At 41.3% G+C, this 132,542-nt stretch overlaps 6 protein-coding genes across 13 annotated transcripts; 5 read left to right on the forward strand and 1 right to left on the reverse strand.

Moving 5' to 3' along the window:
- The first annotated feature begins 34,073 nt into the window (after positions 1-34,073).
- On the forward strand, positions 34,074-37,382 carry LOC116224552 (nuclear factor 7, ovary-like). Of its 3 annotated transcripts, XM_031584582.2 has the most exons (5): positions 34,074-34,297; positions 35,099-35,226; positions 35,743-36,271; positions 36,455-36,478; positions 36,750-37,382. In XM_031584582.2, the coding sequence occupies exons 1-5, from the start codon at positions 34,210-34,212 to the stop codon at positions 37,298-37,300; spliced, it is 1,320 nt and encodes a 439-aa protein (XP_031440442.1). In that variant the 5' UTR covers positions 34,074-34,209; the 3' UTR covers positions 37,301-37,382. The 3 variants fall into 3 exon arrangements, with proteins under 3 accessions (XP_031440442.1, XP_031440440.1, XP_031440441.1); XM_031584580.2 differs by having other exon boundaries at positions 34,076-34,297; positions 35,099-36,271; XM_031584581.2 differs by having other exon boundaries at positions 34,076-34,297; positions 35,099-36,256.
- A 773-nt stretch (positions 37,383-38,155) lies between these two features.
- Positions 38,156-56,130, forward strand: LOC105888532 (erythroid membrane-associated protein-like). Of its 3 annotated transcripts, none has more exons than XM_042710360.1 (7): positions 38,156-38,236; positions 51,467-51,490; positions 52,011-52,616; positions 53,007-53,030; positions 53,551-54,156; positions 54,551-54,574; positions 55,552-56,130. In XM_042710360.1, exons 1-7 carry the CDS (start codon positions 38,191-38,193, stop codon positions 56,100-56,102), a joined length of 1,881 nt encoding a protein of 626 aa, XP_042566294.1. In that variant the 5' UTR covers positions 38,156-38,190; the 3' UTR covers positions 56,103-56,130. The 3 variants fall into 3 exon arrangements, with proteins under 3 accessions (XP_042566294.1, XP_042566295.1, XP_031440444.1); XM_042710361.1 differs by having other exon boundaries at positions 38,163-38,221; XM_031584584.2 differs by lacking the exon at positions 52,011-52,616 and having other exon boundaries at positions 38,164-38,236.
- Positions 56,131-67,957: 11,827 nt separating this feature from the next.
- Positions 67,958-90,075, forward strand: LOC105912329 (E3 ubiquitin-protein ligase TRIM39-like). Its single transcript, XM_031585526.2, has 4 exons — positions 67,958-68,134; positions 75,661-76,779; positions 77,162-77,185; positions 89,190-90,075. Exons 1-4 carry the CDS (start codon positions 67,981-67,983, stop codon positions 89,738-89,740), a joined length of 1,848 nt encoding a protein of 615 aa, XP_031441386.1. The 5' UTR covers positions 67,958-67,980; the 3' UTR covers positions 89,741-90,075.
- Positions 90,076-93,310: 3,235 nt separating this feature from the next.
- LOC116224553 (nuclear factor 7, ovary-like) lies at positions 93,311-103,393 on the forward strand. The gene is made up of 6 exons (XM_031584583.2): positions 93,311-93,538; positions 97,924-98,355; positions 98,746-98,769; positions 99,087-99,692; positions 102,225-102,248; positions 102,566-103,393. Exons 1-6 carry the CDS (start codon positions 93,397-93,399, stop codon positions 103,114-103,116), a joined length of 1,779 nt encoding a protein of 592 aa, XP_031440443.1. The 5' UTR covers positions 93,311-93,396; the 3' UTR covers positions 103,117-103,393.
- A 378-nt stretch (positions 103,394-103,771) lies between these two features.
- Positions 103,772-107,395, reverse strand: LOC105894481 (uncharacterized protein K02A2.6-like). The gene has a single exon (XM_031584573.1). It carries the CDS (start codon positions 107,391-107,393, stop codon positions 103,896-103,898), a length of 3,498 nt encoding a protein of 1,165 aa, XP_031440433.1. The 5' UTR covers positions 107,394-107,395; the 3' UTR covers positions 103,772-103,895.
- A 4,973-nt stretch (positions 107,396-112,368) lies between these two features.
- LOC105900420 (putative uncharacterized protein DDB_G0286901) lies at positions 112,369-121,107 on the forward strand. Of its 4 annotated transcripts, XM_031584578.2 has the most exons (6): positions 112,371-112,745; positions 115,880-117,017; positions 117,144-117,535; positions 117,899-117,922; positions 118,284-118,307; positions 119,776-121,107. In XM_031584578.2, the coding sequence occupies exons 1-6, from the start codon at positions 112,595-112,597 to the stop codon at positions 120,324-120,326; spliced, it is 2,280 nt and encodes a 759-aa protein (XP_031440438.1). In that variant the 5' UTR covers positions 112,371-112,594; the 3' UTR covers positions 120,327-121,107. The 4 variants fall into 4 exon arrangements, with proteins under 4 accessions (XP_031440437.1, XP_031440435.1, XP_031440436.1 ...); XM_031584575.2 differs by having other exon boundaries at positions 112,370-112,745; positions 115,880-117,535; XM_031584577.2 differs by lacking the exon at positions 117,899-117,922 and having other exon boundaries at positions 112,369-112,745; positions 115,880-117,535.
- Positions 121,108-132,542: the final 11,435 nt, after the last annotated feature.

The following is a 132,542-nucleotide window of genomic DNA, read 5'->3' on the forward strand; positions in this document are numbered from 1 at the left end:
CATTATGCAATTTAAAAAGTTATAGTCAAAAAAATACTCAGTTGTTCACTGCATTGGGCCAACAACAGCACACACCACTGCCCCATCCAATATAATGGCATGCGACCCCTCCCTCCCTCTCTCGACCTCTCCCCCATCCAGGAATGGACACCAGACAGTTTTGAGTTTTGAGACCACGGATAGAGGTTGCAAATACACAGAGTGGTTCTCTATGTAAATATCGAGTATTATAGCCTACAGATTGTTCAAGCAAGCTGTTTGCAATATAAAGTTAGCTGGCTAATAGACTTTAACCTTAACTAGGCAACCTATCTGAATCAGTGTAAATCTATTCATTCGGAACTCCAATTTCCATTTATGCTAGCCAGACGTGAAATGATCTATTTCCACACTGAATGCACTTTGTGTACAGAGTGGGAAGCAGACAATGGAAAGGGACAGACATGACGAGTTGAACATTTAGTGGGACAGTGAGGCACCTAGAAAGGTTTGTGAAACATACAACACTCTGCCAGAATACCTAAGAATGGCTGAAACGGTTGAAACCTTTAAACATGCACTTAAGACATACCTCTTTGATCTCGCTTATCACTCACTGTAAAATGTATTTAACATTTATGGAACATTTATTTATTTACTTATTTCTGTCTCTTTTCAAGTGTTTGTACCTGCCCCCCCCCCCCCCCCCCCCCAGCAGCTGTCTCTTAGTTTGACGATAACTGTGCTGAGCAGTCCTTTATGGTGCCAGTGCGGTTAGTACGTCATTTCCTGTTCATTTATCTCTGCCAAAATCTGTGTCTTTTTATAAGTGTTTTGTAACTTGTAAAATGTATTTATTTAACATTTATGTAACATTTATTTATTTACTTATCTGTGTCTCTTTACAAGTGTGTGTACCCCCCCAGCAGCTTAGTTTGACGATGACCGTGCCGAGTAGTCCTTTACGGTGCCAGTGCGGTTAGTACGTTTATTTTATTTTATTTATTTATCTCTAGAAAATCTGTGTGTTTTTTACAAGTGTTTGTAAACCCCCCCTTTTCTTTCCTACTATGAGGCGCATTGTGTTACCTCCTTGTATGAAATGCGCTGTACAAATAAAGTTTGATTTGATTTGATTTGATTTGAACATGTTAACCAACATGTCAAAATTTGAATGTATCTTAAATTGGCTCCATCTCCCCGTAAAACATATTTTTTCTATCCATTAAAATGTCTCAATGTTTGCCCAATTATAGATTGTACATAGCAGTGGGAAAGGTTAGAGAATCAACATGGCTTTCATTGCAATACCAGAAGTGAACACTGGGGCATTCTCCTTTGGAAATAGGAGAGCGGTGGCACCAGGCGTGCAAGTGCAACTGCGTAGGGTCAGGCTATGGATACTTCAGTTCATAAACAAAAGTGTATAGGCCATAGGATAAGAGAACTGCCAAATTAGTAACCAAACAGAAAGCAAAAAAAAAAAAAAAAGCACTGAGCAGACACCTAGCTGCCAAACGCTGCTCACGGAGAAGGTGTAGCTTGGCGTCCCCAGACACCTTTGCCATTAACTGTTCAAACTGCTGCCCCATGGTGGGTGACACAGTAGTATAGCCAATATAGGTGTCTCAAGGTTCTGACTAACAAGCCCAAGATCAATTGCTTCCCCAGAACCGTTTCTCTGAATTCTGACTACTCAAAACTGCAGTGTACTCAATATAGTATGCAATACATGGGCCATAGTCTTAATTCAATTGTCTACTAGGGCCTACTGCTACCTTTAATAATAATAATAATAACAATAAATCAGTTTATATCAGTTTCCTCTCCAGACCCATTTTCTCTATTGAACTCTGAATGACTGTACTTAAGGCTGCATACTCTGTACTATACACTACGCCTGCCATAGTCTTCATTTGTCTAGTCTTTGTCTTCTTTCAGGGGCAGTGTAGCCCTGCATAGAGGTTAGGTAGCTTATCCACTTTTTTAACAGCACATAAGGGTGTGCCCGTGGATATGTGCGGATATTTTTGTGTGCCTATCTGAGTGAGAGAGGAAGTGTGTGCCTGAATCAGGAGCATCAGAGGCATGCGGTTCCCTAAAGCAAGGTCGTTTTTTCTCTCCTTTCTTCTCTTTTACTCTTTGATCACCCAAACCTTACTCCCCTGACCTCATTCACCTCCGGCCATCTCCAGATAGAGGGAGAGAGAGATAATGTTCTCTCTGCCCTGTTTCGCCCATGTCAGACAAGCTTCACGCCCTGTTGCACCTCTCAGTCTGTGCCCCACCCCCCAACCCAAAGCCCCTCCCGTTTCCTCCTCTCTGGACGGTTAAATCCGTAAAACGCTGAGCTCCATAGGCTCTCCATCAATTGCTCCAATAACAAACATGTCAATTAGTGAAGCTGCATCCACAACACAGGCTGTGGTGTATCCATATAGTTGACTGTTGTTTGCTGTGTATGTGTGGTGTCTGTGTGTGCCTATGTGCACAGCAAGTATTGTGTATTGGTGCTGTATGCGATATAATCAAGGTAATTTGACAGTATGATGACAAAGGTTAAGCCATGAATTTAGTTTTCATGTAGTCTGAGGTAACACAACTTTGGCATTCATTGCAAAAAAATATGTGTCTACTTATGATTGTTTGACTGTAAGTATGTATGTTTGGGAATTATACATTAACATTGACCACATTCCTGCCAGAGTGAGCATTCTACAAGCCTCCATTACAGCTCTGTGCAGCTAGTTTCCCCATCATGGATCATTGCAGGTTGACTGTGGAAGCCACAGTCTCTATGAGTGGCCATTACGGCTCATAAGAGCCACAGTTTCCCTGTACGGGTGAGAAATCTCCTTTTATGACCCTGGCCCTGTGAGTTACAACAACGCCATAAAACCTTTAAATATCCGTGGGTGTAAGCTGATGTGAGGAGCTTGCGTGAGAGAGGGAAAGAGAGAGATGGGGAGAGAGAGAGGGGGGGAAAGAGAGAGGGGGAGAGAGTGTATGTGTGTGTATGTGCTGTGGCCTTCTTGAATAATGAAGGGGATAAGAGAGCTCCCTGCTGGTTGAAAATGATTACTCCTCTGAGTGTGTGTGTATGTGATGGAGTGTGTGTGTGTGTGTGTGTGTGTGTGTGTGTGTGTGTGTGTGTGTGTGTGTGTGTGTGTGTGTGTGTGTGTGTGTGTGTATGTGTATGTGATGGAGTGTGTGTGTGTGGTCCCCTCACAGTGTGCACCTTTCCTGTGACATTTAGTGGCATCTGTCATATGCCCCCTCTGCCCCCTCTCTGGCCAAACATACACCTCTAATGATACCCCCTGTGAACACACACACTAAATTATACGGCCACATACGTGCTTAAGAATTTTGTTTCTTTTTTTTCAGGCAACAGCTGAAAGCACATGCTATATCTACCCCAATCCAAAATGTTCATTAGATACGTATAGGTATAGCATAGCAAGAGTAAAATAAAAAAAAAATACATGTTCATTCATACATGTTTGCATGTGGAAAGGCTCTGTGTGTTAGTGTGAGCACCATTTGCGTATAAAAGGGTGAGGGAAAGAGCCGAAGACGAGGATGAAGAGAGGAGCAAAAAAGGGTGAGGGCTTAAAAAAGAAAAAAGGAAGCAGAAGAAAGAGCGTGAGACTGAAATAGCCATGTTTAAGCATTCAAGAGCTCGGCCCATCCCTGCTTAATACTTCATTAACCTTTCTCTTCTGTTGGCTGAGCCTCACTGGGTGTCTCCTCTACCCACAATTGCGCTACAGGGGGATTCCTCGCCACCCGTCTCTCCCTCACTGGTGGTCCTCGACATGTGAAGCGTGTCATTTCCTCTCTGACACTTGGGGGGCCTCATTAATGTCAAAGACACCAGCAGAGAAGGAGGGAGTGAGAGAGAATATGATATCTTTAAGTCTCAACGTTAGGAATAGAGAGGGGAATATGAAACGCCAGAAGAGCGAGAGAATATCAAATCTTTAAATCTGAATGTTGGAAGAGAGGGTGGGATATGAAGGGTGAGATAATTACTTCATGAACAAGATGCTGTCAGAGAAAAAAAAGCAAATGGGAAGAGTCACCAAAATGGGAAGAGTCATACTCTAACTTCTAACTTTTTACACAAAACATTGGCACATTTAGCAATACTCACAACTTTTGCACAGAAAATAATGTATATTTTGCTTCCATTTCTTTTTTTTAAACTTATATCTGTTCAAAGTATATGTAAGAAGTGAAACACACAGACACATATACAATGTTGGGACAGTGTGTTATTGGTCACGCCTGTGGAGCTCACACAGATATGGGATAAAGTGCTCTTTTCCCTACTCTTGCAGTCAACTGTCACTCTACCTACTTACAAGAACAGCATTAGAAGCAACAGGAGATCTCCATTCAGGCACTATATACTGTCAATGTCCTCTCCCTCTTGATTTTTGCGAAGGTTTATTTTCACTGATGAATCTCAACCATCTTGTGACACTAGTCACGGAAATGAAAAAGCAATAAGCGTTCAGATATTAAATGCTTACGGCTACAATGTAAAAAGTCAAATACCATGACCAATGAACATGATACAGCTGAACTCTCAGAAGCTAATTTTCAATTCACTGATGCTGTGAGGCGACAACATATTTCCCTGGTCTATTCTGCCACCCTGAGGAAGACTGAAAAACCAAGAGCAGAGAGGTTTTTCCTTCTCCACTAGGACCTAACCCATCTTACATACATCAACCAGTAATCTCGATGCATTTTACATACATCAACCAGTAATTTCCAGCATCTGTTCAGTTCTGTCCAATTCTTGACCATGACCATTATGACCTCAGCTGCACATTCATTATTACGAAATTAATTTACAGATTCTAACCAAAATGTATCAATACAACTGATGCACACTACAGATTTGTACATATCTAACGTATGCTATATCTGCACTGTATCTATAGATGCAGTTGGCAAGAGACAGAACGCCTACCCATGTGGGAAAACAAACAATGGTTCACCATAGTAACCCATGCCATGCCAAAACAACTAGACCACAAACAACTTGAAAAAACCTAAACACAATTTAGATAGAAGACCATGTCAAAGACCGTGACAGCCAAGAACCATCCCTTCATTCTACATAACAAGCCTCCTAATCGACAGCTTCTATGACGCTACCTGAGGGAACATTATGCCTATCTAAAGAATCCTCCATTACGGGCCTCTCATTTCCAATCAGAACAGCTCTATCCTTAAATTAATCTTTCAATATATCCTTCATCAAACGTGATATATAAAGTGAAAAAGTTTTAACATTTTTTTTTATGTTTTATTGATGTATTTATGTATTGATGTAAGGCAAGGTAAGTTTATTTATATAGTTCATTTCATAAGAGACTCACGGAGGCAATTCAATGTAATTTCCATTTAGTTTATTTTAGTTATACACAGGAAAATATGTTAAATTGCTTGTTATTGATTGGGGACTTCCCACAGTGGCCAAACCTCTCACTGTGTCATACCTCGACCGGCCAGGAGATGCCGCCAGAACCCACAAGCCCCTGAGTTCCGGCCTAGGAAACCCCATGCTAGGTGATCAGAGGAATCACCTGTTCCTCGTTTCAGGCGGCTGTCTTAAGCCCCTTGTTTCTGAGCTTCGTTGCTCAGTCATGAGATTTCTACCAGTAAACTCTGTATGCTCACCTGCTCCTAGCAAGAACTTGCTCCTGTGATTATTGATCCTTGTTCGCCGCAGCTCACGGTCTGTTGGACTTCCTTTGTTTCTGTGATTTTGGACACTTTGTGGACTTTTTGAGTTTGTTGCCTAAAGACGGCGTTTTGTGTTATTTATTGGAAGGACATCTTTGGTTTACCGTGTGCCATTGAATCCTTTGTTTTTTCTGGAATAAACCCTCAGTGAGTCCTCCAAACTAGTGATGGCAGCCTGACACTGAAGCGCCGGAACGTGCTTCATACCTTAAACTACACCAACCATAAAACCACTGCTTCGAAGGTTGCTTTGGTACGGAAAAATCACGTGACATATTACGTGCGAAACAGCAACTGCTTCTTTCTCCGAATGAACCAGCTGAGTGGTTCACAGCGCCACGCACGAAACAGTCAGTTGCCTCGTTTTGAGTCTGAATTGTAGCGCCTTCAAAGCATAAAAACTTCCGCGCACAACATTGCGTTTGGTTCGTAGTAGTCTATCTCATTCTGTGACAGTCATTACGTTCGTATTGATTTATCATCATTATGAAAGCATCTAGGAAGAGAGGTCGTTCTGACATGTGGGAACACTTTATTCTGATCGCTCATGATAAGGTGCGTTGGCTGTTAAATATTTAGGCTATAGGAAAAGTAGACTATATCAACAGGCTCAGTCCAAAAAGTGTAGAACAAATAATGTTTTTAAATCAAAATCTTTGACTGTTCCCTATCCAACATGGTTACACAAGCACGCCCAACTTGTGCCATATTTGTCCAGCACACCCTTTCCCCAAGCACTCTCTCTTCAATAACACAATATACAAAAAAGAATTAATCTTTATTTGTAAAAATTATATCACAATCTTTGTATACGGGTGCGTGTGTGTGTGTCGGGTGGGGGACCTATTTGAGAATAACTGGAGAAACTAAGAACATTGGTTTGAATGTAGAAATACGGGACACAAACTAAGATGAAGTTATTCTTGGTTAGACTTGGTTGAGAAAAGTTCACAGAGTAGACACTCCATCAGCATTGTTTAAAGACACCAAGAGGAGGCCATACACACCTTGCTATACACATAACATGGGTGTATTCATCATGGACCCACATACCTGCATACACACGGGAAACTTCTAGCTCATAGCAAATTGTAGAGACCCAATGATTGGGATTGGTACACCAGTGATTGAAGTCTTACTTACGGTTACGACTTAGTGATGGTAACACAGGTGGCGGCCACAGGTGGGACAAGACATACACTGGACACCTCCTTGAAATAAAATATGACAACAGTTTAGGGCCTGAAAAATCCAAACTAGTGATACTGGGAATCAGACAACCCTGCCTCAATGTAGCTTCTACATTTTGTATTATGGCCCTAAATCTTCCAGTAAAAACTTCCAGTCATAGAGATCAAGTATTGCAGATGCAGTTACATAAAATCTGCTTTTGGTCTTAATGACATAAGACTAGTGTCACTGCGGTATTCGCACCTGTATCTTTTACTAGTGCGCTCCTTTCCCCCCCTCCCTTTCCTCCATCTGAGTTTGTTTCCGCTCCGCATCATTCTGCCTCCCTGCTAGTCTGGCCTGTGAAAAAGGTGTTTTTTTTTGTTCTTCACTTTATCTCACATGGCCAATAAGATGTCAAGTGGACATTGCATGCTTCCTCTAGACAGTCCAGGACAATGAGCATGGGACAGGCATAAATAAATGTCACAATATGCCCCAAATCTTATTAAAGATGCAGTCCGCAATTCAGTTTTGCAAAAGGTTGCAGAAATTTGAGCTCAACAGCCAATTGAAATTCCATCCTCTATTCCTTACTCCTGAAGCACCATGTTGATTGGTTGGGATTGTTTATGGCTCGGTCCGAGCCACTATATCTGTCATTTACTGAGCCAGGACTGTGTACGAACAACAGACAGCTGGAAGACAATGAGGAGCAATTCACAGAGTTTCACAAAAAGTGTATTGGATTAGATGTGCGAACTGCACCTTTACCCAACAGAAAAACAAAACAGGGGTGGTGTTGTTCGAGTGGGCTATGATTCTGTGGAGGATCACGCTTTCACAGAATGTGACCAAACCAAGCACTCAATATGACATCTGGATAGGCAGAAAGAAGCCTACCTTGGGTGATGTACAATGGTATGATGTGAACTAGCTATGTTAGACCAGACAGCAACGACGGCGTGTATTCTTCAGCAGCACACGTACTTTATTAACTATATCCAGCTTCGCCTGGACATTCCACTACATCCCCCCCTTTTAGTCATTAACCATATTACTGTTAAAACTTCATTTAACTCTCAATAACCTGGCCACAGAACAAACCAAACATTTAGCATAGTGCATTTCCATCAAACATGAACAACATGTGTATAACATTCTTTAGTGTTTTTCTTTTCCGAAACTTGAAGGAAAGGGTAGACTACCAAAACCTTCCGACTCTGCTACAGGGGTTTATTCTGCCCTTTTTCACAGCAGGCCTACTAAGCTACAATGTTGTGTGTGTGTTACCAGTCCAGTCTTTCAGGTGGGTGGGAGACTCTCCCGTATCTGGTCACAGTCACATTAGAGTCGGGCTGGTCTTCCTGCGGCTGGCCAGGTTCTGGAAGAACAGTCAGCTGAGCCCGGTTTCTTCTCAGCGTTCCCAGCTCCGTCTCCACATTGTATGATCTTGGAGATGATGCCGGTTCTTGGACTGTTCCAGTGGTCTTTGCCGTCCTGATCCATACCCTCTGGCCTGGTTCAAGTATCGGCAACTCTTTTGCTCTGTGTCTTGCTCCATACGCTTCCTTTTGATTCTCTTTCAGCTTTGTGTCTTTTCTTCTGAAAACTTGGAGATCTGGCCACTTTGGCTTGAGAGTTTGTGGCGGGACTGGAACTGTAGATTTCAATTTTCGTCCCATCAGAAGTTCTGCAGGTGAGACTCCGTGAGCTAATGGGGTTGTTCTGTAGGCTAATAGAGCTTTCTGATGATCTTGATTCTTACTCAGTATCTGCTTCACGGTTCTGACCGCTCTCTCCGCCTCCCCGTTGCTCTGCGGGTATCTGGGGCTACTAGTGACATGTTCAAAATCATATTCTTGGGCAAATGCTAAGAACTCAGATGAGGCGAACTGCGGCCCATTGTCTGTCATTAATACCTCAGGGATGCCAAATCTGGCGAAGATGACTTTCAGTCTCTCCACTGTGGTTGCAGTTGTGAGGGTCGGCAGATTGGCTACTTCAATGTACCTGGAGAAATAGTCAATCACTACCAGGTAGTGTCCTTTCCCCCACTGAAAGATGTCTGCAGCTAACCTCTGCCATGGTCTAGCTGGTAACGGTGTTGTGATCAGTGGCTCTGTGTGGTAAGCAGAGTATTGGCAGCATACCTCGCATCTTTCCACCAGCTCTCTGATGTCTCTTGATAACCCTGGCCACCACATGGATTGCTGTGCTCTGGCAAAGCATTTTGTCATGCCCTGATGGCCATGGTGTATTCTCTCGAGCATCTCTCTGCGCATCGGCGCTGGGATGAGGATTCGTTCTCCCTTCAGGAGGATCCCATCAGCCACATGTATGTCTGCTCTGTATGGCCAATACGGTAGCAGAAGCTCAGGAACTGCTTTCCTCTGCACTGGCCACCCTCTGTCTGTGTATGCTCTGAGTTGTGTCATTGTACCATCTCTGTTCTGTAAGTTTTTGATCTGTTCCAATTTATTTTTTGTTGCAGGTATATGTTCCATGACGTGGTCAATGTAGACTTGGCACTCTCTTTCCAGGTTGTCACATTCTGTGCTGTTTTCAGGTCCAAGGGGTGCTCGTGACAACGCGTCAGCTAGCACCAGCTGTTTTCCTGGCACATGAATGATCTTGTATGTGAATCTCATCATTCTCAATCTGAATCTGAGAATACGTGGAGGTAAATCATCCAGCGGACGGGTGCCTAGCAATGAGATGAGAGGCTTGTGGTCTGTACGTACGGTAAAGTCTAATCCCAGGAGGTAGGCACTCAGTCGCTCACACGCCCAGGTCAGAGCAAGGGCCTCCTTCTCAATTTGTGCATATCGAGCTTCTGTAAGAGTTAGACTTCTGGATATGTACACCACTGGTCTGAATTCTCCATCTGACTGTCTCTGCATTAACACTCCTCCCAGGCCATAAGACGATGCATCGGCTGAGACAAGTGTTTCTCGCTTTGAACTGTATTGAGCTAAGACAGTTGGTGAACTCAGCTCTTCCTTTACTGCCTCAAAAGCAGTCTTTTGTTGAATGTCCCACGTCCATGTGCAGTCATTCTTAAGCAAGTCTCTTAGGGGTTTTGTGAGAGTGGGCAGATGAGGTGAAAACTTGCCGACATAATTCACCATACCCATGAAGCGCCTCACGCCTTCAATGTTTTGTGGTTCGGGCATGTTCAGAATTGCTTTAATTTTGTCTGGATCAGCCTCTATCCCCTGAGCACTGATTTTATGTCCCAGGAATTTCACTTGTTTCACCCCAAACTCACATTTTTCATTCAGGGTCATCCCCGCGCTCTCAAACTTCCTGAGGACCTCACACAGCCTGTTGTCATGCTCAGTTTCATCCTTGCCGAACACTAATATGTCATCGGCATGGCACAGTGTTCCTGGTGTGCCGGCAACGATCTGGGACATTCTCAGCTGGAAATGTTCCGGAGCTGAAGAGATTCCGAATGGGAGTCTCCTGAAACAATACCTCCCAAAAGGAGTGATGAATGTTGTTAAGGGCTCAGAGTCTTTGTGCAAGGGTATTTGCCAAAATCCTGAAGTGGCATCCAATTTTGAGAAAACTATGGCTCCATCTACCTTTGCTAGAGTTTCATCCACAGCTGGCAGTATGTGTCTCTCGCGACGCACACTTTCATTGAGCCTCGTTAGATCTACACAGATCCTGATGTTTCCGTTAGGCTTCGGGACAACCACTATCCCCGCACACCACTCGGTCGGCTCTTGGATTTTTCGGATGACGCCCATAGTTTCCATTCTATGGAGCTCTGACTTCACTTTATCCATGAGAGGTAATGCTACACGTCTAGGAGCTGATAGGGCATATGGCATTGCACCGTCTGCTAACTCAATCTTATAGCTACCTTGTAGCTTCCCTAAGCCTAAGAAAACCTTTGGGAACATGGTCTTAAATTTGTTTCCCATGGCTTGGACTGCTGCCACCTGCTGGAGCAGCGGTAGACTCTGAATAGCAGGGAGACCTAGCAGTGGCATCACTAGATCCTGGACTACAAATATTTCCTGCTCTGTTTTCTGTTTGCCCTTTTTAAGACATGCATTAAATGTGCCCAGTACCGTCAATGGTTGGTTATTGGGGCCACATATCAATCGCTGTGCTTTTTGCAGTTCACCATCTCTGCCTCTTGAGTACACGGATTCTGGTATGGCGGTGACTGCCGCTCCTGTATCTAACTTGAAATTAACAAGTACTCCATTCATTTGAATGTCCTGTTTCCATATGTCTTGTTTCTGACACTGAATCGTTCCCATGAACGCATCTTCTCCCGTTTCCTGACTTTCTTCAATAACCTCCACTCGCTGTCCTGATCGACACACCACCGCAAAATGGCCTTTCCTATTGCATCTTCTACAGTCTGCCTCTCTAGCTGGACATTGTTTCCATGAGTGCTGAGGGCTTTTCCCGCATCTTTTACAATTTTCTGTGTGATTTCTCTGTGTTGGCGCTGACATCTGAAATTTCCCTGGTTTTCGTGTAGACATTGCATCCACATTTGCTTCCTTAATTTCAGTTTTTTGTCTAATCAGAGGCTGTTGTTTCTTTACTTCTTCATTTTGTCTGACTTGTGGTTTTGTTTTAGCCAATGTGAGATTAGGATCTAATTGCAACTTCTCTGACAGTTTGGCATCTCTGATTCCAACTACGATCCTATCTCTTATCATTTCTTCCAGCAGAACGCCATATTGACAATGCTCCACGAGCTTGTGAACATCAGTGATAAAACTTTCCGCTGTTTCACCTGGCTGTTGATATCTGGTATTAAATTTGGCTCTCTCATAAATGACATTGTGTTTGCCAATGAAATACTCACTCAGGGCTTTGCACACATCTTCATATTTCTTTCTCTGAGCGTCACTCAATGTCAGCGTGTACAAAACGTCGTCACTTTTCTCCCCCATAATGTATAGTAGCGAGTTGACCTGGTACTCCTCAGGCTTTTCTGCTAGTCCAGAAGCTATCCTAAATTGCTCGAAGCGCCGTAGCCATTGCGTCCAACTGTTTGGCTCATCAAAATTGAAGCTTGCCGGGGGCGGTATCGAAAATATCTGGTCCATTCTGACCTATGAATCTGACGATATCCCTCTCCTTTTCTTATGAGGACAAGTCAACGAGCTAGCAGCTAGTTCTCTTGCTTAGCAACTTGCTAAATCACCACTGCAGGCAAATTCTAATGTCTTCTTGACAGTTCCAATTGCACTTTCGTTTTACTCACATTATCATCACCATCTTCTGACACCATGTACAATGGTATGATGTGAACTAGCTATGTTAGACCAGACAGCAACGGCGGCGTGTATTCTTCAGCAGCACACGTACTTTATCAACTATATCCAGCTTCGTACATCAGTCATTACTCAATGATCAAGCGCACCCTAGTGGCCTGACATTCCACTACAGGTGATGCAGAGACGAAGTAAGAAATGTATTAGTACAGAGAAAACAATGGTCTTTTATAGTTATTTAAAAAAAAATTCTACTCTAGACTGAATACACTATACTTATATGGCTATAATTAAACGTACACACATAATATTCAATCCATTTTAGCCATGTCCAATTTTACACGGCCATCATGTCTGCAAAACATGGACCTTTAGCACCACTTTTTGGCTGTGGGTCATGAAGATATTAGGACAGATATGACGGGAGCCCAATTTGAGTCAAGTGAAGATCAGGACTTGAGTCAAAGTTCTGGACTCGCTTATCTACTTCCTTGTTTGAAGGAAAAGAAAAAAAAAAAACATCATTAATGTAGTGTAGACATTGTTACAATCAGCCATTTTCAGCTGTGATCGACATTTACACCATTGTAAATGTCGATCACAGCTGAAAATGGCTGATTTTGAAAGGAATATGTGCATGGACATAAAGGCCCATTCACTGCCACCATCACTCCTGTGTTTCAATGGCACATATGTTTAAAGTGATAATTTATCATTACAAACCCCATTGTGTTTGTGAGGCTGAAGACTGTTGTGCCGTTTAAGGAAGCAATACAACTGGCCTCATTTGGTCTACTTGAGGATCTGGAGCGTCAGCACTGATCATGGTCTAAAAATGGTCAGAAAGAAAACACTTGGTTCTGAAACCCGACTATTCTGTGCAAGAAATTGGCAAGAAACCATCTTACAAAGGAGTGCCCAGTATCCTTCACAGAACAGTACACACAGGCTTTAATCAGGATACAAAGTGGGAGGCCTACTGCATTACTGGGCAGGTGTATAGGAACATCAGAATATCTAGTTTGAGAAACAGATGCCTTACAGGCCTTACTCAGCTGTCAGCTTTATTAAACACTGCCCATAAAACACCAGTCTCATTGTCAGCAGTGAAGAGGCTCTGTAATGCTAACCTGTTAGGCAGAGAAAAGCAGGGACTGACCAATGGTAAGAAGAGACTAAAATGGACAAAAGGAAACCGATACAGTTGAAGATGATTGGAAATATATTACAGACAGACTGATTTCCTAATCACAAACACCTGTCACTCCCTCCACCACACTATATAAACTCTTCACTCCCCTTCACTGGTTGTCTGGGCTTGTCGTGTTAGGACATATATCTTCCTGCTCCTTCGTTAAGCTCCAGACTACTAGCTTCCCGTGTTTTTTCCCATTCCTTCCTTAAGCTCCAAACTAAAACATGAAGAGTTTGGGAACCACTAGTTGCAAGAGAGTAAACTACCTCTGTATCCCCACCCTCTGGCAAAAGCAGAAATGACTTTAAAAAGCCTGTGTTACAGTTTTTCTCGATTGCTTAAGCACAATTTTGATCGTTTTCTTTTGTTTTTCAAAACACTACACACAATTAGCACAACCACACACCCAATTATCAAAACACCTCAGATCCTTTGCAATATGAAACACTCTTACTATACACTGATTTATCAAAAGCATATTTTGTTACCATAAGAAACACACATGTTGCATATGACTTCATTCTGTTCCTTATCGCAGTTCACTGTGATATAACAGTATGGTACATGACACTAGTCATGGGCCTAAATTGAAGCATTTATCCATTCACGCCTGAAAGGCCGCGAGATTCGTCTGTGCTTACTCCTGGGCCCGCCCCCTCAGGAGTCTATAAATTCAACCACGCAGCACAAACTCACCCTCTTTGAAAAACTTCGCAAGACGAAGTGCCAGCTCCGAGTACATCCTCTACGCTACCAAGTCAAAGAGTTTTGTGTGCTTTTGCTCTCTACGGGTTGGTGAGTTATTCGGGTTCTTTAACCCTCACTAGCTCAGGGCGCTGCAAAATTCGTAGACTCAACTTAATTTTGGAAGTAGTAGCCGCTATCCTAGCTGTCTAGCTGGCTAAGTTTCTGACTAGCCTGCTAGCTTGCTAACAACGTGTTCGTTGCTAATAGTGTGCTTGTGTATTAATACTTTCTTCTACTTTCAGAACAAAGATGTCCAGACAATACCCCGACTGTGGGCACACCCGTGCCAAGGGTGACCAACACCGTCGGTGCGTGACCTGCCTCGGCCGAAGTCCACTGGCCGAAGTCCTGCCCGAGCTGGAGCTGGACTTCAGACCAGATGATGATAGTCTGCTGGACTACTCCGACGAGCACAGCTCAGTCGCGGAAGCCATGCAGACAAGCCAGGACGTTAAGCCGCGGGTAGCCTCACCCCCGAGTACGTCACGGATTCTGGGCCAGCAACTCCACGAGGTTGCGCTGAGAGCAGCCAGCTGCCTTGGGCTCCCTCTCCCTCCCCCTCCCAGTGTGCGGTCCTCGCTGCTGGATGAGGAGTTCTATGCTGGCCCGCCGCACCAGTTCCTAGTTCCCTCCCCTTCTTCGAGGAGGTGCACGAGGAACTGCAGGCGACGTGGGTGACCCCCTACCCAGTGGCGGGGTTCTGAGCTAGCCTTGTCGTTGGGGGGCGGATCTTTCGCTCCGACTGACCAGGTGCACCTCACAGGCCCTGGGGAGGGTGATGGGTACCGCGGTGGCTACCCAGAGGTCCCTGTGGCTGTCGCTGGCTAAACTCTCCGACAGGGAGAAAGCACCGCTCCTCGACGCCCCGGTCTCTGTCCAGGGCGTCTTCGGCGAAGCCGTTGACATGATGGCTGCCAGGTTTGAGAAGCAGCAGAAGAGCAGGGAGGTATTCCAAGCCTGGATGCCTCGCTCTAGCGGCCCGGGTGAGACGTCCTCTTTGGGACACACCACGCCCACACAGGGCCAAAAGCGAAGCGGGTTCCGTTTGCCAGCTCCTCCAGCAAAGGTGCCGACCAGGCGAGGCTGGCAGAGACACCCCTTCCGCCCTCCAGCTCAGCCGACAGCCCAGCAGCAGCCAGCTGCGCTCCGCGGGCGGGGCAGAGGCAAGCCTCAGGGTACCTGATGGAGACAGTTACCCAGTGGCCACACAGGGGGGAGCGGTGGAGCCCGCACCGCCTCCACAGAAATCAGCCCGTCGCTCACATGCGAAAATCATGTCCAGCACGGTAAGCAGGTTCTCACAAGCACCACTCTCATACGTCCTAACACCTGTCCCAGAAGGCGCAGTGCCCAGACATGCTTGTGTGACCCCCCACGATGCACACAGTTTTTCAAAACCATGAGGGGGCAACCCCAGATCTCGTCCCCCTCCGTAGGCGGAGTGGGTGCAGATCTAGGCTGAGACTCATTGACCATGAGCGGGTTAGTTCCCGACCAATTCAACTCAAAGCCCAGCCTGGCTGGTTGTGCGGCGAGTTGGCGCGCATGCGCAGTCTCACCATGGGTGCTGAGAACGATCACAAAGGGGTACGTGCTGCAATTCGCCCGTCCCCCTCCGCCATTCAGCGGAGTGATCCAATCCGTGGTGCAGCAGGGACAGTCTCACTTCCTACGGGAAGAGATAGTCTCCCTGCTCAGAAAAGAAGCGATAAGCATAGTGCCTCCCGAGGAGGAAGCTTCAGGCTGCTACAGCCGTTATTTCCTAGTCCCCAAAAAGGACGGGAATTATCGGCCAATATTAGATCTACGTGTGTTAAACAAAGCACTCATGCCGCTACGGTTCAGAATGCTGACCCCACGCCGGCTGGTGCAGTTCATAAGGCCAAACGATTGGTTTTTCACAATAGATTTAAAAGACGCATATTTCCACGTTCCGATCCACCACAGACATCGGAGATATCTGAGGTTTGCATTCGGAGGAATAGCGTACCAATTCAACGCACTCCCGTTCGGCTTAGCTCTGGCGCCGAGGGTATTCACAAAGTGCGTAGAAGCAGCCATCGCCCCATTACGACTACGCGGCTTGCACGTATACAATTATTTGGACGATTGGTTAATAGCTGCTCATTCAGAGGCCGCAGCGGTGCAGGATGGCCATCTAGTGGTGGCACACCTGCATCGACTGGGCTTTGTGATAAACAGGGAAAAAAGCGTTCTGTGCCCAAGCCAAATTACGCATTTCCTAGGCATGATTCTAGACTCCACCTCCATGGAGGTCAGGCTGTCTCGAGAACGAATAAATGCCATCAAAACATGCGTGCGTCAGTTCCGACTGGGACAGTCAGTCTCGTCGCTGTGCTGCCAACGCCTGTTGGGAATGATGGCGTCAGCCGCTATCGCGCTCCCACTAGGGATGTTGCGTATGCCGCCGTTCCAGATGTGGTACCTGTCTCTGAGGCTCAACGCAGTCACAGACAGGCACCGCAGAGTAATGGTGTCCTCCAGATGCAGGAAGGCCCTGGCAATCTGGAGAACCCCCTGGTTTCTTGCTGCGTCGGGCACTATGGGCATAGTGTCGTGTCGCGTAGTAGTGACCACAGACGCCTCCACCAAGGGGTGGGGTGCGGTCTGCGAGGGGAGAGGCGTGAACGGTCTCTGGTCTGTGACAGAGGCCGCGTCTCATATAAATGTGTTAGAACAGTAGTCCTGGCTCTACGACACTTTCTGCCCAGACTGAGTGGTCAGCATGTGTTAGTGAGGACGGACAACACTGCGGCCTTGGCGTATATAAACCGTCAAGGCGGAGTGCGCTCCCAGTCACTGCACCATTGCTCCTGTGGGCAGCGAGTCACGTCCTTTCCCTCAGGGCAGTTCATATTCCAGGTCACCTCAACTACGGTGCGGACCTGTTATCGAGGGGCGACCCTCGAGCAGCAGATTGGTGTCTACACCCTCAGGTGATAGACCAGATCTGGGTGCGTTTTTTCAGGGCGCAGGTGGACCTGTTTGCGAACAGGCAGAATACCTGCTGCCCGCTCTGGTTCTCGCTAGGGGGCGACAACCCCCCACTGGGCATAGACGCGCTGGGCCACCAGTGGCCAGATCTACGTCTATATGCCTTTCCCCCGATCCCGCTCCTCCAGCAGGTGCTGTGCAGGGTAGCGGACGAGGGCAGAGAATTGATATTGCTAGCCCCCCACTGGCCCAATCAGCCGTGGGCGGCAGATCTATTCAATATGTCAGTGCAACAGCCCTGGGAGCTGCCTCTACGGAGAGACCTCCTAACGCAGGCGCACAGGACAGTGTGGCACCCCCATCCGGAGTGGTGGAGTCTCAGGGCCTGGCACCTGAAAGGTGCAGGCTCATAGCGTCAGGCTTATCGGATGCGGTGGTGGCTACGATATAGAGTGTCCGAGCTGTGTCGACACGGGCTCTGTATACGCTGAAGTGGCGCAGTTTTGAACGATGGTGCGCTGCGCGTCAGCATGACCCCATTAACTGCGCGCTGGGCGTTATACTATAATTCCTACAGCAGTTGTTTGATGAGGGGAAGGCGGCTTTCACTCTCAAAGTGTACCTGGCAGCCATTTCAGCCTGCCACGCAGGCATTAATGGCAGTTCTCCTGGCAGTCACCCGCTAGCGTCACGCTTTATGGCGGGGGTGAGACGGCTCAGGGTGCCAGAGAGACACCTCATGGCGTTAACGTCAACAAAGCGCGTTGGTGACATGCAAGCCCTGTCAGTCAGCCCATCGTGCCTTCAGTTCTCGATCACTGGTGACAGAGTGGTTATGCGACCTAATGCTGCTTACACACCTAAAGTGGTGGCAACCCCATTCCGCAATCAGGTGATTGAATTGGCAGTTTTCTCGCCTCCTCCCTTTGCGTCAGCAGAGGAGGAACGTTTGAATAAGCTCTGTCCAGTGCGCGCTCTCCGCTGTTACGCAGAGCGCACTAGAGCTTTCAGACAGTCAGATCAGCTATTTGTATGCTTTGGCGCACGTGCAAAAGGCAGACCTCTATCAAAACCGAGCCTCTCCCGTTGGATAGTAGAGGCTATCGTGTTGTCTTATAAGAGCTTGTCTTTAGATCCCCCGGAGAAGTTGCATGCGCACTCTACGCGGGGGGTCTCGTCTTCCTGGGCCTTACTAAAGGGCGTCTCAGTGGAAGATATTTGCAAAGCTGCAAGCTGGAGTTCTCGCCACACTTTCATTAGATTCTATATGTTAGATGTGGCTGAACCTAGTTTTCTACATGGCGTTCTACAGGCGAGCGATCTCTGAAATCCCCTGGCCTGAGAACGATATATATGATAAGTGTGTTCATTAGTGTCTACATGTTATGTTGCACATGAAACATCCCAGGGTGTTTTCCTACGGGCGCGGGATCACGGATCCCTGTCGCCTATGATAAAGGTTGCCCTGTTAAATGTTCACCGCCAGCTGCCGTATGAACCTCTAGGAGGGCAAAGGCTTCAATAAAGCTGGTGTGTGTGATTGGCTGCCACTGTATTATCACGCGGGAATGTATAGGGTCCCATACTGTTATATCGCAGTGAACTGCGATAAGGAACGTCTCGGTTACTTACGTAACCTCGGTTCCTTAAGCAGGAACCAGATATAACAAAGTTGGCGTGTACAGTGTTACCTTGGTTTGATATTCTTGCTCAGTTTTTCTTTCCAAGGGTGAGTTCGTGCTGCGTGGTTGAATTTATAGACTCCTGAGGGGGCGGGCCCAGGAGTAAGCGCAGACGAATCTCACGGCCTTTCAGGCGTGAATGGATAAATGCTTCGATTTAGGCCCATGACTATATCATGTACCATACTGTTATATCTGGTTCCTGCTTAAGGAACCGAGGTTACGTAAGTAACAAAGACGTTTGTACCAGTTACACACTGCTGTTGCAAACCTAAAACACTTTAAGCAATTCTACTTCTCAGTGATTAGAGTAGTGTAAGTGAAGTACACAGAGAAAGTGAGTGCAAATATACAATAAATTCACCAAACACTACACAAGACCAATGCTGCAGACTGATGAAAATATAATTTAGTTATCTCCATATACCCAAATCAGTCAACATAGAGAATCACAACAAAAAATGTCCCAGTTTTCATGCTACTACAGTAGTGTGCATAACACTACTAGCTCAGCAAATATCAGACAAACATAAAAAAATGTATCCAGTACAGGTTACAATTACAGTAAAAAAAAGAAGAAAAAAAAAGATCTGAAAAAACTGAAAATACAGTACAGATAAAATTGTTTCATTTGAACCTGATGTGTGCAACTGAGTCATCTCCCACAGAGGATGAGAAAGATGGGTGAATGGGGTCATTGGACTACAGTACAGGAACATGTGATTCTGCTGACCATTCCTTTCCATTTCAATCTGCCACATCAGGGAGGTTTTAGTCAGTCAGTTACCCAGAGGTGTAAAAAGTACTGAAATGTTGTACTCATGTAACCGGGTCATATTTTGAGGTTGTTGTATGTTTTCTAAGTGGTAATGGGACATGTCTCCTTTAAATGCCAGAAAACTACATTGCATCATGTTGTAGTTCCTGGGTTGGTATGTGGTGAATTCTGAGTATTAAGACTGGAGTGAGAACGCAGTGCATCAGAGAAGGTGGCTGGCGTGAGGGATATTTGGTGATACTTGGTTAATATTGCTGACATATAGCCATACTGGTATCCTGGGAGCACACGTGTGTGGAGGATAGAGATGTGTGCGTGTTAGGAACATTATCACCACTACCGTTTTGTATTGCTGAACCTTACTTTCATTTATTTTCTTATACGGCTAGTTGAGCTACAAAGTTGGGATAGGCTTAGCTTGTGTACATGTTAGTTTATCATATAAGATTTCTATTTGATGTCATTTTATTTTTGTACTTTTCTATACAAATCTTTTGTTTCTATATCTATCAGATAAAGAACCCTTACTCTTAATTTTGTTGGACTTTGTGTGTTTTATTCCCCGCCAACACTCAAGTAAAAGTACAATTACTTTGATGAAATTTTACTTAAGTACAAGTAAAATTACCCATCTAAAAATCTACTCAAGTAAAAGTAAAAAGTAGTTCATTTAAAATGTACTTTAAGTAAAAGTTACTTAGTTACTTTCAACAATTTGACGGGGGCCACTCTTATATAGTGCAAAAAACGACAAGGGGTCATAAATCCAATACAAAAACTAGTTATTTTTAATTAAAGGAGAATCTTTAGAAATATAAGTGCAATGACATTAAACATGTCAAACATTAAACATTAAACATGTCAACACAACATTTAAGAACTTTTGGGAGGACATGTCAAGACATGAACCACATGACAGCTAAAAAAAAAGTTAAAATGCCGCTGCCGCTGCCGCTGCCCCACTGTAAACTTTGGTTACTTTACTTGTGTCCACCTTTAGAGCATTAGTCTACAAACTTCTTGTTGAGTTTGAGCAGCAGCTGATTTTCAAGGTGAGTAGAGTTCATCCGGGCTCGCTTTGCAGTGAGCAGCAATCCAGCACAGCTGAAGAGTCGCTCGCAGGCGGCCGAGGCAGGTAGGCCAGTATTGAGTTTCAGGGACAGTTTTTTGATATTCTGAAAGGCGTCCAGCAGATCCATATTGACTGAGACACAGGCTAGGTACCTAACTCCCCTGTACCTTGACCTTCTGGACTTCATTGAGGGAAAAAAATCATCTTCATCTGATGAATGTTGTCCAACTTGCTCCAGCCTCCAACATCCGGTCAAGGTGTTGTCTGACATAGACTAGACCTTTAGAATGACAAACAACATTTCTGACAATTAAGTATTGAGCTGCCATCAAGAGTGCATCATAACACAGAAATAGCTATAAATAGCTACTTGAGATGACAGACCTACAGTACATATACAGAATTATAGCATTATTTTCTATTTCTACATGCATCACAATTCATGTTCCTCAATTATTGCTAACCGAGACCCCTGAGCATGAACATGAAAGACGTGCGTGTTGCAAAGCCACCACTTATCGTTATCAATATCTGACTAAACATTGTGATAAATTCCAGATAGCGACATACACATTTACTTGTCCAACTGACAACGATGGTGTGCGCATTCACATTGTTTCTGTTTCAAGGCATGGGAGGCAGCCAAATGATTAGCCTAATATCAGTTTATGTGGTGTATTTCATTGCTAATGACTGATCTGCAGTTTTTAACACAATATGAGAGACTGAACATAATAATGCTATGACCTGAAACGAATGGAAGACAGGAATGGAATTATTATTAGTCTATTGGATGACGGCTGTCGACGTTAGCATACTCAGGGCGGTTGCAAGTGCTAGTCAAAATTAGGCTATAGTGCCATGAAACGCATATTTTGCTTAATGGAGCAAAGCTAACTAAACGACAAAAACGCTGTCTGAACTACTAATGGAAAGGGACAAATACTGTACTTACCAACACATGCTTGTGTAGATTTGAAGATGAATTTTTATAAGCAGAAAGTTCTGACTGGCGGGTTAGGCACAGCTTACACAGCATTATATAGCTGTTGCCTCTTTTACTGCATGCTGAGATGTGGCCACGGGTTTTCTTCATCTTCTTTAATTTCAACTGGCGGAAAGTTCGGTGCTTCAGCTTGTTGGTAGTCCGCACTATAATTTTCCTCCATCTCTATCTCTCGTGACTCGGCACCGGCGCCTTGCATCGACTCCATCATCCACTCTATGCAGCATCCAATACTGCAGTGAGAATTGTCGTGCGCGATTCCCGCCTTGAACTATGTTTTTTTTTTTTTACTCAGTAACGGATGTAATTTCCAATGTAGCGAAGTACAATACTTCAGTCAAAATCTACTTAAGTAAAAGTAAAATTACCGATTTCAAAAACTACTTGAAAATTACAAAGTACACAAAAAAACGACTCAATTACAGTAACGTGAGTAAATGTAATTCGTTACTTTACACCTCTGCAGTTACCTTAGTGACCTGTACAATGAAACCAAGTAACCTCCATTCTGATGTGTGTTTAAGATGGCCGCTTGCCTTAACAAGTGAAGTCTCGTCATTTCTCACACATTGAGAGGGCCTGAACATAAACATGACACGTGTCCACCAATGTCTGAACATGAACTCTAAACTGAATGTTCAGAAGGGGTAATGGAGAGTAAATGTATTTTGCTGATGTTGTCAGCTGCTGGGACTTCCTCTACCCATGTTTCTAAGAGTATAAAATGGGCCAAACACTGTGGGTCTGCTGTTCACCTACAGTCACTCTCCACAAGACAGAGTGGAGAAGATCTCGTGATCATCTGAGCAGCCGGTAGAGAAGAGCAGGGCAGAATGGAGATGACTGAGGGCAGCTATCGACAATTAGACCCTGATGGAGTCAACAGACCCTCTATGGACGAACATGAAGAAACAGACACTGGCAGTACTTCAAACTCCAGAGAGAATTTGGTAGCCCCAAGTCCTCAACCCTCTGGTGAATATGAATTTCTAAATATACATTTATAATCAGGGGAACTCATGAACTCATGGTTCATTCTTGCAAAGATTACAAATGCTAAGAGCACTGACCTTGTTTCATGATTATGATTGTATTCATTTTACACCATATATTTGGAGACGCAGTTTTAGATATGATTAGTTCAGGAAACAGGTTTAATCTTGTACAATGGTGGCCAACCAAGGGAGACAGAGCTCTGAGTTCCACTCATAGCTTCACCTGAGACTCTTCTAAATTATCCATTGAAAGATTGCAGTTAAATGCCCTCTGAGTGTAAGGGCCAAGTGAGAAGCCCTTCACACCTACCCCAGGTCAATCTGTCTCCAACAGAAATGCTTACATTCTATCCTAAGTCCAAATAAAAGCACAATTACAACGAGATATAAGATGCATTGAATTATTGACTGAGGTATATCATTATTAACTCATTATTAACTCTGAACCTTAAATTCTGATTCCTTCAATTTTTATAGTATGACGGAATCAGAATGTAAGGTTTTGAGTTAATAATGATGTACAATAGTCAATAATCCAATGCATCTTATATCTAGTTGTAACTGTTGATTTTATTTGGACTTGGGGAAAAATGTAAGACTTCTGGTGTGTATTCGGTTAGAGGAAATTACCTGTGGGAGGTGTGAAAGCGGTCTCAGTTGTTCACAGCTGGATCCCTCAACCCATTGTCTCTGGGTAGGAAATGGTTCAGAGTCTTTCCGTCTACAAGAAAATAATCTGATACATATTCATGAAGGGATGGAACTATGGGGTAACACCCCTTATTCTCAGAGGGCATATAACAATGGCTGATTAAAAGATTCTTAGGTGAAGCTTTTTTAAGAGATACCTCTGTCTTCTTATATGTGATGGCAAAAGTCTTTAAACATTTTCAACGAAGATACTTTTGGAATTTTGCAGTACATGTAGTACCTATCACATAGTATTCAGACATTGAATCATTGATTGAGAAATGTATCTAAATGCAGAACTTCGGAGACAAAAATGAGCAAAACCAGGCAATATCATCATATCGAAACAATAGATGAACTCATGCAATTATTTTCTGCTTTTGCTTATAGAAAGCAACTCTGTTTGAACTTCTCTACTGAAATACTTTATTTGTTGTAATTTAATGTACTGTATGTCAACCCAAAGACTGAACCTATGCAATTATTTTCTTGTTTGTGATAACAGAAACCTCATTTTAAATGATATAATACTGTGTAGTGAGATGGAGTCTCAAACTCCCATTATGAAGTATATACGACAATTCAACGTGACGTCACAACAACAAATAACTTACTTCCGGGTGGCTAACGTCGCCCCTGCCCACAGTAAACCTTAACAAACCAACAAGATTTTCCATGTAATTTATCCAAGGTACGAACACGTTTAATCACAATTGTGAATATGATAACAACACATTTTATGAGTATGATCTTGTGAACTGAAAAACTAGACGTTCCCGATGTCATTGCTGTTGATATTTGTTAGCGAGTAACGGTCATATTGTAACGGTTTATTGTATCGAACTTGTAGTGACTGAGATCGCTACAATATCCAACTTAACGATGGACGATTTTCAGAACTGTTTGTAAATTTCCAGCTATCTGTCTGGACACAAGAATTTTTCCATACAGATATTAATAAAGTACCTATCTATCGTATTGACAGTATTGAAAACTTTGTCATTGTATTGTAGATCAGCAGTTTTGAGGATTTGTGCTCTCTTAGCAGATATGGTTGGACTGGAGTTAGCTAACTCAGGTCCCAGATGTTGTTATTGGGCAAAATCAGTGTGGTCAGCATCAGGGTTTGGCCGACCTTCATTATAAAAAAAGATTAAGTAACCGTATCATAGCCAAGCCAGATCACGCCACTGTGTGTGGTTTGTTTATTTACAACAACGGGACTAGCATTCTCACGCTAGGCAATGGGACTAAAGTACAGCAACACGTGATTCTTCTTCTTCCTCCATTTGTGTTTCTAAGAGTAAAAAACGTGTGAAATGGTGTGGGTCTGTACTATACTGACAGTGTCAAACAAAAGCCCCTGATAAATAGGTCAGTCAAGTGCCAAACCTTATGAAATTGTATCCATGTAAGCTTAATTAATCCCATTTTTATATAATTACATGTTCTTTTTTCCATACGTTAAATGCAACCATTTACAATTTACAGGTTTTTTATGCCGTTTAAAGTTAATTAAAGGTAATTAAAATTTCAGGTACCTTTTCAACCTCAATGGAATTATTCACACAGGCTTTTCAACTTTATTTGTATGAGCAATTTTAATGTAGTTATATGGTTTTGAATCTTTTGAACACAAGGTTTAGTGGTTTAGTTTTCACTTTTTAGGGAAGTTTTAGTCAGTCAGTTACCTTAGTGACCTGTTCAATGAAACCATGTGACCTCTCATCAGTTCTAGACCAGTTACAATAACAAAAATAGAGAGAAATCCCAGTTACAGACCAGTTACAATAACCTGAATAGGGAGAAATCCCAGTTACAGACCAGTTATAACAACCTGAATAGAGAGAAATCCCAGTTACGGACCAGTTACAACAACCTGAATAGAGAGAAATCCCAGTTACAGACCAGTTATAACAACCTGAATAGAGAGAAATCCCAGTTACAGACCAGTTATAACAACCTGAATAGAGAAATCCCAGTTGTAGGATACATTCCACACCATGGCTGCTGAGAAGGATAAACTGCAGAAGAGACTTTGTAACCTGAGTGAGTGTCCAGATCTGGTCGAATCTGCTTTGGAAGTAAATTTGTATGGTAGAGTTATGTCTTAAAGCAAATATCATTTCATACTTAACTGATGTGTTACTGGATGCTTCACCTTCAAAAGGACAATCAAAATAGAAAAGTAGATGAGATGAGTTCAGTGAGCTGACCCTTTATCTCGATTTGTGGATATTGCCCTATTCCTGATAACTGGGGATACAGGTTTCCGCTCTTATCTGTTACCTCTGCATAGGGTGGGGGTCTCTCTGAGTTCTGGGGCCTTTGGGACTTTTTTTCCCTACAGCTCTTTGTATATGTCCTCATCTTTTCCCCTCAGTGGTTGCGCTCTCCCTTCTCTTCTGCTTTCTATCTTCACTCTCTCGTCTCCTAGCCTCTTGGATCTTCCCCTCCATCTGTGCTAACAGTTTTGGGTCGAAAGATCCTTCTTCTGGCCAAGAGACTATATCTTTCTTAGTTCTCTCAGCTCACTTCTCACTGCACTTCCTGATCAGTTTCTCTGCTCTTTGATTTCCCTTAACTATTCTGTCCAACGGTGAGAGCTGGCTTTCTCCTACCTTTATCATCGCCGTCTCTAATGCCTCCTCACGACAGGGGTAATCTACCCCACTGGTTACTACTTCGAGATGTAAGTGAGCTATCTTCAGTGTTACTCCTGATGTGCACCTTACGTTCTCTTCTGGCTCTGGGGTTTTCTTACACCACTGCACCCTTCCAGTTTCTAAAACTACCTGAATCCTGGGGTTGTGTACTTCTCTCCCACTAATCCCAACTCCTAACGCCCTCTCCCTAGTCTCCTCTGTGTCTAGGTTTGTGCTCTGATACTGCTCTAGTTCTCTTTGAACTACACTATCTAATTCCAATGAGAAGTTTAAATGTCCTCCTCCTACCTGAACTCTCTCTGCTATCTCCTCCCCCCTTTGACTAACTGACCACCAGTCTGTTATCAACTTTTGCCAGTTCATCTGGGGCCACTCTGTTTTTACTGTGTCAAAGTTATACTTTATACTCCCAGTTTCTGAAATGCTTCAAGTTTTGTCCTACTTGTCCAACCTCTAGTCACATTGTCTTTCCCTACCCATGTGCCTTTAGTCCAAAAATGTGTATAATGTCCCTGTGTTATGAATTCTTATTCCTGGGCTTCAATCTCTTGTTCAAGGATTTTGAGGGCTCTCTGTCTCGGGCTTAGATCAGTAAAACCAGATAGCAGTGTACTCAGTGCCATTCACATTAGTTCCACCTCCTGTGCTTTTTCCACAACTGAACTCTTGTTGTCATGCAAAGTGCCCAGAAAAGAACCCAGAGTACTATGTAAACTTCCTGGGGAGACGATCTCTTGACACGTGGCACTGCCTGCACACGGTCCGTTTTTACTACGCTTATCTTAGATGCACCGCACTTCCTGTTTTTCAACACAGGGCGTTGGCCGCGTGCCAGTGGCTGCACACAAAAACTTTTACTGCGACACCAGCTTGACACTTACAGAAAAGATATGCCTGTTATAAACATCAGCAATCAACACAATCACCTCTTTAACACTTTTACAGTAATGATAATATTCAGTCAAGTGCCAAACCTTATGAAATTGTATCCATGTAAGCTTAATTAATCCCATTTTTATATAATTACATGTTCTTTTTTCCATACGTTAAATGCAACCATTTACAATTTACAGGTTTTTTATGCCGTTTAAAGTTAATTAAAGGTAATTAAAATTTCAGGTACCTTTTCAACCTCAATGGAATTATTCACACAGGCTTTTCAACTTTATTTGTATGAGCAATTTTAATGTAGTTATATGGTTTTGAATCTTTTGAACACAAGGTTTAGTGGTTTAGTTTTCACTTTTTAGGGAAGTTTTAGTCAGTCAGTTACCTTAGTGACCTGTTCAATGAAACCATGTGACCTCTCATCAGTTCTAGACCAGTTACAATAACAAAAATAGAGAGAAATCCCAGTTACAGACCAGTTACAATAACCTGAATAGGGAGAAATCCCAGTTACAGACCAGTTATAACAACCTGAATAGAGAGAAATCCCAGTTACGGACCAGTTACAACAACCTGAATAGAGAGAAATCCCAGTTACAGACCAGTTATAACAACCTGAATAGAGAGAAATCCCAGTTACAGACCAGTTATAACAACCTGAATAGAGAAATCCCAGTTGTAGGATACATTCCACACCATGGCTGCTGAGAAGGATAAACTGCAGAAGAGACTTTGTAACCTGAGTGAGTGTCCAGATCTGGTCGAATCTGCTTTGGAAGTAAATTTGTATGGTAGAGTTATGTCTTAAAGCAAATATCATTTCATACTTAACTGATGTGTTACTGGATGCTTCACCTTCAAAAGGACAATCAAAATAGAAAAGTAGATGAGATGAGTTCAGTGAGCTGACCCTTTATCTCGATTTGTGGATATTGCCCTATTCCTGATAACTGGGGATACAGGTTTCCGCTCTTATCTGTTACCTCTGCATAGGGTGGGGGTCTCTCTGAGTTCTGGGGCCTTTGGGACTTTTTTTCCCTACAGCTCTTTGTATATGTCCTCATCTTTTCCCCTCAGTGGTTGCGCTCTCCCTTCTCTTCTGCTTTCTATCTTCACTCTCTCGTCTCCTAGCCTCTTGGATCTTCCCCTCCATCTGTGCTAACAGTTTTGGGTCGAAAGATCCTTCTTCTGGCCAAGAGACTATATCTTTCTTAGTTCTCTCAGCTCACTTCTCACTGCACTTCCTGATCAGTTTCTCTGCTCTTTGATTTCCCTTAACTATTCTGTCCAACGGTGAGAGCTGGCTTTCTCCTACCTTTATCATCGCCGTCTCTAATGCCTCCTCACGACAGGGGTAATCTACCCCACTGGTTACTACTTCGAGATGTAAGTGAGCTATCTTCAGTGTTACTCCTGATGTGCACCTTACGTTCTCTTCTGGCTCTGGGGTTTTCTTACACCACTGCACCCTTCCAGTTTCTAAAACTACCTGAATCCTGGGGTTGTGTACTTCTCTCCCACTAATCCCAACTCCTAACGCCCTCTCCCTAGTCTCCTCTGTGTCTAGGTTTGTGCTCTGATACTGCTCTAGTTCTCTTTGAACTACACTATCTAATTCCAATGAGAAGTTTAAATGTCCTCCTCCTACCTGAACTCTCTCTGCTATCTCCTCCCCCCTTTGACTAACTGACCACCAGTCTGTTATCAACTTTTGCCAGTTCATCTGGGGCCACTCTGTTTTTACTGTGTCAAAGTTATACTTTATACTCCCAGTTTCTGAAATGCTTCAAGTTTTGTCCTACTTGTCCAACCTCTAGTCACATTGTCTTTCCCTACCCATGTGCCTTTAGTCCAAAAATGTGTATAATGTCCCTGTGTTATGAATTCTTATTCCTGGGCTTCAATCTCTTGTTCAAGGATTCTAAGGGCTCCCTGTCTCGGGCTTAGATCAGTAAAACCAGATAGCAGTGTACTCAGTGCCATTCACATTAGTTCCACCTCCTGTGCTTTTTCCACAACTGAACTCTTGTTGTCATGCAAAGTGCCCAGAAAAGAACCCAGAGTACTATGTAAACTTCCTGGGGAGACGATCTCTTGACACGTGGCACTGCCTGCACACGGTCCGTTTTTACTACGCTTATCTTAGATGCACCGCACTTCCTGTTTTTCAACACAGGGCGTTGGCCGCGTGCCAGTGGCTGCACACAAAAACTTTTACTGCGACACCAGCTTGACACTGCCTGTTATAAACATCAGCAATCAACACAATCACCTCTTTAACACTTTTACAGTAATGATAATATTTCCACCTTGGTGCATGCATACATTGAAATACACATTTCGCAATTGCTGATTTTTTCTGAACAAATTATCTCACATACACACACACATACGGCGGCATTCATTTGCATGTTGCGCAATCACTTTCTTCTCTTTTTTCCTTTCTCACACACACACACCGGCATTCACTTGCATATTGCGCAATCACTTTCTTCTCCCCTTTTTCACACACACAGACACACACGCGCGCGCTTCCCCCTTTCGGAGATATTATCACATACAGTTTTGTGAGACACCTACATACAGTTTTAATACAACAAAATAGTGTTTTAACACAATAAAATGTTCTCCTTCTTGAGGAAAATTCACACGTCACAATAAAACACTGCCTCCACTCCAGAGAAGGCACTTCAACACAAATATTTTACGTCTCTGTGAAGGACCGGACGGTCACCCCACGTTGTTTGGGGATGTGGCAACTGGACTGGGTGGTGCGGTGCGGAAGAACAGGGCAGGAGATGATGGTTTTCATATAAAAATATATATATATTTATTTACACGGGGACTAACCCCAACAGTGCCCTCAAAATAAACAAACAAAACCATTCAGGCCGTACCGCCCGGAACTTAAGTGCGTGGCACCCTGGGCACCTGCTTGGCCGATTAGGCCCAAGTACCGGCACCTGCTCAAGGCCCAAGCCAGGCCCCCAAACTAGGCCCAGGCACTAAGTCCGAAGCTAAGTACATAGCTAGCCACCAAAATAAACACATGAACTTAACACATCACAAGGCACACAGACAAGGCACAGAAACAAGGCACACAGAACAAGCACAAAGGAACAGGCATAAAACAGGGCCAACGCTGTCCACACATCTAGACAGAAAACACATACACCTTCTAAAAACAGGGAAGTGTTTTACCCTACTACCTCTCATCATTCCTCTCCGCTGCCTCTCTGTTGTGTGTCTCTCAGCCTGCCTCCCTCTTGCAAATGAGGCACCTCTTAAATAGGGCACAGCCACGTTGGCTTAATTAACTCCCACATTGGCATCAGGTGAGCCCAGCCCCAACCATTATGGGGTGGAGTCCAAAAGTCTTAGGGCACCATGTTTTTTTTTGCCACGGTGAGGAGGGGGAGAATTCACCTTCTCACAGTCTCTTAGCCCAATGACTATTCCACTCCAGGGGAACGGACGCATTTTAACACAAACACTTTATGTCTCGTTACGTCTCTTAGCCCAAAGCCTATTCCACTCCAGAGGAACGGACACACACGTGACCACACAATAAAACACTGCCTCCACTCCAGAGGAGTTTTTAGCCCAATATAAAACACACAATCTATTACTCTGACAGTTCAGTAGATTAATTTCCCGTTTCTTATGCCTTCTAACTTAGTTATTTTTCGGAGGACTGTTTTTATAAAAACAAATGTCTCTCCCCTCAGGTTCTAACAGGGCTAAAGTGACAACTGCTATAAGCAAAAACAAGTTGCTCACCTTTTTAAATGGCCTCAATTGTCCCACCAGCCCCGTCCGTCCCTGGGGACGAGATGACACTAAAAAACGTCCTTTGTACGATCGCATCGGGGTAGTCACCAAATATGTCGTGGAAAATTCGAAGAGTTCTCAAGAAACTTCTCAATGTAAACAGGTATGAATATACAGAGTTTAATTCAGAGGAGTTAACTACTGCTGAGCTGGTCCATGGAGCATCTCAAAGACTCTAAGCATATGGCAAGAGTCCCTGTGCCCTTTTTATAGATCTAACCCCCTTTGTTCTTCCCTGTTCTTGTTTACTTCATCAGTTTTTAACCAAGTCGAGGGAGGGGACGATTGGTACATCTATTTTACCAGCGTGCATATTGCATCTATTTTGCCAGTGTGCATTTTGCACAGTTTCCTGTGATAACAGGTGACTCAGCGTTTTCAGGTATGGTGTCTGGAAACTATCTAGATGTTCAGAAGCATCTAGAGCATCGGTTCCCAAACTGGGGTACGCAAAATGGTTCAGGGGGTGCGCGGGGAGAAAATGTGATTTGCGTTTTCAAAGTAAAAAAGCCCATTACATTTTCAAACTGAGCTATAAATAGACATGAAATCTTAAATAGTCTGAAATAGCCAAGTCACATTGCCAAAAATACTCATGTATACCCATATTCAGCGAAATCATTACAGTCAAAAATAGCTACAGGTAGGTTAGTGGCCGTTAGTCAAAACATAGGCACAACGGTAAGCTCCCTCGTCAGAATTTCACTTGCTGATGCCCTGTGTAGGGAAGCGAGAGCTCGTTCCGATTGCTGCACGAACATGGACAAGTGGTTGAAAAGAGTTAATCCCCCGTCCAGAGACACCATCGGCTTCTACCAGTAGGCCTACAATCGAGGATGCACCTGCCGGTGACAGCAACCCAGGTTGCTCTTACGAGTCCTTGGATCAGGGTGCAAGCAGCAGTACATTTGTTGCTAGCCAAGCTACTAGCATTTTCACTGACAGTGACAGTGAGTCTGATGCAGAGCTTCGACCCCCTGACATGAGAAAGCACACAGATAGAGAAACGACATCATCAAAAAGACGCAAATATGATGAGAACTACATTGCTTTGGGGTTCACTTGTATTGTACTGGTTTATCTAATCGGCCAGTGTGTTATATGTGCAAAAGTACTCTCACAACTCGATGAAACCTTCACTTTTGCGCAGACATTTAGAAACGAAACTGTTTTTTTAACGGGAATTAAGAGTAAAACTGTTATAAGGGAAACAGATACCATTAATAAGAAGGGGCTAGAAGCTCCTATATGGTGAGCTACTGAGTGGCTAAGACTGGCAAGCCCAGCACTATTGTGGAGGACTTAATTATCCCTGCTGCCGCGGATATGGCTGGAGCAATGCTTGGGGAAAAGGCAAAAAAACTATACAGACAATGCCTTCATCAAAAACACTGTTTCACGGCGTATGAAGCACACCCGTCACATTAACCTGTGGTGATTATTTCTTGCTGAACTCCGCTCCTGCCACGCCCCCCTTTTCAAATGTAACGCACACACTTCTGCACACTGTTTAGTTTATTTATGTCCTTAGTTAAACATTGTTAGTTTGTGTTCTTCCGGCGTTTGACGCTGAGTATCTTGGTTTTCATCTGTTTTTCCTTGTTAAAATAGTTATTCCCGTTAAACCCCTGTGTGAGTTAGTTCGACCTCCTTGTTTGTTTCTAATTTTCCTTTACCTGGTTGTATTGCTAATAAAACTCAGTTTGGTCTAAACTTCCATCCGAATCCTGAAATCCCTGACAATTTCACAGTCTCAATTGTTATAGGCTGTATATGTGTGCAGGGGGGGGGGGGTTGTTACAAACATGATAAAAAATGGGGGGGTACGTAGCTGGAGATTGAATGTCTGAAGGGGTACGGGACTGTACAAAGTTTGGGAACCACTGATCTAGAGGAACCCGTGGCCCTGCCATGACCCCTCAGAAGCGCCTATCTGAAGGCCTGTGACGCAGCCAAAATCCCCAGACGTGCTCAAAAGCGCCTTGGCATGCTATGTGGTTTTTAGAGATGGCATGTCTACCACGTGATTTATCAGAAAGCGTATCTTATCAGAAAAGATATCTCTGCCATGAGATGTATAAGAAAAAGTGTCTACAACAGGGTTTTTAAGAAAAGGCATATCTGCCATATGGCTAACTGCTACCTCTATTTGTTGAGATGTCCATATTTCAGTACCAACAATACACACATTATTCAACAATACAGTCATAAGTAGATCAAAATACGACACAAACAAACAGGGTGATGATTGGGAACAGGTGAGGGGAAAAAACAGGAAGTGGCAGAGGGCAGGTGGGGGCGGAGTCTCAGGACAAAGACAGAAAACACATGGCCTGACAACACACAACAAGCACATGACAAAATAAACAAACAGGGGAAAGCACATGTCAGGAACCAGGAAACACAAAAAGAAGACAGAGCAGGATCCTGACACTTAGATCATTTACAGTATCCCTTCTGCCAGTCTGGGAAATTAGCACTGTTTAGGAACCAAAAAAAATGTTCTGGGTTTCCGGCGGCGCTTTGTGTCGGGCCGACCAGCTAGCAGAGGACACAAACTCCCAACCGGTTGGTAAGCCATTTCCATATTCAATTATACAGGGCAGGAGTGTGCCGTTCCTGTGCGGTCGCACCACGACCGTCACACTGTTGCATCAAGCTAATTTCTTCAAATCTTGAAGCTGCTGTTTCAATGAGAGGCAGATGACCGACTGCAATTAGCTGAAGTTTTATTTCAATCTTGCAGACTTCCAGCCAATTTGAGTGATGGTCCATGGAGCATCTTTGCCAAACACTCAGTGCACTGACTTTTTATACACTTCCATTCCTGTTGTATTAACATTATGCTTTTCCAATCGAAAACTAAATACTTATCAAACCTAAGCCAATCAGAATATTCTGCTCTCTTGTTGCCGGGAACCATTTCAAGACAATAGTGGCTGAGTGCACGTGTGTGTGTCTGTGTGCGTGTGTCTGTGTGTGCGTCTGACACCCTGTTTACGACTCTATGCAGAGATCCCTCTTTGAATACTCGACTGTGTTTGTCAGCCTGCACCTGCCGATAAGAACTGAACGTAGGCCCTCTCTGCCTGACCTTACTTGACACACGTTTTCTGAAAAGTTGCTTCATGTTCACCACACCACGGTATCACAACCATTATATTTTCTTACAAATGCAACCTCTTACAATTTACAGTTTTGTATTAATATTGCATGTACATTTTTCCTTTAATGGCATTCTTCACACAGAGTTTTCAACTTCATGAGCAATATTAATGTAATTACATGGATTTTAATGACTGGAAAGAGACTTTATGTGCTTTTGATGATTCACACCCATGTCAAGAAAGGGAAGCTCCACCCCTGGAACACTTACTAAAATAACATTAGATACAATGGGGGACTTCCTCTATCGATGTTTCCAAGAATATCAAATGGGCCAAACACTGTGGGTCTGCTGTTCACCTACAGTCACTCTCCACAAGACAGAGTGGAGAAGATCTTATCACCTGAGCAGCCGGTAGATAAGAGCAGGGCAGAATGGAGATGACTGAGGGCAGCTATCGACAATTAGACCCTGATGGAGTCAACAGACCCTCTATGGATAAACATAAAGAAACAGACACTGGTGAGTTTCTCTGCAGTACTTCAAACTACAGAGAGAATTTGGAAGCCCCAAGTCTTCATCCCTCTGGTGAATATGAATTTCTAAATATACATTTATAATCAGGGGAACCCATGAACTCATGGTTCATCCTTGCAAGGATTACAAATGCTGAGAACGCTGACCTTGTTTTATGATTAGCAGCTCGTATGAGTTTTGAGGCACATTTTTGAAGTAAAATGTATTATAATTGAATTCTACTGCGCCCCATTGTTTGAATTAAAACAATATATTAGACATCATTGGTGATGAAGCAAAAAAAGTAGGAAGGTGAGTAGTAAAAGAGTAAATTAGGAGCTATGAAAACATACATGAAAACAAGATATTGTCTTCTTATATATGATAGCAACAGTCTTTAAGCAATTTCAACCACAATACTTTTGGAATTTTTCAGTACATGTAGTATCTATCACATAATATTCAGAAGTTGAAGCATTGATTGAGAAATGTATCTAAATGCAGAAAAAAATTGTAAAGCCAGGTAATAACATCATGTCAAAACAATAGATTAACCCTGCAATGATTTTCTGCTTTTGATTAAAGAAAACAATTCTGTTTTGAACTTCTATACTGAAATACTTTATTTGTTGTAATTTAATGTCCTATATGTCAACCCAAAGACTGAACCTATGCAATTATTTTCTTTTTTGTGAACAGAATACTCAATTTAAATAATATAATACTGTGTAGTGAGATGGATTCTCAAACTCCCATTATGAAGTATATTCCTACCTGTAATTTAGTTGGTCTCTCTCCCATCTTTAGGACCCTTGAAGAGGGCTGCTGTGTGTCTGGGTGTGCTGTGTGCTCTCCTGCTGTCTGCCATCGCACTTCTCAGTTTCAAAATGATGGAGAACAAACAGTTACAGACCAGCTACAAAGAGAAACTACAGATGCAGTCAGGTTACGACAACATGACCATAGAATACAAACAGCTACAGATTACTTACAAAAACCTCAAAACAAAGAAATCCCAACTGCAGACCAGTATCAAATCAAGTTTACAGAACAGTTACAATAGCCTCCTCAGGGAGAAATCACAACTGCAAACAGGATTCAACAACCTAACTGAAGAGAATTCCCAGTTACAGACCAGTTATAACAACCTGAATAAAGACAAATCCCAACTGCAGACCAGTTACAGCAATCTCTTCAGAGAGAAACTCCAGTTGCAGGGCAGCTATGAGAACCTAAATGAACAGAAATCAGGATTGCAAACCAGAAATGACCGTTGTACTACAGAGAAATCAAGTTTACAGAACACTTACGATAGCCTCCTCAGGGAGAAATCACAACTGCAAACAGGATTCAACAACCTAACTGAAGAGAATTCCCAGTTACAGACCAGTTACAACAACCCGAATACAGAGAAATCCCAGTTACAGACCAGTTACAAAGAGAAACTACAGATGCAGTCAGGTTACGACAACATGACCATAGAATACAAACAGCTACAGATTACTTACAACAACCTCAAAACAGAGAAATCCCAACTGCAGAACAGTAACAGCAATCTTAGCAGAGAGAAACTCCAGTTGCAGAGCAGCTATGATAGCCTAAATGAAGAGAAATCAGGATTGCAAACCAGAAATGACCGTTTTACTTCAGAGAAACCAGGATTGCAAACCAGAAATTATCGTTGTACTTCAGAGAAATCAAGTTTACAGAGCAGTTACAATAGCCTCCTCAGGGAGAAATCACAACTGCAAACAGGATACAACAACCTAACTGAAGAGAATTCCCAGTTACAGACCAGTTACAACAACCTAAATAAAGAGAAACCCCAGTTACAGACCAGTTACAACAACCTAAATAGAGAGAAATCCCAGTTACAGACCAGTTACAATAACCCGAATACAGAGAAATTCCAGTTGCAGGACAAATTCCACACCATGGCTGCCGAGAAGGATAAACTACAGAAGAGACTTTGTAACCCGAGTGAGTGTCCAGATCTTTGTTCAGTGAGATTCACCCATGTCAAATTCATATTGAGGGTAGAATTGAAATATTCATATTGGTAAAATTTCTGTAAATGTTTTTATTTAAATTATCTGCTAGCATTAGGCTAAGGATACAACTGAGGGACACATTTGAATATTTTTTTTCCTTTCTTTAACACAGGAATGGAGATTACAAAGTATGCAGGTATGTCTTGCCATGGCCATGAAAACATCCTTTTCTTTTCATTTGTTAGTATTTTGGAATAATAGCAATGTGATGAAGCTTGGTATACTTACACTTGATTGGTATACTTATACATATTGCGATATCTCAAGAATTTGAAATCTTACTTCTTTAAGATACTGAAGCTGTCAAGTCCTCCAACCTTTTGCCAGTTTGGGTGCCTCACAAAACCAGCTTGGACCCTGATGGTCGCTGCTTGCAATTATACTGACATGTGATTTAACTCTTGCAGTGGATGTGACTCTGGATCCTGACACAGCTGAAAACAACCTCATCCTGTCTGCTGATGGGAAACAAGTGAGGCATGTCGACTCACCACAGAATCTCCCTGACAACCCCCAGCGCTTTGATCCTGTTGTTAATGTTCTTGGAAAGCAGGGGTTCACCACTGGTAGATTTTACTATGAGGTTGAGGTCAGTGGGAAGACTGCATGGGATTTAGGGGTAGCCAGAGAGTCCAGTAACAGGAAGGGACGCATTAGCTTGAGTCCTGAAAATGGATACTGGACAATATGGCTGAAAAATGGGGATAAGTATGAGGCAATAGAAAATCCTTCTGTTCTCCTCTCCCTTAAAGAGAAGCCAGAGAGGGTGGCGGTGTTTGTGGATTATGAGGCAGGTTTGGTCTCCTTTTATGATCCAGACAGGTGGAATCTAATCCACTCTTTCCGGGGTGTCTCCTTCAAGGAGAAAATCTATCCATTTTTTAGTCCATCTACTAGAGATGGTGGCAAAAACTCATCTCCTCTCATTATCATCACTCCAATTTCATGCCCAAACTGACTTTTATTAATTCTAACTGGCTGGTATTTTATTATGTTTTATTACTTTGTACTGCTTTCATTCATCACTTTTAATGTGCTCTTCTGTTGAATTTCTAATATCTCTATTATTATTTTGTTTTCATTCTTTCTTCTTCTTTTTTTCATTCTCACTTGTTTTGTTTGTTCATTTCTTTAATCTCCTTTACTTCTGATCACATATTTTTATCAATCTATTTACGTCAGCTGTAAAAGCACATTGGTACAACTCCTGTTGTTTTTAAATGTGCTACATAGTTAAGTTAATTTGACTTTGATTTGACTTCCATCCAATATTCACATCCACCACTAGGTAGCAGAAATGCACCCAATTTCATCTAATTCTCACTGTCATAAGAATGTCATCCAAAATGCAGAGTTCTGTATTTGATTGAATATTCCAAAACTACTCTCATAGGTGAAAGATGTAAAGTTTGTATATAATTACATGTTCTTTTTCCATACGTTAAATGCAACCACTTACAATTTACAGGTTTTTTATGCTGTTTAAAGTTGTAATTAAAATTGCATGTACCTTCTCAACTTTAATGCAATTATTCACACAGGCTTTTCAACTTTATTTGTATGAGCAATTTTAATGTAGTTATATGGTTTTGAACCTTTTGAACACAAGGTATAGTGGTTTAGGTTTCACTTTTTAGGGAAGTTTTAGTCAGTCAGTTACCTTAGTGACCTGTACAATGAAACCATGTGACCTCCCATCAGTTCCAGACCAGTTACAATAACAAAAATAGAGAGAAATCCCAGTAACAGACCAGTTATAACAACCTGAATAGAGAGCAAACCAAGTTACAGACCAGTTATAACAACCTGAATAGAGAGAAATCCCAGTTGCAGGACAAATTCCACACCATGGCTGCCGAGAAGGATAAACTGCAGAAGAGACTTTGTAACCTGAGTGAGTGTCCAGATCTGGTTGAATCGGCTTTGGGTCTTAAATGTGTATTAGTTCTTAGCTGATGTGTTATTGGATGCTTCACTTTCAAAAGGATAATCTAAATATAAATGTAGATGAGTTCAGTTCAGTGAGTGCACATAATAACAGACACAGATGTACCTAAATGTGATGACACTGATTTAAAACCGAGACATGTAGATTTGTATACTATAGCTTTCCATCTCTATTTGGATCCTGGCAGACATTTTAATCACCAGAAAGTAATTTGACTCCAATAACCTTAAACTCCAATAACCTTGTGATCATTATGTGGCTTTCCTTCCCAGACACTAGACGTTATACAGTGCTGGCATCTTCTCTTGTGATATGTTGTTTCTCAGACTTCAACACACACACACACACACACACACACTTTGTATATTGGCTAATGTCAGACGGTCTTGCTTCCTGTGTCGAGGACAACCCAATGCTAGTGACTCGAGTATGTACAGTGTGTTCATGTACGATTATGTAACACATACAGTGTGTTTATGTAAGTTACTGGTTGTGAAAAGTTAGGTTTCTGGTGTTTAGGTAAATGCACGTAACGCAACGTCATTCAATTAAAATTAGTAAAACTAACTGTAAAGTTAGATAACAGCCAGCAATGCTATGACAACAGTAATGGGCCAAGCAGGGGGTGTAGGACATCATTCGTAGTAATGTATGTTTTCCTCCATGTATTACAGTGTTTAAACATTGTTTTCTCATCAAATCTTTACATTTGGTGACCTATGTCTTTTAATAGTAACACAACATTCAAATACACTACACCTGCAATCTTTCCTGAAACCGGTGTATTTGTGCCAAGTGTGAAAAAAAAAGCCTACACTGCCCGAGAATGTCTGCTGCAGGGAGATACCACAGGTATAATTAATTCTCTGTGAATTACATTGTAATTATGCAGTCATCATCTGTTTTATATTCCATGTCACTTACTCGTACCATCCCAGGTTACAATAAGACTACTTCAGAATCAACCAGCGTGCAGCAGAGCAGACTATGGGCCTGGGGGAATCAAGCAGTAAGGTTTTTTTTGTGCACACGAGTCGTCAGTCATTTCTGTTATACAAAAATGAAAGAGGGAACAATAATTTATTGTATTTTCATTTTTCATATTTCAATTTTCATATTGATAACATGTTACATATCAAACACTGAAAGCACACAAAACTGTTTCTATCGACTTTTATTGTCAGAAAGATTGCCATATCGAATGCCAGAGAGCACTATTCTTATTATTCAATGTACTGGCTAGTACGTAAGCTGATTGTCTATTGGTAATAAATACAAAAACAAATTATCATAAAACATTGATTACAAAAATACAGTTTGTGCCATCAGTAGCCATACCAGAAAAAAATTAACACTATAAATGTGTGTCACCATTTATTGTTCTCTAAATACAATGTCAACTTTGCTCAGACGTTACAGGTATTTGATGTACAGAAGTTTTGTAAGCTGGTGTTGGGGCTGTCTGGGACGGAGAATCAGGGTGGTACTGCCCTCCTGCATGGTGCTACGGATACGAAGAGACGCTCCGTACGCTCAAGGAATGTACGTTGGGTTCAGACCTGCCCTTGATTGAACCTTGACCTGTAGCCGGCTATCACTTCCAGCTTGCCAGGTTTTTCAAACTGGGCAGAGAGATCCTCAGGGATGGGGAACTTCAGCGCCTCATCCACATCCTGAAAAACCCTGTCAAAGATGAGGTACAACACGTTTATCTGAGAGACTCCCTACATGGCAATGGTTAGAGTGTGACGACTCTCGAAGCCATAATACCATTGGACGCCCTCAAGCGTATCGTTTCTGACATAGAGGAACCATAACAAACCACGCAAGTTGGGTTTTTTCAGCGTTTTTGGGTTGGTGGACATGCCAGATACCCAAATTAACGTGTAGAAGCACTAACAAAGTGACATTTTCATAATATGTCCCCTTTAAATGAACTCTCTGAAACCCTACTAGATGTGAGAATCTTTCAACTGGTTGAGCATTTTTTATTTGACATTTAATGTACTTTAATGTATTTATATTGTGAAAAACATGTACATCTAAATTGCAGTTTTGTCATTTTGATCTTGCAAATGGAAGGGATCATACCAAGTGGTGGGTGTGGCACCACATGAGATATACATACGTCTTTAAGGATGACTACGGCCTTGACCTCCAGTCTCTTGAGGTTAGGCTTCCCCCATATATAATCTCCTTTTGGTCATCATGAAGGACGGGTGTGTGTGTGTGTGTGTGTGTGTGTGTATGCATGTGTGTATGCATGTGTTTGTGATGAGACGGCAATACGCGGGAGGCATGACTACGCATTAGCCAATCAGAACGCTCATACTGTGGTTGCCATATAATAATGGTTGATTATTGCATTAATGGTGTTCTCCCCAAATATTGTTCCAGCTCTAACTCAGTTGTGATGGAGGTTCATAATAATAATAATACTTATATTTTATTTAGCGCTTTTCTAAGGTACTCAAAGACGCTTTACATAGGGCGAAGACGAACAAAACAAAACAAAAAAAAGAAAGACAGAGGAGCAAACAAAACAAACAAACAGAACATTTTAGTAAAAAAGAAAACTGGAGAAGCTGTGTGGAATGAGTCATGTAGTGGAGGGTAGGGAGCAGGGGTTACATTTTCCTGTATGCAGCTCAGTGTGTCAGTGTGTCCGTATAGAAGACCCAGCTCAGTTTGCAGCTTCCCCTCATTGATAAGAGCTGTGGGCCAGAGCTTGATAGCACAGGCGAGTATCAGCCTGCCCAGTACATAACGATTCTCCTCTGTCTGTTTGTTGTGCTCTAAAATGTTCCGCTGATATGCACTATCTAGCTGTGCCATGATGATGACCCGCCCAAATAGTCCTAATTTCAGGGCGCAATTGATATGGGTTTTATATTTTTCGTGTTTCACTGTTCTTTCTGCCAGATGCTTCAGGTCTTTGAATCCATCGGTTGTCCAAACTGAGTCTCCATTAGTACCATTTCCAAAAAGAAGGCATGGGAAACAGAACAGTGCTCGTTTTGATGTGCAAGCAGTTAGCCATGTCTTTCTGTCATACCATTCCGTCTTGAAAGTTCGAGTCGCTTTCTCACCAGGCTGCAGCAGGATCAAGTCGTCTAGTCTGTGTGGCTCCAAACGTTTAATTTCTAATTTCTCTTCCAACGACAATGTACTAAATTGCACCCTCAACAAATAGTCTACATTATTCATTGTAGGCTGAATTAAAACACTTCCAAAATACTCAAAAACTAGCGATAGCTAACTAGCAGTAACGTTACTGGCATTGATCTGTCTGATTATGATCTGACTGTTTTTTTTTTTTCTTGCTAGTTGCTAGGCAGATTTCGTGGGGCACATCTGAAAGTGCCCTATCTCCCAATGTTAACTTTGGCCTGTGTGGTTCACGCTCATTGGAGTTTCCATGGCAACAGTCTTAAGCTTGCGCCGCTGCCCCACAGAGCAGAGAGGGACAGCAGCGTTTCACAGAGCAAGCACACAGAAAGAAACACACACGAATCAAATTACTCCAAAACAGGACTATAATTCTTGTGAGTCAAGTTTATTCACACACAGATTCACACTACTTTGCATATTAAATAAAATAAGATATATTTTGCCACAAAGCACAGATGTATTGAGCTTTCTGCACAACAGCGCCATCTGGATCTGGTGGGGCAGTGCCCGACGTGCCCCTAATGTAAAAACGCCACTGTAAGGATAAATAAAAGACTTATAGCACCATGTCCTCAATTTGATGGAAAAGTTGTTCAATCAGCTGTTGTTGTAGATCGGTGGCAAAGTCAAATGCACAATCAGCAACAGTGTTTCTGCTCAGACCCACATTTAAAAATGTTTGCCTTTTCTCAGGGCACACGATTTCGCAAACTTTTACTGCAGATAATGCAGTTCTTGTCAAATTCTCCCTCGGTAAAGGGTCGGGCTGCTTTAGCGATCTCCACCACTACAATAAAGCTTGCCTTCACAGAAGCCTCACTTTGTGATTAGGCTTTTATTAGCACAGTCTGCTGTGACACCAGCCTTCTTTTCAACTCCTCTACCTTCTGATTCATGTCCAGATGTTTGTACTTGTCTTAGTGTTTCGTTTCATAGTGCCTTCTTAAATTATATTCTTTCATTACAGCCACATCGGCTCCGCACACAAGACAAACAGGTTTGCCCTTTGCATCGGTAAACATATATTCTGCCTCCCACCTCTCTTGAAAACCCCTGTTTTCAAAGTTTTGGGGGGAGAGAGACAGGCCGCAAGCTAAACTTTGACTTCAGGTGATGAGGCTGCAGACAGTGGGGCAAGGGCTCGCACTTGCGGGCCTACATTGACATAGGCTGCAAATGCGGTGGCAGTGCATTGTGGGACTTGCAGTATTAGTGGTGTGTGTGACATACCGGCGGCCGCCACAGGCCAGCTCTGATAGACATTAGATATTATCTAGCGGGCCAAATAAAATGACACCGTGGCACATTCAAATCAATGGAACATTTTGCAACATTCAGAGAAGCCAGCGGGCCGGATGAAACCGCTTGGCGGGCCGGATCTGGCCCGCGTGCCTTGAGTTTGACACATTAAATTGTGACGATGAGGTCACTGAAGTCAGAAAGGAAGATGTTCTGAGAAGTATGGCCTAACTAACTTTCAAGGACAAACTATAGGTGTTTACAAGAATACAAATGATTCTTAAAATCAGTTAGATAGACCTATCAAAGTTTTAGGTTACCTCTCAGCGTTGGTAACATGTCCCACATTGTCCCACACAAACTTACCACTCGTCCCACATTTGGACTGTTTGCATCTGGTCACCCTACTCTGATGTACCTCCTAATAGTCCTAACATATTTCATTTAATTACATTCTCCACACATGGTTTCAACTTTATTTGTGTTTTAAATCTTATTTTTTTTTCACTTTTTGACCCTTTGCAACTTGTCTGACTGTGAGTTCTGATTCTGAACTGAGTCTTCTCCAAAAGAGGAAGAGAAAATTGGGGGTACTTTAGTGTGAATGTGTTTTTGCTGAAGTTCACAGTTGCTGTGACTTCCTCCATCCTTGTTTCACTATGCTGACAATGACTGACACACACACACACACACACACACACACACACTCACTCTCACACACACACACACACAGGTTCTCATCAATGGCTCAATGGCCCACCCTCACTACATAGTCATGCACTTATTCTACCCCGTACTCTGTGCTAGCTTTTCCTGCAGTGTAAATAATTGCCACCAACATAGTTTTCTGTTCCATTACTCTACTTACCCTTGTAACAGTAACCTACGAGCACACTGTATACACACTAAGCTGTAATACAATACTGGAATGCTCTCTCCCCACCTTATCCACTATCAAGTTTGTGTGCATCATGTGTATACCATGTTATGTTTGTATAGGATTGTGTGCATTTACCACATGTATGCTAGCATGGTCATCCTGATACGTGCATGAATTCATCTGCCATGTTTCTGATTGTGTCCCCTCCCCTCCTTCCTGTTAACAGGGAGTTTGTCCTTGCCCCTGTTGCCATTGTGCTTGCTCCGAGGGGGTTTAGGCCCTGGGCTCTGCAAAGCACTTTTGGCGCTATATAAATCAAAATGTATTGAATTGAATGTAACACTGGGCTCAGGACTGTACCCATAATGACAATTTACCTCATGAACGTGAAGAGTATTGTGTAAATTGTGTAAATGTAAACCTTGATGACTTGATTCTTCTCCTACAGAAGAAGATAAAGAGAAGGATTGTGTTTTCGCTGATGCGGTTTTCAGCTGCTGTGTGTCACAAACTCAGATTCCAGAAACAGATTAACAGCAGAGAAATTTCTTTTACTGTTTCCTTAACGTCACTCAGGCAGGTTCAATCACAAACAAAGGAATTTAACAATAGCAAGACCAAATAGTCTCAGTCTAATATCCAAGAGAGTGGGGAAGGGTTTTGTAGGAGAGATAATGAGCAGGTGATTGCAGACAGGTGAGGGAAGCTAATAGACTGGGGTTTGGGAGTGATGATGTCAAGTGAATGGGGAACGAGGAGGTGTGGCCGAGGGAGAGCCAGGTGCAGGTGTGACAATGTGATTTCCTCCATACGTGTTTCTAAGAGTACAAAACGTGTAAAATGGTGTAGGTCTGAACTACGCTGACAGTGACAAAGAAAATCCCCTGATCAATAGGTCAGTCGTCTGCCCTCTCTAAACCAAACCTCACGAAATTCTATCCATGTTAGCCTAATTAATCCCATTTTTATACAATTACATGTTGTTTTTTCTGTACATTTCTACACAGAGTAGGAACAACTTACAATTTACATTTTTTGATGCTGCCAACTTTTTTTGCATGAGCAATTTTGATGTAGTTACATGAACTTGTAAGAAATGACAGTATATCCTGTGAGTGAAAATGAGATTCATAATCGAGCAGCTGCTGTGACCACCAAAGGTTGGCCAAAAAGGTAATCTTATCATGTTATCAAAGGAAAGGTCCCCACACTGGTATTGCTCAGACACCTGGGGTCAGGAAACAAACTGAGGGGAGAGTGACTGCAACAAATTATAGTATGGGAATGGGGGGAGGCCATTGAGAACCATCTCAGGCAACAGGTTAGAGAAACCTGATTATCATACAGAACAAAAAAAGGTTGCCAGACCTGTTTGCATTAGAAGCCTAGCTCATATACATTTAAAGCCTAGGAGGTGAAAAAACACTATATATGGCTCGAGTAAAAGATGCTTGTTGTTCAGATCTGCACCGCTGAATCCAGAGTTTGTTCCACGTTACTGCACTTCACTGGAATAAAGACAGATTGCGGCATCAAGCACAAAATAAACTTCCTTTTTCTTATAAATCAGAGTGAGCTGCTGGGACTTCCCCTATCCATGTTTCTAAGAGTATAAAATGGGCCAAACACTGTGGGTCTGCTGTTCAGAGTTGTCATCTTAGGGCTGAGCGATATGGATGAGAAATCATATCTGATATTCTGTACACCAATACATGATACATACTGGTATTTTCAAGTATTTTCTAAATGTTTAAGTGGGATAAATGTACTGTTGTGTCTCAAATGACAATGTTTTGCAGAACGTGATTTAACTGCATGAATAGTGCATATAGGTATTGATTTTTTTCACAAAATAAACTTCCTTTTTCTTATTAATCAGAGTGAGCTGCTGGGACTTCCTCTATCCATGTTTCTAAGACTATAAAATGGGCCAAGCACTGTGTGTCTGCTGTTCACCTACAGTCACTCTCCACAAGACAGTGGAGAAGATCTCGTGATCATCTGAGCAGCGGGTAGAGAAGAGCAGGGCAGAATGGAGATGACTGAGGGCATCTATCGACATGTAGCCCCTGATGGAGTCGACAGACCCTCTATGGATAACCATGAAGAAACAGACACTGGCAGTACTTCAAACTCTAGAGAGAATTTGGTAGGCCCAAGTCCTCAACCCTCTGGTGAATATGAATTTCTAAATATACATTTATAATCAGGGGAACTCATGAACTCATGGTTCATCCTTGCAAAGATTACAAATGCTAAGAGCGCTGACCTTGTTTCATGATTATGATTGTATTCATTTTACACCATATATTTGGAGAACCAGTCTTATACCCCGTTTACACGATGGGAAAACGCATATATTTTCATGCGTTTTGGCCTTTCATTTACACGAAAACGGAGGTTTTATCACGGAAAACGATCATTTCTAAAAACTCCGGCCAAAGTGGAGATTTCTGAAAACTCCGTTTTAGTGTTTGCGTGTGAACTAGGTCAAACGGAGTTTTAGGTTCTCAAACGTCACAGTATGCGACTAAAAATGCATCACATCATGTGTCCTATTGTTTACAGTTAGTTTGCTTACTGATCATGGATGCTGTTAAGGTAGTGCTCATTTATACGTTTGTATTTACAAACACAACTGCTTTTCTATATGGAGGAGCAGAGGCGAAGAACTGCACGGAGGTCAGCAGTCTTTCTACTGCTTTCACTCCCAAGACGTAGGCTACATTGCCTGCCAACGTCGCCACCGACGGTTTTGGATCCGACCAGGGCGAACTGCTGTCTGGTGGGAAAACTTCGAGAAAGAAGTCGTCCTCCCGGACGAATGTCATGAGAACTTCCGAATGTTGCGCTCATCACTACTGTCTCTTTCGGAGTTACTGCATCCCTCCATAGAAGGGCGTATTTATGCGGGCTCATGTAAACAGAAACTTTTTTGAAAACGATGTTGTGTGTACGACGTTATTTTTGAAAACGGAGGGGCAGAAATATTCGTTTCTGTAAATACCCGGCTATGTGTAAATGTGGTCTTAGATATGATCAGTTCAGGAAACAGGTTTAATCTTGTACAATGGTGGCCAACCAAGGGAGACAGAGACTCTTCTAAATTATCCCTTGAAAGATTGCAGTTAAATGCCCTCTGAGTGTAAGGGGTGTCACCCTGTATTCATGAGGGCTTGGAGACAGAGTCGTTTGCTACGCAGAGGAAATAGGCACAAGAGCTCCAGCTCTGTGTGTGTGTTCATCATGTTGGCAGACTTCAGTGTGTCTGTGTGTGTGTGTTTGTCATGTTGACAGACTCCAGTGTGTCTATGTTTGTGTGTTTGTGTGTGTGTGTGTGTGTGTGTGTGTGTGTGAGTGTTGACGCTTGGCTCGTTTCAGTTCTTCGCCTCCTGCGGTCTTCTCTGTGTATTGTGTCTATATTAAAGGCCAGGTGGACTGTCTGGACCTTAAGGATCCTTGCTCCACATGGGGTCATTCTGCCTTCGGCAATTTCCTGATATGCTTAGATATGCCTTTCTCATTTGAGCTGTTCGGTCAAAGTTCCTTTGGAGGGGGTGGGTAATCATTCCAGATGTTGCCATGGTCCCTTGGAGTTGAGAGGTTTTGATGGGGTTGATCGTGTTGATGATGTTCCACCCCCTTTTGACATTGTGACGAGGTGCTGAATGGCGCTGTTGTCCTCCAGCTGTTCAGAGTTTTCCAACTTCCTGAAATCTGGCAAGAGATCTTTGACAGTTTAATCCTAGGCAACAGGCCCAATGGTGTCGGCCATTTCCATAAAACAGGAAGCAAAATGTTTCTGTTAACATTATTAGTACCTAAGATCCTTTGTTTGGGTGTGAAGGGCTGCAGACAGCAAGGTCTGGGCCCACAGTAACCATTTGTATGCTAATGAGCGTGGCACCTTTAGACATCCCATGTGGTTAAGTCACAGAGAAAGGCAGATTGGAAGCATTTGTCATAAAATATAAAGTGTAATCAATGTCAGTAAATAAGTAAAAGAGCCTTCAATCCCCCATATGAAAGCTCGGGAGCTATCACAATGACTGGATGACATCGATGAGGCAGAAGCTGGAGCATTTGAAAAGGAAAAGCCAATTCAAACAATTTCCCCTAAAAGAAAGTTAGTGGTCAAAATGTATGTCATTTAGTTGGTGAAACAGTCTGTCAGTCCATTCATACAGCTGGCCGGCACACAGACACACACACACACACACACTCATTCGCTTGCTCAGGAGACAGATATCCATGCCTAGAGAAAGGAAGCAAGATGTTTAAGTTACAGAATGATCTGCTCCTGGATCATTTGATAAGGTCAGCCGGGCTAAGACCTGTTTTGAGAAAGCGCATTCTGCAGTTATCATCTCATTAAGATATGCATTAGTAGTAGGATAAGCCTTTTGCAAATCCTGCAACTGATTAACTTTTTCCAAAACTTTTTCAAGAGAATGCAGTTAACTGTTGTGTTATTTTGACATACTACCCATGACACTTCTACCCTCCCCCGTTTTGATCTGCGGCTGCCTTAGCGGCTTTGTCCGCAAGATCATTACCTTTGTTTGTTCACTGTGTCCTGTAATTTAAATGACAGAGCATTTAGAAGGTGTCAGGTGTATGAATCTTGTCTATAGTATGGTTCGTGTTCTTCTCACAGTCTAGCAATTTTAGCAGCCTAAAAATCTGACTCCATTAAAAGCCTTGTGAATACTGTATCCATCTTGTAATGAGAAAGTGGGAATATTGCTTTCTCTTGTCAGATTTAACTTTTTCATGCCTCATCATTTCTAATAATGGTCATAGCAGTCTGGACATTCAAAGGAACCCTATTTTCATGAATCCTGACTGGCCATAGCAAAAGACTGGTCTCCACAATTTAACTTAAAAAAAAAAAAAATCTAAAGCTGAAGATTTCAGGCGTAATTTCTGCGCAAATAGCGGGTAAAGAAATAAAATCGTATTTACCAAGGGGGCGCACTGAGTAAAAACGCAAATTGCCCGCTGCTGGGAGGGTATAAAGGAAAGTGGGTGTTCGTCGCAAAGAGATGGGTGGAGATGCGTAAAGTGCGCCTAATTATGTATTAGTAACGAAATAAGAGGTGTTTTAGCATGACATATCAGCTGCTAAATTAAACATACTGTATGTGCGTGCGAGAAATTTGACAGAATTAATTCCAAAAATAAATACGAACATCAGAAAAGTTATTTGTTTAAATGTTTATATTTTATATATAATTAAATATAGGCATATCAAAAATTGTCCCACCAGTTAGCTGTTCTGCCAGACAGAGCAGCATATTCATTTCACCTTCCATGTTTATTTTGACTTTATAGCCTCTCGAGCGCAAGCTACGCCCAGTGCCATTGCAACCAAACGTCCCTGTCCACAATAAACGCATGTTCACAAAGAGTGTCCCCTTCCTAACATTAGATGGAATGTTGGAGAAGTAACGCTGGCATCACGGTGTAAAAAGGATGAAATAACAATCACAGAATGTAAGGCCCCTACACTGAACAGAAGGGAAAGGCACCTATCCGGTCCTGTTCAACCCTAAAAAAGCAAAGATTTTTTCAAAAGCATCGTTTCAGTGTCGGAATACGCCGTTTTGTGTTTTGTGTGGACAGAAGGGCTAAACAGATAAATATGTATGCGTTTCTATATTTAGTGTGGACGGGGTCTAAGTTTGCTGTTACCTCGTGAACCAAAAGCTCTAATTCTAATTCTAACTCATCATCCATAGTGGCAGGAACACACAGGCCCATTGTCCCCTATTTAGGCGGCGCGCTATAAGCACTAATGGACGGAGTAAGGCGCTGATTGCCCGACGAGGCAATAAATATTGGTTTGATAAATTCCACGCAAAATGCGGAAAAACACAATGCGCTAAATGAGGCCCTGAGTCTGAGCCATTTGCTACAAAGAGGAAATGGGCACAAGAGCTCCAGCTGAGCTCCATGAGCCCAGAGATCTGAATTCACAAGTCAGAAGCCCTTCACACCTACCCCGGATCAATCTCTTTCCAACAGAAATGCTTACATTCTATCCTAAGTCCAAATAAAAGCAAAACTACACCTAGATATAAGATGCATTGAATTATTGACTAAGGTATATCATTATTAACTCTGAACCTTAAATTCTGATTCCTTCAATTAGCATTGGAGGTACATTTTTATAGTATGACGGAATCAGAATTTAAGGTTTAGAGTTAATAATGATGTACAATAGTCAATAATCCAATGCATCTTAAATCTAGTTGTAACTGTTTGACTTTAGTTGGAAAAATGTAAGATTTCACAGCTGGATCCCTCAACCCATTGTCTCTGGGTAGCAAATGGTTCAGAATCATATTCATAAAGGGATGGAACTATGGGGTCACACCCCTTATTCTCAGAGGGCATATAACAATGGCTGATTAAAAGATTATTTTTTGAGTGAAACCTCTATCGTCTTCATATAAACGATGGCAACGGTCTTGGCATTTTTAACCAAGATACTTTTGGAATTTTGCAGTACATGAAGAAGCTATCACATAATATTCAGACATTGAATCATTTATTGAGAAATGTATCTAAATGCAGAACTTCGGAGACAAAAATGAGCAAAACCAGGCAATATCATCATATCAAAACAATAGATGAACTCATGCAATTATTTTCTGCTTTTGCTTATAGAAAGCAACTCTGTTTTGAACTTCTATACTGAAATACTTTATTTGTTGTAATTTAATGTACTGTATGTCAACCCAAAGACTGGAACTATGCACTTATTTTCTTGTTTGTGATAACAGAAACCTCATTTTAAATAATATAATACTGTGTAGTGAGATGGAGTCTCAAACTCCCATTATGGAGTATATTCCTACCTGTTATTTAGTTGCACTCTCTCCCATCTTTAGGACCCTTGAAGAGGGCTGCTGTGTGTCTGGGTCTGCTGTGTGCTCTCCTGCTGTCTGCCATTGCACTTCTCAGTTTCAAAATAATGGAGAACAAACAGTTACAGACCAGCGACAAAGAGAAACTACAGATGCAGTCAGGTTACGACAACATGACCATAGAATACCAACAGCTACAGATTACTTACAAAAACCTCAAAACAGAGAACTCCCAACTGCAGACCAGTTACAGCAATCTTAGCAGAGATAATTCCCAGCTGCAGGACAATTACAACAACCTCAAAACAGATAAATGCCAACTGCAGACCAGTTACAGCAATCTTAGCAGAGAGAAACTCCAGTTGCAGAGTAGCTATGATAGCCTAAATAGAGAGAAATCAGGATTACAAACCAGAAATGACCGTTGTACTACAGAGAAATCAAGTTTACAGAACAGTTACAATAACCTCATCAGGGAGAAATCACAACTGCAAACAGGATACAACAACCTAACTGAAGAAAAGTCCCAGTTGCAGACCAGCTATAACAACCTGAATAAAGACAAATCCCAGTTACAGGACAAATTTGACACCATGACTGCCGAGAAGGATAAACTGCAGAAGAGTAAGTGTTCAGATCTGGTTGAATTGGCTTTGGGTCTTAAATTTGTATGGTACAGTTATGTCGGAATGCAAATATAATTTCATACTTAACTGATGTGTTACTGGATGCTTCTGCTTGAAAAGGATCATTTAAATAGAAACTACATCTTTTGCAAATGTTTAGTTGACCTTTAAAGGTGGTAAGGATGTTATGTTAGGCACTATACAGATGTTTTATGTTCAGTGAGACTCACCCTTGTAAGGGTTGTCAAATTCATATTGATGGTAGAATTTAAATATTCATATTGGTATAATCTCTGTAGCTGTTTATATTTAAATTCCCTGCTAGCATTAGGCTAAGGATACAACTGAGAGACACATCTGAATAATTTTCTTCCTTTCTTTAACACAGGAATGGAGATTACAAAGTATGCAGGTATGTCTTGCCATGGCCTTGAAAACATCCTTTTGTTACTTAATTTGTTAGTATTTTGCAATAATAGCAATGTGCTTGTTACCACTGTCCACTGTTCTGTAAGAAGGCAAAAAAAAGCTCAATTTCGTTTGTTCAAATTCTTATTTTTTAAATGAACAAACCTTGATACTCACACTCACTACAAGATTATTTGGACAATCACCACATTTTTTGAAAATTCATCCATAGGGGGCGCTACAACTGACACATGTCACTATCTCTAAAAACCGCTTCAGCTAAAAATCTGAAATGTGGTATAGTAACACTTTGTTGGTATACTTTCATATTGCGATTACTCAAATGAAGCCAAAAATTTGAAATTGTACTTTGCTCACATTTCCTAAAGTGCCAATGTCTTCTTTAAGCTTTTGAAGATCTCAAGTCCTCCAATCTTTTGCCAGTTTGGGTGCCTCACAAAACCTGCTTGGACCCTGATGGTCGCTGCTTGTAACTATATTGACATGTGATTTTACTTTTGCAGTGGATGTGACTCTGGATCCTGATACAGCTCACAACCACCTCATCCTGTCTGCTGATGGGAAACAAGTGAGGACTGGTGACTCATCACAGAATCGTCCTGACAATCCCAAGCGCTTTGATCCTGTTGTTAATGTTCTTGGAAAGCAGGGGTTCACCTCTGGTAGATTTTACTATGAGGTTGAGGTCAGTGGGAAGACTGCATGGGATTTAGGAGTAGCCAGAGAGTCCATTAACAGGAAGGGACAAATTACCGTGAGTCCTGACAATGGATACTGGACAATATGGCTGAGAAATGGCAATGAGTATATGGCACATACTAGTCCTTCTGTTCTCCTCTCCCTCAAAGAGAAGCCAGAGAGGGTGGGGGTGTTTGTGGATTATGGGGCAGGTTTGGTCTCCTTTTATGATGCAGACAGATGGAATCTAATCTACTCTTTCCGGGGTGTCTCCTTCAAGGAGAAAACCTATCCATATTTTAGTCCATCTCTTAATGATGGCGGCAATAACTCGTCTCCTCTGATTATCGTCACTCCAATTTCGTGCCCCAAATCCCAGTTGCAGGACAAATTCCACACCATGGCTGCCGAGAGGGATAAACTACAGAAGAGTGAGTGTCCAGATCTGGTTGAATCGGCTTTGGGTCTTAAATTTGTACAGTACAGTTAGGTCGGAATGCAAATATAATTTTATACTTAACTGATGTGTTACTGGATGCTTCTCCTTGAAAAGGATAATTTAAATAGAAAGTACATCTTTTGCAAATGTTTAGTTGACCTTTAAAGGTGGTAAGGATGTTATGTTAGGCACTATAAAGATGTTTTATGTTCAGTAAGACTCACCCTTGTAAGGGTTGTCAAATTCATATTGATGGTAGAATTTAAATATTCATATTGGTATAATCTCTGTAGCTGTTTATATTTAAATTCCCTGCTAGCATTAGGCTAAGGATACAACTGAGAGACACATCTGAATAATTTTCTTCCTTTCTTTAACACAGGAATGGAGATTACAAAGTATGCAGGTATGTCTTGCCATGGCCTTGAAAACATCCTTTTGTTACTTAATTTGTTAGTATTTTGCAATAATAGCAATGTGCTTGTTACCACTGTCCACTGTTCTGTAAGAAGGCAAAAAAAAGCTCAATTTCGTTTGTTCAGATTCTTATTTTTTAAATTAACAAACCTTGATACTCACACTCACTACAAGATTATTTGGACAATCACCACATTTTGTGAACATTCATCCATAGGGGGCGCTACAACTGACACATGTCACTATCTCTAAAAACCGCTTCAGCTAAAAATCTGAAATGTGGTATAGTAACACTTTGTTGGTATACTTTCATATTGCGATTACTGAAATGAAGCCAAAAATTTGAAATTGTACTTTGCTCACATTTCCTACAGTGCCAATGTCTTCTTTAAGCTTTTGAAGATCTCAAGTCCTCCAATCTTTTGCCAGTTTGGGTGCCTCACAAAACCTGCTTGGACCCTGATGGCCGCTGCTTGTAACTATATTGACATGTGATTTTACTTTTGCAGTGGATGTGACTCTGGATCCTGATACAGCTCACAACCACCTCATCCTGTCTGCTGATGGGAAACAAGTGAGGACTGGTGACTCATCACAGAATCGTCCTGACAATCCCAAGCGCTTTGATTCTACTGTTTGTGTTCTTGGAGAGCAGGGGTTCACCTCTGGTAGATTTTACTATGAGGTTGAGGTCAGTGGGAAGACTGCATGGGATTTAGGAGTAGCCAGAGAGTCCATTAACAGGAAGGGACAAATTACCGTGAGTCCTGACAATGGATACTGGACAATATGGCTGAGAAATGGGGATGAGTATAAGGCACATACTAGTCCTTCTGTTCTCCTCTCCCTTAAAGAGAAGCCAGAGAGGGTGGGGGTGTTTGTGGATTATGAGGCAGGTTTGGTCTCCTTTTATGATGCAGACAGATGGAATCTAATCTACTCTTTCCGGGGTGTCTCCTTCAAGGAGAAAACCTATCCATATTTTAGTCCATCTCTTAATGATGGCGGCAATAACTCGTCTCCTCTGATTATCGTCACTCCAATTTCGTGCCCCAAATCCCAGTTGCAGGACAAATTCCACACCATGGCTGCCGAGAGGGATAAACTGCAGAAGAGTGAGTGTCCAGATCTGGTTGAATCGGCTTTAGGTCTTAAATTTGTATGGTACAGTTAGGTCGGAATGCAAATATAATTTCATACTTAACTGATGTGTTACTGGATGCTTCTCCTTGAAAAGGATAATTTAAATAGAAAGTACATCTTTTGCAAATGTTTAGTTGACCTTTAAAGGTGGTAAGGATGTTATGTTAGGCACTATTAAGATGTTTTATGTTCAGTAAGACTCACCCTTGTAAGGGTTGTCAAATTTATATTGATGGTAGAATTTAAATATTCATATTGGTATAATCTCTGTAGCTGTTTATATTTAAATTCCCTGCTAGCATTAGGCTAAGGATACAACTGAGGGACACATCTGAAGAATTTTCTTCCTTCCTTTCTTTAACACAGGAATGGAGATTACACAGTATGCAGGTATGTTTTGCCATGGCCATGAAAATTTCCTTTTCGTTTCATCTGTTAGTATATTGGAATAATAGCAATGTTCTTGTTACCACTGTCTGTAAGAAGGCAAAAAAAAACAATTTCGTTTGTTCAGATCATATTAACAAAATTAACAAATTAACAAACCTTGACACTCACTTAAAGATTATTTGGACAAACACCACATTTTGTGAAAATTCATCCATAGGGGGCCCTTCAACTGACACATGTCACTTTCTCAAGGACTGCTTCAACTAAAAATCTGAAACTTGGCCCCATTTGCTAGTGCCAATTGGCTCACTCATCAAATTTCAGCCGTTAATATTTGCCAGATTGAATGTCCGATATTCATGAAACTTTATAGGATCATTCTGTCAGAATGGGACATAGAAGCTATGTACCAAATATAAAATAAATTGGCAAAAGTAATAATCACATTCACATTTTGGTTCATAGCTCAGGATCTGCATGGGTTAGAAACTCTTTTTCCTGAAAAGGGGGGAAACGTACTAAATTGATCATCACAAATCTCCAGACCATACTGACAAAAAGTTGTTCAGGGAATTTTGAATCATCGAATCATTTCAAGGTTACGGTTAATGCGTTAATAAGGCATGGCCTATATGACTTTGTAGCCAATATATTGTCATGTAAATGTTCAAATATATTCAAACTTGACACCCTCGGTGAGTAGCACAATCTTTAAAAGCACACCAAATTTCGTGAAATGTATTCAGCCTTACAGCTGACATATTGCAATACCTCAAGAACTGCTTAAGCTAAAAATCTGATATTGTACTTAACTTTACCCAAATTGCTCACATTTACTGAAGTGCCAATGTCTTCTTTTAGCTTTTGAAACAGTCAATACCTCCAACCTTTTGCCAGTTTGGGTGCCTCACAAAACCTGTTTGGACCCTGATGGTCGCTGCTTGTAACTATACTGACATGTGATTTAACTCTTGCAGTGGATGTGACTCTGGATCCTGATACAGCTGAAAACAACCTCATCCTGTCTGCTGATGGGAAACAAGTGAGGCATGTCGACACACCACAGAATCTCCCTGACAACCCCAAGCGCTTTGATCCTGTTGTTAATGTTCTTGGAAAGCAGGGGTTCACCTCTGGTAGATTTTACTATGAGGTTGAGGTCAGTGGGAAGACTGCATGGGATTTAGGAGTAGCCAGAGAGTCCATTAACAGGAAGGGACGCATTACCCTGTCACCTGAGAATGGACACTGGACAATATGGCTTAGAAATGGGGATGAGTATGAGGCACATGCTGGTCCTTCTATTCTCCTCTCCCTCAAAGAGAAGCCAGAGAGGGTGGGGGTGTTTGTGGATTATGAGGCAGGTTTGGTCTCTTTTTATGATGCAGACAGATGGAATCTAATCTACTCTTTCCGCGGTGTCTCCTTCAAGGAGAAAATCTTTCCATTTTTTACTCCATGTCCTAATTATGGTGGCAAGAACTCATCTCCTCTGATTATCATCACTCCAATTACGTCCCCAAAATGACTTTTATTAATTCTAACTTGCTGGTATTTTATTATGCTTTATTATGTTTTATTATTTTGTACTGCTTTTAGTCATCAATTTTAATCGTGCTCTTCTATTGAATTTCTAATATTTCTATTATTATTATTTCGTCTTTTTTTAATTTTCACTTGTTCATTTCTTTAATCTCCTTTACTTCTGATCACATCTTTTTATCAATCTATTCACGTCAGCTGTAAAAGCACTTTTGTACAACTCCTGTTGTTTTTAAATGTGCTATAAAAATTAAGTTAATTTGACTTCATCCAATATTCACATCCACCACTAGGTAGAAGAAATGCACCCAATTTCATCTAATTCTCACTGTCATAAGAATGTCATCCAAAATGCAGAGATCTGTATTTGATTGAATATTCCAAAACTAAACTACTCTCATAGGCGAAAGATGTAAAGTTTGTATACAATTACATGTTCTTTTTTCCATACGTTAAATGCAACCACCAGGTTTTTTATCCTGTTTAAAGTTGTAATTAAAATTGCATGTACCTTTTCAACTTTAATGGAATTATTCAAACAGGCTTTTCAACTTTATTTGTATGAGCAATTTTAATGTAGTTACATGGTTTTGAACCTTTTGAACACAAGGTTTAGTGGTTTAGTTTTCACTTTGTAGGGAAGTTTTAGTCAGTCAGTTACCTTAGTGACCTGTACAATGAAACCATGTGACCTCCCATCAGTTCCAGACCATTAACAATAACAAAAATAGAGAGAAAATCCAAGTTACAGACCAGTTATAACAACCTGAATAGAGAGAAATCCCAGTTGCAGGACAAATTCCACACCATGGCTGCCGAGAAGGATAAACTGCAGAAGAGACTTTGTAACCTGAGTGTGTCCAGATCTGGTTGAATCGGCTTTGGGTCTTAAATGTGTATGGTAGAGTTATGTCTGAATGCAAATATAATTTCATACTTAACTGATGCGTTGATGGATGCTTCACCTTCTAAAGGATAATCTAAATAGAAATGTAGATGCGTTGAGTTCAGTGAGTGCACATAATAACAGGCACAGATGTACCTAAATGTGATGACACTGATGTAAAACAGAGACATGTAGATTTGTAGACTATAGCTTTCCATCTCTATTTGGATCCTGGCAGACATTTTAATCACCAGAAAGTAATTTGACTCCAATAACCTTAAACTCCAATAACCTTGTGATCATTATGTGGGTGGCCTTCCTTTCCAGACACTAGACGTTATACAGTGCTGGCAACTTCTCTTGTGATATGTTGTTTCTCATACTTCAACACACACACACACACACACACACTTTGTATATTGGCTAATGTCATTCGGTCTTGCTTCCTGTGTCGAGGACAACCCAATGCTAGTGACTCGAGTATGCACAGTGTGTTCATGTACGATTATTTAACAAATGCAGTGTGTTTATGTAAGTTACTGGTTGTGAAAAGGTATGTTTCTGGTGTTTAAGTTAATGCACGTTACGCAAACGTCATTAAATTAAAATGAGTCACAAGTAAAACTTGCTGTAAAGTTAGATAACAACCAGCAATGCTATGACAACAGTAATGGGCCAAGCAGGGGGTGTAAGACATAACTCATAGTAATGTATGTTTTCCTCCATGTATTACAGTGTTTAAACATTGTTTTCTCATTAATAGGGATGAGAATTGATAAGATTTGAACGATTCCGATTCCATAACGATTCTTTCTTATCGATTCGATTCCTTATCGATTCTCTTATCGATTATTTTTGGGCAAGGAAAAAAAAGAGTACAAACGAGTTTATTTACATTAATTTTCTTTTATATAATATTCTCTGAATAGACGATGCACAGCATATACAGTATGTATGTATACATTTACATGTTTTAAATAACCAAAAACAAGGTCAACAAACTCTAAAAGTAGGGTCCAGAGACCCATAGCCTAGGGATCCTTTTCCTTGATGGGGTGCCAGGGGGTCCCAACAAATTAGTTTTGACTATAATCCAACCATAAGTAACAGAATGTATGACTGATTTGGTAATGGGTTTCATACAATTTTTGTAATAAAACATCTAAACTCAAAAATATCATCAGATGGGGGAGCCTGGAAAATAGTCTTATCAAATAGGGATCCCTCCCTGGTCTAATTTGTGGCAGTTTAGGTGTCCTTGATATACCAGAGTTTGAGAACCGCTGTGCTAAATAATATTTGAACATGCCAATTACAGTGCTGTTTTTTTTTTTTTTACAAGTATATTCACCTTGAACTAAAAATAAAACTGACATAAACAAAAAGTGAAAGCTGGTTTAGACAATGAAACAAATGGCAATAACACAATAGACTGTTAGAGTTTACCTTCAATATTACCAGATGAAGCGCTAACGTTAGCCGCGCTGCTGTTGCTTGAGATTCATTAACGTTATCTTCACTCCATAGCGCTCAAAAACGCGACATTCCTGCAAAGTTATTGCATACAGTATGGACAAATGTTTCGGAGTAATGGTAGTTTCCCCCCCCCCCCCTTGACGAAAGAGACGTTTTGCAAGCACTTCAAGTGGCCCTGTGGTCGTCTTTTTGCGTGAAATATAACCACGCTTTTGAACGCCTCTGCCTAGACGCCATGTTGGCTGCAGTCTAAAACAAAACAAAGCTGTGTGCGCGTGACATACCTAAACTGCACTTACATCGATACCGGAATCAAAAAAAAAAAAAATCTAAAAATGAATAATTTTTAAGGCATCTATAGCGGAATCGAAAAAAAAAACGAAAAATGTATATTTAATATATATATATTTTTTTTTTAAGTATTGATAGCGGAATCGAAAAGGATTTTGGATTACGATTCCAAGGAATCGGTCCACTTAAATCTTTACATTTGGTGACCTATGTATTTTAACAGTAACACAACATTCAAATACATTACACCTATATTGTTGTCACTTTTTAAATCTTTCCTGAAACAGGTGTATTTGTGCCAAGTGTGAAAAAAAGCCTACACATACCTGGGAGATACCAGAGGTATAATTAATTCTTTGTGAATTACATTGTAATTATGTAGTCATCATCTGTTTTATATTCCATGTCACTTACTCTTACCATCCCAGGTCACAATAAGAATACTTCAGAATCAACCAGCGTGCATGGTTGATCATTCTGGCCTCGAACCCGTGTGCTTAAATGTGTTCTCACTGCATTCAACATCTATAGAGCAGACTATGGGTTCAACATCTAGAGAGCAGACTATGGGTTCAACATCTATAGAGCAGACCATGGGTTCAACATCTAGAGAGCAGACCATGGGTTCAACATCTAGAGAGCAGACTATGGGTTCAACATCTATAGAGCAGACTATGGGTTCAACATCTATAGAGCAGACTATGGGTTCAACATCTATAGAGCAGACTATGGGTTCAACATCTAGAGAGCAGACCATGGGTTCAACATCTAGAGAGCAGACCATGGGTTCAACATCTAGAGAGCAGACCATGGGTTCAACATCTATAGAGCAGACTATGGGCCTGGGGGAATCAAGCAGTACGTTTTTTTTTGTGTGCACACGAGTCGTCAGTCATTTCTGTTATACTAATATGAAAGAGGGAACAGTAATTTTCATATGTATTTTCATATTTCATATTTCAATTTTCATATTGATAACATAACATTAAAAAAATACAGTTTGTGTCATCAGTAACCATACCAGAAAAAAATGAACAGTATACATGTGTGTCACCATTTATTGTTGCTGCTGGTGTTGGGGCTTTCTGGGACTGAGAATCAGGGTGGTACGGCCCTCCTGCATGGTGCTACGGATACGAAGAGACGCTCCGTACGCTCAAGGAAGGTATGTGAAGTTCAGACCTGCCCTTGATTGAACCTTGACCTGTAGCCGGCTATCACTTCCAGCCTGTCAGGTTTTTCAAACTGGGCAGAGAGATCCTCAGGGATGTGGAAAACCCTGTCAAAGATGAGGTCCAACACGTTTATCCGAGAGACTCCCTACATGGCAATGGTTAGAGTGTGAGCCATAATACCTTTGGACGCCCTCAAGCGTATCGTTTCTGACATAGAGGAACCATAACAAACTGCGCAAGTTGGGTTTTTTCAGCGTTTTTGGGTTGGTAGACATGCCAGATATTTTCATAATATGTCCCCTTTAAATGAACTCTCTGAAACCCTTCTAGATGTGAGAATCTTTCAACTGTTTGAGAATTTTTTATTTGACAGACTTTAATGTACTTTAATGTATTTATATTGTGAAAAGCGTGTACATCTAAGTGGCAGTTTTGTCATTTTAATCTTGCAATTGGAAGGGATCATACCAAGTGGTGGGACTGGTACCACATGAGATATGCATACGTCTTTAAGGATGACTACGGCCTTGACCTCCAGTCTCTTGAGGTTAGGCTTCCCCCATATATAATCTCCTTTTGGTCATCATGAAGGACGGGTGTGTGTGTGTGTGTGTGTGTGTGTGTGTGTGTGTGTGTGTGTGTGTGTGTATGCGTGTGTGTGTGTATGCGTGTGTGTATGCATGTGTTTGTGATGAGAGGGCAATACGCGGGAAGCATGACTACGCATTAGCCAATCAGAACGCTCGTACTGTGGTAGCCATATAAAAATGGTTAATTATTGCATTAATGGTCTTCTCCCCAAATATTATTCTAGCTCTAACTCAGGTGTGATGGAGGTTTATCATGTCGCCATGTTGGAGGGGAGGCGTTGTCTCCTAACTGAGAATATCCCAGAGAAGGAGGGGGCCGGCCTGAGCTGGGGGCTGCTGGCTCTAGTCTGCAAGATGAATGGAGTAAGTCTTGCTCTCCAGAAATACATGTAGTCTTTATTGTCTGTTTGTGTTTGTGTGTGTGTGTGTGTGTGTGGATATTGAAGGTGGTGAGAGTGAGGGAGGTACGGATAAATAAAAGGCTTATGGCACCATGTCCTCAAAACTAAAAACTGTGTTGAGTTGAGGGCCGGACATATTCAATATTTATTGGAAAAAAAAGATGTGAACATGAACTAAAGTTTAACATAGGCCTATTGAATCTGGGACAAGCAGCCTAAAGCTTAGGCCTATTAGTTATTGCCTATAAACACAGAGATGAAATTTAAAAATAAAATAAACATCAGTGGCATTCATTTCTTATGCCTCTCTTTTCTGAATATCGCAGGCGCTCCATCTGTGGTCAGTCCCACAAGTTTGTCCCAAGGCAGCCCCTTTTCATTTACACACAAAGAGATCTTTCCCCGTAGTTGTGCCATGCATTGATATAAATCCCAAAAGTTCCTCTATAACGCACAGAGTCGAGTCCACTCCACGGATGAAGATTGACAGCTGGGCAGTGTCAGATGTGTCACTGCTCTCATCCACAACAAGGGAGTATGCGATTAAATCTTTTCCCTTTCCCATCAGCTGTTGTTGTTGATCGGTGGCAAGGTCACATACACAATCAGCAACAGTGTTTGTGCTCAGGCTCACATTTAAAAATGCTTGCCTTTTATCAGGGCACACGATGTCGCAAACTTTTATAATGCAGTTCTTGACAAATTCTCCCTCTGTAAATTCTCCCTCCCTGCTGTGACACTGGCCTTGTTTTCAACTCCTCTACCTTCTGGAGCTTCTGTTTCATGTCCAGATGTTTGTACTTAGATGTTTGTCTTAGTGTTTTGTTTCATAGTGGTGTCTTAAATTATATTCTTTCATTACAGCCACATCGGCTCCGCACACAAGACATACAGGTTTGCCCTTTGCATCGGTAAACATATATTCTGCCTCCCACCGCTCTTGAAAACCCCTGTTTTCAAAGTCCACCTTTCGTTTGGCCATTTTTTGGGGGGGAGTGAGACAGGCCGCAAGCTAAACTTTGACTTCAGGTGATGAGGCTACAGACAGTGGTGCAAGGGCTCGTTCTTGCGCTTGCTGGCCTAAATTGACATAGGCTACCAACGCAGTGGCAGTGCAGTAAGGGGCTTGCAGTATTAGTGGTGCGTGCGACATACCGGCAGCCACGGCAGGCCAGCTCTGATAGATATTAGATATTATCTGGCGGGCCAAATAAAATTACACCAATGGAACTTTTTGCAACATTCAGAGGAGCCAGCGGGCCGGATGAAACCGCTTGGCGGTTTGACACACGTGAAGTAAACAAATAAATTAAATTGTGACGATGAGGTCACTGAAGTCAACATTATTATTACGTTTCATATGTCATATCATATTATTTCATATGGCCTATAAATGCAACAATATGAACATGTTCATGAACGATACCGTTATCTGAGAGAGATTTAGACGTATTTGCCATATTTTAGGGGATCTACTTCTGTTTAACACCGAATATGAGTGGTCCCTACTCCCGTCCGCAGGGAAAGGAAGATTTTCTGAGAAGCATGGCCTAACTAACTTTCAAGAACAAACTAAAGGTGTTTACGAGAATACAAATGTTTCTTAAATCAGTTAGATAGACATATCAAAGTTTTAGGTTACCCCTCAGCCTTGTCCCACATTGTCCCACACAAACTTAACTACGTGTCCCACATTTGGACTGTTTGCATCTGGTCACCCTACTCTGATGTACCTCCTAATATTCCTGACACATTTCATTTCATTACATTCTCCACCCATGGTTTCAACTTTATTTGTGTTTAAAATCTTATTTTTGTTTTACTATTTTGAAACTTTTTGAACCCTTGCAGCCTGTGGTTATTCTCCAGTGGTTTGTTGACTTCAATTTAGCTCAGTAATCAGATATTGCCAGTGGCTTTACAGCATAACACTGACTGGATGCTTGTTGGATTCCATGTAACTGGAATGAAATAAAACATTTGTATCTGGCGAGGTATGGAAAAGGGAAGGTATGATCTTTGCCTCTGTGAGGTATGCCAAGTCAGCGAGGTTAAGTCAGTCAGATACCTCAACTGATTTTTCAATGAACCCAAGAGACCTTCCTTCTTAACACATACACACACATGTCTGACCGTGAGCTCTGAGTCTTCTCCCACAGAGGAAGAGAAAGATGGGGTTAATTTAGTGTAAATGTGTTTTTGCTGATGTTCTCATGTGACTTCCTCCATCCTTCTTTCAGTATACTGACAATGACACACACACACACACACACACACGCTCACACACACACACACACAGATGTCCTTATCAATGGCTCAGTGGCCCACCCTCACCACACTGTCATGCACTTATTCTACCCCGTACTCTGTGGTAGCTTTTCCTGCAGTGTAAATAATTGCCACCAACATAGTTTTCTGTTCCATTACTCTACTTACCCTTGTAACAGTAACCTACGAGCACACTGTATACACACTAAGCTGTAATACAATACTGGAATGCTCTCTCCCCACCTTTTCCACTATCAAGTTTGTGTGCATCATGTACAGTGGGGAAAATAAGTATTTGAACCCCAACCGATTTCGCCAGCTTGGCCACTTGCAAAGAAATGTGTGATCTATAATTGTAATAGTAGGTGTATTTTAACAGTGAGAAACAGAATATCAACAAAAAAATCCAGAAAACTGCATTTTCAAACATTTATGACTTAATTTGCATTTGATGTAGAAAATAAGTATTTGAACCCCTAGCAAAACATGACTTAGTACTTGGTGGAATAACCTTTGTTGGCAAGCACAGACGTCAGACTTTTCTTGTAGTTGGTATCCAGGTTTACACACATCTCAGGAGGGATTTTGGTCCACTCCTCTTTGCAGATCCTCTCCAAATCCTTAAGGTTGCGTTTTCAATGGGAGGGAATGAGGGAATGAGGTTCAAGCCCAATATTCCACGTTACATGGCCCCATCCATAGTCCCTTCGATGCAGTGGAGTCGTCCTGTACCCTTGGCAGAGAAACAGCCCCAAAGCATAATGTTTCCACCTCCATGCTTGACGGTGGGGATGGTGTCATATTCAGCATTCTTCCCCCTCCAAACGCGGCAAGTCGAGTTGATGCCAAAGAGCTTGATTTTGGTCTCATCTGACCACATCCTGTCTCCCAATCCTCCTTAGAATCATTCAAGTGCTCATTGGCAAACTTCAGACGGCCCTGTACATGTGATTCCTTGAGCAGAGGGACCTTGCGAGTGCTGCAGTACTTCAAACCATTACGGCGTAGTGTGTTGCCAATGGTTTTCTTGGTGACTGTGGTCCCAGCTGCCTTGAGATCATTCACAAGCTCCCCCTGTGTAGTTCTGGGGTTATTCTGCACCTTTCGGAGGTCATGGAGCCCCAGACCTAGAGCGATTGACAGTTGTTTGGTGTTGCTTCCATTTACAAATAATCGCACCAATACTTGTCGGCTTCTCACCAAGCTGCTTGCCGATGGTTTTGTAACCCATTCCAGCCTTGTGCGGGTCTACAATCTTATCTCTGACGTCCTTGGTCAACTCTTTGGTCTTGCCCATGGTGGTGAGGTTGAAGGTGTGAAGTATGATTCTTTGGACAGGTTTCTTTTATACACGTCACCAGTTGAGATCAGGTGTACCTTGTTAGGCCTAATGAGGACTAATCTGTGTGCTTCTTGGGCACATAACTGGTCATTGGGAGCCAGAATTCTTGCTGTTTGCTTGGGGGTTCAAATACTTATTTTCTGCATCAAATACAAATAAAGTCATAAATGTTATAAAATGCAGTTTTCTGGGTTTGTTTGTTGATATTCTATTTCTCACTGTTAAAATACACCTACCATTACAATTATAGATCACACATTTCCTTGCAAGTGGCCAAACTTGCGAAATCGGCAGGGGTTCAAATACTTATTTTCCCCACTGTATATACCATGTTATGTTTGTATGTGTGGCATAACAAAATGGAGTGGAGCTAGGACTAACAGAGCACGACTACGCCACCCTGGGAGTTGCGCCCAGGGAAATAGTTGGGGTGGAATCAAAACTAGCTCACTAGGGGCACACAGGTTCGTAACACTGAGGAAGCTGGAGACGTGGTTCAATAAATAATAAATATGTTTTATTTTATTACACAGTGTAAAAGTACCAACACACACAAATTGGTAACAGTAGGACAGACAAGAAACACGTACACAACAGATAAATGAACAGAACAGACACAGGACTGAGGCTTACCAGTCAGGCAGGAGTATAAAGAAGTGGGGTATTACCTCCAGGAGGGCAAAGCAAACGTGCACTGCTCACACCAAATGCACACAAACCTAGTGAAAGGTGAATCCACACACATCAAATTAGCTCAAAATCACACACGGGAGATACTACCATCACTATGATGGGGAAGGATGGACTACCTAGCCTTGGCACCTAGCACAGCCAACAGAACATTGAACACAAAACAAACAGAAACAAAACGACCACACACACGCGCGCACACACGCACGCAGCAGCTCTTGCGGGCAGCAGCTGCTTGCAAGGAGGACGAGACGTGAAGTCAATCGAACAGCAAACAGTAACTCTAAGCAAAACAGCAGCGGCGTCAAAACACCCAAGCCAATTCCAAGCATCCAACGGCAAGGAACGCAGGATGACAGGCAGCTGCGACTATGCGTCCGCTAGCTGTATGTAGCGCACAACGAGTGTATGATCAAACTCGAAGTAATACAGGTGCACCGCTGGAACAAGAACCCAACCAAATTAGGCTTAGCGCTTCCACAACCTGGTGGACCTGAGCTTGACGCCACAGGTACCGTGGAATACGACGCATGCCCATATGGCAGCTCGTTCATTTATAGGGGCTGTACAGACTGACAGAGTGCCACCTAATTACTGGCAAATTAGACGGACGGGGAGAAGTTAACAGACGGCGCAGTGACGTCAGCTTAAATCCGTCCTGCTACATATGGATTGTGTGCATTTACCACATGTATGCTAGCATGGTCATCCTGATACGTGTATGCATTAATCTGCCATGTTTCTGATTGTCTCCCCTCCCCTCCTTCCTGTTAACAGGGAGTTTGTCCTTGCCCCTGTTGCCATTGTGCTTGCTCTGAGGGGGTTTAGGCCCTGGGCTCTGTAAAGCGCCTAGAGAAAACAGGGTCATCTGGTTCAAACTTCACAGTGGTATGCCGTACATGTAGGCTACCTCTTTGCATACCTTTCCAGATTACAAATGCCAACACCATTCCAGTTCTGTGAAGGCCACTAAGAATACAGTACGTCTGCATACATGTCTGTTCCTCTGTGAATCCAGCAGCAATAATTCTGCTAAACGCAGAAAACTTAAGGTTCAGCATCAGCGAAAATTCAATCCTTCTCTTTCTCTTCCTCCGTGGGAGAAGAATCAGGTCATGAGGGTTTACATTTAGACAATGTAAGCATAGGCGGAGATCCCGGGGGGGACGGGGGGGACGTGTCCCCCCTTACCATAAAGTTGTCCCCCCCAACAATCATTGAAATTTTAATTTTAATTTAATTTTTGGAATTTTTTTTTTTAAATAAAAATACGACGACACAAGCGGTGCTAATTATAGATGTAAAACAATGTGTTTTTTAAGTGTTGAAAAAATCATGTTCCCCCTATTCCTCAAAGTGGTTTGGTTCACATGCTGTGTCCAACGGGCAGGGCTACCGGCAGCTCCGTGTTTCAGTTAATCAGCCCAGTAGCCTACACGGTCAGATTGTCAGACTGTTTCCTACTCTGTCCCCTGTCGCTGCCGCTATGATACACGATATGTAAAGAGATTTACCTCATTCTCGAACGCAGTAAGAACATGTAAAGAAGAAGTTTTTTTCTGAACTCCATTTACGAAGTTCCAATCGATATGCACAAGTATACATAAGTTTATTAATGGATTGGCATGACAACGTGAACGTTTGCCGATAACACACGCATGCCGGTAATTAACACAGTTAAGATAGCTAGCTAGACAGTCTAGGACACTGTCCTGTCAGGGGCAGGTTCATGCTAGTTAATAAACGTAGGTCTACATCTCAGTGCCTCTCCAGATTTGTTAAATTATCTGAAGTTAAATTAATGTCATCTTTTTCTGCGGTCCATGAACTATGCTGGTATCGTAAAATGGAGTGACAGTGGCGCAGGAGGTAGAGAAGTCGTATTATAATCAAAAGGTTGCTAGTTCGATTCCCTGTCGACCTGTTTTATAACTTATTTTGAGCATCAAGTTCTCTTGAACTTATTTGTCTGTGAATAGATATTTCGTGTTAGTACATTTAATGCTGTTTAGATAATTCTAAAATGACTTCGAATTTCTGTTTGTAAATGTGATAAGAGAATTCGGTATTTAGCAGTTTATGCTAGCTCTCGTGAAAGCAATTTTGTCATGTCCCCCCCCCGGAATTACACTCTGAAATTTGACCATGTATTGTCCCCCCCTACAATGAAATGGGATCTCCGCCCTTGAATGTAAGATATTCTTCATGTTCATGTGGTACATTTTTATTATGGATGCAGTGCTGAGCTCAGTGTTTGTATACTTGATCAAACTTTACGGGTAAATAGGGTCGTTGGACTACAGTCCAGGAACATGTGATTTTGCTGACCATTCCTTTCCATCTCAATCTGCCACATCAGGGAGGTTTTAGTCAGTCAGTTACCTTAGTGACCTGTACAATGAAACCAAGTAACCTCCCTTCTGACGTGTGTTTAAGATGGCTGCTTGCCTTGACAAGAGAAGTCTCGTCATTTCTCACACATTGAGAGGGCCTGAACATAAACATGACAAGTGTCCACCAATGTCTGAACATGAACTCTAAACTGAATGTTCAGAAGGGGTTATGGAGAGTAAATGTATTTTGCTGATGTTGTCAGCTGCTGGGACTTCCTCTATCCATGTTTCTAAGAGTATAAAATGGCCCAAACACTGTGGGTCTACTGTTCACCTACAGTCACTCTCTACAAGACAGAGTGGAGAAGATCTTATGATCATCTGAGCAGCGGGTAGAGAAGAGCAGGGCAGAATGGAGATGACTGAGGGCATCTATCGACAATTAGACCCTGATGGAGTCGACAGACCCTCTATGGATAAACATGAAGAAACAGACACTGGCGAGTTTCCCTGCAAGACTTCAAACTCCAGAGAGAATTTGGAAGCCCCAAGTCCTCAACCCTCTGGTGAATATTAATTTCTAAATATACATTCATAATCAGCGGAACTCATGGTTCATCCTTGCAAAGATTACAAATGCTTGTTTCATGATTAGCAGCTCGTCATTTTTGAAGTAAAATAAATCATAATTTTGTTCATTCATTGTTTTAATTAAAACAAAATATATGACATCATTAGTAATCAAGCAAAATAAAAGTAGGAAGGTGAGAAGTAAAAGAGTAAATTAGGAGCTATGAAAACATACATGAAAACTAAATATTGTCTTCTTATATATGATGGCAACAGTCTGCATTTTCAACCACAATAATTTTGGTATTTTGCAGTACATGTAGAACCTATCACATAGTTTTTAGACGTTGAAGAATTGCTTGAGAAATGTCTAAATGCAGAACTTGGGAGAAAGAAAATTTGCAAAGCCAGGTAACATGTCTAAACCATAGATGATACCACTTTGCAATAAGACTACCCTTATAAAGGATTTATAAATGGTGTATAATTAGGTTTATAATTAGGTTGCAAGCACTTTATAAATCATTAATAAATAATTATAAACAAGTTATAATACAGTTTTCATACATCGATGTGGGCTCACTATTTGGCAAGATCAAGTTACTGCTTACTAGGGACGGGAATCGGCAGGGACCTCCCGATACGACACTATCACGATACTTAGGTGGCGATTTGATATGTATCGCGATTCTGTGGGTATTGCGATTCTGTAAGTATTGTGATTCGATATTACAATTTTTTGCAATTTCTTTTGGTAATATTTTTTAAAACACTGGACCATGGAAAACAGATGAATCATACCTTCAAATGGCAAATGGCAAACAGCAAATGGCATGGTAAAATGCATGGTTATAAACCTGAAACTCGTCCTAGAAGGTTGAAAACTATCCATGTTCTTCCCTACAAACATATCTCCCCCTGTGTTGCCTGTTAATACCCCACAGATGAAACTGGCCCTTCTAAATGTCAGATCACTAAATAACAAAACCTTTCTAGTTAACGATCTGGTTAAAGAAAACAACTTAGATTGTATCTGTCTAACAGAAACTTGGCTAAACGATGACACAACAACAGCAACCTTGATAGAGGGGTGTCCGCCTGATTACAGCTTACACCAAGTTTCTAGGAAATCAAAAAGAGGTGGAGGAATCGCAGCTATTTTCTCATCTAAACTGTTGTTCAAAATCACTGAGCTAGGTGAATTTACATCAATTGAATATCTTGTTATAGAGCTCAAAACCGAATCAGTACTGTTTGTTATTATATATCGGCCACCCAAGCACTCGCCAATATTCATACAAGAATTCTCTGAACTAATATCACTATGTGTCACCAGATATGACAAAATAGTCCTGAATGGAGACCTAAATATCCACGTAAATAAAAAAGCAGACCCAAGAACTATTGAGCTTTTAAATCTCCTCGAGAGTTTCGATCTAACTCAACACATAACAGATCCAACACACCAGCACGGAAACACACTAGATCTAGTAATAACAACTGGACTAAACATCAACAATATTTCAATAACAGATTGCTCTATATGAGCCAACTAGTCATGACTGCTCTCTGAATGAAATGGTAGAGAACCTCAATGATGCACTATCATCTGTGTTAGACTCTGTAGCCCCAATTAAAACAAAAAAGAAGTTTACAAGCAGGACCTCCCCATGGCTGAGAAATAAAAATGTTAGTGAAAAAAAAGAAAATGTTGCGTAGCAGAGAGAAAATGGAGAAAAACAAAGACTACACTATCCACCACGATATCTACAAAGATGCACTAAGGACCTTTAACAAAACCATCCGTCTAGCAAGGAAAGATTATTTTTCCAACATTATTACAGAAAATGCCGGAAATTCCAGAGTTCTTTTCTCTACCATCGACCGGCTTCTAAACACTGTCCCTGCCCCCCCACTATCCTCAGCAGCTAAATGTGAAGAGCTTGCTCTGTTCTTCAAGAACAAAATAACTTCGATCAGAGCTAGTATCCAGTGCCGCTGCTAGCCATTTTGGTGCCCTAAGCATAACTACTTTATGATGCCCCGTTCATGGATGTATTGTTCATAGTAATAGTCAAGAGAATTATTACAAGATTATCTCAAATTTCATGTTGTTTGTTTCATGTTTTCTTGAAATAGCATTAGACCAAGGCTGCCCAATTTGGGGGCCGCGCTCTATTTTTTTCGGCCCGCGCTCCGGTCAGAATCAGAGTCAGAACTTAATTCGTTAAACAGCATTTTAACCCATCTCGAAAAGGGCCTCTGTCTCAACGTCCTATGTAACTCAGACTGGTTGCAGTTCACTGCCTGGCCACAGTTTTAACATTGATTTAGATGGGTCAAGGGGGGGCGCTATTTACCTCTTGTCAATACAGATCCATAACTTTGCAGCTAAAGTTTGATTCCTGGTTGCTATGGTTATCTAGGTGCTATGCTAGCTAGCTAGCTAAGGAACCTTTTAATAATCTTAAACGATTTAAATGGAAGATTTCCGTTTACATGAAATGATAGCTAGTTATCTAGCTAATGTTATAGTCTCCTCGATTTAACTTCTACAATTATAATGGGTGCCTGTTACACTTCGTATGAACGAGTTCATATTCACATATATTTACACCAGTTCATCATGTGTAAAGAATGCTGATATGAAATATGAAAACAACCAGTAGTCAATGTGCAAGCTTCCAATTTAATCGTGATTTAAGATACTCTATTTAAGTTGGGGCAGTCTGTCCTTCAGTCGAGGCATGATGATCTCTCGTTTCACCTGTTCGTGTTGGCGAGTCAAATGCAGTTGAGAGGCGCTTGTCTCCAGGGGACATATTACACTTAACTGTTATATTTTTCTTCACTTCACGGATACAAATTAAAAAGGCTGTGATTGGAATACGGGACTGGAGCTCAAAATCACCCAAAATTCGGGATGTCCCAGACAATTCTGGACTGTTGGCAAACCTACTTGCACCTAGCGATAAGTTATAACATATTTGAGTGTGCTAACATTAGCAATAACGTCAGCTAGTTCGAGGTGTATGCATACCATTAAATTAGCAGCACATTTCCCGTATTTAACAATGATTAAACATGGACTTGCCTGCAAGTGATGCACAGTCATCATCTCGCAGATTCTTTCTATTTCTTTTTTCTGCCCTTGACTCCTGTTGTCTTTTTGAGGGCATTTTCGAAAAGTTCACCTAGCCTACTGTCAAAGTTCGTCAGGCCACTGAGATAGGAAAGGGCACCCACGGCGAGCTTGGGAAGTTGAGTTTGTTTGTTTGTTTTTTTGGGGGGGGCACCATCGTTTGAGCAATTAAATATATCTCTTGTTCTGCCTGTTTTGTAATATACATGCCTAAAAGGTGTCTAATATTTCTATACTGAAATAATATCGGCATTATAATTATTATAACTATGATGATTTTTCAGTTGCCTATTTTTTTGGTGCCCCCTCAGGACTTGGTGCCCTACGCACAGCGCGTAGTGCGCGTTATGGGAGCGGCGGCACTGCTAGTATCACTACTACTGGAGGTGAAATTGACATCAGTAGATCTTGCAACGTAACCATGAGCACTTTTACATGTATCACACTAAGTGAACTTTCCAAAACCGTCATTGAATGTAACTCTACAACCTCATATATTGATCCTATTCCCACCACATTCTTTAAGGGAGTGTTTGATAGTGTCTCACATCCGGTCCTAGACATTATAAACACATCCCTTAGAACTGGCGTTTTCCCAGATCCCTTCAAAACAGCTGTTGTAAAGCCCCTATTAAATAAACCCAAACTGGATACCAGTACACTAGCAAACTGTAGACCGATATCAAATCTACAATTTATTAGTAAAGTACTGGAAAAGATAGTATTATTCCTTTCTCGAAGAAAATAACATCTTGGAAGTCTTTCAGTCAGGTTTCAGAAAATATCACAGTACTGAAACTGCTCTCACCAAAATAATTAGCGACCTCAGACTAAACTCTGATGCAAATAGTCTCTATACTTATCCTGTTAGATCTTAGTGCGGCTTTTGATACCATGGATCACGACATCTTAATCAATAGACTTGAAAAGCTTATTGGGTTATCTGACTGTGTATTGAACTGGATCAAAACATATATCAGAGGGGACGGAAGTTTTATGTTAGTCTAGGAGACCATATGTCTGAGAAACATGAAAGCTGCTATGGGGTTGCACAAGGGAGCTGCTTAGGTCCATTACTTTTTTCTCTTTATATGTTACCACTCGGTGACATCATCAAAGAATATAGTATAGATTTTCATAGCTACGCGGACGACACACAATTGTATATATCCGCTGAACCTAACGAAGCGACAGCCATAAACTCCATTACCAACTGTTTATTGGCAATAAACAAATGGATGAACGATAACTTTCTCAAATTAAATGAGGACAAAACTGAAGTCCTACTTATCGGCCCCAAATCAAGAAGAGAGATGATAACGAAGAATCTAAGAGGTTTAACCCGCTGGATTAAACCTGAGGTGATAAGTCTCGGGGTCATCCTGGATTCAGATTTGAATTTTAACTCCCACATTAACAAAGTCACCAAAACAGCTTTCTTTCACCTCAGGAACATAGCAAAGGTGCGACCATTCATTAACCAAAATGATGCCGAGAAGCTAATTCATGCTTTCATATCAAGCCGGCTAGACTACTGTAATTCACTTTTTGCTGGTCTTCCCAAGAAAACAACTGAAAGACTCCAGCTCATTCAAAACTCTGCAGCTCGACTACTAACCAAAACTAAAAGGAGAGAACACATTAGTCCTGTCCTAGCTTCTTTACACTGGCTTCCTGTTACCTTTAGAATTGACTTCAAGGTCCTCCTCCTCACATACAAAGCTCTAAATGGACAAGGACCTAGCTACATTGCTAACTCTTTTACTAACTACACACCAGCTAGAACACTGCGATCATCAGATACAGGTCTATTACAGGTCACCAGAAGCAGTCATAAGAAGATTGGCGATGCAGCCTTTGTCAACTACGCCCCAAAATTATGGAACACATTACCCATTAATATTAGGGAAGCAAACACGCTAGACACTTTCAAAAAGCTTCTTTTTACCAAAGCATTTTATTAATATTATTAATTTTCTGTGGGGTTGATACTAACGGTAACTTTCACTATTTTTATTATTTCAGAAGGGTTTTATTACTTTTATTCCTTTTATACCTTTTATCATGATTTTAGTAATTCAAGAAGCCTATCGGAACATCAGGTTCTGATACAATATTAGTCATTATTTAATTCCATGTATTGCTCTTGCTGCTTGCTTTTATTGATTTTATGTAAAGCACTTTGAACTGCAATTCTTGTACGAAATGTGCTATATAAATAAAGTCTTACTTACTTACTTACTTACTTACTTCAAATACAACACAGTCAAATTCACACGCTGTCAATAGATTGAAATTAATTCACATTTTGAAATTCATTAATCTAGATTAATCGCGATCAAAAGTTTGTTTTTCTTCTAAAGACTAAATCTTATAAATTAACGAGTAATCACTTCAGACAGCGTGTATTTTAGACAATGTTGTTTAATTGTATTTTTTTCAGGTGATTAAGGTGATAATTTAAAGACAAGCTGCTTCTGTGATAGCTAAATTCAGCTTGACAAATGCAACATACAATTTTAGTTTTGTCGATTGTTCCGTCATTTTGCCTCTTAAACAGAAACTTTCCGCCCAACAAACCCTCAGCTCTCTCCATCTTCAACTACCGTCTCGGTCCCTCCTATCTAACTGACTGCAGGCACGCGGCGGTTTCGTGTCAGGGGTCTACGCACACCGGAAGTAAACAAAGTTGCGTTAACTGCGTTCAAATATTTTATCGCATTAATCTAGGCCACGATAATCTCATAGATAAACACGTTGACTTTGCATGTAGGCTATGCAAAGCTAGTGCTTGGGTTTCATTGTAGATCTCGGGCAGGGCTGTGTCAGAAAATAAACGTCTTGATGGTATTGTGTACCTCGGCTCTAAAGTGTAAATCATGTTATGAAAACCTGTATTTTCGACCACACTATATGGACAAAGGTCTTTGCATATAAAATGAGAGATTGATTCTGTGATGCGATTAGCCTTTTCTGAACTGCTGGGGAGCTTACTGAAACATGTATCCAGTGTTTGTTGTTTGCTGCTAGCGGGTTTGGCTTCCTCCGCCGTTTTGTCTGGATGGTGTCGAGTGATATGGGCACGTATGTTGGTCGTATTACCACAATACTTTATCTTTCCGTGGCATAGTTTGCAGACAGCATTGCTTATTTTGAAGTGTAAAATACATCACCATCTATTGATAAGTTACTACCATTTATAACTGGCAAAAAGGAGCCTTATTGTAAAGTGTGAAATTCATCACCATTTATTAATGAGTTACTACCATTCGTAACTGGCAAAAGGGGGCCTCATTGTAAAGTGTGAAATACATCACCATGTATTAATGAGTTACTACTGTGGTAATTGAACATGAATACATGAACAACACGAGTTCATTATAACAAACATACACACACATTCAGTGGGAATCTGCATTATTCCAAATGTATTTCCGGTTGACCACTAGAGAGGGCTACCTGTGTGGAGAGTGTGCTGCTAGCTGTAAGGGGGGTAGCTACGTGTTAATATCCGTACAACTACCGACCTGATGAGAACAACACGTTGTCCTGTGTCTTTCTTTAAAAAAGCACTATTTATCTCCACTCCTCAGGGATGCGTGTTGTAAATATCTTGATTTAGGCTGACATTTACATCAGGGCAGTGGAATGAGGTGTTTTGTTTTTGCATTGGCAGTTGCTGTAATAGTTATTTTCATATGTAGAAATACTGCTAGTCATGTTAGATATTCTCCTGCTAGCATGGAGAAAAGCGTGGTCCATCGCTATTGTTGCATTTGTAAGATAGAAGTCTTTGTGGTTTGACTGTTGTTAATGTACTTCTTGTAAGTTTATGCGCGGCATCACTCATGCCTTATTACACATCACCAACACTGAACATGTAAATACAAAACACATCCATCATATATCACAGTTCCAAAACTGTACCTCAATAGTCCATCTTCGCACATAAACTAGTTATAAATGGTAGCCAGTTATAAATGGTAGTAACTCATCAATTGTTTATAATTGTTTATTAATGATTTATAAACTGTTTACAACCTAATTAATAACCTAATTATAAACCATTTATAAATCCTTTATAAGGGTAGTCTTATTGTAAAGTGGTACCCAATAGATTAACCCATGCAATTATTCTCTGCTTTTGATTACAGAAAGCAACTGTTTTTTTAACTATTCTAAAATACGTTATTTGTTGTAATTTATTGTACATTTAATGTAATGTCAATGCAAAGACTGAACCTATGCAATTATTTATTTTTGTGATAACAGAAACCTCATTTTAAATGATATAATACTGTGTAGTGAGATGGAGTCTCAAACTCCCATTATGAAGTATATTCCTACCTGTAATTTAGTTGCACTCTCTCCCATCTTTAGGACCCTGGAAGAGGGCTGCTGTGTGTCTGGGTCTGCTGTGTGCTCTTCTGCTGTCTGCCATCGCACTTCTCAGTTTCAAAATGATGGAGAACAAACAGTTACAGACCAGCTACAAAGAGAAACTACAGATGCAGTCAGGTTACGACAACATGGCCATAGAATACCAACAGCTACAGATTACTTACAACAACCTAAAAACAGAGAACTCCCAACTGCAGACCAGTAACCGCAATCTCAGCAGAGAGAAACTTCAGTTGCAGGGCAGCTTTGATCCTCTAAATAGAGAGAAATTAGGATTGCAAACCAGGAATGACCGTTTAAATGCAGAAAAATCAAGTTTACAGAACAGATACAATAACCTCCTCAGGGAGAAATTACAACTGCAAACAGGATACAACAACCTAACTGAAGAGAATTCCCAATTAGTGGACAGTTATAATAACCTGAATACAGAGAAGACCCACTTACAGACCAGTTACAACAACATTTCCAGAGAGAAATCCACATTACAGACTAAATGGGACGATATGAACAGAGAGAATTCCCGGTTAAATTCCAGCTACACCAACCTGAATAGAGAGAAATCAGAGTTGCAGGCCAGTTACAACAGGCTGAATCAAGAAAGGTCCCAGTTACTGGACAGATATAACAACTTGACAAATGGGAATACCTATTTACAGACCAGTTATAACAACCTGAATAGAGAGAAATCCCAGTTACAGACCAGTTACAACAACCTGAATAGAGTGAAATCCCAGTTACAGACCAGTAACAACAACCTGAATAGAGAGAAATCCCAGTTAGAAACAAGTTATAACAACCTGATTGGAGAGAAGTTGCAGTTAGAGACCAGTTACAACAACCTGACTAAAGAGAAATCCCAGTTACAGACCAGTTACAACAACCTGAATAGAGTGAAATCCCAGTTACAGACCAGTTATAACAATCTGAATAGAGAGAAATCCCAGTTTGAAACCAGTAATAGTAACCTGAATAAAGAGAAATCCCAGTTACAGACCAGTTATAACAACCTGAATAGGGAGAAATCCCAGTTGCAGGACAAATTCCACACCATGGCTGCCGAGAAGGATAAACTACAGAAGAGACTTTGTAACCTGAGTGAGTGTCCAGATCTGGTTGAATCTGCTTTGGAAGTAAATTTGTATGGTAGAGTTATGTCTGAATACAAATATAATTTCATACTTCATTGATGTGTTACTGGATGCTTCACCTTCAAAATGACAATCTAAATACAAAGGTAGATGAGTTGAGTTAAGTGAGTGCACATAATAATAGTGTAAGTCTTTTGTCAACCTTTTGGATGTTATGTTAGGCACTGTAAAGATGGTTGATCAGTCAATTCCTCCCTTGTAGGGATTGTCGAATTAATGTTGATAGTAGAATTTCTTTAGATGTTTATATTTAAATCCCCTACTAGCATTACGCTGAGTATACAACTGAGGGACATATATGAAGAATTTTCTTCCTTTCTTTAACACAGGAATGGAGATTACAAAGTATGCAGGTACGTCTTACTATGGCCATGAAAACATCCTTTCCGTTTAATTTGTTAGTATATTGGAATAATAGCAATGTGCTTGTTACCACTGTCTGTAAGAATGCTAAAAAGCACAATTTCGTTTGTTCAGATTCATATTTTTTAACAAACCTTAATACTCACACTCACTACAACATTCTTTGGACAAACACCACATTTTGTGAAAATTCATCCATAGAGGGCGCTATAACTGACATATGTCACCATCTCAAAAACCGCTTCAGCTAAAGATCTGAAATTTGGTATACTTACACTTGGTTGGTTACTTGTACATATTGCGATACCTCAAGAACTAATTAACCCAAAAAATTGAAATTGTACTTTGCTCAGATTACCTAGTGCCAATGTCTTCTTTAAGCTTTTGAAGCTGTCAAGTCCTCCAACCTTTTGCCAGTCTGGGTGCCTCACAACACCTGCTTGGACACTGATGATCGCTGCTTGCATTTTACTCTTGCAGTGGATGTGACTCTGGATCCTGATACAGCTCACAACCACCTCATCCTGTCTGCTGATGGGAAACAAGTGAGGACTGGTAACTCATCACAGAATCGCCCTGACAACCCCAAGCGCTTTTCTCCTGTTGTTAGTGTTCTTGGAATGCAGGGGTTCACCTCTGGTAGATTTTACTATGAGGTTGAGGTCAGTGGGAAGACTGCATGGGATTTCGGAGTAGCCAGAGAGTCCATCAACAGGAAGGGACCCATTACCCTGACACCTAAGAATGGACACTGGAATATATGGCTTAGAAATGGGGATGAGTATGCGGCACTAGTAGATCGTCCTGTTGTACTCTCCCTTAAAGAGAAGCCAGAGAGGGTGGGGGTGTTTGTGGATTATGAAGCAGGTTTGGTCTCCTTTTATGATGCAGACAGGTGGAATCTAATCTACTCTTTCCATGGCGTCTCTTTCAAGGAGAAAATCTATCCATATGTTTCTCCATGTCCTAATTATGGCGGCACAAACTCATCTCCTCTGATTATCATCACTCCAATTTCATGCCCAAAATGACTTTTATTAATTCTAACTTGCTGGTATTTTATTATGTTTGATTGTTTTTTACTGCTTTTACTCATTGTGACGGGGCACCTGCGTGACCCGCCACTGCAGCCTGTAGGCTGCTGCCTTTACTTGACTGGAGCTGGTGTTTTGTGTGTGTTTTGCGTGTTTGGTGTTTCATGTCCGTTTACAGTTAGAGATGCATGTATATGTATATTTTTCTGTTTACAATCACCACACTATTCAATGTCTTGTCTCTGAAATGTTCCGTTTATTTAGGTTAAAATATCAGGTCATTGTTACATTTCATACCGTTGTCTAGTGTTTCGTCTTACGTGCGTTGGTCTGTTTATAGAATGTTTCGTATATGAGCGCGTGTTTTAACTTCCGGGGTAACCCGCGATATTGTTAATGTATTTAGGCTGATTTATAATGTGTCGGTTATGCCTTCACCAAGCCATTGTTGCTCTATATGGCTTAGGCCATTTTCCCAGCTATGTGGGACATTGATTGCTTTGAGTATGGCTGCTGTGAGCCACAGGTGTTGGTGCCTGAGCTGACGACACACCTGCTGTTTATATTGGTTTGAGCCAATTAGAGGTTTGTGTCTAGGCTACTTAAACTCGCTTTTTCTTTTGTTCGGGAGAGTGTCCTGTTAATAAGGCGTAAGCCTTAGGAGCTCTCACTTTTGACCTGGAGAGGTATCGTGTTTAATAAGGCGTAAGCCTTACGAGCTCTCACGTTTGACCAGGAGAGGTATCGTGTTTAATAAGGCGTAAGCCTTACGAGCTCTCACTGACCAGTTAATGTGGTCCTTTTTAACATAGTCGACTATTTATTGTAACCTACATATGTGTATTGAGGCTGTGATGCCAATGTAATTGTCTGTGCTCAAGTTTAATTTCTATTGCTTTATTTTTGTGTTTAGTAATGTCCTTGTTTCACTGCCGTCTTTGAGGAAATAAAAACCTCATCACTCTAACATCTTTTACCTCCTGAGTCCTCCATGAGTTTACATCTAGATCTAACCGTGACGGCTATCTCGACCTTTCACACTCATCACTTGTAATTGTGCTCTTTATTTGAATTTCTAGTATTTTGTATTATTATTTTGTTTGTCTTCTTTCTCCTTTTATTAGTTTTAACTTGTTTAATTTCCTCATTACTCTTTTCTCCTTTGTTTCTTATCCAAACTTTGTGTCAATGTATTTACACCGGCAAATGATGCAACTTAAGTTAGTGTCCACTTATTAATTCAATGTACTGATTTGTTTGTTGTCATAGTCATGTTTGATTGGACATATCATATTAAACTGAATGTAGTGACAGGAATGTTGATCATTCAGAAACTAGAGCTTCTTGTTGATTTGAAACATATAATTCACTCAGTGGACAGAATATCATAATATGGCACTAAAGCACTTTGGTACAACTCCTGATGTTTTTCAATGCGCTATACAAATAAAGTTCACTTGACTTGACTTGACTTCCATCTAATATTAACATCCAACACTAGGTGGCAGAAATGCACCCAATTTTATCTAATTTTCACCTTTCACCTTTCACCACAGGAATGTCATCCAAAATGCTGAGTTCTGTATTTGATTGAATATTCCAAAAATAAACTACTCTCATAGTTGAAAGAAGTTAAGTTCTGGTTTAATTGTGCTCTACACTGATATTAAATTGTGATGAACTACATGTGAACTAGGCAATGGGACTAGAGTACAGCCATACTTAATTCTTCTGATCAATCCTTTCTGTTCCCATCTTCTAAGTCAGTCAGATACCTTAATTAACTTTACATTGAGTACACACACACACACACATACACACACAGACGCACACAAATACACACACACACACACACACACACACACACACACACACACACACACACACACACACACACACACACACTCAAAATCCTGGTCAGTGTGCCAGTGGTGAGACCTCTCCCTGTTGTTCTTATGTTTTAATTTAGTAAGATTTGATAGGAAAGTGAAAATACAACAGGAAATGAGTGGGAGAGAGAGGGGGGGAGTGGGTTTGAGAAATGACCGTAGAACGGAAGCGAAACTAGAATCTGGCACTAGACCCGTATATATATATGGAATGGGATGCAAGGCGCTGCAATACGATCCCTCTGCATTGAATTTGATCTACCCTTCCTATCCTAAATAAATCTGCATGCATCATGTCAGCCCACCATAAATAAACATAACGCAGCCTTTCCCTCTCCTTCCTTATCATATTATGCTAATACTGATATTGACAAAGTGGCCATATTACCTGCAGTGAATTTAGTATCTAAATGTATCTCTTTATCTGTTCATCAAATTGATGTTTACTAATCACATTTTCTCTCTATTATAGCGTGATTCTTGCTCCCAAATACAGATGGCTGTGGAAACATTGTTCCTCATCACCATATCCTTTGAGTACAACTACGCGTATTGGCAGCCTAACTCTACCCACTCACTTTGTCTCTTTCTTCCCCTCCTAGTCTAGACCATTTTCGCCTGACCTACTTGCAGAAACCCTCGGCCTACACCTACCCACCTCCACCACACTGTCATGCACTTATTCTACCCCATACTCTGTGCTGGTTTTACCTGTAATGTAAATAATTGCAACCAACGACATAGTTTTCTGCTCCATTACTCTACTTACCCTTATAATAGTAACCCATGAGCACACTGTATACCCACAAAGCTGTACTACAATACTTGAATTCTCTGTCCCCACCTTATCCTTGTAAAAAAATGTGATGAAATGAAAGCATTTCTATTTTTTCCACTCCAGGTCACGGCCACACATACTGTATTTAATATTTCCAGTTGAAGGTGGGAGCATGGGAGAATCAGGGTCAATGTACATACGTATATTCATGTGTATATGCAAATAAAGAAGGACTAATCCTAGGTTTCTATGAGTGTGGAAAAGTGTGTCCAGGGTCCTGACATGCCTTGCAGACCATATGCTATCCATCCCAGTACACAACCCCAAATGGAACAGTAACATATAGCATAATATACGATATGTGTACAGTAAATATTCTTAAGTGTAGTCCTAGTGCTCTAGAGGTTTGCTGTAGTGGGTTCAGTGGCTAGTGCATTGACTGCTGGTTGCTGCCATAAAACACTGAGAGTTAAGACCAGCTAAGCCAATTTAACATGGGCACGTTTGCTGTCCGAAGCTAGTAGTAATAGAGAACACCTTACAATGTGCACGTGCCTCTGATCACATTCTATATGCCAATGTTAATGTTAATATTTAGGTCAATTCCATTTATTTATTCTTTTCAGGGGGTGGTAGGTAATTAGGTAGCTGAAATGCATTTTAAAATAAAAATAAAAAACTTATTATTTATTAAGTACAGAGAATAAGTTGAAGGTAACTACAAAAGATATATTGTCCTCTTGACACATTAGCATGAAAACACTGGTATGGGCAGTATATAATCATCTAGGAGAGAGAGTGGGAGGGAGTGACATGTGAAGAGAATGTCTAGGATATGTTAAACTGTGGTGGTGAAAGGTTTCCATGGAATTTGCTAATTGAAAATTGCTCCTCATCTTGCCATCAAGACCTTCTAGGTTGGCCTTTTTTGTCCTTGTGCAACCTCACTTGAAGACACAGAACTACTGCGGCAACTTAGTGCTGGGGCCATGGTGGCCATCGAAGCAAAGTATCACATCAAGCGCCTAGTAGGTCTCTATAATCGTGCCAGGAAGGCCAACCTAGAAGGTCTTAATGATAATGGCCAGGGAAATGCAGCATCAGTCTCCGACATTGTGGTTGCTGAGCTGGTCCTTTACATAGAAGAGACCAGGCAAGATGAGAAGACAACACCAATCTTCAAGCTAACTGAACTTGCCCAGCTCTACAAGTCACGAATAGAACAGCTTAAAGTAAAGGTTGATACCAGAATTAACACTACACGACTGAGGGAGATGATTCTTGCTGAATTCCCTGATATGCAATCATACAAGAAGGGAAGAGATGTGCTGATGGCCTTTGAAGAAGATGTTGGTGCTGCTCTTGCCAAAGCCTATGAGCAAGACAGTGACAAAGCTGCTGTGCACATCGCACGTGCTGCACAAATTGTCCACCGTCAGATATTTGGCGAGGCCAAAGCATTTAATAGTTTCCCTGAAAGATGCCAAGAGGACTCTGTGTCACAGCTGTTGCTTACCCTGATGAACATGGTCCTAGAGTGACCCAGCATCAAGAACCAGTTGACAGAAGGAACATCGCCAGCAGCACTTGCAATTGCTCAGTTGCTTAAATTCAACAGCGTTCAGCACAAGCGGACAGCAGGCACAGCAGCTTTTGTCAGACATAGGACTTCACAGGAGACACCAGTTCCTTTATACATAGGACTGATGCTGCATGGAGACACCAGTTCCTTTACACATAGGACTGATGCTGCATGGAGACACCAGTTCCTTTACACATAGGACTGATGCTGCATGGAGACACCAGTTCCTTTACACATAGGACTGATGCTGCATGGAGACACCAGTTCCTTTACACATAGGACTGATGCTGCAAGGAGACACCAGTTCCTTTACACATAGGACTGATGCTGCATGGAGACACCAGTTCCTTTACACATAGGACTGATGCTGCATGGAGACACCAGTTCCTTTACACATAGGACTGATGCTGCATGGAGACACCAGTTCCTTTACACATAGGACTGATGCTGCATGGAGACACATGCAAAAGGGAACTTGTGGAGAGAATGGCACATCTGGGGTTGAGCATATCATATGATCGTGCGTTTTAGCTCTCCACGCAAATGGGGAACAATGTCTGCCAGCAGTTTCAAAGAGAGGAAGTGGTACGCCCTTCACATATGCGCAAGTTTCAAGTTCATATAAAACTCAGTGTGAATTGTAAATAGTTATTTTACTCTACACCTTGATCTGAAGCTCAATTAAAGTTTATATGAAACAGTGTACCATTTTAAACAGTTCTTTTACTCTTGTGATCAAAAACATTGATCTGAAGCTCAATTCTGTGGTTGTTATCTAATTTTCTAATAGACAGAATATATATTGTAGTGAATTTTGGAAGAAGGTGTCATTGACTGCATTTGTATCTAAGCATAGGGGCAAGTATCCACAGTTTGGTTTGGTAGTTGGAACTACAGCATTTTTTGCCAATGTTTAGATACTCTGTTCAAAACAGTTAACTTTCAGTTCAAAACCTAACTTACAGTAATTTAGATCACTGTAGATGGAAATATGCTGTGTTTGGACAGACAAATTAAGTCATATGCTTGAATAAGTCATATGCTTATTTTAGCAGAAAGTTTATTTAGATTATTTAGTTTTTTTGGCTTGCAGACTTCTTACTATCTCTAATAGTAAGAGTCTACACAAGGCAAACATAGATGTAACTGTTCCTGAAGAGTTGTTTCCTATGCCAAACTGGAGGACACAGCAAAATTTTATATATGTAAATGGCAATGCTTCAAGTTGTTAGTGTTTTTTAGGTGATTGTACTCTGAGAAAGAACATGTGCTTATGTTACGGCAGCATGAGTTGTGTTTTGGTGGTTGTAGTGCATTTTGCACCAATGGTTAACTGATATGCGGAGGTGTGTGTCTGTTAAGCCCACTGTGTTAAGTGTTTGGGAAAAGTGTTCATGGTATTGATACAAGAGTTAAAATGATTGGAAAAAACTGTAAAGACAATTCCATTGTTTTGGCGCTATATGAATAAAAAAAAAGAAAATTGAGTTGAATTTAACACTGAGCTCAGGACTGTCTAAATGTAAACCTTGATGACCTGATTATTCTCCTACTGAAGAAGATAAAGGGAAGGATTGTGATTTCAGCTGCTGTGACTTCCTCCAAACATTTTTCTAAGAGTACAAAACGTGTCAAATGGTGTAGGTCTGAACTACAGTGACAGCGACAAAGAAAATCCCCTGATCAATAGGTCAGTCGTGTTCCCTCTCTAAACCAAACCTCACGAAATTGTATCCATCTTAGTTTAATAAATCCCATTTATATACAATTGGTTCAAGAGTAGGAACAATTGGACCATCTTAAATAAATGCCACCTCTTACAATTTACATTTTTTGATGCTGCTAACTTTATTTGCATTAGCAATTTTAATGCAGACATACTGAAAACCCACTGTTTCACTGACTCTGATCATTTGCACCAATGATTGTATAGAGACTTTATATTCTGTCAATGATTCACACCCATGTCAGGAAAGGGAATTTCCACCCCTGTAAGACTAACATTACACACAAGATGGCCGCTTGCCTTGACAAGTAATTTCTCACACATTGAAAGAGCCTGAACCTAAACTTGAAACCGTCCGCCAATGTCTGAAGATGAACTTACAGTATATCCTGTGAGTGAAAATGAGATTCATGATCAAGCAGCAGCTGTGACCACCAAAGGTTGATCAGCATAATATCCAAAATGGTAATCTTATCATGGTAACAAAGGAAAGGTCCCCATGCTGGTTTTGCTCAGACACCTGGGGTCAGTTACTGCACTTCACTGGAATAAAGACAGATTGCGGCATCAACCACAAAAGAAACTTCCTTTTTCTTATAAATCAGAGTGAGCTGCTGGGACTTCCTCTATCCATGTTTCTAAGAGTATAAAATGGGCCAAACACTGTGGGTCTGCTGTTCACCTACAGTCACTCTCCACAAGACAGAGTCGAGAAGATCTCATGATCATCTGAGCAGCCGGTAGAGAAGAGCAGGGCAGAATGGAGATGACTGAGCACATCTATCAACAATTAGCCCCTGATGGAGTCAACAGACCCTCTATGGATAAACATAAAGAAACAGACACTGGTGAGTTTCCCTGCAAGACTTCAAACTCCAGAGAGAATTTGGAAGCCCCAAGTCTTCATCCCTCCGGTGAATATGAATTTCTAAATATACATTTATAATCAGGGGAACTCATGAACTCATGGTTCATCCTTCCAAAGATTACAAATGCTAAGAGCGCTGACCTTGTTTCATGATTAGCAGCTCGTTTGAGTTTTCAGGTAAACTTTTGAAGTAAAATGAAATTATAATTGAGTTCTACTGTGTTCCATGGTTATAATTAAAACATATATATTAGACATAATTGGTGATGAGGCAAAATAAACGCAGGAAGGTGAGAAGTAAAAGAGTAAATTAAATATAACAAAATATTGTCTTCTTTTATATGATGGCAACAATCTTTTAGCATTCTCAACGACAATAATTTTGGAATTTTGCAGTACATGTAGTGCCTATCACATAGTATTCAGATGAAATACTTTATTTATTTTACTCTCTCCCATATTTAGGACCCTGGAAGAGGGCTGCTGTGTATCTGGGTCTTCTGTGTGCTCTCCTGCTGTCTGCCATCGCACTTCTCAGTTTCAGAATGATGGAGAACAAACAGTTGCAGACCAGCTACAAAGAGAAACTACAGATGCAGTCTGGTTACGAAAACATGACCATAGAATACCAACAGCTACAGATTACTTACAACAACGTCAAAACAGATAAATCCCAACTGCAGACCAGTTACAGCAATCTTAGCAGAGATAATTCCCAGCTGCAGGACAATTACAACAACCTAAATAAAGAGAAATCCCAGTTACAGACCAGTTACAACAACCTGAATAAAGAGAAATCCCAGTTACAGACCAGTTACAACAACCTGAATAAAGAGAAATCCCAGTTGCAGGACAAATTCCACACCATGGCTGCCGAGAAGGATAAACTGCAAAAGAGACTTTGTAACCTGAGTGAGTGTCCATATCTGGTTGTATCATTTCATACTTAGCTGATTTGTTACTGGATACTTGACCTTCAAAAGGATTATCTAAATAGAAAGTACATATTTTGCAAATCTTTTGTTGACCTTTAAAGGGGGTAAGGATGTTATGTTAGGCACTATAAATATGTTTTTTGTTCAGTGAGATTCACCCTTGTAAGGGTTGTCGAATTCATATTCATGGTAGAATTTAAATATTCATATTTGTAACATTTCAGTAGATGTTTTTTATTTAAATTCCTTACTAGTTTTAAGCTGACTATACAACTGAGGGACATATCTGAAGAATTTTCTTCCTTTCTTTAACACAGGAATGGAGATCACAAAGTATGCAGGTATGTCTTGCCATGGCCATGAAAACATCCTTTTCATTTAATTTGTTAGTATATTGGAATAATAGCAATGTGCTTGTTACAACTATCTTACAAAATTGCTCAATTTCGTTTGTTCAGATTCTTATTTTTCAAATTAACAAACCTTGATACTCACACTCACTACAAGATTATTTGGACATACACCACATTTTGTGAAAATTCATCCATAGGGGGCGCTACAACTGACACTTGATACAATCAAAACAAAACAAGAACCGCTTCAGCTAAAAATCTGAAATGTGGTATACTTACACTTGGTTGGTTACTTTTACATATTGCGATATCTCAAGAGCTGATTAAGCCAAAAACGTGATATTGTACTTTGCTCACATAAAGTGCCAATGTCTTCTTTAACCTAAAGGAGACTTCAGGTTTGACGCATGGCGGAGTAGGTTGCAAGCCGGGAATACTCTGTTGAAATTTGGTCAAAATCCTTTTTAAATCCGTCTAATTCTATACAACTATTCGTGCTAACGCTGATTTTAGCTGAGAGTATGAAAAAGATAAGTAGAAAACCTGATGAAAAAGGCAGACCAACAAGTTAAAGAGACAAAACCATATAAGCTAGTGGAACAACCGGACTCTGAGGCTAGCAATCTGCTAACCCTGCCAGATATAGAGAGATTGCTAACGTCCATGGAGAAACGCATTGAAGCAAAACTTTTTGATCAACTGTCGGCTGAGAGAGCCATTATCAAGCAACACCACGAAACCATTCAACAGTTGGAAACCTCGCAAAACGACATGCATACAAGACTTGAGACACGTGAATCCACTTGTGCAGCACTCTCTAAAGACAATAAAGAGCTGAAAGTGAACCTGGACGATCTAGAAAACCGATGCAGGCGGAACAATATTTGCATAATAGGACTGCCTGAAAAAGTTGAGGGGCCGCATCCCACTTCATTCATTGACACTGAGAGAAACATTTGGTGTGGATGCTTTCCCTACCTCAAAGATCACTGACAGGGCCCATCGGATCGCCATGGTCAAGAAGAATCCAGCCGACTCCAGACCACGTCCCCTCATCGTGCGAATTCCGCACTTCCAGACCAAGTAACGCATTCTGAAGCTAGCAAGAGAGGCCACCTCTTTTTCTTTTCGCGGATCACAAATACATTTTTTCCCCATCACATTTTCCATTCAAAGTAGTTCAGAAAGGATTTAAATACCTTGGAGTAGAAATTACGCCCACTTTTTCACTGCTATTTATAAAGAATTATTGATTGCTCTTTGAAAAGTGTAAACACGATATGGTGAGAAGGTCCAGCCTGCCACTCTCCTTGGTCGATTGAGTTAACCTAATTAAAATGATTGTATTACCAAAATGTCTTTACCTCTTCCAAAACATTCCCATCCTGATAAGGAAAACGTTTTTTTTTTTTAACTTTGGACCAATGCATAGCATCCTTCATCTGGAATGGTAAATCACACAGGATTAAAAGGCGATCTCTTGAAAGACCCAAAGTGCTTCCTGGCTTGGCTTTGCCCAATTTTATATATTATTATTGGGCCTGTAATATTCAGTATTTACTGTTCTGGACGGAGACTATCAACCTGACAGCAGTGAGGCCTGGACACAACTTGAGTGCATAGGCGGCCCGGTCCACTTGGGCTCTGTCTTATGCGCTCCGTCCCCTCCGACCCCACAAAGCCAACTTTTCTCCAACCCATTTGTCCTTACCTCAGTTAGAATCTGGTGACAGTGTAAAAGACATTTAACATGTATACAATGTCAATTCACTCCCCAATTGTTAATAGTTACAATTGCACACACAATACCTTGGACTCAGCTTTTAAAATATGGATGGCAAAAGGCATTACTTCCACATTTGACCTCTTTTTTTTTCAGGGCAAATTTGGATCATTCGCACAACTTTCTGAGAAGTTTGACCTACCAAAATCACATTTTGTGCAGAAAAACATTGCTTTATTTCCAAATCTACCATCAGATAACATAACTGACAATCTTCTCTCTTTGTCTCCACACCGGAAAGGCTTAATTTCAGTCCTTTACAATCAAATGTGCAACATCTCCCCCAGTCACTGCAAGAAACTAGAACACTTTGTGAAGAAGACCTAGGGGAAGTAATGAGAGAGGATCAGTGGGAGGCTGCGCTAGACTTAGTACACACCTCATCCCCATGCGCTAGACATAGCTTAATTCAACTGAGAGTTCACTGGACCAGGGCTAACTTGACAAGATAAAAAGTCAAACAGCTGATCACATACATATGTTTGGTCTTGCCCTTTACTCAGAACATTTTGGGCAGACATTTTTCATGTTTGGTGTGGTCATCCCTCCAAACCCATTGTGTGCCATTTTTGGCTTTACTGATGAAACTCGTTCTCTTAAGGGCAGGGCCCATGTCTGTAAGAAGGCAAAATAGCTCAATTTCGTTTGTTTAGATTCATATTTTTCAAATGAACAAACCTTGATACACACACTCTCACTACAAGATTCTTTGGACAAACACCACATTTTGTGAAAATTCATCCATACGGGGGCGCTACAACTGACACATGTCACTATCTCAAGAACCGCTTCAGCTAAAAATCTGACATTTGGTTGGTATACTATTACATATAGCGATATATCAAGAGCTAAATAAGCCAACAATTTTTTATTGTACTCATGCTTTACCCAATTTGCTCACATTTTCTAAAGTGCCAATGTCTTCTTTAAGCTCTTGAAGCTGTCAAGTCCTCCAACCTTTTGCCTGTTTGGGTGCCTCACAAAACCTGCTTGGACCCTGATGATCGTTGCTTGCAACTATACTGACATGTGATTTACTCTTGCAGTGGATGTGACTCTGGATCCTGATACAGCTGAAAACCACCTCATCCTGTCTGCTGATGAGAAACAAGTGAGGGATGGTGACTCACCACAGAATCGTCCTGACAACCCCAAGCGCTTTGATCCTATTGGTTGTGTTTTTGGAAAGCAGGGGTTCACTTCTGGTAGATTTTACTATGAGGTTGAGGTCAGTGGGAAGACTGGATGGGATTTAGGAGTAGCCAGAGAGTCCATTAACAGGAAGGGAGACATTACCGCAAGTCCTGAGAATGGAGACTGGTCAATATGGCTGAGAAATGGAGATGAGTATAAGGCACTTGATACTCCTCGTATTCTCCTCTCCCTCAAAGAGAAGCCAGAGAGGGTGGGGGTGTTTGTGGATTATGAGGCAGGTTTGGTCTCCTTTTATGATACAGACAGGTGGAATCTCATGTACTCTTTCCGGGGTGTCTCCTTCAAGGAGAAAATCTATCCATTTGTTTGTCCATTTCTTAATGATGGTGGCAAAAACTCATCTCCTCTGATAATCGTCACTCCAATTGCATGCCCAAAATGACTTATATTAATTCTAACTTGCTGGTATTTATTATGTTTTATTATTTTTTACTGCTTTTATTCATCACTTTTAATCGTGCTCTTCTATTGAATTTCTAATATCTCTATTATTATTTTGTTTTCATTCTTTCTTCTTTTTTTCATTTTCACTTGTTTTATTTGTTCATTTCTTTAATCTCCTTTACTTCTGATAACATATTTTTATCAATGTATTTACGTCAGCTGTAAAGCACATTGATACAACTCCTGTTGTTTTTAAATGTGCTACAGAAATAAATACTGTAAATATACAGTAATCAGAATTCTACCGTATATGTTGTAAATTACTTTAGTGAAACTACAGTACTATATTGTATTGTGGCAACACACTTTACAAAAGTATAGAAATGGTTGTTGCCAAGAGTGCAAATACAATGAAACACAGTAGAGTAAATTGACTGTAAAGGCCAGCAAAGTGTCATTGTCATTGCCGAACGTACAAACAATTGATGTGACAGTATGACGGCTAAGTTTGGCTGAACCCTTTGGCCAGCCTCTCTCATGGAGAGGTCATGATTGACTACGTGATCAATGACTGTTGCCCTAATTTCATTAGAGCATCTTCCATGAATGCCACACAGGGGCCCCTTTATTTCTACTATGGCCTCTTCCTTGTCCTCGTCCTAGCCCTTACTGAGGTTCACACTGGCCCACGCTGGTGGCAGGGGGAGACTGTTCACTGCAGAACAGATTTGACCTTTTTACTGTATATTAAAACCTGTCATTTTGACTTCTTACAGTATTCAATCTTATGTGGAAAAATGACTGCAATAAATATTTTTGTGTCAGAATCTTTGCCATTTTGTACACAGTAGAACAAATGTAAAATCAATGGTGTTGACAGGTCCTTGTTTAGAATATCTTTTACAGTACTTAGCAATACAAAAACAGAACTACAATATTTTATGTATACAAATTATCAGATTTCAAATACTTTCTGACAGTATATTGTCAAGAGTGCTCAGTACAAAACCCAAATTGTAGTATGTTGTCAGTGGTAAAATAGTCAATGCTGTGAGGGTGTTGCACAAAAGTTGAAGTGATGGATTCAGAGGTTGATATTGACAGCTGTAGTTGTAGAACTTTGTTGTCCATCGTTAAATAAATGAGAACATACATTTTCAATTGAGCACAAATTGTAGGTTTTGATGGAAATGTTTGGTTTTTATGGGTGTGTGATAAGTTTTGAGAAGGTGGTGTCATTCTGCAAACATCAAATAGTGTTTTGGTTATTTCATCTTCTGTTGTGGGCTGTGTGAGCTGTTTTGAAAAAGTAAACAGTGATTGGAAAAGTAATGATAATGGCCAGGGAAATGCAGCATCAGTCTCCGACATTGTGTTTGCTGAGCTGGTCCTTTACATAGAAGAGACCAGGCAAGATGAGGAGACACCACCAATCTTCAAGCTAACTGAACTTGCCCAGCTCTACAAGTCACGAATAGAACAGCTTAAAGTAAAGGTTGATACCAGAATTAACACTACACGACTGAGGGAGAGGATTCTTGCTGAATTCCCTGATATGCAATCATACAAGAAGGGAAGAGATGTGCTGATGGCCTTTGAAAAAGATGTTGGTGCTGCTCTTGCCAAAGCCTATGAGCAGGAAACTGACAAAGCTGCTGTGCACATCGCACGTGCTGCACAAATTGTCCGTCGTCAGATATTTGGTGACACCAAAGCATTTAATAGTTTCCCTGAAAGATGCCAAGAGGACTCTGTGTCACAGCTGTTGCTTACCCTGATGAGCATGGTCCTAGAGTGACCCAGCATCAAGGACCAGTTGACAGAAGGAACATCGCCAGCAGCACTTGCAATTGCTCAGTTGTTTAAATTCAACAGCGTTCAGCACAAGCGGACAGCAGGCACAGCACCTTTTGTCAGACATAGGACTTCACAGGAGACACCAGTTCCTTTACACATAGGACTGATGCTGCATGGAGACACCAGTTCCTTTACACATAGGACTGATGCTGCATGGAGACACCAGTTCCTTTACACATAGGACTGATGCTGCATGGAGACACCAGTTCCTTTATACATAGGACTGATGCTGCATGGAGACACCAGTTCCTTTATACATAGGACTGATGCTGCATGGAGACACCAGTTCCTTTACACATAGGACTGATGCTGCATGGAGACACCAGTTCCTTTATACATAGGACTGATGCTGCATTGCAAAATGCAAAAGGGAACTTGTGGAGAGAATGGCACATCTGGGGTTGAGCATATGATATGCATTTCAGGTATATTGAGGGCACGGTGGCTCAGTTGCTTGCACTGCCGCCTCACAGCAAGAAGGTCATGGGTTTGATTCCCACATGGGGCGCTGTTGGCTCTGGGGGGCAGGTCCTCCCCAGAGTGCAGTGTTCAAGTGGGCTATCTCCCGGGCCTTTCTGTGTGGAGTTTGCATGTTCTCCCCGTGTTCACAAGGGGTTTCCTCCACTAAGGACCCCAACAGAAAAAACATGCAAAATAACAGAACACATGTCCATCCCTGACCAAAGATGGACAGTTCACTTCACCTGGTCCCCGGGCGCTACAAGTGGCCCACTGCTCCTGGGGGGTCCTTGAGGAAGGACAGTCCAGGATGGGAAAAAGCAGAAAATAAATTCACCGCGACCTCAGGCTTACCTGTGTGTGTGTCCTGTGTCGCCTCCATATATGCACGTGTGTGTTCCAGTGTGTCGTGTGTGCCATTAAAAACCTGACAAAGGTCTTAATTATGATCGTGCTCTTTAGCTCTCCACACAAATGGGGAACCATGTCTGCCAGCAGTTTCAAAGAGAGGAAGTGGTATGCCCTTCACAATTGCGCAATTCAAGTTTCAAGTTCATATAAAACTCAGTATAAATTGTAAATAGTTATTTTACTCTTCTGATCAAAAACATTGATCTGAAACTCAATTCAAGTTTCAAGATATCAGGTCCATACGTGTTTCTAAGAGTACAAAACGTGTCAAATGGTGTGGATCTGTACTACGCTGACAGTGACAAAGAAAATCCCCTGATCAATAGGTCAGTCATGTGACCTGATTTATGATCAAGCAGCTGCTGTGACCACCAAAGTTTGGCCAGCATAATATCCAAAAAGGTAATCTTATCATGGTGACAAAGGAAAGGTCCCCACGCTGGTATTGCTCAGACACCTGGGGTCAGGAAACAAACTGAGGTGAGAGTGACTGCAACAAATTTCAGTATGGGATGGGGGTAGGCCATTAAGAACCATCTCAGGCAACAGGTTAGAGAAACCTGATTATCATAGAGAACAACAAAAGGTTGCCAGACCTGTTTGCATTAGAAGCCTAGCTCATATACATTTAAAGCCTAGGAGGTGAACAAATCCAGAATATGTTCCAAGTGCTTCGTTACTGCACTTTATTGGAATAAAGACAGATTGCTGCATCAACCTCAAAAGATACTTCCTTTTTCTCATGAATGTTCAGAAGGGATGATGGTAAATGTATTTTGCTGATGTCAGCTGCTGAAATTCCCCTATCCATTCTTTCTAAGACTAGAAAATGGGCCAAACACTGTAGGTCTGTTGTCACTCTCTACAAGACAGAGTGGAGAAGATCCCATTATCATCTGAGCAGCCGGTAGAGAAGAGCAGGGCAGAATGGAGATGACTGAGGGCATCTATCGACATGTAGACCCTGGTAGAGTCGACAGACCCTCTATGGATAACCATGAAGAAACAGACACTGGCAGTACTTCAGACTCCAGAGAGAATTTGGTAGCCCCAAGTCCTCAACCCTCTGGTGAATATAAATTTCTAAATATACATTTATAATCAGGGGAACTCGTGGTTTATCCTTGGAAAGATTACAAATGCTTAGTGCTGACCTTGTTTCCAGTGGTGTATAAAGTACCCAAAAGCCATACTTGAGTAAAAGTAAAGATACCTTACTGGATAATGACTCGAGTAAAAGTGAAAGTCACCTATTAGAATACTATTTAAAGTAAAATTCTTAAAGTATCTGATATTTACTGTACTTAAGTATCAAAAGTAATTTTCTGATATTAAATGTACTTAAGTATTGAAAGTATGGCATCACTGGGAATCAAAAAACCAAAAGCTTTGAGAGCACTTGTTTGCAATTGAACATGATTAACCAATGATTTAACTTGCAAGGTAGGACCACTGATTTGCGAAATTTGCTTGCTTGCAGTCTGTGTTTCACCACAGTCCCCGACGTTGGTCTCATTATTCATTTTTTTTAGATAGATTTGAATTTTTAGCGAGTAACGAAGGTTTCAGGGGAAATGTATCGGAGTCAAAGTGTCAGTTTTCTTTGCAAAATGTAGTGAAGTAAAAGTGAAAGTCAACAGAAATATAAATAGTAAAATAAAGTACAGATATCCAAAAAAACGACTTAAGTACAGTAACTAAGTATTTCTACTAGTAGTTACTATACACCACTGCTTGTTTCATGTTTAGCAGCTCGAGTATAGTATGACGGAATCAGAATTTAAGGTTTTGAGTTAATAATGATGTACAATAGTCAATAATCCAATGCATCTTATATCTACTTGTAACTGACCGTGGTTACATGCATTCGAATAACTGGCTTAGTCGGACTAAAATCGAATTATCCGTTTCATGTAATCACCTTTGTTCGACTATGTGCGGTCCGACTACGATCCGATTTACACCCCTGGATAACTCGATCCGATCCAGTTGATAATTCGACTATCGCGGCATGTAACGGTGAATTGGATTAGGAACTGGACTTTGCGTCTTTGCGCATGCTTGAGATCCCGCTGGCCTCAGCCCTCCCTCCCTCCCATGTCCTGACCCGGAAGTCGAAAGAGACAATAAATTGTCTCAACTGTTCATACTAATGACACGTTTATTTATGAATATCCTGCAGACTGTCTCACAAGCTTATTCTTGTTGATTATGAACAAACATAACAGAAGAGGTACAAAGATATGAGCACCTTTACAACCCCTCCTTAAAAATGTATGAGGACGTTCAAATGACGATACTTACAGTATGTGGTGCCACTGTGTTGACAAAAACGTTGACTGCGACTGTTTGGACAGAACGCGCTAATTCACCGAACAAATACTTTCATGTTAATTTCCCACCACTTGTTAGTCATGTCATCCATTCATATCGATGTGAATCAATCAATACTAATACAACTTTAACTGTGATGTGTTTTTGTTTCATTTCACAACGTATTTACTGTATAATCAACGATTTTATTTGCTTAAAACACACAGCAGTACTGTCAAATCAGAAAGCAAATCAGCTGTTAATCGGCTATTACCTGACCAATACCTTTCAAACTCGGTGATAGGATCCACAACTAATTTGTTCTTCATTCTATCAAATATGATGAAGTGTGGTCGGCCAGTGGCCCGTAATGGTCCGCGACGGCCAAAAGTAAATTATTGCGACATTTCTAACATACAACTCAGAACGAAGAGAACACAGCCAGTAGTAGCCTAATCTAATAAAGAGTTGCCTAATCTATTAACAAGGTCATGGATTGGTGGCTTAAGACAGAAACTATGAAAAGAAAATTAAATGAGAAAGCCTCTGATGTTTTACCTCTGAACTAGTGAGAAATAACCACAAAGTCATTCAGAGTTTCCCTCATCCAAAAGAATGCTGTTTACTCGACAATCTCCAAAAGACAGAGAGAGAAACCCGCGATTTACCCCTGAACTAAATATCTATAGACTCAAACAATCGATCCTCAGATCATGGATTAAGGCAGAATAACTAGACAACTGATGACTTTGTCATAAACATCGTATTGGCTGAATGAATTAAATATGTAAGGCACATTAAAACCATTTAAGCATTTAACATTCTCGAAAAGCCAACTACTTGGATTTTTACCATGTAACAAATAAAGAAATATTACCATCACTGCTGAACAGATGTAAATTCTTATTCTCACGCTGTGCTCTATCTATGTCATATGTTATCAAAAACCTGAATCAAACATTCAAAGTTCACACACAGTACAGCAGTGTATCAAACACCTTAACACACATTTAAAGCTCAATTTAAATCAATGTTTGTATCATAATAGCTGAATGTGCCAGCTGAATGTACCATGTAACACTGACAGACAAGGAGAAAGTGCAACGGCGAGATGGTTCAGCCTCATTGGGCATTATCTTGCCGCGGAGATGCATTCGAAACAGCGTGTTTTTCTCCCGCTGAGACAGCAAGATGATAACTATATTCTGTGTTGTGTGACGTTGGATAATAACAGCTCTTAATTATGAAAAGTTGACTACTAGGATGGCTGTATTAATGCCAGTGGGCTAGCCTACGGTTGGTAGTGAAATACTGCGGTCGGTATGCGCATCGTTGTGTTTTGTGATACATTGGCCTGTCTGAGTGTGTGATGGGAGTATGAGGCTGTGAGCGAACTATAGTTTGTAACATAACCAAGTCACGCATGGAGCAGGGTTCCAGATGCTTTGCCTTGCGCATTGTCATCTATAACTAGCCTACTGGTATGTAAAAAAGGAGAGCCCACCCGCAAAAATCATGTGTGCGCTAACAATTGTCTGGCGCCAGGTCTTGGGTAGGAGACATGATGTTCCGGGGATATTTAGTTAAATGGTCTGCAAATTTTTTTATATTGGCTAAGTGGTCCTTGGTCTGAAAAAGTTTGAGAAACACTGCTTTATAGAACATAAAGACCATACACTCCCATTGCACTCAAACAACCACACTCAAACGAGGAGATATTGTATCAATTAGCCTATTATTGTATTGTATTAATTGCACAGAGTTCAACGTTACAGCAACATAACTTTGCTCCGGTCGCTAAATCTGATATATCCGTGTGCATCACCGTTCTAGCTCTCGCTCTCGCTCTCTCTCTCTCTCACACCCACCCTGTAACCTACGTGTTTATACATTATAGGAGCAAGACCATTATATTAACATTAGATGGGGGACCGGGATGAAAATGTGACTTGGAATCATAGTGCGAAAATAGACCTGTCAGAGAAGGAACACCTGGCGATTCTCTCGCCTTTTATCTTTCACCTTTGAATAATGTAACTTATAAACACGTCGGCCGGCAGAAACAAACAAACAACGCGATGGACAACCCAAGAGGCAACACTCATTTCTGGACCGATGAACAGACTCGATTCATGATCAATCAACTGTTGTTGCTGTCGGTAGCATAGACATATGAATGTCTATGGTTGGTAGTGGTGAAGAGGTCAAGCGGAAACGGCTGTATCACCACTAGTTGAAATGAAAACAGTGCCACCTATCGTATCGGATATGACATGCTTTCGGCCAATGATTCGATTTATTCACTGCCATGTATATTGGGATAATAGCAGTTGCCCCAAAAGATAGCATAGTCCGACTAAAGCAAGATTCGAATTATACCATCATGTAAACACACTGACTGTTGATTTTATTTGGACTTGGGGAAAAATGTAAGCCTTCTGGTGTGTATTTGGTTAGAGGAAATGACCTGAGGGAGGTGTGAAAGTGGTCTCAGTTGTTCACAGCTGGATCCCTCAACCCATTGTCCCTGGGTAGCAAATGGTTCAGAGTCTTCCTGTCTCCAAGATAATAATCTGATACATATTCAGAAAGGGATGGAACTATGGGGTCACACCCCTTATTCTCAGAGGGCATATAACAATGGTTGATTAAAAGATTCTTAGGTGAAGCTTTTTTGAGAGATACCTCTGTCTTCTTATATGTGATGGCAAAAGTCTTTAAACATTTTTAACAAAGATACTTTTGGAATTTTGCAGTACATGTAGTACCTGTCACATAGTATTCAGACATTGAATCATTTATTGAGAAAAGTATCTAAATGCAGATCTTGGGAGACAGAAATTAGCAAAACCAGGGAATATCATCATATCAAAACAATAGATGAACTCATACAATTATGTTCTGCTTTTGCTTATAGAAAGCAACCCTGCTTTGAACTTCTATACTGAAATACTTAATTTGTTGTAATGTAATGTACTGTATGTCAACCCAAAGATTGAACCTATGCAATTATTTTCTTGTTTGTGATAACAGAAACCTCATTTTAAATAATATAATACTGTGTAGTGAGATGGAGTCTCAAACTCCCATTATGAAGTATATTCCTACCTGTTATTTAGTTGCACTCTCTCCCATCTTTAGGACCCTGGAAGAGGGCTGCTGTGTGTCTGGGTCTGCTGTGTGCTCTCCTGCTGTCTGCCATCACACTTCTCAGTTTCAAAATGATGGAGACCAAACAGTTACAGACCAGCGACAAAGAGAAACTACAGATGCAGTCAGGTTACGACAACATGACCATAGAATACAAACAGCTACAGATTACTTACAACAACCTCAAAACAGAGAAATCCCAACTGCAGACCAGTTACAGCAATCTTAGCAGAGAGAAACTCCAGTTGCAGAGTAGCTATGATAGCCTAAATAAAGAGAAATCAGGATTACAAACCAGAAATGACCGTTGTACTACAGAGAAATCAAGTTTACAGACCAGTTGCAACAACCTGAATACAGAGAAATCCCAGTTACAGGACAAATTTGACACCATGGCTGCCGAGAAGGATAAACTGCAGAAGAGTGAGTGTCCAGATCTGGTTGAATCGGCTTTGGGTCTTAAATTTGTATGGTACAGTTATGTCTGAATGAAAATATAACTTCATACTTAGCTGATGTGTTACTGGATGCTTCACCTTCAAAAGGATCATCTAAATAGAAAGTACATCTTTTGCAAATGTTTTGTTGACCTTTAAAGTTTGTAAGGATGTTATGTAAGGCACTATACAGATGTTTTTTGTTCAGTGAAATTCACCCTTGTAGGGGTTGTCAAATCCATATTGATGGTAGAATTTAAATATTCATATTGGTATAATTTCTGTAGCTGTTTATATTTAAATTCCCTGCTAGCATTAGGCTAAGGATACAACTGAGGGACACATCTGAAGAATTTTCTTCCTTTCTTTAACACAGGAATGGAGATTACAAAGTATGCAGGTATGTCTTGCCATGGTCATGAAAACATCCTTTTCTTTTCATTTGTTAGTATATTGGAATAATAGCAATGTTGTGAAGCTTGGTATACTTACACTTGATTGGTATACTTATAAATATTGCGATTTCTCAAGAACTGATTAAGACAAAAAATTGAAATTGTACTTTGCTCAGATTACCTAAAGTGCCAATGTCTTCTTAAAGATACTGACGCTGTCAAGTCCTCCAACCTTTTGCCAGTTTGGGTGCCTCACAAAACCAGTTTGGACCCTGATGGTCGCTGCTTGCAACTATACTGACATGTGATTTAACTCTTGCAGTGGATGTGACTCTGGATCCTGATACAGCTGAAAACAACCTCATCCTGTCTGCTGATGGGAAACAAGTGAGGCATGTCGACTCACCACAGAATCTCCCTGACAACCCAAAGCGCTTTGATCCCATTATTTGTGTTCTTGGAATGCAGGGGTTCACCTCTGGTAGATTTTACTATGAGGTTGAGGTCAGTGGGAAGACTGCATGGACATTAGGAGTAGCCAGAGAGTCCATTAACAGGAAGGGAAGCGTTAGCTTGGGTCCTAGCAATGGATACTGGACAATATGGCTGAGAAATGGGGATGAGTATATGGCACATGCTGATCCTTCTGTTGTCCTCTCCCTTAAAGAGAAGCCAGAGAGGGTGGGGGTGTTTGTGGATTATGGGGCAGGTTTGGTCTCTTTTTATGATGCAGACAGGTGGAATCTGATGTACTCTTTCCAGGGTGTCTCCTTCAAGGAGAAAATCTATCAATTTTTTAGTCCATCTCCTAATTATGATGGCAAAAACTCGTCTCCTCTGATTATCGTCACTCCAATTTCGTGCCCCAAATCCCAGTTGCAGGACAAATTCCACACCATGGCTGCCGAGAGGGATAAACTACAGAAGAGTGAGTGTCCAGATCTGGTTGAATCGGCTTTGGCTCTTAAATTTGTACGGTACAGTTATGTCTGAATGCAAGTATCATTTCATACTTAACTGATGTGTTACTGGATGCTTCACCTTCAAAAGGATCATCTAAATCAGGGGTTTTCAACCGGGGGTCCGCGGCCCCCTGGTGGTCCGCGACAGCATTGCAGGGGGTCCGCGACATGATGAGCCTATGTTTATCAGTTCACCATTGATTTTTTTTTTTTATATATAAATTCGCTTTGATATTTTAACACATTTCCAGATTACTCTTGAATATCGTGAAAAATAAAACAAGCTGATAATAATATAAAGGAGATTCACGCTGACAGAATGTAGCCTTGCACCTATCCAGCCTATGGTAGCCTGTGCTTTGCTAATGTTAATGCATTGCGTCCCTAACGTCACGCCATACGCATATTATTCATAACGTACAGTCTCGCGCGCAAAGTTGACAAGCATCTGCATAGCCTACGTGTACTTTTGAAGTTTAGTCGAAAAAGTAATACTTTTGGTGAAGGACTGAAGTTATCTACTGTTCTTAGCTAACATTTCGTTCTAACTTTGAGTTAGCTGGTCAGAAGCACCAATGGATCGGTTTTTAGTGAGGAGAGTGACAGAGGGACAGGCTGCCACGACAGAGGGACAGGCTTCCAACAAAGCTACACGTTCAGAGGATACAGGGAAACAAAGTCAAAAAAGAAAAAGAAAACACAATGAGGAATACATCAAATACGGATTTACAGTGACGACAGACAGAACAGGAGAGGAGGTACCAATGTGTTGTGTGTGTTCAACATTACTGTCAACTGAAGCCATAAAGCCGCCGAAACTATTGCGGCATATGGAGACGCATCACGTTTTCTTGAATGACAAGCCTATTGAGTACATGCAACAGATGTTGCGTGATTTTCATATGACTTAAGTTCTGGATAAGTTGCCAGACAGAATTTCCAGAGCTTGCTGCAAAAGCAATGAGGTGTCTTTTGCCCTTTCAAATACCTGTGTGGGAGCGTTTTTTCTACACTGGCGTACTTGAAGAATAAGTACAGGGCAAAGCTTGAACCAGAGAATGATATGAGACTGTCGCTATCTACCATTTCGCCACGAATAGACTGGCTGTGTGGACTTCACCATGCCCAGATATTACACTGACAGGTCTCCCCTCTCTCCACTCACGCACGCACGCGCGCGCGGGAAGGCACATCAGTGGGCAGTGGATTACTTTCTAGTCAGAATGGTGGTCCCTGGGACAAAACCAGTTGAAAACCCCTGATCTAAATAGAAAGCACATCTTTTGCAAATCTTTTGTTGACCTTTAAAGGTGGTTAGGATCAGTGGCGTAACGTAGTAACGACGGGCCCAGGTGCAAGAAATGATTACGGCCCCCCCTAGTGAATGCTTAAAAAAAAAAAAAAAATCGTAGCCTTCCCTACTTCCACAACCGCGTCATACCGTAAAAAATGTTCGAAAGCAATAATAATAGCGACCACTATTTATAACTTGTCTTGAAATGTGTATCTATCACAATAGCTGCAGGTTACCTGTTGCATGGTTGCTGACACACCACTGAGGGCAGAAGCAGCGATGCTAATCCCAGTTGAACTGCTGCACTGCTGACTCCGTGGGCTGGCTACTCGTTGACGGGCTAGCTAAAAAGCCAAAATAATCTAATTTAGGCAACTTTGCCGCCTTCTCCTCCTGTTCTTTTTTCTCTTGCTCTTTTCTACTTCCACTCTTGTGCTTAAAAGGCATTGTTACGAGTAAAGTTGTGCTGTGCTCAATGAACTAGGACCTAATTACTAGGTTATCAGACCTTCAAATTGGATTAACTATAGTGTATTGTGTTGTCACATGATCAAATAGAGACTTGACATTGGACACCAACATAAATATTACCCAGCAATCATCATTGCTAATCACAAAAATACTAAAGAAAATAAGAACTTATTCATTTCGTTGAATAGTTTTTTGATAGTTTCTATAGTGTATGTAGGATAGGCATATGATTTTGTTATAAATTGCTACTTTTCCCGAAAAAATTATAAAATCCATGACTGAGATAAGTTTGCCTTTTCAAGCGTATAAATAGCATTTGACAATACCATTTGTTCAAAAACAGTGCGTATTAACATAATCATATCCGAGAAAATATGATGGCACTGCTGGTGGGCCCGTCGAGCGACGTGTTTGGAGGGGGGGGCCTGTCGAGCGACACATGTATTTCTTTGGGCCCGGGCCCCGAAACCCCACGGGCCCAGGTGCAGCCGCACCTGCTGCACCCCCTATAGTTACGCCCCTGGTTAGGATGTTATGTTAGGCACTATAAAGATGTTTTATGTTCAATGAGATTCGCCCTTATAGGGGTTGTCGAATTCATATTGATGGTAGATTTTAAATATTCATATTGGTATAATTTCTGTAGATGTTTATTTAAATTCCCTGCTAGCATTAGGCTAAGGATACAACTGAGGGACACATCTGAGTATTTTTCTTCCTTTCTTTAACACAGGAATGGAGATTACACAGTATGCAGGTATGTCTTGCCATGGGCATGAAAACATCTATTTCTTTTCATTAGTTAGTATATTGGAATAATAGCAATGTTGTGAAGCTTGGTATACTTACACTTGATTGGTATACTTATACATATTGCGATATCTCAAGAACTGATTGAGACAAAAATTTGAAATCTTACTTTGCTCAGATTACCTAAAGTGCCAGTGTCTTCTTTAAGATAATGAAGCCGTCAAGTCCTCCAACCTTTTGCCAGTGTGGGTGCCTCACAAAACCAGCTTGGACCCTGATGGTCGCTGCTTGCAACTATACTGACATGTGATTTAACTCTTGCAGTGGATGTGACTCTGGATCCTGATACAGCTGAAAACAACCTCATCCTGTCTGCTGATGGGAAACAAGTGAGGCATGTCGAGACACTACAGAATTTCCCTGACAACCCCAAGCGATTTGATCCCGTTATTTGTGTTCTTGGAAAGCAGGGGTTCACTTCTGGTAGATTTTACTATGAGGTTGAGGTCAGTGGGAAGACTGAATGGGATTTAGGAGTAGCCAGAGAGTCCATTAACAGGAAGGGATCCATTACCCTGAAACCTGATAATGGATACTGGACAATAATGCTGACAAATGGGGATGAGTATAAGGCAATAGCTGGTCCTTCTATTCTCCTCTCTCTTAAAGAGAAGCCAGAGAGGGTGGGGGTGTTTGTGGATTATGAGGCAGGTTTGGTCTCCTTTTATGATGCAGACAGATGGAATCTAATCTACTCTTTCCGTGGTGTCTCCTTCAAGGAGAAAATCTTTCCATTTTTGTATCCTTCTCTTAATTATGGTGACAAAAACTCATATCCTCTGATTATCATCACTCCAATTTCATGCCCAAAATGACTTTTATTAATTTTAACTTGCTGGTATTTTATTATGTTTTATTACTTTGTACTGCTTTTACTCATCACTTTTAATCGTGCTCTTCTGTTGAATTTCTAATATCTCTACAATTCTTCTTCTTTAATTCATTTTCACCTGTTTTATTTGTTAATTTCTTTAATCTTCTTTACTTCTGATCACATCTTTTTATCAATGTATTTACGTCAGCTGTAAAGCATGTTGGTACAACTCCTGTTGTTTTTAAATGTGCTACACAAATAAAGTTCAAATGACTTGACTTCCCTCCAATATTCACACCCACCACTAGGTGGCAGAAATGCACCCATTTCATCTAATTTTCACTGTCATAAAATTGTCATCCAAAATGCTGAGTTCTGTATTTGATTGAATATTCCAAAAATAAACTACTTGTGGTAACCTAGCCAAAGACACGGACCACGAAGAATGATATATCGAGTTGAAGCTTTATATGAAATAGCAGAGGTTGCAATACAGAGTATACTCAGGTACTTTACTCGTGCATACAGAGAACAGGGAAGTGCTAAACTGGTGTTAATTTATACTAGAGCTCCACCTAGTGGTATAACAAAAGACTGATATCGTAAACATTACAACACTTCTCCCCCACTAAATTCCAACATTCCATGAATACAAATCAACTTGTTAAATTAAGCTAATTTAGTGTCATTGTCTTTTATACACCTTAACTTTAACAACATTTCTATTTAGCATATACACCTACAACTGGCACATTCAATTCAATTTAACACATACAGTGATTAACTAACAATCAGTCTGTCTGGAGGTTTTCGAGCACGCTGTGACCTGCGCACCATCTCCGGGGCTGTAGCTGGCACTGCCGGTGTAGGTGTTTTGGGTGGTTCAGGTGACGGGGTCACAGGAGGTGTCTGTGGGTCCATAGTCAACTGTCCCTTCTCTCCAGGGGGCGCAGACACTTCCCCGAGTGACCTTTCCTCTGGTGATACTCCCACAGTAGGCTGGCTCACCAGGGGAAACTCTGAGGTGCTGATGATCTCTGAGCCTGGGTCATGACGTAGGCGGACGTGGTCTTGATGTCTGCGAAACACTCGTCCATCAGTCAGCTCAACAACATATGAGAGAGGACCTCTCTGCGTCATGATAACCCCCGGTAGCCATTTCTGACTAGAGTTGCGGCTGAAATTTCTCACATAGACATTGTTACCTGGTTTCAGCTGTCTCTCTTGTGCATGTTGATCATGTCCCTCCTTCTGCTTTTCCTGCTTCCTCATCACCGTGGCCTTTATGTCTGGACGCAGCAGGTCCAACTTTGACTTAGGCCTACGCCCCATCAACATCTCTGCTGGAGCACGAGCAGTAGTGGTCTGTGGAGTCAAACGGTATTTAAACAGAAAACGGGAAAGCCTGGTGCTTAGAGTGTCACCTTTCATTCTCTTCAGACCCTCCTTCACCGTCTGGACAGCGCGCTCCGCCAATCCATTCGAGGCTGGGTGGAAAGGAGCTGTACGAACATGCCGAATTCCATTCTGTTCCATGAACTCACCAAACAGCTCACTGGTGAACGTCGGACCATTATCCGTGACCACAGTGTCAGGCAACCCATGAATTGCGAATATTTGTCTGAGCTTGTCTATGGTTTTGGGGGCTGTTATGTTGCTCATGATGTGCGCTTCTATCCACTTGGAGTGGGCATCCACCATTATGAGAAACATCTCCCCCATCAACGGGCCAGCAAAGTCCAGATGTAGTCTAGACCAGGGGTGGTCGGGCCACACCCAGGGATGCAAAGGGGCTGGTGGCGACATGTGCTGATTAGACTGACATTGTGTGCAAGATTTCACCTTGTTCTCTAGGTCTAAATCCATCTTTGGCCACCAGACATAGGACCTTGCCAGGCTCTTCATTCGCGACACACCCGGATGGGTCTCATGTAGCTCTTTCACAATCTGCCAGCGACCTGGGGGAGGGACGACTACTCTCGCACCCCAGAAAATGCAGCCATCCTGTAGGCTGAGTTCAGTCTTGCGTGTGGCATATGGTTTCAGTTCCTCACTGTCGACCACACTGGGCCAGCCCTGTAGCAGGTAAGTCTTTACTTTGGACAGCACCGGGTCTCTCTCTGTCCACTGCTTGACTTGGGCTGCCTTTACAGGTGTCTGTGACAACTTCTCTAATGAAAAAACTGTCTCCAGAGGCACATATGTTGAGACCGGTGTCTCAGGCAATGGCAGACGACTCAACGCGTCAGCGTTTGCGTTGTCCTTCCCTGCTCTGTACACTATGCTGTATTGGTAGGCTATCAAGATGAGTGCCCACCGTTGGATTCTTGCTGATGCTAGCGGCGGAATGCCGCGCGTTTCACTGAACAGGCTCATCAGGGGTTTATGGTCAGTATAGATCTTAAAAACACGGCCATATAAATACTGATGGAAACGCTTTACTGCAAAAACAATGGCTAGACCTTCTTTGTCTAACTGTGAGTAACCTTTCTCTGCTGCTGTCAGTGTCCTTGAAGCAAATCCCACAGGTTTCTCAGAGCCATCTTCCATGACATGTGAAAGGACTGCCCCCACTCCATAAGGCGAGGCATCACATGAGAGCACAATGTCTTTATCTGGATCATAGTGAACGAGCAGCTTTGCTGAATGAAGGAGTTCTTTCACTTCTTTAAACGCTTTCTCCTGCTCTGCGCACCACTGCCACTTTGTGTCATTGTGCAGCAGCTTGTACAGTCGGGTTAACACCTTCGATAGATCCTGCAGGAATTTTCCATAGTAATTCACCATACCTAGGAATGAGCGGAGTTCTGTGACGTTCTTAGGGCTTGGAGCTTCCTTGATAGCCCTCACTTTGTCCTCAACTGGACGGAGCCCTTCTGCGGTGATCATATGTCCCAGGTAAGTCACACTTGCTGCCATAAACACACACTTTTCCCGTCTCAGGCGCAGCCCTGCGTCTGAGAGTCTCTTGAGCACCTGCTCTAAGTTTTCAAGGTGCCTAGCCTCAGTAGCCCCTGTGATTAATATGTCATCCAAGTACACGGCTACATGTGGAATCCCTTGCAATAGAGTGTCCATTGTCCTTTGGAAAATGGCCGGGCTGGACGCCACTCCGAACACTAGACGATTGTACTTGAATAATCCTTTGTGTGTATTTATTGTGACATACTGTTTTGAATCCTCATCTAGGAGTAGTTGCTGGTAAGCATGGCTCATATCCAGCTTTGTGAACAGCTTACCTCCAGCCAGTGTTGCAAACAGGTCGTCCACCCGTGGCAACGGATACTCCGTCAGCTTTGAGACTTGATTCACGGTCAGCTTGTAGTCTCCACAAATCCTTGCGGTTCCATCTGCCTTCAAAACAGGAACGATGGGCGCTGCCCACTTTGAAAACTGGACAGGCTCCACGATGCCAAGCACCTGCAAACGTTCCAGCTCTTCCTCCACTTTGCTTTTAATTGCATAGGGCACCACTCTGGGCTTAAAGAAACGTGGCGCTGCCTCGGGGTCAACATGAAGCTTCACAGTCACGCCCTTAAGTGTGCCCAGCTCTTCTCTGAACACATCACTGTAGCGCTGCAAAATGTCCTCTGTAGTGTGAGCATACTTAATCTCATGCCAATTCAGTTTAATTTTGCGAAGCCAGTTCCGACCCAATAAACTAGGCCCCTTACCCTTGGCTATTACAAATCTGCCTTGAGCCCTCTGACCTCCAGCTGAAATGTTTACATCTAACACCCCCAAATGAGGTATAGCCTGACCTGTGTATGTCCTTAGTCTGAGTGTTGATGGCTTAATAGGAGGTGGCTTGTGTCCCCATGTCCTCCTGTAGGTCTCCTCACTGATGACTGATGCTGTAGCCCCAGAATCAATTTCAAACATTATGTCCTTTCCTTCAACAGTCACTGTTGCATAATAGGGCATAGACGGTTCCTCATTGGTATCCACAGCAAACATGTTGAATGCACAGGCTGCATCTCCTTCATCTCCTTCAAGATAATGTGTGGGCGCTTGATTCTGCTGGGCTTTCCATTTTTCATTCTTTGCCTTATTTTCAACACTCCTGCACTTTTTCGCTAAGTGTCCCTTTTTATTACAGGCATGACATACAGCTTCTTGAAATTTGCAATCATTTGCATAGTGTGCCCCTCCACACCTAAAACATTCAACTCTCCTTGCTGGTTTTACAGCCTCTCTCTTTACGTGGTGCACAGCCTGTGATGGCGATCCTATCTGACCACTTTGAATGTCTTTGGCATTATTTGTCGCCATTTCCATCCCTTGCGACTAGGGATGAGAATTGATAAGATTTTAACGATTCCGATGCCTTATCGATTCCTGCTTATCGATTCGATTCCTTATCGATTCTTATTGGGCAAGGGGTGAAAAAAAGAGCACAAACGGGTTTATTTACATTCATTTTCTTTTATATAATTTTCTATAATGCTGCATACACCATATACAGTATGTATATACACATTAAAAAAAATTGAAATAACCAAAAACATTTATACATATTCCTCTTGAACTTAAAATAAAACTTACATAACTTAAATAAAATGTATTCTGTTTAATTTAAACATGTTCCTAGAAATTAACCTAACGAAAATCTGGGGCATCTACCGTAGTAAAAGGGTGCAAACCTTTCACCACAAACTTAGTCACTGCTCGGTGACATTCGTTGATCCTCTCCTCGGTAATTTTATTTTTCCCTGCCTCGAAGAAAGGATGGGCTAGAGGTGTCTGTGACCCAGACAGACTACCAGCCTCTGAACCGGTCTGACTCTAAACGTCATCAGCTAAATTGGATGGAAATGGAGATTATCTATATAGTGAAAGCTGGTTTACACAATGAAACAAATGGCACTAACAAAATCGCTGAATTTGCTGAGCTGACATAAAGCCACATTAAGAGGGGAGGCAAACACTACCTCTGCCTCAATGTAGGGGGCTGAAAATGGAAGATTCTATAGGCAAGCTAGCGTAGCTATATGCTAAGTTTAATAATGGATTAAAAGACGATATGCTCAGTTTAATAATGGGTTGACACGAAAACGCGAACGTTTGCTGATAACACACGCCCTCCGATAATTAACACCGTTACGATCAAACATTTCTCAAAACTGGACTTTCAATCCAAACGTGAAATGATCAATAATGGGAGACCAATGCCGGAGCTAAAATGTATGCTTCAAACGAAGGGACAGAAGATAACTTGATCGACTACACACAATAAAGGCAAATTGCTTCACACAGTGAGTGGTTGTGATCACTTTTGAAGAGTTCCCCTTGACAGAAAGAGATGAAGCGCCGACATTAGCTGAGCTGCTGCATGCATCGAAGACATGACATTCCTGTAATTTAATTCCATGCTGTGTGTTCAAATGCTTATTCATATTTGTTGTATTTCCTCCCTTCGACGAAATAGACTTTTTACACAGGTTACAAGTGGCGTAGGTGTCATTTTTGTCGTGTGAAATAGAGCCAAACTTTAGAACGCTTCTGCCTAGTTGCCATGTTTGCTGCAGTCTGAAGAAGAAAGAGGAAACTAAAGAAGTTCGCGCATGCGCAACGCCACAAAGGACCGATAGCAGAACCGTTAAAGAATTTGGCTGACGATTCCAAACAATCGGTTCACTAGGAACCGGTTCTAAAAAAGAACCGGTTCTCGATTCTCATCCCTACTTGCGACATTTCTAGTGCCTTCTTGAAACTCAATGGTGGGGGTTCCCCCAGCAAACGGCGCTGAATGGCGTCATTGTTAATGCCGCACACTAATCTGTCCCGGAGCATGTCATCTAAAACTGCCCCAAAATCACAATGTTCTGATAGCTGCCGTAATTCTGCAACAAAGTTAGCTACAGACTGACCTGACTTCCTAAACTTGTTGTGGAATTTGAACCGCTGGACGATTACCGATGGCGTTGGGTTGTGGTGATTCCCAACGAGCCTGACCAGGTCAGCATATGGAATTTCCCCCGGTTTCCTCGGGGTGGCTAAGTTCCTTATCAGTTTGTAAGTCCTTGCCCCACACACACTCAGGATAATGGAGCGCTGTTTAGCCTCCTCTGTTACTCCATTAGCAGCGAAAAAGTGTCCCAACCTTTCCTCATACTCCGTCCAGTCCTCGTCCCCCTCCACGAATTCACCGATCGTTCCAAACGTAGCCATCTGAACGCGAGGCTCTCCTGCAGCCACTGGTACTCTGAGCTGTTGGCTCTCGTCTCCAAGCTCCTCTTCACTGCTTTCACTCATGGAGATAGCCGCCTAGCTTGCACACTGTTTTTTAGCTAACGCTAACAAAAAAAACAGAATGTAAAAAAACATCTTCCAATTTACCTCGTTGCCAAAATATGTGGTAACCTAGCCAAAGACACGGACCACGAAGAATGGTATATCGAGTTGAAGCTTTATATGAAATAGCAGAGGTTGCAATACAGAGTATACTCAGGTACTTTACTCGTGCATACAGAGAACAGGGAAGTGCTAAACTGGTGTTAATTTATACTACAGATCCACCTAGTGGTATAACAAAAGACTGATATCGTAAACATTACAACACTACCCATAGGTGAAATAAGTTAAGTGCTGGTTTAATTGTACTCTACACTGATATTTACATGTAAACTAGGCAATAGGACTAAAGTACAGCAACACGTGATTCTTCTTCCTCCATTTGTGTTTCTAAGAATACAAAACGTGTGAAATGGTGTGGGTCTGTACTACACTGACAGTGACAAACAAAAGCCCCTGATCAATGGGTCAGTTGAGTGCCAAACCTTATGAAATTGTATTCATGTTAGATTCATTAATTCCATTTTTATATAATTACATGTTCTTTTTTCCATATGTTTAATGCAACCACTTACAATTTACTGTTTTTTTATGTAAGGTAATTAACATTGCATGTACCTTTTTGACTTTAATGGAATTATTCACACAGGCTTTTCAACTTAATTGGTATGAGCAATTTTAATGGACTTACATGGTTTAGAACCTTTTGAACACAAGGTTTAGTGGTTTAGTTTTAGTCAGTCAGTTACCTTAGTGATCTGTACAATGAAACCATGTGACCTCCCATCAGTTCCAGACCAGTTACAATAACAAAAATAGAGAGAAATCCCAGTTACAGACCTGTTATAACAACAAGCTTTGGAAGTAAATTTGTATGGTAGAGTTATGTCTGAATGCAAATATAATTTCATACTTAACTGATGCGTTGATGAATGCTTCACCTGACGGATCAACTAAATAGAAATGTATATGAGTTGAGTTCAGTGAGTGCACATAATAACAGACACATGTACCTAAATGTGATGACACTGATGTAAAACAGAGACATGTAGATTTGTAGACGAAGGAAGATTTTCTGAGAAGCATGGCCTAACTAACTTTCAAGAACAAACTAAAGGTGTTTACGAGAATACAAACGTTTCTTAAATCAGTTAGATAGACATATCAAAGTTTTAGGTTACCCCTCAGCCTTGTCCCACATTGTCCCACACAAACTTAACTACGTGTCCCACATTTGGACTGTTTGCATCTGGTCACCCTACTCTGATGTACCTCCTAATATTCCTGACACATTTCATTTCATTACATTCTCCACACATGGTTTCAACTTTATTTGTGTTTAAAATCTTATTTTTGTTTCACTATTTTGAAACTTTTTTAACCCTTGCAACCTGTGGTTACTCTCCAGTGGTTTGTTGACTTCAATTTAGCTCAGTACTCAGATATTGCCAGTGGCTTTACAGCATAACACCGACTGGATCCTTGTTGGATGCCATATAACTAGAATAAAATAAAACATTGGAATCTGGTGAGGTACGTATGCAAAAGGGAAGGTACGCCCTTTGCCTCTGTGAGGTATGACAAGTCAGCAAGGTTTAGTCAGTCAGATACCTTAACTGATTTTCCAATGAACCCAAGAGACCTTCCTTCTTAACACACACATACACGTGTCTGACCGTGAATTCTGAGTGTTCTCCCACAGAGGAAGAGAAAGATGGGGTTAATTTAGTGTAAATGTGTTTTTGCTGATGTTCTCATGTGACTTCCTCCATCCTTCTTTCAGTATACTGACAATGACACACACACACACACACACACACACACACACACACACACACACACAGAGGTTCTCATCAATGGCTCAATGGCCCATCCTCACTACACTGTCATGCACTTATTCTATCCCGTACTCTGTGGTAGCTTTTCCTGCAGTGTAAATAATTGTCACCAACATAGTTTTCTGTTCCATTACTCTACTTACCCTTGTAACAGTAACCTACTAGCACACTGGATACACACTAAGCTGTAATACAATACTGGAATGGTCTCTCCCCACCTTATCCACTATCAAGTTTGTGTGTACATGTACTGTATATACCATGTTATGTTTGTATAGGATTGTGTGCATTTACCACATGTATGCTAGCATGCTTATCCTGATACGTGCATGAATTAATCTGCCATGTTTCTGATTGTCTCCCCTCCCCTTCTTCCTGGGAACAGGGAGTTTGTCCCTGCCCCTGTTGCCATTGTGCTTGCTCTAAGGGGGTTTAGGCCCTGGCCTCTGTAAAGCACCTAGAGACAACATTATAGTTTTGGTGCTTCAATTGAATTGAGTTGAACATACAAACACTGAGCTCAGCACTGCATCCCTAATAAAAATGTACCACATGAACATGAAGAATATCTTACCTATCTTACATTGTCAACATGTAAACCCTCATGACCTGATTCTTCTTCCACGGACGAAGAAAAAGAGGATTGGGTTTTCGCTGATGCTGAACCTTTAGTTTTCTGCAGTTTAGCAGAATCACTGCTGCTGGATTCACCCAGGAACAGAAATGTATGCAGACATATTGTATTCTTAGTGGCCTTCACAGAACTGGAATTGTGTTGGCATTTGAAATCTGGAAAGGTATGCAAAGAGGTAGCCTACGTGTAAGGCATACCACTGTGAAGTTTGAACCAGATGACCCAGCTGTTTACTTTATCAAACTTGTATGGGTGAATAGGGTCATTGAACTACAGTCCAGGAACATGTGATTCTGCTGACCATTCCTTTCCATTTCAATCTGCCAGGGAGGTTTTAGTCAGTCAGTTCCCTTAGTGGCCTGTACAATGAAACCAAGTAACCTCCCTTCTGACGTGTGTTTAAGATGGCCGCTTGCCTTAACAAGTGAAGTTTCGTCATTTCTCACACATTGAGAGGGCCTGAACATAAACATGACACGTGTCCACCAATGTCTGAACATAAACTCTAAACTGAATGTTCAGAAGGGGTAATGGAGAGTAAATGTATTTTGCTGATATTGTCAGCTGCTGGGACTTCCTCTATCCATGTTTCTAAGAGTATAAAATGGGCCAAACACTGTGGGTCTGCTGTTCACCTACGGTCACTCTCCACAAGACAGAGTGGAGAAGATCTCGTGATCATCTGAGCAGCCGGTAGAGAAGAGCAGGGCAGAATGGAGATGACTGAGGGCATCTATCGACAATTAGACCCTGATGGAGTCAACAGACCCTCTATGGATAAACATGAAGAAACAGACACTGGCGAGTTTCCCTGCGAGACTTCTTCCAGAGAGAATTTGGAAGCCCCAAGTCCTCAACCCTCTGGTGAATATGAATTTCTTAATATGCATTTATAATCAGGGGAACTCATGATTCATCCTTGCAAAGATTACAAGAAGCTAAGAACACTGACCTTGTTTCATGATTAGCAGCTCGTCAGTTTTTGAAGTAAAATAAATCATAATTGAGTTCATTCATTGTTTTAATTAAAACAAAATACATGACATCATTGGTGATGAAGCAAAATAAAAGCAGGAAGGTGAGAAGTAAAATTAGGAGCTATGAAAACATACATGAAAACAAAATATTGTCTTTTTATGATGGCAACAGTCTGCATTTTCAGCCACAATACATTTGGAATTTAGTAGTAACTTATTAATAAATGGTGATGTATTTCACTCTTTACAATAAGGCTCCCTTTTGACAGTTAGAAATGGTAGTAACTCATTAATAAATGGTGATGAATTTCACACTTTAAAATAAGGCTCCTTTTGCCAGTTATAAATGGTAGTAACTCGTCAATAAAAGGTGATGTATTTTACACTTCACAATAAGGCTCCCTTTTGCCAGTTATAAATGTTAGCAACTCATTAGTAAAATTAATTGTTTATTAATGATTTATAAAGTGTTTACAAGCTAATTAATATCCTAATTAGAAACCATTTATAAATCCTTTATAAGGGTAGTCTTTTTGTAAAGTGGTACCCAATAGATGAACCCATGCAATTATTCTCTGCTTTTGATTACAGAAATCAACTTTATTCAATACTTTATTTGCTGTAATTTAATGTACATGTAATGTAATGTCAACGCAAAGACTGAACCTATGCAATTGACCTATCGCTAAGTCCCGTCCCTCGAACGCAGACGAGCCAATGACAGTTTAGTAACATCTGCACTTGGACAACTTGAGTTTACAACTCCATAGAGTAGCATTAGAAACCGTGATTCTTCTCTTGTTTTATGGGGTTTGTTGTAATGTAAGTTGAACAAAAATGGTCAAACAATGTGCATGGGGTAGATGCAACACTGATACGAGGTATCATGAGAGGATAGGCAATGGGGTATATTTTATCCCATTTCCCAAACCAAAACAAGACAGCGCCAAATGTCTCCGGTGGATTAAGTGTCAACTCTACGTTCATTAGCTATCTGCCATACTCTTGTTAGGTTGGAATTTTCCTCTGCTAAAGCAATCAACTAAGCCTACATGATCATAGGCATACTCATTTTTCACATTATTGTCATTGACAGTACCAGTTTACTTTCACCACTGATGTTATGCTAGGCTTAGGCAAGTTATCTCTGGTTAAAACTAGCTAACGTTAACGTTAGCTATTCACTAGCTGCGCTAGCTAGCTAGACAGTTAGGACACTGTCCTGTCAGGGACATTAATAAACTAATGAACGTAGGTCTACATCTCAGTGCCTCTAAAGATTAGTTAAATTAACTGAAGGTAAATTAATGTAATCTTTCCATGCGATGCATCAACAATGCTGGTCTTGGATGTTGTTATCTGCAATCGTGATGACCGTGAGATGAGGCTTCTCCCTCTTTGTGATCTGTAGATTCTCGCCTCCAATTTAAGCTTGTCATCCACCATATCTAGTTTTACATTTTGTACATATTCCTCCATTGCATAATGAAGTCCCTTTTGAAGGCTTCTAGACAAAATCAGGTCCTTCTGTCTCCAAAAGCTGTCTAGAGCCTCTTGGGATATCGTTTTGACACTGATGGCTGCCATTGTAAACTCTAGTCAGCTCTGATAGCTTGTCCGAGTTGGCAACAGTAAATAAGGGGCAGTGGCGGTTCTACATGGAATTACGCCCCGGGTGAGACCCCCTCTGAGCGCCCCCCAACCCCGCCGAAAAATTGTTTTGTATTTATTTGTTATTATAACAATATAAGTGAAAGACAAACTTAAATATATCAATTGCACAAATCCTTCAATAGAACATTTGAATAACACACTTAAGAGAATCAATGCACACATCATGTACATTAATGTTAGCTAACCAGCTCTCTGCAAGTTAGGTTGTGCAAGCACTCAACATGCATTATGGTTAGTTGAGTTAGCTAATCGTGGCTAACGGGATTTCGCCCAACGCTTGCTAGTATAGTTGTGTCAAAGGGTAATCTATGGTCTAACCAGCTAGCTATCGACCTCTTCATTATTAAGATTATACTAGTACTCTGTATGCTGTTATATTCTGTTAGTTGTGGCTAGCGGGATTTCGCTAACACTTTAGCCTAGTGTCAGATGAATGAACATGTTCATACCCTATGGTCAAATCAGCTAGCTAACGCTAGCTAGCAAACAATTCTGTTGGTGCTCAACATTAGCTGGTTGCCTTAGGAATTTAGGTTAAGTTACACTTGACTGAAAACACATTTTTACCTTGTCCACTTGAGCATCCTTCAATAGTTATCTTGATAATGTAATAGACTACTCTGTAAAATATGTATTCAATTTCCCTCGGGATAAATAAAGTATCTATCTATCTATCTATACTCTGCTAACTACAACCTTCACCAGTTGGATAAGTTGAAGCAGTCAGTGGTGTCCTTCCACCAATTCACCTTGCCATTGGTGACCACATAATCGTTCTGTATTACCTATTTGTATTAGCCATTTCACACAATTCAGAAAAACGAAAACGTGCAGGAATTATAGACCTGTAATTATAATGTTATGAATGTGCGTCATTTGGAAGAAAGTCGAGGTGTGACTGCTATACAGTGGATCCCCCGTTCCCCCCCTTGTCCGTTCCATTTGGGAGACCCAGAGGTGAACTGTGCCCCGCGCCCCCTCCCCTTCCCCCTTCTCCCTTCTCACTCAGGATCTGTCCACGGCACCTTCTTAGCGAGAAGAGGCGCCTGCAGCTGCAGGGGGCGCCAATTTGCCAATTCCACACACAGTGATATGATAGAAAACCGCTTCGCGGCCCAGATGATTTTTTTTAAAGTGCTCGTGCCGCCCCCCATGTCTTATGAAAAAGTGCCGCCCCGGGCGGCTGCCCGGTTCGCCCGTGCCTAAAACCGCCCCTGCTAAGGGGGGCGGGACTTAGCGATAGGTCAAATTGAATAATATAATACTGTGTAGTGAGATGCAGTCAAAAACTCCCATTATGAAGTATATTCCTACCTGTAATTTAGTTGCTCTCTCTCCCATCTTTAGGGCCCTGGAAGAGGGCTGCTGTGTGTCTGGGTCTGCTGTGTGCTCTCCTGCTGTCTGCCATCGCACTTCTCAGTTTCAGAATGATGGAGAACAAACAGTTACAGACCAGCTACAAAGAGAAATTACAGATGCAGTCAGGTTACAACAACATGACCATAGAATACAAACAGCTACAGATTACTTACAACAACCTCAAAACAGAGAAATCCCAACTGCAGACCAGTTACAGCAATCTCAACAAAAGCATTACCAGCGAGAAATCCACATCACAAAATAAATGGCATGATCTGAACAGAGAGAATTCCCAGTTAAAATCCAGCTACACCAACCTGAATAGAGAGAAATCAGAGTTGCAGGCCAGTTACAACAGTCTGAATCAAGAAAGGTCCCAGTTACTGGACAGATATAACAACTTGACAAATGGAAATACCAATTTACAGACCAGTTATAACAACATGAATAGAGAGAAATCCCAGTTAGAAACCAGTTACAACAACCTGAGTAGAGACAAATCCCAGTTGCTGGATAGTTACAACAGTCTGAATCAAGGAAGATCTCAGTTACAGGAAAAATATAACAAACTCAACAGAGAAAAATCCCAATTTGTAGAGAGTTACGACAACCTGAGTCAGGATAAAATCCAGTTACAGGCAAATTACACCAACCTGACAAAATACCATGATCAACTGCAGACCAGTTACAGCAATCTTAGCAGAGAGAAACTCCAGTTGCAGAGTACCTATGATAGCCTCAGTGGAGAGAAATCAGAATTGCAAACCAGGAATGACCGTTTACAGAGCAGTTACAATAACCTCCTCAGGGAGAAATCACAAGTGCAAACAGGATACAACAACCTAACCAAAGAGAATTCCCAATTAGTGGACAGATATAACAACCTGAATACAGAGAAGACTCAGTTACAGACCAGTCACAACAACATTACCAGAGAGAAATCCACATTACAGACTAAATGGGACGATCTGAACAGAGAGAATTCCCGGTTAAATTTCAGCTACACCAACCTGAATAGAGAGAAATCAGAGTTGCAGGCCAGTTACAACAGTCTGAATCAAGAAAGGTCCCAGTTACTGGACAGATATAACAACTTGACAAATGGGAATACCTATTTACAGACCAGTTATAACAACCTGAATAGAGAGAAATCCCAGTTACAGACCAATTATAACAACATGAATAGAGAGAAATCCCAGTTACAGACCAGTAACAACAACCTGAATAGAGATAAATCCCAGTTAGAAACCAGTTATAACAACCTGATTGGAGAGAAGTTGCAGTTAGAGGCCAGTAACAACAACCTGACTAAAGAGAAATCCCAGTTACAGACCAGTTACAACAACCTGAATAGAGATAAATCCCAGTTAGAAACCAGCTATAACAACCTGAATAGAGTGAAATCCCAGTTACAGACCAGTTATAACAACCTGAATAGAGAGAAATCCCAGTTGGAAACCAGTAATAGTAACCTGAATAAAGAGAAATCCCAGTTACAGACCAGTTATAACAACCTGAATAGGGAGAAATCCCAGTTACAGACCAGTTACAACAACCTCAATAGAGAGAAATCCCAGTTGCAGGACAAATTCCACACCATGGCTGCCGAGAAGGATAAACTACAGAAGAGACTTTGTAACCTGAGTGAGTGTCCAGATCTGGTTGAATCGGCTTTGGAAGTAAACTTGTATGGGAGAGTTATGTCTAAATACAAATATAATTTCATACCTAATTGATGTGTTACTGGATGCTTCACCTTCAAAATGACAATCTAAATACAAAGGTAGATGAGTTGAGTTCAGTGAGTGCACATAATAAGTGTACGTGTAAGTGTAAGCACTGTAAAGATGTTTTTTGATCAGTCAACTTCACCCTTTTAGGGATTGTCGAATTAATGTTGATAGTAGAATTTCTTTAGATGTTTATATTTAAAATCCCTACTAGCATTAGGCTGAGTATACAACTGAGGGACATATCTGAAGAATTTTCTTCCTTTCTTTATCACAGGAATGGAGATTACAAAGTATGCAGGTACGTCTTACTATGGCCATGAAAACATCCTTTTGTTGCTTAATTTGTTAGTATTTTGCAAATATAGCAATGTGCTTGTTACCACTGTCTGTAACAAAGCAAAAAAAAGCAAAAGGATCAGCTAAATAGAAAGTAAATCTTTTGCAAATCTTTTGTTGACCTTTAAAGGCTGTAAGGAGGCTATGTTAGGCACTATAAAGATGTTTTTTGATCAGTCAACTCCACACTTGTAGAGGTTGTCAGATTGATGTTGATGGTGTCATTTCTGTAGCTGTTTATATTTAAATTCCCTACTAGCATTAGGCTGAGTATACAACTAAGGGACATATTCTAAATAATTCTCCTCCTTTCTTTAACACAGGAATGGAGATTACAAAGTATGCAGGTATGTCTTACTATGGCCATGAAAACATCCTTTTCATTTAATTTGTTAGTATATTGGCATAATAGCAATGTGATTGTTACCACTGTTTGTAATGCTAAAAAGCTCAATTTCGTTTGTTCAGATTCATATTTTTTATCAAACTTTGATACCCACTCTCGCTACAAGATTATTTGGACAAACACCACATTTTGTGAAAATCCATCCATAGGGGGCACTACAACTGACACATGTCACTATAGACCCCGAAGCCGCCGCCAAACGCCGCCAAGCGGCGCCATTAAGAGTTTCAGCCAAGCCAGCCAATAATTTTTGGCTGAGCCAAATTATTATTTGCATCAAATAATTATTCTATCTATCACATAGAGACATACAAACACGAAAAATAAATGATAAACTAAATCAATTTTGCACACCGCATTCGCCACAGTCTCGTGCTCGTTGCTATGCTACACAGGACTCACAGTGAATTGATGACCAATTAAAATTGCGCGTTTTCCGATAGTGATGATCATAGACAGTAAAGGAAGCAATGCATTTTTCTTTCACGCTGAGCTGAAATGGCGGAAAGAACTAGAAACGGTAATTGTGTTGTTGTCACATACTTTCCTAATTTCTACGTAGGATACTCAGACTTTTGTTAGATCCTACAGTTTTGGAAGTAAGAACGCCGTTTTGTCAGGACTAGAATGCCGTTTTGTCGTTGTGTCAGGACTAGTGTTTTATCGATATTTTTGTACTCTTTTAGGATTTAACAAATATGTCAGCAACACACGAAAACGCACACATTTTAATTATTCTGGTGTGACATGGAGGCCTCACAGAGTTTATTCTGCTCGTAGTGTTCGTTCACAGTTTTGGACGCATATGGGCGATTTGTATGTGGGCAACAATCGCATTGATGACAAACTTTACTGCAAACTCTGCAATAAATACGTATATGTACATAATTTGTTAAAGTTAAATCTTGTTTTTTTTTATTACATTGTATTGCATTTTGTGGAAATATATACACGTGTAAGCCCTCAAATTGCTTGAAAATATTGAGATCTAGTAAATCAGTATAGACATCTGTAGACATGAAGTGGCAGCTTCAGCCATTTGAAGCTTCGAAAATTTGGGCGGCTGCAGCAGCCATTTAGGTTTTGGCTGAGCTGGCTAGCCAGCCAATAACTTCATCAGCCAGCCATTATTCTCAAAACAAATGGCTTCGGGGTCTATGTCACTATCTCAAGAAAAATCGGAAATTTGGTATACTTACACTTGGTTGGTTACTTTTACAAATTAACTCTTTAGCCAAAAATTTTAAATTGTTCTTTGCTCACATTTCCTAAAGTCCCAATGTCTTCTTTAAGCTTTTGAAGCTCTCAAGTCCTCCAACCTTTTGCCAGTTTGGGTGCCTCACATAACCAGCTTGGACCCTGATGGTCGCTGCTTGCAACTATACCGACGTGTGATTTTACTCTTGCAGTGGATGTGACTCTGGATCCTGATACAGCTGAAAACAACCTCATCCTGTCTGCTGATGGGAAACAAGTGAGGCATGTCGACTCACCACAGAATCTCCCTGACAACCTCAAGCGCTTTGACCCCGTTGTTTGTGTTCTTGGAAAGCAGGGGTTTACTTCTGGTAGATTTTACTATGAGGTTGAGGTCAGTGGGAAGACTGAATGGGCATTAGGAGTAGCCAGAGAGTCCATTAACAGGAAGGGAGGCATTACCGTGAGTCCTGACAATGGATACTGGTCAATATGGCTGAGAAATGGAGATGAGTATAAGGCACTTGATACTCCTCGTATTCTCCTCTCCCTCAAAGAGAAGCCAGAGAGGGTGGGGGTGTTTGTGGATTATGAGGCAGGTTTGGTCTCCTTTTATGATGCAGACAGGTGGAATCTGATGTACTCTTTCCGGGGTGTCTCCTTCAAGGAGAAAATCTATCCATTTTTTACTCCGTTTACTAGAGATGGCGGCAAAAACTCATCTCCTCTCATTATCATCACTCCAATTCCGTGCCCAAAATGACTTTTATTAATTCTAACTTGCTGGTATTTTATTATGTTTTATTATTTTTTACTGCTTTTATTTATCACTTTTAATCGTGCTCTTCTGTTGAATTTGTAATATCTCTACAATTCTTCCTCTTTTATTCATTTTCACTTGCTTTATTTGTTCATATCTTTAATCACCTTTACTTCTGATCACATCTTTTTATTAATGTATTTACGTCAGCTGTAAAGCACTTTGGGACAACTCCTGTTGTTTTTAAATGTGGTACACAAATAAAGTTCACTTGACTTGACTTCCATCCAACATTCACATCCACCACTAGGTGGCAGAAATTCACCCAATTTCATCTAATTTTCACTGTCATAAGAATGTCATCCAAAATGCAGAGTTCTGTATTTGATTGAATATTCCAAAAATAAACTACTCTCATAGGTGAAAGAAAGTAAGTGCTGGATAAATTGTACTCTACACTGACATTAAATAAGGATGAACTAGGCAATGGGACTAAAGTATAGCAACACGTGATTGTTCTTCTTCCTCCATACGTGTTTCTAAGAGTGCAAAATGTGTCAAATGGTGTGGGTCTGAATTACGCTGACCGTGTCAAACAAAAGCCCCTGATCAATGGGTCAGTCAAGTGCCAAACCTTATGAAATGATGTCCATGTTAGCTTAATTAATCCCATTTTTATATAATTACATGTTCTTTTTTTCCATATGTTAAATGTAAACACTTACAATGTACAGGTTTTTTATGCCGTTTAAATTTGTAATTAAAATTGAATATACCTTTTCAACCTTAATGGAATTATTCACACAGGCTTTTTAACTTTATTTGAGAGAAATCCCAGCTACAGACCAGTTACAACAACCTGAATAACGAGAAATCCCAGTTGCAGGACAAATTCCACACCATGGCTGCCGAGAAGGATAAACTACGAAAGAGACTTTGTAACCTGAGTGAGTGTCCAGATCTGGTTGAATCGGCTTTGGGTCTTAAATGTGTATGGTAGAGTTATGTCTGAATGCAAATACAATTTAGTTCTTAGCTGATGTGTTACTGGATGCTTCACTTTCAAAATGACAATCTAAATATAAATGTATATGAGTTGAGTTCAGTGAGTGCACATAATAACAGACACAGATGTACCTAAATGTCATGACACTGATGTAAAACAGAGACATGTAGAATTGTAGACTATAGCTTTCCATCTCTATTTGGATCCTGGCAGACATCTTAATCACCAGAAAGTCATTTGACTCCAATAACCTTAAACTCCAATAACCTTGTGATCATTATGTGGGTGGCCTTCCTTTCCAGACACTAGACGTTATACAGTGCTGTGCAATCTTCTCTTGTGATATGTTGTTTCTCACACACACACACACACACATACACACACACTGTTACGTTCCCTGCTAGGGTCAGGCAACGTAAACAAAAACAAAGTTCGAGGGAATAATGAAACGGCAGACAACGTCGGCTACGGCAAAAATAATCGATAATTTATTATCGTTAAACTAACTCAACAATATATTAAATAATGAAGAAATATTGAATAATGGAAAAACGAGAAGACAACAAAAATAGAAACAACCAAAAAGCTCAAAGTAACAAAGAAACAAAGAAACAAACGGGCCTCCCGATATAGGCCTCAAGGAATCCTGGGCCTCCCTCTCGGACTCTCACTCCGAGACTGGTAGATGGTCTGGTCCTAGGCGAGGCACCGAGGCTCCTAATGTAGCAACACTGGTGGTGGCAAACACATCACTGCGTCTTTCCAAGAAGTCTGTCCTGGGTGACGTCACAAAGCGCCTTTTAAGAGAATGGCTCCGATCGCGTACCCAATAAGAAAACAGCAATTAAGCCGCTAGCTGGGCTGTCTGCAAAACATGGAACACAGGATGGTACACAGGCCACAGAAACTGCTCAGAGACGTAACACACACACACACACACACACACACACACACACACACACAAACACACACACACACACTTTGTACATTGGCTAATGTCATATGGTCTTGCTGCCTGTGTCGAGGACAACCCAATGCTAGTGACTCGAGTATGTACAGTGTGTTCATGTACGATTATGTAACACATACAGTGTGTTTATGTAAGTTACTGGTTGTGAAAAGGTTTCTGGTGTTAAAGTAAATGCACGTAACGCAAACGTCATTAAATAAAAATGAGTCACGAGTAAAACTAGCTGTAAACGTAGATAACAGCCAGCAATGCTATGACAACAGTAATGGACCAAGCAGGGGGTGTAGGACATAACTCGTAGTAATGTATGTTTTCCTCCATGTATTACAGTGTTTAAACATTGTTTTCTCATTAAATCTTTACATTTGGTGACCTATGTCTTTTAATAGTAACACAACATTCAAATACACTACACCTGCAATCTTTTCTGAAACCGGTGTATTTGTGCCAAGTGTGAAAAAAAGCCTACACAGCCCAAGAATGTCTGCTGCAGGGAGATACCAGAGGTATAATTCATTCTTTGTGAATTACATTGTAATTATGTAGTCATCATCTGTTTTATATTCCATGTCACTTACTCTTACCATCCCAGGTCACAATAAGAATACTTCAGAATCAACCAGCGTGCATGGTTGATCATTCTGGCCTCGAACCCGTGTGCTTAAATGTGTTCTCACTGCATTCTACATCTATAGAGCAGACCATGGGTTCAACATCTATAGAGCAGACTATGGGTTCAACATCTATAGAGCAGACTATGGGTTCAACATCTATAGAGCAGACTATGGGCCTGGGGGAATCAAGCAGTAAGGTTTTTTTTGTGCACACGAGTCGTCAGTCATTTCTGTAATACAAATATGACAGAGGGAACAGTAATTTATTGTATTTTCATATTTCAATTTTCAGTTCTGTTTTAGGACTAGATCTTACAATCCCTGGTTGATTTGCACTCCTGAGATGTGAAGTGGGTTGACGCAGACATGCAAGGTGTTTCCGGAAAAGAGTCATGGTGCTGTCTGTGGGACAAAAGGGTTAAAAAGCCTCATTGGAGTCATCAGGTGGGCACCCACAAAGCCTCTGCAGTCGACTTCCACTGGGCAAACTTTGGCTTTCCAGGCACGTTGCTCAGCATCAGCTGCCAGCTCAGCGTACCTAAGACTCTTTCGTTTGTAGGCCTCCTCTACAGCGTCCTCCCAGGGCACAGTCAGCTCTACGATGTACACCTTATTAGTTGAGGAGGACCAGAGCACGAGGTCTGGTCTGAGGTTCGTAGTGGCGATCTCTGGTGGAAAGTAGAGCCTTGGACTCAGATCCACCACAAGCCTCCAGTCTCGCGCTCCTCCCAGCTGACCGAGGTCTGATGTTGTACTGGCCTTGGTCTTGGTTGGCTTTGCACCTTCACAGACGAAACCTCTTGCAGATGTAGGACGGGATGATGGAGGTAGGGCATTGATGGTCGTTCGTCTGGTCTCCAGCATAGCTGGATAACATGTTATATATCAAACACTGAAAGCACACAAAACTATTTCTATAGACTTTTCAGAAAGATTGCCATATCGAATGCCACCGAGCATTTTTCTTATTATTCAATGTACCAGCTAGTACGCATGATTGTCTATTGGTAATAAATAAAAAAAAGGCAAAAATGATAATAAAAACATTGATTACAAAAATACAGTTTGTGCCATCAGTAGCCATACTAGAAAAAAATGAACACTCTATAAATATGTGTCACCATTTATTGTTCTCTAAATACAATGTAAACTTTGCTCAGCCGTTACAGGTATTTGGCCTACAGAAGTTTTTGTAAGCTGATGTTGGGGCTTTCTGAGAATTAGGGTGGTACTGCCCTCCTGCATGGTGCTACGAATACGAAGAGATGCTCCATACGCTCAACGAAGCAGTGGCGGCTCCTGAAAAAATTCTCGGGGGGGGCAATTTTTTTTTAGAATGATTAAGGCGAACCATTCAGTAGGCACATTAAGCAAGACAATTGTATCAATTTAGTGTTAGCTGATTTACTCATACAGCAATACCTTTTTGTCCACTAGATGGCGGCACACAACAGAAATATGCCCCCTCTAGCTACATATTCCTTATTCCACAGGCAGGCCCCTCAGGTCGTCTAATTTAGGGCTCCTGGCAGTCCCCCAATCTAAGCTTAAATCCAGGGGTGACCACGCTTTTGCTGTTGCAGCCCCTAGACTGGGGAACAGCATCCCCCTCTCTATAAGATCAGCCCTCTCTATTGACTCCTTCAAGTCCAGGCTCAAAACCTACTTTTATTCTTTAGCATTTGGATCCTTAATTTTAATTTTAGTTGACAATTTGTATCTTTGCTTTCTGTGTATATAGATGCTTAGTTGAGTGTGTTGCTTCTGTTTTAATTATTTTTTGTGATCTAATTGTTTTGTTTCTGTTTTCTATTTGTTTTGATATATTATTGTGATTTAATTGTACAGCACTTTGGTCAGCGTGAGTTGTTTTTAAATGTGCTTTATAAATACATTTGACTTGACTTGACTTGACTTGACTACAAAGAGTAGCTATAGTTACAGGTGGAAAGCTATGGAAGAAAGTTGCATCCAGGAGCCTTTATTACAAAAAATGTGGCTCCACAATAAATTATCCCACTTATTCATTATTCACATTACTCATTCATTCATTCAACATCATCCTTGTTTATTCAGGGAGAATTGACTGAGCACAGGGCTCTTTTGCAGCAATGCCCTGATTGAGGCTACATAGTACAGAAGAACCATAAATAAACAAACCATAACAAAACAAAACAGACAAAATAAATAAAAAAAACACAATAAACAACTCAGAAATTAAGTATAAAATAAATAAATAAATAAATAAATAAAATAACATAAAGTAAAACAATTAAATCAGAGAATCATTTAAAACAACAGCATTGAGGCACATCCTTATTATCTAAAAGGCTCTTAAATTGGTTGACAGACAAATACTTGGTTCATTTCAACTCCACTTGAATAGTGTTCCATTTATGGGAAGCAAAGAACTTAAAAGCTATTTTACCTATATTAGTTTTTGTAAGGGGGATTTCAAGGGAGATGAGGCTCTGTGACCGTGTATTATGACAGATGGATTTTAATTTTAAAAGTGACATGAGATAATTAGGCAGTTTTCCCACTAAGGCTTTATAAACAAATAAAAGACAGTGTTTTCCCTCCTGTCTGCTAGAGGGGACCAACCAACATTCGTGTATAAGTTACAGTGGTGGGTCCTGAAAGCATCTCCTGTAACAAAGCGAATAGCACTATGGTAAACAGAGTCCAGAAGTTTTAAGGTAGAGGGTGCAGCATACATGTAAACAATGTCACCATAGTCAAGAACTGACAAAATTGTTGATTGCACTATTTTCATTCGGTTTTCAAAAGTAAAACAAGATCTTATTCTATAAAGAGCACCCAGTTTAATTTTAACCTTCTTAGCTAGGTCAAGAACATGTGATTTAAATGACAGCCTATCATCTAGCCAGATACCTGGGTATTTATAGCAAGGAACTTGCTCAATATTAGTCCCAGAACGGGTGCATATCCCGGGTGGGGGGGACATTATTTCTACCATTGGAGAAAATCATGAATTTAGTCTTAGATTCATTCAGCATCAATTTGAGGGACTTTAGGGAATCCTGTACACAATCAAAAGCATGTTGAAGGTTTGAAACTGCTTGATCTATAGAGGGCGCTGAGGCATACAAAATTGTATCATCGGCATAAAAATGGACTTTGCAATGTTCTAGATGGTCACAGATATTATTAATGTAAAGTGAGAACAATACCGGGCCTAAAATAGAGCCCTGAGGGACACCAGAATTAATTACTAGGGCCTCAGATGTAAGGCCTGCAACATCTATACATTGTGTTCTACCCGTGAAGTAGTTTTTGAACCATCTGAGGGAGACATTATCAAATCCCAGGGAGTCCAGTTTGCCAAAAAGTATCTCATGGTTTACTGTATCAAAAGCTTTCGACAGGTCAATAAATAAAGCGGCACAACATTGTTTCTTGTCTACAGCAGAGGCTATGTCATTTACCACAAGGGTTGTTGCAGTAATGGTACTGTGGCCAGCTCTGAAACCTGATTGAAAGGGGCATAAAATTGAGTTTAAAGATAGAAAAGAGCTAATTTGCTCATTTACAAAGGATTCCAACATTTTGGCTAAGCATGGGAGTTTGGAGATCGGCCTATAATTGTTCATATAATTTGGGTCTCCACCTTTATGAAGGGGCACCACTAATGCAGATTTCCAGATGCTAGGAATGTAGCCAGAAAAAAGTGATAGATTAAAAATGTGGGTCAAGGGTCTGGCTATAATGGGGGCAGCAAGCTTCAAGAGACGTGGGTCTAACTGGTCTGCACCCACTGAGCTCTTCATACATTTAGAATTACGAAGAGAAGAGAGGACTTCATGCTGTTGTATTGGTCTAAAAGAGAAGGATGTGGTCGGGTCAGTTCCCAGTGACCTGGCATCAACAGTGAAGTTATCTAGCACTCCATCCGGTACATCAGGGAAATTAGAAAGGTCAAACAAAGTGCCGCATTGGATAAAATGATTATTGAAAGCATTACAAACTTCCTTAGGATCATTAATTGCTTTATCTTCCAGCATGATCTGCTGGGGTAGTGTAGGTGTGGAAACCCCTTTAAGAGACTTAACTGTTTTCCAGAATTTTGTTGGATTACTACCACAAGCAGACAAATGATTCACAAAGTATTACTCAAATGTAGTATGATGTAAAAAAAAATCTTGACAGGACACATGATATGTCCAGTAACAACATAAAGAAGGGGGCAACATGTAAGTCATAACCAACCATATGTATTGATTGATCTTGAAAGTATTGGCTTACAAAAGCAAAATTAGTCATCACATAGAAAATAACTTGGTGTTAGTGCAAGTAACGAACATTCACACTGTGAAACCTATGAAAAGTGACAGTGGTATAGAAATACAGACCGCGTTCACAGCTTGCTAGCCACGATTATCTTTCGTACCAATTCTTGGTGTAGGATTTCCCTAATAGGTCCTAATTGTTTTTTTTGTCAATTTATCTTCATTAGTACGCCGACTAAAAGGAGTTTCTTTCAAAGAGCGAACCGAGTTGTTGCACTGAACGTTAGCCATCTTGACAGAATGTGACTTGATCAAAGCCGTATGACATCCTTCTCCACAGTTACGTATGACGAAAGCACGGTGGGGCGAGCCCTCCCGGAAGCCATAAAAATTGCATTGAGAGCCCTGTTTTGTTTTGTGAAAAAAATTGATTTAAAGAGTCTATGAGATAGGTCTGGGGCGATTTTCATTTCGCCCAAAATCACCCTATATAGGGGCGGGACCATTTGAAGCACGACGATCTAGTGGTAGAATCGGACAGAAAAAAAAAGATCTCCTTTTCCCGTGCGGCAGTGCGTTGCCCAACTAGGTAGTCCCCTCCAACTAAATAGTACTTGGAGTCGATGTTAATGACTTCCCTCACTTTTGGGTAAATTCCAGAGTGGTGCATCTTCCTATTGCACTGTGTGCATTTTAAAGAAATGCTCCACATCCTCATTGGAGCCCAGAGAAACATGCGCTGCCTGAAGTAGCTGTGTGGATTGGGAGGTGATGTTGTGGATTTACATGGGCTTGGTGGATGAAACCAGTTCTCGGAGAGTTCTTGCCTGAGCTGTCCAGTGCGTTCATATAGACACTGGGAAATCCACTCCTGGTCTGCTGGCTTTATAACTCTACTGTCAGGTCTGTGCTCTGTTTTTGTCCGTGCTTTTACTTTGTTTCCCTTTCGTCCTTTTATGTTACTTCCTGTCTGCCATTGTTTCCTTCCTGTGTTTAGTCCTTGTGCTTCCTTGTTCCCGCCATGTGCTTTCCCGTGTTTGTTTGTTATGCCATGTGCTACCTTGTTGTTGTCCGTGTCTCCATCCCTCACCTGTTCCCAATCACCCTGTTTGTTTGCCTGATTTGTTTCTCCTGTGTCTCGTTAATTCCCCTTGTTTAGTTCACCTGTTTCCCATTAACTGTTTTCCCCCTTCTGCTATTTAAGTTCAGTCTGTCTTTTGTCCTGTGTTGGGTCGTAAGTTTAAATGTCAGTCTTAAGTCCTGTAAGTGAGTATGGTGAGAGATTCTGTTCTGATTAGCTGTGTGCTTTCGCGTATTCCTTCTCTACCGTGCTTCCGTGTTTTTGCCTTGCCCTGTGTATACCGAAGTTGGGATCTTCTGTCTTTTTGGTTGCATTTGAGACTAAATCCTAAATTTGTCTGCATCTGGTCTGCGATTGGGTCCTTTTTCTGCCAAACCCTAACATCTACTGAACTGCTTTGAAAGAAAACTCACCCAATCCACTTCAGAAGGCCGCAGAGTAATGCAGGGCTCAAGTTTTGAAGACAGGCAAGAGTGACATATCCCCTCCTGGCCACGCCCCCGGCACACCCCCATTCCGCCCGCCCCGCCCCTGCCGTATGCCCACAGACCAGCCCCCCATATCATTTTTAGTGTTTTGTTGTTAATAATTGCTCAGACTTGCAGAAAAGATTTGACACATGGCACTGACAATTAGAGAGAGAGAGAGAGAGAGAGAGAGAGAGAGAGAATTAATTAATTATGTTTATTGTAGGTGTTTGTTGCTTTTTTGGACTCTTTTATCATTTTTGGTGTTGGTTCCCATTATATATGCCATAGTCATAGAATTGGATGTATTAAATGTGCTGGTTGACTTCAGTGCCTGCTGTTTGGGCTGATGCCCCTTACTGCCTATGTGCCTTGTCACATCCCGCACACCTGGATGGGCACAGGAGGTCTCTTGGCGGCAGATAGAGCACCAGTAATATGAGCTGGTGCTTCCTACAGTAATAAATGGCCATTTAGAGGTCCATTCACTATTAAAAGAGGTCTTGTAGGTGGCTGCTCCTGGGACTTTTCTCTCTTTTGTTCTAGCCATCTCCTCCACTGTTTCTTCCACCATCTCTTCCACCGTCTCCTCCTCCTCCACCTGCACTGTCTCTTCCTCCTCCACCTGTACTGTCTCTTCCTCTTCAACCTGTACTGTCTCTTCCTCTTCCACCATCTCCTCCTCTAATGTGTTTACAACCTTCTCTGGGCCTAATCTGGCCTTTTGAGTGGGCTTTCCTCTTTGGGCGAAGGACAGGATGCTTATTTGTTTTTTACCTGACATCTTTGAAAGACAGATGCAATGATTAATGCATCCATGGCCAGGATATTTATAACATGCTAGTATGCCTAATGAGCTTGCGATTCACAACTTCACCAGGCGTGAAGAAACCTCGGAATCTGAATAGAATGTTCAAGCAAATACATTTACCAAAAATAATGCCCATAACATCATTGAATATTAAGGGCTGCCTAATATTTGTTCGAATTATAGGCTATATATATTTTTAATAGGCCTACTCAAATTTATTATAGCCTATTAACGAAGTTCGGAGTCAAAGCTATAGTGTAAAGGCAGGCTGTGTTGGCTACAAACACTCATTAAAAACTGATGCTAATCATCTGGGAAATATTCTCTAACTGCAGTCAAGTTGTCATTGTGTCATTGTGTCAAACCATTGTGAATGTGTTGTAACATTAAAACAGGAGACGACTTACTCTTTGTAGAAGACTGACGCTTGGAGCTCCAGTGGTTTCCTCAGGTGAACGAAACTTTCGGAAGATCAATCGCGCGCAATTCTAGGATGCTTTATTTTAATTGGTTGCTGGATTAAATCTTACCCAGATACAAAAGATGTATTTTTCGGATTGGCTATAGTCTAGCCCATTTTTTCTTTTGATTGGCTGATAAGTGGCACCTCACGGCAGAACCCCAGGGGGTTCGGGGAGACGTGCTTGATTCCTCTATGGTGAGGGCAGCGCGGCCAGGTCATGTTTGCGCGTTGCGGCACATTAAATAGCCTAGAGTTTTTTTTCAGCGTGAAAATACGATGTGTGGCGGGAGTGCGTGACTAAAGACCGAAATGAGTGACTGTCACGCTCATTGCGTGACACTTGAGAGCCCTGGTAATGTATATTTGGGGTAGCTGTGATGTGGATGTGTGTGGTGCCTGTGATGTGGATGTGTGTGGTGGATGTGATGTGGATGTGTGTGGTGGATGTGTGTGGTGCCTGTGGTGTGTGTGTGTGGTGCCTGTGATGTGTGTTGTGTCTGTGCAACTGCATGATGAATCACCGGTGATGCTGTAGGAGAAGAGTGGAAACAGAAACTACTGCCTGTGGCTCAGTTATTCTGTCATTGAGTGGAATCCAGTGTCCTAAACCTCCATGTAGATGAATCAGTCCTTTTTCGAGTTGGGGAAATTGCAAACAACAAAAAACTCCAAGCAACTTGATAGCGTTTGTGCCACAGCACGCCTGGGCCCCATTCCTCGTACCTGGCTAACTGAGTTCACAAATACTTTAGGCAAAGCTTTGCTTTACATGGTTACACTTACATCCAGCTGCCGATCAAGCAATGCAATTTCCTTCTGGATCTTCGTCATTTTCTGCTGGCGGTAAGCAATTTCTGTACGCAAGTACCGCTTGTACAGCGTCCGCACATCTTCATGGTCAACCTGAAAAAAAGACAAGAAAACCATTCATAACTTTGTTCAGCGTGGTGGTCAGATGCCAACTAAACTCAGACCTCCCCTCACAATGTGAGGGTATTAAATGAGAACTCACCTCCCCATCCCCAGTTCCAGCAGAGTGAGAGGGGCCAGGCTCCGGCGGATCAGGCCGTGGTCCAGCAGGATTTGCCTAAAGGAATGCATTGATGTAGTCAAAATACCATTCACAAGGAGTGAGTTGGATAGGAGTATTAGTTTCCACAACTTGCTTTTACCACATCACCGGAGAACGCCGACACAGTCTCCTCATCGTCTGGACTGGCCTCCTGTTAGTGAATTAGGAATTACTAGGAACTTTGGATTTTTGTCTTTGGTTTTAAAAGACACACACAATGAACATGTATAGAATCATTACACAATGATGCAGCAATATCAACTTTCATCAGTGGGCTCCTTCCCTCTGACCAACACTATGGGTGGTGGCTGCAGCAATATGACTGAAGGTCCAGCCACTGCAAAATGTGACGATGGTTAACCAAATGACTAATTATGAAGGAAACTCATAGAATGAAGTGCACCTACCTTTGAGATAAGGCCTCCTCCCAATACTGCCCACCACTCCAGAGGAGCTGCCCCCAGCTATGCACTCCATTATGGGCCTACCCCTATTGTGTTGGAGTGCCAGCTCCTCAGCAGAGTAAAATCTGGAGTCTTAGGTCCTCCCCCCGTCTTGACCATATCAGTCCTCTTTTTGTTTGCTAAAATATGAAGGATATGACAGACAAGCTGTTCAATACAATACCATGGCACATATTGTATTGACTCACCATCCTGAATAAAGTTTTTGTGCTTAGTTTTTAATTGCTCCCATGTCTTCTTGATGGCTGGGTTGCAACTACATGGGGGTTGAAAGCACTCATAATTATATGACAGTGTTATTAGTACACCATAGGATATCATTATTGTAGAAAATGATTAAGGTGGACTCATGATAAGAAGAGAGAATCACACACAATTTCTTTTCACTGCTTCAATTAATTGAATTTCTGATTATGAATAATACATACATACATACTGATCCGCCCATACACAGATTTGCACACACATACTTCTATATGGTCATCTACACATACTGTAGTACATGATACATAACCGCATACAGTACATATATCCTCAAAAGTATCTATTCATTCGTATCAATTAGATACTCTTTGAAACTGATTGAGACATACCTGAGGGGCAGCATGGGACAGGAGAGGCTTAATGGGCTGGCTATCCTGTCCATTGAAAAATCAAATCATGCATCACCACTTTTATGTTTGAAAGGCGTCGTTCGGCAGGTGTAGCCTACTGTGCCTCTGGCTGTGCTCAGTCAGCTTGTAGGTCTTGACTTTCAGATTCTGCGCCTAAACTAGCTATATCGTATCGTCTCGTGACATGATCAAATAGAGACTTGACATTGGACAACAAGATACATATTACCCAGCAAACCCATTGCATATCTGTATATGACAAAAATAACAAAGAAAATAAGAAATTATTAATTTAATTGAATCGTTTTTTTTTATAGTTTCTATAGTGTGTGTACGATAAGCATATAATTGTGATATAGATTGCTACTGACGATTTCCCCCTAAAAATGATAAAAACCAGGACAGAG

Source organism: Clupea harengus, chromosome 18 (genome assembly GCF_900700415.2).
Source record: "Clupea harengus chromosome 18, Ch_v2.0.2, whole genome shotgun sequence".
Taxonomy (NCBI): domain Eukaryota; kingdom Metazoa; phylum Chordata; class Actinopteri; order Clupeiformes; family Clupeidae; genus Clupea; species Clupea harengus.

What these genes read in the sequence shown, in the direction of transcription:
- LOC105912329 (XM_031585526.2), top strand. Translation starts at nt 67,981, where the DNA reads ATGGAGATGACTGAGGGCATCTATCGACAATTAGACCCTGATGGAGTC. An exon ending in GAAGAGACTTTGTAACCTGA is followed by an intron (nt 76,780 to 77,161) that starts GTGAGTGTCCAG and finishes TCTTTAACACAG; the next exon opens with GAATGGAGATTACAAAGTAT. An exon ending in GGAGATTACAAAGTATGCAG is followed by an intron (nt 77,186 to 89,189) that starts GTACGTCTTACT and finishes TTACTCTTGCAG; the next exon opens with TGGATGTGACTCTGGATCCT.
- LOC116224553 (XM_031584583.2), top strand. Translation starts at nt 93,397, where the DNA reads ATGGAGATGACTGAGGGCATCTATCGACATGTAGACCCTGGTAGAGTC. An exon ending in GAAGGATAAACTGCAGAAGA is followed by an intron (nt 98,356 to 98,745) that starts GTGAGTGTCCAG and finishes TCTTTAACACAG; the next exon opens with GAATGGAGATTACAAAGTAT. An exon ending in GAGGGATAAACTACAGAAGA is followed by an intron (nt 99,693 to 102,224) that starts GTGAGTGTCCAG and finishes TCTTTAACACAG; the next exon opens with GAATGGAGATTACACAGTAT.
- LOC105894481 (XM_031584573.1), bottom strand. Translation starts at nt 107,393, where the DNA reads ATGGAAATGGCGACAAATAATGCCAAAGACATTCAAAGTGGTCAGATA.
- LOC116224552 (XM_031584580.2), top strand. Translation starts at nt 34,210, where the DNA reads ATGGAGATGACTGAGGGCAGCTATCGACAATTAGACCCTGATGGAGTC. An exon ending in ACATAAAGAAACAGACACTG is followed by an intron (nt 34,298 to 35,098) that starts GTGAGTTTCTCT and finishes TCCCATCTTTAG; the next exon opens with GACCCTTGAAGAGGGCTGCT. An exon ending in GGAGATTACAAAGTATGCAG is followed by an intron (nt 36,479 to 36,749) that starts GTATGTCTTGCC and finishes TAACTCTTGCAG; the next exon opens with TGGATGTGACTCTGGATCCT.
- LOC105888532 (XM_042710360.1), top strand. Translation starts at nt 38,191, where the DNA reads ATGGCTGCCGAGAAGGATAAACTGCAGAAGAGACTTTGTAACCTGA. An exon ending in GAAGAGACTTTGTAACCTGA is followed by an intron (nt 38,237 to 51,466) that starts GTGAGTGTCCAG and finishes TCTTTAACACAG; the next exon opens with GAATGGAGATTACAAAGTAT. An exon ending in GGAGATTACAAAGTATGCAG is followed by an intron (nt 51,491 to 52,010) that starts GTATGTCTTGCC and finishes TTACTTTTGCAG; the next exon opens with TGGATGTGACTCTGGATCCT.
- LOC105900420 (XM_031584575.2), top strand. Translation starts at nt 112,595, where the DNA reads ATGGAGATGACTGAGGGCATCTATCGACAATTAGACCCTGATGGAGTC. An exon ending in CCCAAGTCCTCAACCCTCTG is followed by an intron (nt 112,746 to 115,879) that starts GTGAATATGAAT and finishes TCCCATCTTTAG; the next exon opens with GGCCCTGGAAGAGGGCTGCT. An exon ending in GGAGATTACAAAGTATGCAG is followed by an intron (nt 117,923 to 118,283) that starts GTACGTCTTACT and finishes TCTTTAACACAG; the next exon opens with GAATGGAGATTACAAAGTAT.